The 119,257-nt window shown below is 39.3% G+C and overlaps 4 protein-coding genes, 5 long non-coding RNA genes and 1 pseudogene across 19 annotated transcripts; 4 read left to right on the plus strand and 6 right to left on the minus strand.

The window, feature by feature from the left end:
• The first annotated feature begins 739 nt into the window (after window positions 1–739).
• Window positions 740–7,806, plus strand: LOC103426301 (RHOMBOID-like protein 1). The gene is made up of 7 exons (XM_070808363.1): window positions 740–934; window positions 4,538–4,647; window positions 5,342–5,405; window positions 5,493–5,664; window positions 6,318–6,479; window positions 6,711–6,831; window positions 7,224–7,806. Exons 1-7 carry the CDS (start codon window positions 740–742, stop codon window positions 7,471–7,473), a joined length of 1,074 nt encoding a protein of 357 aa, XP_070664464.1. The 3' UTR covers window positions 7,474–7,806.
• Window positions 7,807–8,997: 1,191 nt separating this feature from the next.
• LOC114819496 (uncharacterized) lies at window positions 8,998–10,573 on the minus strand. Its single transcript, XR_003766701.2, has 2 exons — window positions 9,518–10,573; window positions 8,998–9,249 (listed from the first exon to the last, which is right to left on the minus strand). It is a non-coding gene; the product is annotated as an uncharacterized lncRNA (long non-coding RNA).
• A 1,512-nt stretch (window positions 10,574–12,085) lies between these two features.
• LOC103406146 (putative receptor-like protein kinase At3g47110) lies at window positions 12,086–17,721 on the plus strand. Of its 4 annotated transcripts, none has more exons than XM_070807500.1 (5): window positions 12,086–12,466; window positions 12,581–13,196; window positions 13,307–13,383; window positions 14,378–17,049; window positions 17,160–17,721. In XM_070807500.1, exons 3-5 carry the CDS (start codon window positions 13,346–13,348, stop codon window positions 17,525–17,527), a joined length of 3,078 nt encoding a protein of 1,025 aa, XP_070663601.1. In that variant the 5' UTR covers window positions 12,086–12,466; window positions 12,581–13,196; window positions 13,307–13,345; the 3' UTR covers window positions 17,528–17,721. The 4 variants fall into 4 exon arrangements, 3 of the variants coding, with proteins under 3 accessions (XP_070663601.1, XP_070663602.1, XP_070663603.1); XM_070807501.1 differs by having other exon boundaries at window positions 12,581–12,699; XR_011572779.1 differs by lacking the exons at window positions 14,378–17,049; window positions 17,160–17,721 and adding an exon at window positions 13,853–13,987 and having other exon boundaries at window positions 12,152–13,196.
• Window positions 14,824–86,733, minus strand: LOC139189171 (uncharacterized). Its single transcript, XR_011572807.1, has 2 exons — window positions 86,490–86,733; window positions 14,824–15,392 (listed from the first exon to the last, which is right to left on the minus strand). It is a non-coding gene; the product is annotated as an uncharacterized lncRNA (long non-coding RNA).
• LOC114819497 (uncharacterized) lies at window positions 34,803–39,357 on the minus strand. Of its 3 annotated transcripts, none has more exons than XR_011572800.1 (7): window positions 39,287–39,357; window positions 39,034–39,198; window positions 38,766–38,905; window positions 37,189–37,376; window positions 35,758–35,827; window positions 35,560–35,619; window positions 34,803–35,491 (listed from the first exon to the last, which is right to left on the minus strand). It is a non-coding gene; the product is annotated as an uncharacterized lncRNA (long non-coding RNA). The 3 variants fall into 3 exon arrangements; XR_011572801.1 differs by lacking the exon at window positions 39,287–39,357 and adding an exon at window positions 38,098–38,138 and having other exon boundaries at window positions 39,034–39,280; XR_011572799.1 differs by lacking the exon at window positions 39,287–39,357 and having other exon boundaries at window positions 39,034–39,280.
• LOC103406142 (probable LRR receptor-like serine/threonine-protein kinase At3g47570) lies at window positions 86,659–88,773 on the plus strand. Its single transcript, XM_070807509.1, has 2 exons — window positions 86,659–88,141; window positions 88,255–88,773. Exons 1-2 carry the CDS (start codon window positions 87,814–87,816, stop codon window positions 88,620–88,622), a joined length of 696 nt encoding a protein of 231 aa, XP_070663610.1. The 5' UTR covers window positions 86,659–87,813; the 3' UTR covers window positions 88,623–88,773.
• Window positions 88,774–94,822: 6,049 nt separating this feature from the next.
• Window positions 94,823–96,042, minus strand: LOC139189169 (uncharacterized). Its single transcript, XR_011572805.1, has 2 exons — window positions 95,480–96,042; window positions 94,823–95,330 (listed from the first exon to the last, which is right to left on the minus strand). It is a non-coding gene; the product is annotated as an uncharacterized lncRNA (long non-coding RNA).
• Window positions 96,043–96,639: 597 nt separating this feature from the next.
• Window positions 96,640–98,946, minus strand: LOC103451354 (beta-galactosidase 5-like). 6 transcript variants are annotated; one of them, XM_070807548.1, is made up of 7 exons: window positions 98,871–98,946; window positions 98,607–98,635; window positions 98,450–98,518; window positions 97,933–98,046; window positions 97,767–97,832; window positions 97,618–97,661; window positions 96,640–97,357 (listed from the first exon to the last, which is right to left on the minus strand). In XM_070807548.1, the coding sequence occupies exons 1-7, from the start codon at window positions 98,871–98,873 to the stop codon at window positions 97,269–97,271; spliced, it is 414 nt and encodes a 137-aa protein (XP_070663649.1). In that variant the 5' UTR covers window positions 98,874–98,946; the 3' UTR covers window positions 96,640–97,268. The 6 variants fall into 6 exon arrangements, with proteins under 6 accessions (XP_070663649.1, XP_070663652.1, XP_070663650.1 ...); XM_070807551.1 differs by having other exon boundaries at window positions 96,640–97,495; window positions 98,871–98,934; XM_070807549.1 differs by having other exon boundaries at window positions 98,450–98,512; window positions 98,871–98,927.
• Window positions 98,947–100,137: 1,191 nt separating this feature from the next.
• LOC139189170 (uncharacterized) lies at window positions 100,138–100,907 on the minus strand. The gene is made up of 2 exons (XR_011572806.1): window positions 100,676–100,907; window positions 100,138–100,524 (listed from the first exon to the last, which is right to left on the minus strand). It is a non-coding gene; the product is annotated as an uncharacterized lncRNA (long non-coding RNA).
• Window positions 100,908–101,319: 412 nt separating this feature from the next.
• LOC108173537 (RHOMBOID-like protein 1) lies at window positions 101,320–103,022 on the plus strand (annotated as a pseudogene).
• The last annotated feature ends 16,235 nt before the right edge of the window (window positions 103,023–119,257 follow it).

Raw genomic sequence — 119,257 nt, forward strand, 5'->3', positions numbered from 1 at the left:
CAAGAACAAGGCCACTATTTATGAAACTAGACCAAGAACGAGGCATTATTTATGAAATTGAATAAAGAACTAGGCCACTATTTATGGAAGTGGAACAAGATCCATGCACTATTTATGAAACTGGATTAATAATGAGACACTATTTATGAAACTGGACTAATAAGTAGACATTGTTTATGAAACCCAATCAAGAATGAGACACCATTTCTAAAACTAAACCAATAGGTGGAAACTATTGGTGAAACTAGACTAAGAAAGAAACACTGTTTATGAAATTGAACAAAAAACTAAGCATTATTCATGAAATTGGACCAAGAACTAACCACTATTTATGAAACTGGATCAATAAGTAAACACTAATTATGAAACTAGATCAATAAGTAAACACTATTTATTCAATTTCATAATAATGTGGGTTATTTTGCTGTAATTCCAAAAATAATGTTTATTTTGTTCCCTTCCAGAGATAGTGTAGATTATTTTGGTTTAGTTTTCATAAATAGTGTGGGCTATTTTGTTGTAGTTTTAGAAATAATATGAGTTATTTTGGTTCTGTTTCAAAAATAGTGTGGGTTATTTTTTAAGGAAAACTAATGAAAAAGACTTCAAAAATTTGAGTTTTAACCAAAACCCACCTACTAACTTTATTTAATGATAAGGACAAAAGAAAGAAAGAAAATACATAACAAAAATTTGGTGCGGCCTCTACTTACTACGCCAAGTAAGTTTCTAAAGCATTATGTCTGTAACAATAGATTATCCTCAAATACATACCAAACCGATAATCTTTCACCGTGATATAAAGTCCAATAACATTCTTCTTGACCACAAGTTTGAATCCCGTGTTGGGGATTTCGGGTTGGCAAAGGTGATGGACATGCCACAGTCTACGACTATGTCTGTAGTTGCAGTTCATATGGATATATTGCTCCTGGTAAGCTATCTTTTAACTAATTTTAATACCAAACAACTTAGAGATCGATTTGATATAACCCCATAATGCTATCTGTTATGGTTAGGATGATTAATGCTTTAGATACTGATACATAATCCTTTCTTCCAAAGTATGCATACACTTTGAATGTCACATATTCTTGTGATTGCAGTACTCAGAGGACGAATCTGCGGCCAATAAGTTGAAGAAATTCTGCTCCGCTTAGCGCGTCTGCCAAGTGTTCGATGTAATGCCCGAAAGATCACGAAGATATCCAGGCTGCAAAATGTGACTAAAGTTAAAATAATGGAAAAACCTGAATTAACTGAGTCATCATCTGTGCTAATATATGTGGACTACTTTTGTAAAGTTTTCACAAAACCTAATGCCAACATTGATAAAAGGAAGAAATAGAGATTTCTTCAGAGTTCAAATTGATTTTGCATTTAAAATGTAAGAGAGAAAGGAACGCGTGTGCATAACTGTAGTGGTTGAAAGGATGTGCAACACAACAGAACATCCACCATCGAAAAGGTGAGGCCCTTGAGGGCTTTGATGGTGCCCTCTTCTCCATTGGGCATGAATTCGCCACAGCCATCCGTATCAATCCCTCCTCTTCTCCATTGGGCTTCAATGGTGCCTTCTTCTTCATAAATAGTGTCATAAATTTTCATAAACAATGTAGTAAATTTCATAAACAGTGTCCTAAGTTTCATAAACAGTGTAGGAAGTTTCATAAACAGTTTGTTTGTGTGAGGACGCGTACGTCCCCGCGTCAGATTTTTAATTTTTTTTTAATATTAAAATTATATCTTTTTTCATTAAAAATTAAGTTCTTTTGTCCTTTTATTAAAATTTAAGGGGTTTTCATTAAAATTTAAGTTTTTTTATTAAATAAAGTTATAGCATGGTTTTTTTTATTAAAATAAACTGAGCTCAAGCCATTTTCATGAAAGTTCCCTATTTTTTAATGTAGTTTCAAAAATAATGTGTGTTATTTTGGTTCAGTTTAAGAAATAGTATAGTTTATTTTTGTTCAATTTCAGAAATAATGTAAGTTATTTTCCTATAGTTTTAGAAATAGTGTGAGTTATTTTGGTTCAGTTTCAAAAATAGTGTAGGTTATGTTGCTATAGTTTAAGAAATAGTGTGGGCTATTTTGCTATAGTTTCAGAAATAATGTTGATTATTTTGCTATAGTTCCAGAAATAGTGTGGGTTATTTGCAAAAAAAAAAAATAGGGTGGGTTATTTTGGATCAATCTGAGAAACAGTGTGAGTTATTTTGTTGTAGTTCCAGAAACAATGTGGGTTATTTTGATTCAGTTTCTGAAATAGTGTGACCTATTTTGCTATTGTTCCAAAAATAGTGTGAGTTATCTTGATTCAGTTGCAGAAATAGTGTAGTTATTTCTTCACCTTCCCAACCATCTTTTCTCTCTCTTTTCACGTCTCTAGTTGTAGACCACATCACAGCCGCACCGCATCACCATTAAAATCACCGTGACAAACCAAAATCAAACCAGCACCCAAAACTTGGATCCCACCATCTTCTCATGCTTCATCTTTACGTCTTCTAGTTGTCTTGGATTTGACATCATCTCCCAAATCGAAGGCGCTTCGGTGGGATCTCAATGATGGAAAAATTCTGGTATTCAACACCACCTACACCAAATGAGCGCCACCACCTAAAACATTATATAAGCTTATGTATCGATAAGCAAAATCCATGGATGTAGAACTCTGCCATTTTTATTAACAATATCAAATTTTGCGACCAAATGTATGAGCAACTGACGATACATAGATTACAAAGAGAAACTTCCTCATGGCGCTTCGAATGTCGTCTAGGGATTCCATCCGGTTTCAGTTCAAGGTCCGACATTTCCAGTCTCTTTGTTTCTTCGCTGGATCACATTCCTCAACTCACAATAGTTTTAAGTTTATATTTTGCTAATTACAAAATAATGTAGTCCTAGACGTAGACAAGTTAACTAGATGGTGTAAACATTCATATTCAAATTCTTTTTTATGTAACAATATTATATTAAAATATCGCTTGAATGGGAAATATTGTTACAAGCAAATCCCACATTTCCACTTGTGCAGCAGAGTCAATGATGATATATGTAATCACCATCATTATTAAGCAAGGGTGATTTGGATAATAAAGGCAAATGTAGTGGGCAATGTGGTATTGAAACGTATTGAGAGTCTGAGACACATTTGGTAGCATCTTTCATTTCACTTTAGTGTAGAAAGACTGACTAGTCACCAAAGGGCCTCAGAGACTCCCCGTTGAACTCTCTTTCTTTGCATGGTTTGTTGCAGAAGATAAAAGAAATTTAAAAAATATGGGGATCAATCGTTTTCTTCGATCCAATCCCAGAACCCAGGTATCAAATCTTAAATCCCAAACACCCATTTGGTTTTTTTTGGATTACATCTTCCTGTTTTTCTGATTGACAAAGACAGAAGAACAACAGAATATTGCAAGGCTGCTTCATATCAAATCAAAACTCTATTTTAACTTCTTCCGACTTCTTAATGTCATCCCAAAAACCAAAATTGCACTCTTCATATGAGGATAGGTAAGAGATTTGAACGAACATCCCATATCTTAGCTAGGGGGCCCAAAAAGATAGCAGTTATTAGTAATAGTAATTAACAAGAATTGAAGAATTGTAAGTGATTTCCGGTTTCTCTGTTTCTTCGCCGGGCCTTCTTGCCCATTTCTCTGAGATTGTCGTCGACTATCAGCAGTTGGTTCCCTCTCGTCAGCTTTGCATCCTCTTCTCCCTCCAATGATTCTGTCGCCATCTCCTCTTCTTCTATGCTTGATTCTTTGAACAGGAACAAGAAGAAAAAAAACCTAATTTGATCGAGTTCCTAAAGGCCAAAAATCCCCATCTAGATAACAGAAAGCAATCAAAGCAAAACCCTAAATTAAAAAATCTGCAAAAGTGAAGTGGTTGGCCTTTATAACTCAGTTCTTCGACATGACTAAACTAACGGAAAACAAAACTAACATAACCCAAAAACGTCAGGGGCAAAATAGAGAAATCAATTTGTTATTTTGGTTAGGCCACTTGTTTAATATTAGGATTTGTATTAACCATTAAATAAAGTTATAGGGTGGTTTTTCATTAAAACTCAAAGTTTCTAAGCCTTTTTCATTAGTTTTCTTAAAATTCATGGATTTATAAATCCATTAAAATCTTTCAAATTCCTAATTGAATACACCCCCTTAAACAAAAATCTGAGCTGATATTACTAATGACATGTGATGCGATGAAAGTAGTTGAAAATGGAAAGGGATCATCTCCGGCTCTCTTTCACCAAATCCATCAAGTTCAAGATCCAGACCATTTAAATTTGGTTGAAGTTACAAAAAGGAGCAGTTATATAATAGGTTAGATCAAATTTTAAGGGTCCGATCCCTGTCTTATGGATTTCGTGGAAGGGATCCAGAGTCCTTTCCGTTGAAAATCTCATCGCCTCTCCTTTCAGCCTTTCAAGGAAAACCCACTTCTTGGGCGTCTTCAACCACGTAAAGCTTCACTCTTTTATTAGTTTCTGTGTTTAAAATTGTTGGGGTTTGCAGTTTTGGATTGAAATTTGTGTTTTGGGATTTGTTGGGTGCTCGCATGTGGAAATTTGGAATATTTTAGTTGTGGATAGTGGGGAACTGACGCAATGGCGGTCCTATTTCATGTAAGTTGCTTTTGTTTGTGTGTTTTTGATGAAATAATGATGAGGAGGGTTGGATAGTTGGACTGGTTTTATTTTTTTTGTGAAATTAGAGTGGGATCAATCAAGGTCGATACTTTTTTAGGTAAGAGTAATGTGAAAGTTATGTCTTTTTGGCAAATTTAGTGACTTGGTGGATTTGGAATTTTGGTTATATTAGATATATGTGTAAAGAAAATAGTTGAACTGCATGAAGCTTGATGTAATTCTGGTTTTAATCAATGTTGGACTTGGGAAACCTAGTGAATATACAAGCGAATCTACGATTAGTTGAGAACCTTAAAGGAGCTTGAGGGGTAATGAGGGTTTTAGGTATTTAGTGACATTCAGGCCATGCTTGATTGATGTCGGCGTATCGGAAATGCTTGAACAAAGAAGAAAGGTGCTTGAAGAGCTGCAGTAGTTAACTACGTGGTTTGATTAGATTGCTATGTTAATCAAAATGTCCCCTGTAGTATGTTATAGGGTTAAAGTTTTACATAAGTGTTCTTTAGCGACTTGGTTTCAAAATTTTCATTTTCGTTCGACTTTCCTGGGTCTGTGAGGCCAATGGTAGAATGATCATGGAAATTGTTTTGTCTTAATATCTCTGGTAAGAGCGGGTATGCATTCTTATAGGACTTGTTTTCTTTTAAGCTGTTTAATGTGCTCATTTCAGTATGCATCATCCAAAGTCTATAACTGCTAAAACTAGCACTACAAGGGCGAGGGAGCTATCATCTGTTTGGAAATAAGAGCTATAGACATGCCCCATAAGGGTCAATAGGTCTCAATTGCATACTTGTTTCTCATGTGTTTTCATCTTGAAGGTTAGAAAAGATGGGTGCTCTAGACGCGGCGGTGTGCAAAGAGTGGTTCATCAACACCAGAGATGGAGGCTGATCTCATGTATGTGGTTACATGCTGGAGTTTTCCATATGCTTGCCAATATGCTGAGTCTTGTATTCATTGGAAATTTGCTTGAGCAAGAATTTGGATTTGGTGTGCATCTGGATTTTTAGCTTCATGTATGTTATCATGCATGTATGGCCACATCCATAAGTGTTTGTAGTAAAAGATAAAGCACACGACATAAACTGTAGAATAATAAATTAGTTACCAAGTGGAAAACTTCTTTCATAAATCTAGAAGAGAAAAACTTTCCGGATGGCTTTAGCTACCTTGCGATTTTTCTACAGAGGATTTCTATGCATTTGTTTATTGAATTGTAATCCTAGAGTAGTGGTCATGTAGTGCTGGTTGCATTATAACTTACACCGGTATGTTGTTTGGTTTGATGGAAACAAGAGGACATTTTATTCAGCGGTGAGCAAAGAAAAGAATTTATACACCGAAGATGGGGTTCAAACTTTAGTTTTAGACATAGTATTCCATTTTACAGAATAAAATTGCTTGAAACAGAAGCTGAGAGATTATTTCAGTTCCATCACATCTGTGGGAACAAAGATTGTTTTGGATATCCTGTACTTGTAGACATGGCGCCTCATTTTGAAATGTTTCAAGATGCCGTGTATTTGAAAAATTGAAAAAAATAATAGTTTGATGCTGATCTACATCATGTACAGTTGTTTTGATGAACTGTTTTAACTAATTGGTTTGAAATTCTGATGTTTTTCTGATTTATTCTTCTGCAGTTCGAATTGGTTTCCTATATCTCATGTCTGGTTTTGGTGGGAGTTTGCTTTCAGCTCTTTTTATTCAATATGGTATTTCTGTTGGTGCTTCTAGTGCACTTTTTGGTTTATTAGGAAGCATGCTTTCAGAGCTCATATCAAATTGGACAATGTATGTAAATAAGGAAAATAAAGTTTCTGTATACTCAATGATGTACCTCTTTATAGTATGTGCACGACCCTTTGATCTTACAGTTTCAGATTTTGATCCGCAGTTAGCAGCATTGCTTACTCTCCTTTTCATCATCATAATAAACTTAGCAGTGGGAATTCTACCACACGTGGACAACTTTGCTCATATTGGAGAATTTGTCTCCGGATTTCTTCTTGGATTTTTGTTTTTGATCCGCCCCCAATTTAAATGGCTTACCCAACGGAATGCTCCCCCTGGACGTGTTACTACTCCAGTTAAATCTAAACACAAGACGTATCAATATGTATTGTTGATCCTCTCTTTGATACTATTGGTTGTTGGGTAAGCTCCTCCTCGATCTGTGATTTAACTGTTTGACTTCATGAACCTAATCGACTCCCTGCATGAGAATCTGGTAGCCACAGTTGACGTGTGCACATTTTTTTTTATCATATCAGGGAACAGGATTTTGCGTAGATATATAGATATCATGTGTCTTTTCATTGCGAATAGGCTCTGTATCTGCTTGTTTCTCATCAGAATGGTTTGGAGAAGGCATTGTGTTATCGCTATTCTCTGTGTAATACTAATTGATCACTTTGTTGATAGCAGCTTCTACTTCGCTGTTTTGGATTGCATATGTTGGCAGTACTTTGTTGTTTTGTTATTGGAAATAAAGGTTCATTTTCCTCGTATATGCAGGCATTTTCTGACAGAAGTCATGTTTTTTACAGGTATACTCTTGGCTTGGTTACTCTTTTTCGAGGGTTTAATCTAAACGACTTTTCCTGGTGTCATTATTTGAGCTATGTCCCTACATCAAAATGGAATTGCAAGTCACAAAATATTTATTTTCTGATAATATGCCGTACTTTTCTGCGCATAGTAACTTCCGCCTTAATATTTGATAGACATAAGTGCTTGCTTATTAATATGATCATGGAAATTGCTTCTGCAACGTACTTTGTTAGTACTATAATTTGATTTTGTACTGACATATTTGTTCTTTATATGCATATATGCACCAATCTTGCAATCGAGCCGGATAGGGAATCAGCTGAACTTAACGTGGTAAGCAACAGTAGAAATGGAACATATTCATTGTCGGATTCCAGCCCCTCCCGGACTCAGCAGCTATATGCTGAGCTTTGCAGTTGACCATACATGTACAGATTTCAGAGTTGATAGAATGTTGATTGATATGCTTCATTCTTGTAGTAAGTATTCTTTATTTTTCTTTTGTTTTTTGTTGGGTAAAATAGTCTTGTGTATTCACCAAGCAATGGTTCTCATTGTCATTATTCTTTTCATTCTTTTACTGCCTTTGTACCTCTTTTCTACTATTCATAACAGTTGAAACCCATACCGATAACTATGAAATTTACTTGCCATATAGAACTACTCAAACATGCAATTTACTCACCATACCTAAGTTTGTTGAATGTGGGATGTTACAGATCCTCTCAATCGGACCTTTGCACTCTACCTTCTTGGCTCTCTCTCTCATTTTGGAATGTTGCAAGATGATCGGACACATGTATACTTTCTAGTTCATCCTTTAGAGACCAACTTTGACAAAAAAAATCAACTAAATAAAAAATCGTTTAACCATTTAATTAACATTGTCAAAATTTCAGTATTTAACTGAAAAACATAGTTCATTTATTTATTGGATAACAATTAGATGAAAAAACAAGTATGAATTACTTTGGTTTTTGGCGAAGTTGGACTTTAAAGGGTGAATCAGAAATAGACAATTTTACGGAGTTGGTGGCAATCTCTAAATGCAAGTGCAAGTCCAATAAGGGAGGATCATTTCGAAACTTGACATTAAATGATCCCCTTTAGTGTTTTGTCGTATTTGTTTCTTTGTTCGTCAAGAAAGGAAAGGAAAGAAATTTCGTCAAGTACAATAACAAACACTTATTTGCAAGTTTCACATGCTACTCTGCTAAGGGCTACTGATGGGTTATCGGAGGCTAATTTGATTGGTGCTGGAAGTTTTGGGGTTGTGTACAAGGGAGTTCTCAATGTTGATGATAGAGCTCAATTGGTTGCCGCCGTAAAGGTGTTTAACTGCCGTAAAGGGAGTTCTCTAAGGGCTACTGATGGGTTATCGTCAAGATTATAACTGCATGTTCAAGTGTTGATTCTCCGGGTAATGATTTCAAGGCTTTGGTTTATGACTACATGGAAAAAGCAAGCTTAGAGAAGTGAATGCATCCACCGACTGATATTGAAGAAGCAAGAGAGGCACCCAAGAGTTTAAATCTTTTGCAAAGGCTCAGCATTGCCATTGATGTTGCTTGTGCTCTTGATTAGTCGATTATCTTATCATTGTGAAACACCAATAGTTCATTGTGATCTGAAGCCAAGTACTGTTCTTTTGTACAACAAGTCGAGTATTGGACATGTTTCCAGGGCCGGTCTTGAGTTTTTGGTTGCCCAGTGCGAAAACTCAAAATGTGTCATTTTTTAATACGAAAACATATGTTTAAAAAAAAAAAATTTAACGAGAGCTGGAACCCAGTCGAAGCTGGGGGGCTAGGCCCTCACGCCCAAATTATATTACTTGAGAAAATATACAACGGGGAGGAACATAGTACCTAAACCCCGACAATAAAAAATACAATCATATACAACCATTCCTAACGAAGCTCCTTGAAATTTCATTATCCTTTGCCTTTTTTTTCCTTTTCATATTACTAGAAAATTGTTTCCTAAAAGACATGACTTCGATAATTTGTTTGCAAAAATTACCTACACATGATATAACAAAAATTTCCTATCAAAATTATCATTCCAACACATATTATATATTATAAAAACACTAACACATAGTTTAACATATTATAAAAATTGAACCTAAAAATTGGGTTTGAAATGAAATGAAATCATTCAATTAGTCAAGAATTCAATTCATCAACAACAACAATTCTATACATTAATTATCATATAATTATATGTCACTTGCAAAATTTTATATGAAATTATGAATTGATAATTCAAAATTTAAAAATTAGTTTACCTCAAAACTCAAAAAGAAGGGTTGGTGGTGAGTGAGTGCTCTTGCACAGCAGCCAATGGGCTTGGCGCTGAGCTGAGGACAGCCGGACAGGGACCTCCTGTGCTGCAACAGCTTGCTGGTGAAAGGGAGTCAGGGGGTCAGGACCGCAGGAAGAAGTTGGGGAAATGGGGATTTATGGGAGTTAGGGTTAGTGGGGACCGAGTGGTCCCTTTAATGTTGTTTTGTTTTTTTTGTTTTTTTGTTGATTATAATGTGGATAATACTTGGTACTCTCCGGGAGTACCCAATATACACACTCACTTATGTGGTACAATAAAAAAACGACATCTGTCCTTATTTAAATCTCTCAAACACGTAACCAAACATCCTTTATTCCTGTAGCCAAACACTCACCTTCTTCCTCGCCAAAGCACACAATCAGAGAAACACTTTCATTTTCAAATCATGGCAATCTAACTATGGTGGAAGATTCCATTTCCAGAAGCCCAATCTGGTAATCCAAAAATATGGGTTCCTTGATTTTCATACGGAGAGGACGATGGCTCGTGGGGTTGGGTGCTCTTCTTTTCACGGTTTTCTACTCTCACGTGAGATCCAGATTTTACAACGATGAAGGTGCCATGAGTTCCGGCAAGGGACGGTGGCTGATGGTGGTGGGCGAGGACACTGGTCTGTGGTGGGAGACGACCGTGGCTGGAGGTGGTGGCCTGGTGGGAGAGGACCGTGGTTGGTGGTAGTGGGACCGTTGCAGGTGATTGTGCGGCGAGGACCGTGGCCACTGGCGGTGGGAGAGGACCGTCGCTGGTGCTGGTGGTTTAGATCTCTGTGTTGTGAATGAAGATGGGTGTTTGGCTAACACAATAGTGAGTATTTGGCTAAAGAATTGGTTAAGTATTTGAAGATTAAGTTTGGCTAGGTGTTTTTATATTATTGTGTCACATAAGATAGTGTGTATATTGGGTAATCCCTGGAGAGTACCCAAGTATCATCCTTATAATGCCCAAAACCTGGATCATCGAGTGGTCCTCTAATGTCAATTTTTTTTTTTGGGGTAACGCCCAAAACCTGGGCCTTTTTTCTTCTTTCCTAGGCTCTTGCCTAGTTGGGCTCTAGACTTTTTTATTATTTTTTTATACCTAGTTATTTAGGTTATATTTTTTTGGTGCCCCTTTCAGTTTTGGGTCTTGGACAGTTGCCCCTGTGGCACTGGGCTTGGGTCGGGCTTGCATGTTTCTGACCTTGATTAGCAAGGTTTCTCTCACAACTGAACAGTATAAAAGCTTCAACAAAACAGACAAGTTCTGCCGAAATAACAAGAACGATTGATTATGTGGTTTTAGGTAAATATTCACATCCTCTCCACAATCTCTTTTTTTTTTCTTTTAAAGTTTTTGCATAATTCAACTATTTTGTTCTCAATTTGCTAACAATATTTGGGAAGTGAAGCGTTAATAACTTGATATGTCTACAGTGGTGGAATTCTCTTGCTAGAGACTTGAGCCCCCATGAAGTTTAAAAATTAAGAAAACTTGATCTCACTAGTAATTGTTACCATTTTTAAAAAGGTTGCATCCACAACAAGCTTTGTTGCAATGATACTTTAGGGGAACTAGGAGAAAATCAGCAATCTCACAGTCTGGCGCCTCATAAAACGTACAGACTTCAAAATTTCCATTCATAGCTAGGGTCACCTTGCTAGGGTAACTTTCACATTAGATGACACTAACGTGACGTCTGATGTGAGAAAATATTGGGTTCCATGTATTTGTTTTTCCATTTTGGATGATTGCCAAAATGAATTATGGATGATAATGCTATTATGTATGGTTGCCAAAATGTTTCCAGTCAGCTTCTGGACTCAAGGTGCTTTAATGGTCTTGGTCCCAGTTGTGGAAGTAACCTAGTGAAGTCTTCTAAAAAAACAAGCCGAAGTCGTTATCATTTACTTGGACTTATACCTTCTCATCTTTGAATTTGCAAGAACCAGAAACTGTGGTGTAAGTTCCTCCTATGATCCTATCCTTCTATAAATTTCCTTGTCGTTTAGTGGCAGTATTCCTCCTATGATCCTAGGGTAACTTTTATATTCGGTGACACTAACGTGACGTTTGATGTGAGAAAATATTGGGTTCCATGTATTTGGTTTTCCATTTTGGATGATTGCCAAAATGAATTATGGATGATAATGCTATTATATTATGTATGTTTGCCAAAATGTTTCCAGTCCGCTTCTAGAATCAAGGTGCTTTAATGGTCTTGGTCCTTGGCGCACCGAAAGTGCCAGACTATAGTGGAAGTAAGCTAGTGAAGTCGTCTAAAACAAAAGCCGAAGTTATTATCATTTACTTGGACTTATTCCTTCACATATTTGAATTTTCAAGAACCATTAACCAGGTCTGGCCCAGGCCCAGTGCAAACGGAGCGGGTGTCCAGGCCCAATATTGAAGGGGGCACCAAAAAATAAAAATCCATATAATTAGATATATATAAAAAATAAAAATAAAAATATGTCCAGCCCAAGTTTGACAAAAGAGTACGGCCCATCCCCCAATTTTTTTTTTGTCAAAGCCCATCCCCTAACAGCCCATCCATCCCCCAATTAATTAAACCTAGGGAACTTTAACGAAAAGCACCCGGTACTGTTCACTTTAACGAAAAACCACATTTTTACACTAAAAAGTCAATCCTGGTACTATTCACTTTACCCTTTATTTTGTCCTTATCATTAAAACTCAAAGTTTTCAAGCCTTTTCATTAGTTTTCTTTAAACTTAACCCTAAGTTCCTAATCCCCCCACCCTCCCCACTTTGTTTCTGACCCTCCCTGCCATTTCTGTCCGATTGTCCCTTTGAGCTCTGGCTTTCTCTCACTGCAAGCTGCTGCGATGCAGCTTCCACAGGTTCTTGTTCTTCTCATTCAGTGCATTCACCAACCCTTTTGAGTTTTAAGGTAAATTAATTTTTAAAATTTGAATTATTAATTCATAATTTGATGTATAGAATTATTGTTGTTGTTGATGAATTGAATTCTTGATTAATTGAATTATTTGTTATACTATGTCAGTGGCCCAATTATTCACACCCAAGATCACAAGTTTTTATGAAGAATTTTACGGATTCAAAGGAGTGAAGTTTGTTAAAGGAATCATTTTATCCTCGTTTGACATTGACTCGGACGGGAAGGTAAATGTTAAGTTCTTCTTGAATAAATGAACTTTGAGTGGTTATTGAGATGCTTTCTCAAAACAAATTATGTACTTTCTTAAATAGAGAAAACATTGGTTCCATAGTTAAATGTGTATAGGATATATTTTCTTTGAATTGGATGCGGTTGAGATGCTAAATTTTTCTGCTCAATTCTTGTAGAGGTGACTGCTGTTAATCTTAGAGATTTTTTATGGGTCAATTTATTTTTATTACTTTCAATTTTGGTTTTTGTTTAGTTGCTTTGATTATTTTAATAAATATCAAATTTGGTACATTTTTTGGGTTAAAATTTTGAGGAGGTTGTTTAGTTTGTTTGTCAATGTGATTGATATGAAACATTATATACTTGTCTTTGTGGATTTGCAAATGGATACCAATGAAGATTTCAAAAACGTTTTTCTGGAAATGTTGCACAGGGAGATTTGTGTTGGCCACTCTTTGCTTTGTGTTGGCCAATCCTTACAAGTTCAGGGGTAAATTGATGAATACCTCTATTTTATATGATTGGATGAATATCTTATTGGATTGGGATGTATTGGATGTGTGTTTAATGCATTATGTGATTGTTTTTTTTTTCTTGCAGCTGCTACACCAAAACAAATTAGAGAGTTAATGAAGGTTGATGGGTTTACTAACGATGAAGTCAAAAGCCATTTGCAGGTTTGTATATGTGATTATCCATTTGTTTTGAACCATAATTTGGTTGATGTGAATAAAATTTTACACATACATGACAGAAATTGGAAGTCATTTTGCATGTGATTAGTGATGAATTTTTTTACACATACATGTGATTATCCTCGTGAAATATTTTTTTTTAAAGATATGTTTCTGTATTAAAAAAGGGCACATTTTGAGCTTTCGCACTGGGCACCAAAAAAACTTAGGACCGGCCCTGCCATTAACTATGGTATCTAAAGTGAGGCGTTAATAACTGGATATGTCTACAGTTTTGGAATTCTCTTTCTAGAGATGTTTACTAGAGAGAGACCCACTGACAACGTGTTTAATGAGAACTTAAACCTTCATGTTACAATTTTCAATCAATGCTTAGGAGTGTTGAGCCCCCATGAAATTTAAAAATTAAGAAAGCTTGATCTCACTAGTAACTGTTACAATTTTTAAAAAGGTGGGATCCACAACAAGCTTTCTTGCAATGATATACTTCAGGGGAACTATGAGAAAATCAGCAGTCTCACAGTCCAGCCACTCAAAAAACGTAGAGACTTCGAAATTTCCATTCATAGCTAGGGTCGTCCTGCAAGGTAACTTTCATATTAAGTGACACCAGCGTGACGTCTGATGTGACCAAAATATAGGGTTCTATGTATTTGTTTTTTTTTTCATTTTGGATGGTTGCCAAATGTTTCCAGTCAGCTACTGGAATCAAGGTGCTTTAATGGTCTTGGTCCTTGGCGTACCGAAAGTGCCAGACAATAGGTCCTAGTATTCCTTCTCATATTTGAATTTCAAGAACCAGAAACTGTGGTGTAAGTTCCTCCTATGATCCTATCCTTCTATAAATTTCCTTGTCATGCAACAAATGGAACTCACCAAATTCACAACTCAACACCCATCTCTCTATTTCTTTCTTAACCAGATCAGGAATGGGGGTTTTGGTTTTGAAATTGATCTTAATATACTTGCTTTTCAGTGAAGTGTTCGTTTGCTGTTGGAGCTCCGTGCAATCGGGACTCGGAGGGAATGCGACAGATAGGCTGGCGCTGCTTGCCATTAAAGCTCAAATAAAGCAAGATCTCCATAATTACAACGTGATGAGCTCCTGGAACGAATCCATGCACTTTTGCATGTGGCATGGTGTGACGTGCAGTCGACGACATCGCCAAAGGGTCACTAACCTGGATCTGCAATCTCAAAATCTGGTAGGGAAACTATCCCCAAACATTGGAAATCTAAGTTTTCTAAGGGAGCTGTGGCTGCAAAACAACAGCTTCAGTCATGAAATTCCTCCACAAATTGGGAATTTGCGTAGATTGCAGGTATTGCGTTTAGACGGTAACTCGTTTAATGGTAGTATTCCACACAATATATCACATTGCTTCAACCTTATCGTTGTGAATTTCACTCGCAACAAGTTGGTGGGTAAAATTCCTCCAGAAATTGGATTGCTATCGAAGCTGACACTTTTTTCATTAAATTATAATAATGTAACGGGAAAGGTCCCTCCTTCCTTAGGGAACCTTTCGTCTCTCCAGGGACTGAGTCTTCTCAGTAATAACTTGATGGGAAACATCCCCAGTTCTCTTGGCCAATTGAAAAAGTTAACCTTCTTGGGATTGGGCATAAATCAGTTGTCTGGTAGCATTCCTTCCTCCATTTATAATTTCTCTTCTCTTGTTACATTTGACATGCCAATTAACCAAATTCAAGGGAGTATTCCATCAGATATTGGCAAAAGTCTTCCTAATCTCGGAATCTTCAACTTCCACTCAAACCAACTCACTGGGTCTATACCTCCCTCAATATCCAATGTCACTAGTGTTTGGTTCTTTGATGTTGGGAGAAACAACCTAATCGGACGGGTACCGAATCTCCAAAAGCTTCACAACCTCCAGCATTTCAACATTCAACATAATAATATTGGAAGCGGTAAAGATGGTGACTTAAGTTTTCTCTCGGACTTGACCAATGCCACCCAGTTACGAAGGCTGTTTATTAGCGACAACAATTTTGGAGGGACATTGCCCATGTCAATATCCAATCTCTCAACCAACCTTGAATTGTTTTGGGCTCGACAGAACCAAATATATGGAAGCATCCCATCTGGGATAGGGCACCTGGTGAGCTTGGAATCGTTGCATTGGGGGGATAATAGCTTCACAGGTAACATCCCCTCTGACATGGGTAAGCTTTCAAACCTTGGAGAATTAGAAATTTACACGAACACATTATCAGGAAATATTCCGTCTTCCTTAAGCAATTTAACCAAGTTATACGATCTTGATTTGGATGGAAATTATCTTGAGGGCAGCATTCCTTCAGGTCTAGGGAAATGCCATGGGTTGCAAGCGTTGTTTCTTTCTTACAACCTTCTTAATGGCACAATACCCAAACAAGTTTTAGGACTCTCCTCCTTATCGATTGCTTTGGACTTGTCTAATAACCTCTTCACAGGTTCCCTTCCCCCGGAGGTTGGGAATTGCCATGGTCTAAATGAACTGTATCTTTCTGATAACATGTTATCTGGAGAACTCCCCAGTAGCCTTGGTGGTTGTGAGAGTTTAGAAGTCCTGCATTTGCAAGGAAACTTCTTCAACGGGTCCATTCCTTTGTCTATGAGTTCAATGAGAGGGATTCGAGATCTAGACCTTTCTCGCAATAATTTTTCAGGTGAAATTCCACAATTTTTAGAAGGCTTTAGAATCCTGAATAATCTGAACTTATCATTCAATCAATTTTGGGGAGTGGTACCAACTGGAGGTGTTTTCAAAAATGCAACTGCTATTTCAGTTGTTGGCAACACTAATCTATGCAGCCCTGTTGCTAATTTAAAGCTTCCCAAGTGCAAGTCTAAAGAGACCAAGAAACGAAGATTGTCTCGTAGCTTGAAACTAATAGTCCTTTTAGTATTTGGACTTACTCTTCTAGGAATAGCCATGGTGTTCTCCTATTTCTTTCTTTGTTCGTCAAGGAAGAAAAGGAAAGAAATTTCATTGAGCACTTTGGGGAACACTATTCTGCAAGTGTCATATGCTACTCTACTCAAAGCTACTGACGGGTTCTCAGAGGCTAATTTAATTGGTGTTGGTAGCTTTGGGTCTGTGTACAAAGGAGTTCTTGATGAGGATGATAAAGCTCAACTTGTTGCCGTGAAGGTGTTTAACTTGTTACGCCATGGAGCTTCGAGGAGTTTCATAGCCGAATGTGAAGCTTTGAGAAATATTAGGCACCGAAATCTCGTCCAGATTATAACCGTGTGTTCAAGTGTTGATTTTCATGGTAATGATTTCAAGGCTCTAGTTTATGAGTTCATGGACAACGGGAGCTTAGAGGAGTGGCTGCATCCACCTACTGGAACTGAGGAGTTAAGAGATCATGTACCCAAGAAGTTAAGTCTACTTCAGAGGCTAGAAATTGCCATTGGTGTTGCTTGTGCACTGGATTATCTTCATAATCATTGTGAAACGCCAATAGTTCATTGTGATCTCAAACCAAGCAACGTTCTCTTGGACAACGAATTGACTGGCCATGTTTCTGACTTTGGATTAGCAAGGTTTCTATCACAAGTAACAAGTAATGTTTCAGCAATTCAGAGTCAGACAAGTTCCGTTGGAATAAGAGGAACGGTTGGTTATGCGGCTCCAGGTATATGTTAGATATATACTTCATTATATTTCCTTTTTTTATTTTGGGGTATTTAATTTACAAAATTCAAACTGAACTATTTATACACAAATGTGATGTATGAATTGTAGAGTATGGCATGGGGAGTGAGGTGTCAACGAATGGTGATGTCTATAGCTTTGGCATTCTCTTGTTGGAGATGTTTACAGGGAAGAGACCCACAGACAACATGTTTGGTGACAGCTTGAACCTTCATAATTTTGTCAAGATAGCTCTCCCCGAGCGAGTTACTGAGATTGCAGATGCACCACTTCTTCAAGGAGGCACGAACGAGAATCCAAATCAATGCAATGCGAGAATTCATAAAGTTGAGGTGTGCTTGAGTTCAATATTTAGAATTGGAATTGTTTGTTCTGCTGAATCCGCAACAGATAGACTAAAGAATATCAATGATGCGGCATCTGAACTTCATTCCATTAGGAATACTTTTCTTGTATAGAAACTTTATTTTTATGTGCTTTTGTGATAGCGAAATTTCGTGTACTGCCTGCCTGTGAAATCTAGCTTTTTTGTTACCACGGTTGATGTGGAAGTATGCAATGTAAATAATCACCAATGAGGTTCATTGTGTGAAGAGTGTATTACTACTTGTACTTGGTATTTTTGTGTAATATTCACATCGATTAAAGTCTAGTTCGTGCCAAAATATTGTTGAATATTCACATTGACAGATTCTAAATTTTCGAAAGATACATAACCTCAAGACCCTCTACGTACATTCAATAAAATCATCTTGGATTCTGCAAGGGAATTCCTAATCTCAAGCTGCCCAATTGCAAGTCTAAAGAGTTCCAAGAAAAGAAGATTAGCTCATAGCTTGAAATTAATAATCCCTTTAGTATTCAGACTTGCTCTGCTTTGCAAGTGTCATATGCTACTTTCTCAAAGGCCACTGATGAGTTTTCTTTAGGTAATTTGACTGGTGTTGGCAATTTCGAGTTTGTATACAAAGGGTTCTTTATACTGACAATAGAGCTCGGCTTGTACTTGTAGCTATGAAGGTGTTTTAACTTGTTACGTCACGGAGCATCAAAGAGTCTCATAGCCAAATATGAGGCTTTGAGAAATATCAAGCATCAAAATCTCTTCAAGGTCATATCTGCATGTTTTCTCGATGATGATTTCAAGGCTCTAGTTTATAAGATGATGCACCAAAGGAGCTTAGAGGAGTGGTTGCATCCCCCTCCTGTAATTGAAGAGGTAAGAGTCAATACATCCAAGATATTGTTATTGGTGTTGCTATTATGCACTGGATTATTTTCATAACCATAGCGAAACACCGATAGTTCATTGTGATCTAAAGCCAAGCAATGTTCTCCTAAACCTCAAGTTGATTGAACATGTTTATTGAAAATGGACTAATCTCACCGTTACTCATATGAACCCCTCCATATAAGTGAAGTGAATTGGGTTCAAGTTAGTTGGTATGGTTAATAGGGTTTGCAAATGGCCATTTCAACTTTAAAGCCCATGGGGGTTTGCAAGACGATGAGGGATACGATTGAGGCGAGATTGTCTATGTCGTTCTCACGAGGTGGTTTGCGAGACGGAGGAGGAAAGTAGGGTTTGAGAAGGCATTGTCAATCTGTCAGTCCCTCTGTCCCCCTCATCACCTCCTCTCCTCGCGCCCCCCCAACAAAAAACAACCCAGCAACCCTATGACCGATGGCACACCCACCTGCACGTCTTTGCCTAAAATCCTCTCCCATAAATCCCGGCGAACCTCTCCCTCTAACCCGTCAACCCTTCAACCACGTGTGCGCCATTGAAATCAGATTCCCTCAGATCCGCTCTTCAGCATCAGTCAGTTTACATTGATGTGAAAATGCAGATACTAATTGACAAAATTAGTCTTGTTCTTTTCAAACCAAATACATTAGCTTTAGCAGATCGTTCATTGTGGAGGGCAGCAGACAAATGCAACAAAGGAAAACTACAATTTGTGGAAAGAAAAAAATTAATAAAAACAAAAATTTTAAGGAAAAAAAAATTGAAGTTTTTTTTCTCATGTGAGGAACCATACCAGTTTTTTTTTCTCTCTAAGCTAAAAGTTCGGACTTCCACTTTTCAACTGAGGATAAAATAACAGAGAAAACGCACAAAATAAAAGGCCTAATTCCAAATTATTTAAAGGAACATAAAAAAAAAAAATTTGAATCAAAATGAAGAAAAAAGTTCAACAATAACAACAACAACAAAACCTTTTCCCACTAAGTGGGGTCGGCTATATGAATCCTAAAACGCCATTGCGCTCGGTTTTGTGTCATGTCCTCCGTTACATCCAAGTACTCTAAGTCTTTTCTTAGGGTCTCTTCCAAAGTTTTCCTAGGTCTTCCTCTACCCCTTCGGCCCTGAACATCTGTCCCGTAATCACATCTTCGAACCGGAGCGTCAGTAGGCCATATTTGCACATGTCCAAACCATCGTAACCGATTTTCTCTCATCTTTCCTTCAATTTCGGCTACTCCTACTTTACCTCGGATATCCTCATTCCCAATCTTATCCTTTCTCGTGTGCCCACACATCCCACGAAGCATCCTCATCTCCGCTACACCCAGTTTGTGTACGTGTTGATGCTTCACCGCCCAACATTCTGTGCCATACAACATCGCTAGCCTTATTGCCGTCCTATAAAATTTTCCCTTGAGCTTCAGTGGCCTACGACGGTCACACAACACTCTGAATGCATTCTTACACTTCATCCATCCGGCTTGTATTCTATGGTTGAGATCTCCATCTAATTCTCCGTTCTCTTGCAAGATAGATCCTAGGTAGCGAAAACTGTCGCTTTTTGTGATCTTCGCTAGATTGCTCCGGTCATTAGTGTGGATAAGTATATAAATGGATAGAGATAGGAAAGCAAACACAAGATGTACGTGGTTCACCCAGATTGGCTACATCTACGGAATAGAGGAGTTCTCATTAATTGTGAAGGGTTTACACAAGTACATAGGTTCAAGCTCTCCTTTAGTGAGTACAAGTGAATGATTTAGTACAAATGACATTAGGAAATGTTGTGGGAGAATGATCTCGTAATCACGAAACTTCTAAGTACCGGAGTGTGGTATCTTCTTGACTTGCTTTATCTGTCTCATAGGTAGATGTGGCATCTTCTCTGGAAGTACTCTTCCTCCATCCAGGGGTGGTATCTTTAACTGGTGGAGATGCACAAGGTAATGTATCAATTTCACTTGAAGCTTACTTGTAGTTTCAGGCTTGGTCAAGCGCGATACAAGGTAAGCAATCAGAGCTCTGGCTGATTGTTCACATTCTCCCTATCTTGCAGGCAGCATGAAGGATAAAGAGAAGAAAAATGAGAAGAGATGATATGAGATACTTTTGCTTTTGAAGAAGTAACTTTCCACAAGCTTATTCTTGAACTGGCTTGAGGGTTTTCTGGTTTCCTCCAGAGTATAAGGCCGACTGAAGAATTTGAGGGTCAAAACAAGTCCATCAAATCTAGAGTACGTTCGACCCTGTTGATATGGGATACTTTTGCTTTTGACAGAGTAGTGGATGTATCGGCACGTGTGCTGTTACGCTTGTCTCCACATGCTTCCTTGTATCCTTCTCACTTGCCCTATCTGTTCCTCAGGCAAATGCAATATCTTCCCAAGAAGCATAAGATGTTGAAGATGAGTACTCGAGAGTAATGCCAGGTAAGTAATCAGGTAAGGGGTTCCAGGCAGTCAGTTCCTGGCTGGAAGCTTGATTCCAAGTGCTGACTGATTGCTCTCTTTCTCCTTGTCTTGCAGGTAAGAACAAGGCCAAAGGAAAAGACAGGGAAAAAGCATGATATGGGATACTCTTGCTTTTAACCCTGATGATATGAGATATTCTTGCTCTAGTATAGCTTGTTTGCAGAGGTATTATCGGGGGGAAAGAAAGCTGAATATTTTGAAAGGCTTTGTTGGGAGTGCCCTCTTAGATATGAGGAAGGGTTGAGCATTTTTGCAGGTCTGCCTGTCCGTTAGGGATGGAGGTCGACATATATAGGAGTCTCCCTAACAACAAGTAGTAATGTTATTCTTTTACCCTGCTTGGTCATAGCACGGTAGTGGGAGCTGCCAGCTTCACATGTTTTAACTCTATCAGAGCACTTTGAAAAAGTGGTCTGTGGTATCTGAAAAGCTAATGTTGCGTGTGAAGATTACAGACAAGCTTTATTCAAGGAGATCCGGCTCTTGAAGTTGGGAAAGTGGTGCCTCTTCGGTTTTCGAACAAGCAATCTTGTCGGGGATCTGGCTCTCGAGATTCGGAGAACGATGCCTCTTCAATTTTTGAGAAAGCAATCCTGCTAGGGGTCTGGCTCTCGAGATTCGGAGAGCGGTGTCTCTTCGATTTTTAAGAAAGTAATCATGTTGGGAGTCTGGCTCTCGAGATTCGAAGGGCGATGCCTCTTCGATTTTGGAGCAAGCAATCTTGTTGGGAGTGTTTTCTCGAATGTGAGTAAAGGTTGGGCATGTTTGCTGGTCTACCTTGCCACGAAGCACAGAGGTTGACACACAGAGACTTTCCAATTATCCAGCAGTGGTACTGTTCCTTTACCCTTATGGGTAATAATATAGTAACTAGACCTTCAAAATTTATGTGTCTAAACTTTGTTAGTGCTGTTTCTTTGCTATTCTTTTACCCTTCTTGTTCAGAGCGATGTAGTGAGAGCTGCAAGTTTCACGTGTCTCAACTTTGTCAGAGAACTTTGGCAAAGTTATCTGTGGTACCCATGAGCTACTGTTGCGTGTGGGAAGTGAGTGATTGAACAATAAGATTCATGTGCTTTCTACTTCACCAGAAATCTTCGACAGAATGCCCATAATTTCCGCAAAGCTGAGTATGCGTGTGACAGGTGCTGACAAGGCTGGAAAAGTAGGTGCCTCTTCGATTTCTGAGATCGGCCCTCGTGGTCTCTGAGCAGCCCAGCTTTTGAGAAAGCAAGCGCATCTTCGATTTCTGAGATCAGCCTTCGTGGTCTTTGAGCAGCCCAACTTTTGAGAAAGCAAACGCCTCTTCGATTTCTGAGATCGACCCTCGTGGTCTCTGAGCAACCCAGCTTTTGAGAAAGCAAACGCCTCTTCGATTTCTGAGCAGGCGCCTCTTCGATTTCTGAAGCTCCGTCGAGTGTAGATTTTTATAGGGGCTGGCATTAAGTTCCAAAGCACACTTGAATCTCCACCAGTAGAAGCTCCATTCTTGCACTTCTAAGATCTTGATTTGTCCGACCTCTTCTCTCTTCAACACCTTTGAAAATGTCTGGCCCCTCCGACCGTCGTTTTAACTTGAACCTTGTTGAAGAGGCAGCCCCGCCTTCTCCAGACAACATATGGCGCCCATCCTTCGTCTCCCCTACTGGTCCTCTTACCGTTGGGGATTCTGTGATGAAGAATGATATGACCGCTGCGGTGGTGGCCAGGAGCCTTCTCACTCCCAAAGATAACATACTACTTTCCAAACGGTCTGATGAGTTGGCTGTTAAGGATTCTCTGGCTCTCAGTGTTCAGTGTGCAGGTTCTGTGTCTAATATGGCCCAACGCCTATTTGCTCGAACCTGCCAAGTTGAATCATTGGCGGTTGAAGTGATGAGTCTCAAACAGGAGATTAAAGGGCTCAGACATGAGAATAAACAGTTGCACCGACTCGCACATAACTATGCTACAAACATGAAGAGGAAGCTTGACCAGATGAAGGAATCTGATGGTCAGGTTGTACTTGATCATCAGAGATTTGTGGGTTTGTTCCAAAGACATTTATTGTCTTCGTCTTCTGAGGCTGTACCGCGTAATGAAGCTCCAAATGATCAACCTCTGATGCCTCCTCCTTCTAGGGTTCTGTCCAGTACTGAGGCTCCGAATGATCCCCCTCTGGTGCCTTCTCTTTCTAGGGCTCTACCGACTGCTGAAACTTCTCCTAAGCAACCTTTGTGAAGGCTCTCTCTTGTTTGTTTATTTTGACTCATGTATATGTACATATTTGTAACTTATCGGGAATATCAATAAATAAGCTTTCCTTCATTTCAACGTATTGTGTTAAATACACCAAAGCCTTCTTCGCTAAGTTCTTTGAATTTTCTTTTATTGAAGCTTGTAAGTTGAAGCTTTGTGAGTAGAGCATGTAGGTTGAGGTAGTGTTCCCTTAATTTCCCGAGTGAGGAAAATTTCTCGGTTGGAGACTTGGAAAATCCAAGTCAATGAGTGGGATCGGCTATATGAATCTTAGAACGCCATTGTGCTCGGTCCTGTGTCATGTCCTCCGTTAGATCCAAGTACTTTAAGTCTTTTCTTAGAGTCTCTTCCAAAGTTTTCCTAGGTCTTTCTCTACCCCTTCGGCCCTGAACCTTTGTCCCATAGTCGCATCTTCTAATCGGAGCGTCAGTAGGCCTTCTTTGCACATGTCCAAACCACAGTAACCGATTTTCTCTCATCTTTCCTTCAATTTCGGCTACTCCTACTTTACCCCGGATATCCTCATTCCTAATCTTATCCTTTCTCGTGTGCCCACACATCCAACGAAGCATCCTCATCTCCGCTACACCCATTTTGTGTACGTGTTGATGCTTCACCGCCCAACATTTTGTGACATACAGCATCACCGGCCTTATTGCCGTCTTATAAAATTTTCCCTTGAGCTTCAGTGGCATACGGCGGTCACACAACACGCCGGATGCACTCTTCTACTTCATCCATCCAGCTTGTATTATATGGTTGAGATCTCCATCTAATTCTCCGTTCTTTTGCAAGATAGATCCTAGGTAACGAAAACGGTCGCTCTTTGGTATTTCTTGATCTCCGATCCTCACCCCTAACTCGTTTTGGCCTCCATTTGCACTGAATTTGCACTCTATATATTCTGTCTTTGATCGGCTTAGGCGAAGACCTTTAGATTCCAACACTTCTCTCCAAAGGTTAAGCTTTGCATTTACCCCTTCCTGAGTTTCATCTATCAACACTATATCGTCTGCGAAAAGCATACACCAAGGAATATCATCTTGAATATGTCATGTTAACTCATCCATTATCAACGCAAAAAGGTAAGAACTTAATGATGAGCCTTGATGTAATCCTACAGTTATGGGAAAGCTTTCGGTTTGTCCTTCATGAGTTCTTACGGCAGTCTTTGCTCCTTCATACATATCCTTTATAGCTTGGATATATGCTACTCGTACTCCTTTCTTCTCTAAGATCCTCCAAAGAATGTCTCTTGGGACCCTATCATACGCTTTTTCCAAATCTATAAAGACCATGTGTAAATCCTTTTTCCCATCTCTATATCTTTCCATCAATCTTCGTAAGAGATAGATTACCTCCATGGTTGAGCGCCCTGGCATGAACCCGAATTGGTTGTTCGAAACCCGTGTCTCTTACCTCAATCTATGCTCAATGACTCTCTCCCAAAGCTTCATTGTATGACTCATTAGCTTAATACCCCTATAGTTCATGCAATTTTGTACGTCGCCCTTATTCTTGTAGATAGGCACCAAAATGCTCGTTCGCCACTCATTTGGCATCTTCTTCGTTTTCAAAATCCTATTGAAAAGGTCAGTGAGCCATGTTATACCTGTCTCTTCCAAAACTTTCCACACTTCGATTGGTAACTGAAGAAAAAAGTTCAAATTAAGAAAATCCTAGTAAGTGGAAAAGGTTATGGTGAGTGATTATTTACCTTGAAAACTCACATAATTTGGAGTGGATCATCAACAATCTCTGGAGTCATCGAGTGGCAGCATCAGCTTCACATCCAACAGCAGGAAGTAGCTCTATATTCTTGTATAAAAGAGTGTGCTCATCTGGGTTAGCAAGAGTAGGGCATTGAGTCTGCCAATTGAAAACCTTAACCTCCCACTCCCTGTAAGCTGCAGGTACAACATTCTCGGGAAGTTCTATTGGGCACCCTTCCCTTGTTAAGTCTGCTCCATAGCCATCCCATTCACCGGACACATTCCCGAAATAATCGCGGTTATCCATTCTTTATAACTGTTGACCAACCGTACACATAAACGACTAATTGTAACATGAGTTTACGAAAAGAACATTCAAATTAATACAAAATGCAAGTTTTAAACTTTTGATTTCGGTAAATATTCACAGTTTTCATATGTACGCAAGCCATGTGCTTGTGTAAAAGCTCTTACAGGGTACTTTCTCACGAATGACCTAAAGCATATGTGTATTTTCATCTTGTTCTTCAGATTTCAGGAAGCTGAGGATGACTGCACAAAGGCCTTGAATTTGGATGATCGTTATATAAAAGCATACTCACGACGTGCAACGGCTAGAAAAGGACTTGGAAAGCTTAAAGAATCTTTTGAATGACCCGATGCAAGAACCCGATAACCCGTCCCAGCAAGACTAGACATTTTAGAACTGACTGCACAATGAAAGGCCTTCCCTGTGTGTCCTGAGCAGAATGGAGTGAGTGGTGGTGGTTTTGTGGTGATGCTTCGCCGGAAAATGGGGGCGTTGGTGCGCTCGGTGTTTACAGAGAAGAGAAAGAGGAAGCTCCAGGGAGCTAGTAGTTGTTTGATGGAGTTGAGGCTCACCGGAGTTCATCTACAAACATGGGAACCAGCATAAACATTTCGAAAATCGACATTTCTATTCGGAATGATTGTTCGTGGTAGGAATTTTCGTCGGGGATGACTTCCTGGCCGACAAGCACACAGCTTCCGTGGAGGTTGGCGCCGGTTGAGGGCTGCTGTCGGGCTTCTGCTTCGTTGTCGGGCGTTGTCGGGCAAGACTCTTCGGGCAAGACTCTGCGGGCAAGGCTGAAAGAGAAGGACAACGTTAACTTTGAAAGGTGTCTTTGTGGGGCCTTAGGTGTAGGCATTGAGGCTCACAATCAAGGTTAACATTTAGGTGCTCAGGCGTGCCACTGCCATCTTAGCATGGCAGATGTCGAATGGATATCAAGTTTTAGTTGTGAATATGCATATGCCCGAGAAACCGTGTTAGATATAACAGGTGCCTTTGTGGGGCCTTAGGTGTAGGCCTTGAGGCTTCCTGTCAAACTAAACCAGTACTTGAACATATCATATTTGGTCTTTATGGTTGTTGAAGTCTTATAACTATTATACTTCTGATTACCCGAATCTGAGAGGTAGAACGAACCCAAATAGGTGCCTTTGTGGGGCCTTAGGTGTAGGCCTTGAGGCTTCCCATTAGAGTCCGTTCTTATACTCAAACCATCTAGATCGCAAAATAGAATGAATCCAAATAAGTGCCTTTGTGGGGCCTTAGGTGTAGGCCTTGAGGCTTCCTATCAGAATCCATTCCATACTTAAGCGTTCTATGATAATCATGATATAATAGAAAGAAAACTAGAAGGTAGGTCGATTACTTGCGCCCCAAGTAACTTCGGACTTCTCGTTTATCAAGGATTGTCGTGGATGGGTTAAGTCCACATAAAGTTCTTTTTTATGCCTTGAGGCCAAGGACTTTTAAACTAATCAGATTTACATGCCCGCAGACTTAGAACTTTGATCTGATTTAAACATTGAAGATATATTCAAATCGGATCCAAGTACTGAGAGAGCTTTGTCATTGTAATTTTGCTAAAAACAACTTGCATATAACTGGAAATATACAACATATTGCTAGACTTTAAAGAAAGAGAAGACAAAGACAGAGCAAAGCAGGTCGGGCAAGATTAAACCTTATCAAGTAAGGCTGATCGTCTTGCAGGTCCCTATCTTTGTAGTTCTGTCAAAGGTCTGAAAGTTTAGAGGGGGAGAGGGGAAATGAGAATACAAAAGGTGAATCGATACTACAACAAGTTCGAACAAGGTAGCAGAGCTATTACAGAGGTTGGGAGAGAAAATTATCCCGTGGGGGATGAAGGCTTGGGCTGACTACAACTTCGTTTTGAAAGGCAAATCTGGCTTTTTGAGCAGAGTTTGTGCTTTTGTTTGTTTGTTTGAGTGTGTTTATTCCTGTCTTCTCTTCCTCCTTTTATAGACGACTCGGTTTGGCTCCTGTAGCGACAGCTTTGCCCGAATGCGGTCTGAAAGTGATGACTCATCAGCTTTATTACATGTAATGCCACCATAAAGTACTTTATGGGCTGTGTAGTCTGACCAGTCTACACCACTTGATCCTTGGGTAGGTGGGCAAGTGGCCCTTATGAATTGTATCAAGTTAGAAAAAGGCCCTTTCCTGCTTTCCTCAGTTTCGGCCGGGCTTTGATCTTCTATTCCTCCAGACCTCCTTTTGGGCCGACTCCATCCTTGGGCCAAAAATCAAGTTTTAATCCAAACAGTGCCCCCTTCAATTAATGTGAAGGTTGGAATCCCAGGCATCGACATTGATTGAATACCCGCATGCATGCATACCCGTCCTTGGGAATTTGTGCTTCTGGTGCCCCTTGCTCTTCTCACGACCCTTGAACTGTCCCTTGGGCCCTATAAAATGTAGCTCGGGATTTCTCCTATCAAACTACCAAATCCCCTTTGGCTCTAGCCTTCAACTTCCATCCATCTTGAGCGTTCTTGTCTTAGAAACTGAGAAATGGGTTCCTCAGGTTTTGAGTAGAGTTTCCTAAAACTCCCCTTTCGCGAGAAAATGAGGTTTCACCTGATGGTTGCTATCTCCAACACCCTTGGTCAACCGCCCCTCTATCTCCAACACCCTTGGTCAGGCGGCTTCCTCTTGATGGTTTGTCTTCCCGCAAACTGCGGTGATAAATCGGGCTTCACCATCACATATGGTGACAGCCCCGTCGGATGATCCTCTACCAGGCCCATGTTGGCCGCATAACTCGATCACCCGATTGGGTTCCATCCATGAAGACATCGGGAAACCAACTGAAGACACCACCATACTCAGAGAAAATCAAATGTAATACATAGGATTGGAACTCTGTAAATTTCACCAATTTGTCGACATGAAATAAATACTATTTTAGCAATTTCTGTCTTTCTGCCTTCTTTGAATGTTTGATGAACAAAAACACTGCATATGAGACTCCCGAAGCCTGTTTCACTCTGCCCCCTCTTCAATGTAACAATCCCTAACATCCCATAATGTAGGACAATATTTTTTTAAGAATCTAACATTAATGGGATGTTTCTGCCCATTTCCTTTGAGGTCCGCTAGGTAGTATCCTCCTTTATTCAAGACTCGACTAATAATGAAATGACCTTCCCATGTCGGGCTCCACTTTCCAAAACCCCGAAGCTGAGCTCCCAACGGGAGGACTGTTTTCCATACTAAATCTCCCTCTTTGAAAGACTTTACCTTCACCTTCTTGTTATAAGCTCGGGCAACAGCTATCTTTCCTTCTTGAATCTGGTTCAAGGCTTCAATTCGGGCTGCATCCAGGTCTTCAATACCTTGACACATGGCTTCGATATATTCTGCACTATGTAACCCAAATTGGTTCTGAATTCTTACGGAACTAACGTTGATCTCCATGGGGAGCACTGCATCTTGCCTGAACGTCAAGGCATAAGGAGTTGTGCCTGTTCCCGCTCTTTTGGAAGTCCTGTATGCCCACAACGTATTTCCTAGCATCTCGTGCCACTTTTCTGGACTATCTATCACCATCCTTTTAATAATGTTGACCAGGATCTTGTTGCTAGCTTCGGCCTGCCTATTTGACTGAGGGTAGTACGGACTGGATTGGATTATCTTTATCTTGTACTTGCTTGCAAACTCCTCGACTTCTTTTGAAATAAAAGATGGCCCTCGGTCCGTTACTATAGTCTCAGGCACCCCATATCTGTGCAGGATCTTGGTCTCAATAAAATTCTTGACTACGGCGGAAGTTATGGATTTGACTGCTGATGCTTCCACCCACTTGGTAAAGTAATCCGTTGCCACAATTATGAAGGTATGCCCTTTGCTAGAAGCTGGATAAATTTTCCCGATGAAGTCCATCACCCATCCCCGGAACGGCCAAGGCTTGACCACTGGATTCAAAGGCAATGAAGGCACGTGTTGGAGAGGTCCATGCCTCTGACATTCTTCACAACCGCGGGCATAAGACTTGCAGTCTTTTTCCATGTCGGGCCAAAAATAACCGTACCTTCTGAGTAGCCATCTCATCTTCGTCCCTGCTTAATGTGCTCCACATATCCCCTCATGTACTTCGGCCATCACTCTCATGGATTCCTCCTGGCCTAAGCATTTTAACAGTAATCCATCTGGGGTTTTTCTTAGCAGGTTATTCGCCCATAAGACATATTTGGTTGCTTGCTGCCTATTCTTCTTACTTGTAGGTGAAAAAGGGATCCTTCAAATGATGGATGATGGGTGCCCTCCAATCTTCCATCTTGGTTTCCAGAACCATTACATCCAAACTAAATCCGCTGTCTAAGATGGAAGGAAGGTTTCTTGTTTGGATCTCGACTTCTATTCCATGCTTTCTTTCCTGTATTGGCACTCCTGAGGCTAGTTGCGCCATTTCATTGGCTGCTAAGTTAGACCCTCTAGGAATATGATTGACTGATATCTCAGACTCCCAGAAACTCAACAATTGTGTTGCTGCCATATAGTACCCTGCCATAGTGATATGTCTGCACTTGAACTCGCCATTTAGCTGGTTTATCACCAACTTTGAATCACCAAAGACCTCTACTTCTGCTGCCCCCAAATCCAACAGGATTTCTAGACCAATAATCAAGGCCTCATACTCTGCCCGATTATTAGTATTTTCTTGGTAGTCGAGCAGGAATGAATAATAATGATACACCCCTTGAGGATTTATAATCACAATCCCAGCCCCTGCAGCCTTCTGAGTGTGGGATCCATCGAAATACAACTTCCAAGGAGTAATCCAGATGCCCGTTACTCTTCTTATCTCTTGCTGGATCCAATCTTCTGTGCCCGAAACATCACTTCTTGGTGGGATCCAAACGCTAGTAACCTCCAAACTTCTTGGGATATTGATTACCTCACTTTGAGGTTCTTGATGCTCGGTCAAGAAGTCAGCAATTGCCTGGCCTTTGACTGCCCTTTGGGGTACATATTGAAAGCTGAATTCGGATAGTGCTAGAATCCACTTCCCAATCCTTCCTGCTAGCATAGGTTTTGACAACATGTACTTTATCACATCTGTTTTGGCAATGATGTGCACGTGACAAGGTAACATATAATGCCTTAGCTTGCTGGCAGTAAAATATAGAGCCAAACACAATCTCTCCACCGGAGAATATCTTGTTTCTACCTCGATCAAAATTCTGCTGAGGTAGTATACGGCCTGCTCCTTTCCACCTTCATTATTTTGGGCTAGCAAACTCCCAATTGATTTTTCCGAAGAAGAAATATACAGCTTCAAGGGCTTTCCCCTTTGAGGTGGTACCAGCACTGGTGGAGAAGTTAGGTAGGCCTTGATGCTGTTAAATGCATGCTGGTGGGTCGGCCCCCACTCGAAATTCTCTTTATCTTTCAATCTTAATAGAGGAGTTAGCGGCTGGATTTTGCCCGCTAAATTGGCAATGAATCTCCTCAAGAAGTTGATCTTGCCTGGTAGCCTTTGAAGCTGCACTTTGTTGGTGGGTGGAGGTGACTCCAATATTGCCCGAGACTTGTTTTTGTCCACTTCCACACCTCTCTGATGCACCAAGAATCCCAAGAAGTTGCCCGCTTTTACTCCAAATGCACACTTCTTTGGATTCATCTTCAATTTGTGGATCCGCATCCTTATCAACGCTTGCCTGAGATCTACTAGATGGTGCTCTTTTGTTTTAGATTTCACCACGATGTCGTCGATATATACCTCCATGTTCTGGCCAATTAGATCATGAAAAATGGCATTCATTGCCTTTTGATATGTTGCGTCAGCATTCTTAAGCCCGAATGGCATGACCAGATACTCATATGCCCCCACATGACCAGGACACCTAAAAGCTGTTTTATGAATATCATCTGGAGCCATCTTTATCTGATTATATTCGGCATTTCCATCCATAAAAGATAAAACTTTATGCTTTGCTACTGCATCTATGGATAAATCAGCCGTGGGCATGGGGTACTCATCCTTTGGTGTAGCACCATTAATATTTCTGTAATCGACACAACATCGTACTGCTTTTGTTACAGCTTTTAAAACAGGTACGATGTTGGCCAACCACTCCACATATTTGGCTGGTCTGATAAAGCCAGCTTTCACTAGCTTCTCAATCTCTTCTTTGACCTTTTCTTCTATCTCCTTTGACATCCTCCGTGGTGCTTGCTTGACCGGTTTATATCCTTCCTTGATGGGCATTCTATGTTCCACCAAGGTTAGATCTAACCCTGGCATCTCGGTATAATGCCAAGCAAAACAGTCATTGAATTCTTGCAAAAGACAAATAAATTTTGCCCGATCATCAACCCCTAACAAACCACTGATCTGTATTGGTCTTGGATCCTCCTCCGTGCCTAGATCAATAACTTCCAAAGGATCCTGAACTTCGGGTGATGGCTTATCAGGTTCTGCGCATAAAAATTCGACCAACTCTGGGCTCTCGGGCAAGTCGTCTGGCCCATCTAGATCATATATGCACTTGGCCATTTGAATGGCCCTATCCAGTTCTTCACTGCAAGATTCCTCCCCATTTCCATGCTGGCTGGTTGAAGCTTCTTCCTGCCATTCTTGCTCTTCCCGCTCCCTTTCTTGTCTTCTTCCCTTCCCATATACCAACAGTCTTTTAATCAGGGATCTGACTGCCATGACCTGATCTTTCTTCTTTTGTTCAGTCATTGATGGTGTAGGGAATTTGGTATGAGACAGGGTCTATCCCACTCCTCCTTAGTAAGGAGCATTCCTTGTTCCAGAAGATTTTGGGCCGTCACCTTGGTAGGGCGGCCGTTCTCGTCAGCTCCTGAACACTTCAAGCTTTTGGGCCGTCACCTTGATAGAAACTTGCTTCTGCCACATTGGTTGAGGGGAGGAATGGCCGTGTTTCGGCCTCTACTATCTCCCAAAAACCTGGTCCTTCAGTACCTGCCTCATGATATACAGCCACTTATTGATGAAGAGTGGAAGGTATAGCTAAACTTTGGTGGATCCAATCTCTTCCGAGTAAGGCTCCGTAGGTGGAGGTGCAGTCCACCACAAAGAATGCCAGCATTATCTTTTTGGATCCTAAGTCCACCTCCAAAGGTAATATCCCATGAGTTTTAGTGATAGCACCTGAGAAGCTAGAGACCGTAAGGTCCGTGGGAATAAGATCTTCCGTACCTCTCCCCATCTTCCTCATCTGCTTGGCCGGTAACACGTTAACAGCTGCTCCTCCATCAATTAAAATTCTTTTGAAGGGCACACCTTCTAAGTGAGCTGAAACATATATAGGCTTCAGATGGTTGGCCAACGAAATACTCGGGCGGCTGAACACCATCTCGTCTGTGTAAATCCTTAGAGGACCACCTTTGGATGCTTCTGAGGGCTCAGCCTTGCCCGAGTCTTCTTCTTCCGCTATCTCCACATTAACTTGTGCCATCATTGGCTCCGTTGTTAAGTAATCACCCTCCATAGTAGCAGGCTGATCAGGTCTGGCACCAAACGTGGCGGATAATATATACGCCATGTTGATGTGGAAATTACTGGGCTCGAGTACATCCTCCTTCTTGCTCCCGATTTGGTTCTATGAATTCATCTAACTAGGCCATCGCGTCGGCTGGAAGCAGTGGTTCTGGTATCCCTTCTCGTTGTGGTTGATCCATGCCCTCGTACAACGTTTGTTTTGGAACTTCACCAAAGGGATCCACTAATGGTAGAGAAAGTGGTCTTCTTTCAGATGCAACAGTTCCCATGCGAATAGGCTCCGGCTTCCACCCAGGAGTTGGTACCATGATCAGATCTTCTTGAGCCCTTCTTAAGATCCTATACTTCCCAGGATGTTGGCTCTGCGGCACATGATCCCCCACCCCCTCTGCTTTTCTATTGGCTGTCTCTACCTCCTTCTTATTTCGCCACCGGAGCTGGCTACTACCTCCAGATGTTGCTCTTTCCAACTTTTGATTTTTTGAGGCTTCAGAGGTAGTGGGGGTCTTCAAGGAATTCATGTAGGCCTTGTGCTGCCTTTGATAGGCTGTCCGTTCTTCCCGACCACATACCATTTTCGCCCGAGGTGGGCAGGATTCCCTTTTCTGCCGGGATTAGTTATCCCATCAGTTCTCTTGACTTCCCCCATTATCTGGCCATTCTGAAGATGATCTGCACCTCTCTGGATTTTGGCCTCCATTTCTGCCTCGTCAGAAGCTTCATGGTTTCGAAACACTTCTGATAAAGCCTTGGGCTGGGAATCACCTCCTAAGCGTTGAAAAACACTTTGAGAGGTATCCTTCTTTGTTGCCTGCTTAATCTTTTCGCAGGCTTCTCTTCTTATATCTTCTTCCTTCCTCCTGATTAACTCGTGATCAATGAGGACTCCAGCCGAGGGAATCTCGAGCTCACATTCACACTGGCATCTACTACACATAACCATCCCCTTGATTATGGCAGCCTTTGGATACTCGGGTCGTTTGGTTATTCTCTCTGCAGGTTTTTCGGCCAATCTTTCTTCTTCTTCCCTCGTAATCTTCCCTTTTCCTTTCTCCGCCCATGTCATATTAAGCATATTTATATGGGCCCCTGAGAAGGGAAATGCAGGGTTGATTACGTCCATCTTATATGGCTGGCTGTTTCTACGTCTTTTTCCTTTGGGAGGAACCACATCTATATCACTTCTAGAGCCTGTGGAGGCTTTCTTCAATCTTTGCAGCATTTGAAACAACGTGGTCTGTAAGTCTTCTGGCATATCTGTTTCTCTATCTTCTGATTAGAGATCCCACCGGGCGTGCCAAAACTATGTTCGTGGCAGGAATTTCCGTCGGGGATGACTTCCTGGCCGACGAGCACACAGCTCCCCTGGAGGTTGGCGCCGGTTGAGGGCTGCTGTCGGGCTTCTGCTTTGTTGTCGGGCTTTGTCGGGCAAGTCTCGTCGGGCAAGACTCTTCGGGCAAGACTCTTCGGGCAAGACTCTGCGAGCAAGGATGAAAGAGAAGGACATCGTTAACTTTGAAAGGTGCCTTTGTGAGGCCTTAGGTGTAGGCCTTGAGGCTCACAATCAAGGTTAACATTTAGGTGCTCAGGCGTGCCACTGCCATCTTAGCATGGTAGATGTCGAATTGATATCAAGTTTTAGTTATGAATATGCATATGCCCGAGAAACCGTGTTAGATATAACAAGTGCCTTTGTGGGGCCTTAGGTGTAGGCCTTGAGGCTTTCTGTCAAACTAAACCAGTACTTGAACATATCATATTTGGTCTTTATGGTTGTTGGAGTCTTATAACTATTATACTTCTGATTACCTGAATCTGAGAGGTAGAGCGAACCCAAATAGGTGCCTTTGTGGGGCCTTAGGTGTAGGCCTTGAGGTTTCCCATTAGAGTCCGTTCTTATACTCAAACCATCTAGATCGCAAAATAGAATGAATTCAAATAAGTGCCTTTGTGGGGCCTTAGGTGTAGGCCTTGAGGCTTCCTATCAGAATCCATTCCATACTTAAGCGTTCTATGATAATCATGATATAATAGAAAGAAAACTAGAAGGTAGGTCGATTACTTGCGCCCCAAGTAACTTCGGACTTCTCGTTTATCAAGGATTGTCGTGGATGGGTTAAGTCCACATAAAGTTCTTTTTTATAACTTGAGGCCAAGGACTTTTAAACTAATCAAATTTACATGCCCGTGGACTTAGAACTTGGATCTGATTTAAACATTGAAGATATATTCAAATCGGATCCAAGTACTGAGAGAGCTTTGTCATTGTAATTTTGCTAGAAACAACTTGCATATAACTGGAAATATACAACATACTGCTAGACTTTAAAGAAAGAGAAGACAAAGACAGAGCAAAGCAGGTCGGGCAAGATTAAACCTTATCAAGTAAGGCTGATCGTCTTGCAGGTCCCTATCTTTGTAGTTCTATCAAAGGTCTGAAAGTTTAGAGGGGGAGAGGGGAAAAGAGAATACAAAAGGTGAATCGATACTACAACAAGTTCGAACAAGGTAGCAGAGCTATTACAGAGGTTGGGAGAGAAAATTATCCCGTGGAGGATGAAGGCTTGGGCTGACTACAGCTTCGTTTTGAAAGGCAAATCTGGCTTTTTTAGCAGAGTTTGTACTTTTGTTTGTTTGTTTGAGTGTGTTTATTCCTGTCTTCTCTTCCTCCTTTTATAGACGACTCGGTTTGGCTCCTGTAGCGACAGCTTTGCCCGAATGCGGTCTGAAGGTGATGACTTATCAGCTTTATTACATGTAATGCCACCATAAAGTACTTTATGGGCTGTGCAGTCTGACCAGTCTACACCACTTGATCCTTGGGTAGGTGGGCAAGTGGCCCTTATGAATTGTATCAAGTCAGAAAAAGGCCCTTTCCTGCTTTCCTCAGTTTCGGCCGGGCCTTGATCTTCTATTCCTCCAGGCCTCCTTTTGGGCCGACTCCATCCTTGGGCCAAAAATCAAGTTTTAATCCAAACAATGATACATTTCAACTGAAACAAATATAGAAAATACCTTATACGGATCGAAGCTCTCATTGTCAGATACCTTCAGAATATTTTCCAAACAAACCAGCTGCAGAACACAGATTTAATAAACAAAACCCATCAGCGCCATTTCTGTTGAAATTACATCAAATTAATATGATTAACATAAAAATGCGATTTTTCTAATCCTGTCAGTGGATTTAACTACGAATTAATAATAACGAACCTTCACCAACGCTGTTCCGAGATAAACCAGAGCTGCCTTGACGGAAGTACCGAGCGTATAGTACTCCGATCTGCACAATTAAATCGCACAATCAATTTAGGGTTTTGATTTGGGGAAGAAGACGAAGTGAATTGGGTGTGAATTGTGAGAGCTTAAAAGACCCGATATCGGACGATAGAGACGTGTGTGCTTACTTAAGAATGGCAAGCCCGTAAATAACCCAATGACAGATCTGTAAATAAAGTGAAATTCAATCAAAACACTGTTCATTGGAACAGTGCCAATTGCAATGCTATGCTTTCTTTGGACTAAAGTAATATCTAGCAAAAATGTCTGCACTTTGCCATGGGTCTTGAAACCGTTAAAGATGATACTATTGTTTATTAGCTTTTTTCTCTTTGAAGTTTGGACAGTGGACACTTGAATTTCAAATGGGTTTTTTCTATTTGGGTTTTGTATTGCGTTTCTTTGTCTGATTATACTTTGGGTTATTGATTTTGCTTTATCCAACCTCCAGAGTCTAGATGACATTGATGATTCATTACTTGGAAGATCTCATTCCACATATTTTCACTATATTTATAATAAAATCAACAACAACAAAAATAGAAAAGAAAAGAAAAGAAAATACTCCACCAAACAAAAAATGAGAGACTTCTACGACCTAAAAGGGCGGATTTCTAAGTGAAATGGTGGAATACAAACACTAATTTTCAAAGCTTCAACTAATGCAAATTAGAAACACTTCAATTCACTTGTTTTCATTATTCAATTTATGTCCTAAGAATAATTACTCATAGTTCAAATATTAAACGTTCCGCAACCAAAAGCTTTAAACACCTCAAAAGTTATGGAAACTCTGATTTCACTAACAAACACAACAAACCCAGAACACTAAATTCAGTATACTTGCTGCTCTCATACTTTATGAGCATCCAAACAGAACCCATAATACCAAATTTAAAACCCTAAATCAAAAAAGACGGCCCCAAAAAAGCCCGTAATACACACCCTTTTTTTTTTTTTTTTAATCTAGAGTAAGATAAATTGCTTACCTACTGGTGGTGCGGCACGATTAACACATGCCTTGCATTGCAATATATCCTCCACACATCTTGACAACTAAAGTTCTTTACAAAAACTCTTCAAGAGTTCAATTGAAAAAAAAAATGAAAAAAAGCCCACATCTATCTACTTGTCTAATTAATTCATACTCTCCCATTTCCAATTAAATTGGGTTTTATCTAAAAGGTTTCGAATTGAAGTGTTTGCTCTAAAGTTTAAAGGCTTACGCTACAAAAAAAAAAAAAAAATCAAAGTAAAACCCTTTTACAGAATCCAATCAACAAATGTTCACCTTTAAAATGAGAATTTGTTTCATTTTCTTAAATCCAAAGAAGCAAAAATTAAAATTAAATTAAAAAAGTGAACCTGGTGGTCGTCGTTGTCTCCGCTGCCATTGTTGAAGAGGGATTGATTTTAGTTTTTACATTGAGCTACCGACTTTCTTCCTCCTCTTGATTCAAATTCTATCACGTGTCAGTCTTCTTCTTCTTGTTCTTTCAAAACTTTCTTAATTCTCAATTTTTTCTAATCAAATTAGCTTCAGCCTTATTCACCTTCCAACAAATAAAACCCAAATTATTTCAAACCTTGCATACCCAAAAGAATATCCCCAGAAGATAAGTTTCTTTTCCACAGAAATTTTTGAAATCTAATGTTGGAACAATACTAATCCAATTAGACAGTGTTAATCGAAACAATTAATTTTTGTCAAGAAGAATTGAAATCAAGTGCTTTCTAGAAAAAGGTACATTCTCGAAAATGAGATAAGATTTAGTGATCGGCAATCCAATCGTTCAAGAAGAAAGTAATGAACTTTTGCGAAATGTGATTAAGACTTTGAAAGGAGTTGGAGTAAATCTTTGTTGGCTGGATGATTGACCAGAATGGATTTCCCCTGTTCCAACTTAAGATGTATACTTCAATGAAAAAATAAGAGGCATTTGCAATGTAATGGCCTTTGAAATGAAGTTAAAAATTGGGATTTAGAGAAGGAAAGGGACTCAAAGCAAAAAAAGTAAGTAAAAAGATTGTGGTTTTGCTCTACTCTTGCAATGGATTTTTTTTTTTTTCAAATTAAAGCCAATTTAATATTCATTTATTGGGACAGTGAACCGAAAATTCTTAAGCAAAATAGTTGAATAATCCTTTGCTTAGATTTTTAATTATGGTGGATTCGTTAAGCATAATTCTGTTGCAGCTGCAATTAGTTTAGTTAGTTTTTATGAACATGTGACAACTGAAACTGAAAAAGAGATGAGTATTATATGTACTAACCACAATTGGAATGATTGCAATCCAGAAATAAAGATTAGATCCTATCATAGTTCACAGAAAACAGTCACATTTTAGAGTTTTCAAAACCGATAATAGTATTTTGAATTTATGATCTTCCAACTAGCAGCTAGAAGAGTATCAAAGTAATGAAATACGCAAGCTACTAATATTACTGAAGGTGACTACAGATAAATCCTCTCGAGTTCTATGCATACGTTTCACATTAAACAGCATGAAAACAACAAATCCCCAGAGTGTGTCATTGCAAGATATTTAAGAAAATGCATTTAGCTATTCGTTCTCTATGGAATTCAACTAATTTACCACTCGATCATAATAGGGGAAAACAATTAAACCGTAAATTAAAAACAATTAAACCAAGCAAATTTTCTGTAATTCAAAAAACACAGAAAACAGTTGGCAACAAAGATTTAGAGTTAATTTATACCATGGAGTGCCAACTGATGGACATAAAAAGGATGCAAAGAGAAATTAGAAAACAACAAAATATTAAGAAAAAAATAAGGAACAAACGTGGATCATATAAGAATCTTCTTTCTTTAATCATATTGTATTGCATTATTTCAAAAACTAAGTATCTAATTTCACCCCCAAAAAAAAAAAACCAGGTCAAATATTTCATAAAAATTAACAACTCCAGAAGTTACCTTCCAAGAGATGAGTCGGTAGTTTCCATCTATTCGATTTGAAGTGGGTCTGCAAAAAAAAAATGTCCTTTGATGACATGACCCAAGAGGAAGACGGAGAAAAACCCATCTTCGAATACCCTTTCAGCTAAATGGTTTCGCTGCGAAAATCACAAAATTATTGGAATTTAAATCACAACTCTTACAAATTCAGCTAGATTTGAAATTGAGGAAATGACTTAACACTATAACGATTCGAAAGCATTGGAATTTAAATCACAACTCTTACAAATTCAACTAGATTATGACTATAATTCGTCAGTAACCCCCCTCTTGCTCATACATGAATGTTGTCTTTCGGAGGCCATAGCTGCAATAAAATAACAGTACAATTTTCATTTCCCACTACCAACTGTGCGGCAGATGGACTTCTGTGTAGATGCAAGCTCGCGATCTGGGAATGATTCCTCCAGTCAGAAACTCAACCATAGAGATCCACAACCTTTAATTTTAGCACAAACAGAGAATTATCAGAAGCTCACCTCTTAGAAAACTTGTATCTTTCGGTTTCGAGTCTTACTAATGAACAAATAGTACAGACCAAAATATTTTCAAGTAAGGTGAAAACTAAAATTATCTATACTAAAGTAGGGGGGAGGGCAGACGCTATTCACCTTTGTTTTGATTTTTCTTTATTTACAACAATGCCAGCCGAATGTGGCTGGGTTGGGGGGTAATTCTCAAAAATTTAGAGGGTGATTTTGTCTTTTGAGGTCAATTCCTCCCCCCTCGATTTTGCTTTATTTACAACAAAACCGTGGGATATGGGGCTGGGTTGGAACGTAGTTATTAAAAGTTAGGAGGGTAATTTTGTCCTGTACGCTTGAGACGGATTGGGGTGGGTTTGGGTATGCTGTCATTCAGTGAGGGTTTCGGGGATGGGAGGCCATGCCTCCGATAGAGAGAGAGAGACAGAGCGAGAGAGAGGGAGAGGGAAGAGTGGGGATCTCAGTGCCATTGTTGCAGATCCTCAATTTCATGAGTGGGAGAGGGGGGACAGTCAGAGAAAAGTATGGGGGTACTCCGATCTCTCTCTCTCTCTCCTCCGTTTCTCTCTCTTAATTTCCTTTTGGTTTTGGAAATCTCTGACCTTTTGGGTGAGTGAGAGATTATTGATGATGAGAAAAGTATGGAGGTCTGACCTTTTGGTTTGGGTATGCTTTCATTCCTCAATTTTCTCCATCCGAGCAATGAAAAATCGAACTGGGTTTTCAGATTATCGATGCACAGGGATTCACGGACAGAGAAGGGAGAGACAGAGAGTTGATTGAGGGAGTTGGTGAGTATGGGCTTGCACAGAGGGAAGAACGCAGAGAGAGAGAGAGGGAGAGAAAGGGAGAGAACGATTGCACAGAGACAATGAGAGAGACGAGAGAGAGATCGCAGAAAGAGGAGGATGCCGAAAATTGAGGAGGAACCCGTGTCTGCAGAGAGTAAGTTCTGAACCAAAGCTTATTTTCTTTATTTTTTGGCTATGCGACAACAAATTTCTGAAGCGGAAGAATCAAGGAACCTTGCTTTTAGATCTTTGAAAGGAAGAGACTGCCAGGAAAGTAATTTTTTTTTCTCTCTGCTGGACAAAAAACTACCGGGGAAGGAAGAGACTGCCAGGAAAGTAAAACCCAGACCGGAGAAGACAAGCAATGGCGGCGGAACCAAGGCTGTAGATCTTTGATAAAAGGTATAAATCCTTTTCGTTTCTGGTAGTTTTCCCTCGCCTAAAAATGTGATTTGCAAGGTATCCCAAAATAACAACATTCAAAACAATGGGGTGGTTTCGCTTTTCACAAATTTACATTGGTTGTCATCTGTAAATGTTATACAATGCTTAGTTCCAAACTTTATCTCTGACATTTTAGTGCGTTTTATATAGGATGCAGTTATGGATGTATTTAAAATATCATGGGTTAGGGGTTTTAAGAAATACCCAAGTTCTATAGTTTAGCCTTTGTTCTTTTAGGATTTTTCAATTTTGATTTGGATCAATTTTGGGTCTGCATGTTGTAATTGGGGTTAAAATTCGAAAGTTTTATAAATCTTTGATTGATTGATCAAGTTTACGGTATAGATGAAGTTTTTGGATCCGAAGCGGTTAGGATGCTAAGTTAGGAAGGTTAATTTTGTCCTATGGGTTTGGGACGGATTGGGATGGGTCTAGGTGGCTGTCATTTGATGAGGGTTTGGTGAATGAGAGCCATGCCGCCTTTGCACAGAGAGAGAGGGAGGGAGTAGTAGGTCGTGTTTTATCGTCTTCGCTGCACCATTAGTTTGATTGCCTATCCTTGAGTATTTGAGTCGTGTTTTATACTTTTTCTTTCGTCTGGAAGATGACTTCTGATTCCTATATTAATGAGATACTCAATCTTCAATCCTGCTTAGTAGCAGCGATCACCACCTATTTGATGAAAGGTACAAGTGAAATGGTTGTTAATATTTGGGAACCAACAGAGCTCCTTATTTTGGGGGTTTGTTTCCGTTTTTGGCAGGAGAACGATTTGGAGCAAGTGACTCACAAAGTTATACTTCGATATCGAAATTAATGGAAACCCATTGGTATGATTTCTCATCTGAAATTTTTGATTGCCCAATTGGTTGTTTCATCAATTAATTGTGTGCAAACATATATGTGTACTTTTTTTATTTCTTCCAATTAAATGGTACGATCAAATTAAGCTTAAGAACTTTGGGTTTTGTAAATGTTGTGTAATTAAATTATTCATATTATCAATTAATTTTGAGCAAACATTTCTGGGTAATTGTTAATTTCCTTCAATATTTGATAATAATTCAATTAAAGCTGAGAACTTTGTATTTTGTTCATCACCTGCCGTAGATTTTACTTGGCAGAGAAAATGTAGTTTCCTTGATATTATTCATGTTTTGTTTTCTTTCAGATTGCATTGTAATGGGACTCTTTGGAAAAACAGTTCTTAAGACCAATTGTGAGGTTTGTTCTTATATGGTCCATGACTGTTTTTATAATTCTTTTGCACATTTGTTAGTATTTGTAGTTGTGATTGGTGTTGTCCTACATGTTCGAATTTGGATAGTCTAGGGTTGTTGACGAGTTTTCTGTTTGTGATTAAGCCTGGATTTCCCGAGAAAGTGAGAGATTGGATGGAAAACAAACAATGCCTGGATTTCCTCTTTGTACTACCTGTTTGGCTGTTTCTTAAAATTAAATTGTAGCAAGTATAAATCAACTCTGTGTGTGTGTGGGTTTGGATGGAATCTGTATTTCCTTCTTGCATCTTAATTCTTATCATGTGTTTGGTTTCTGAGAAAATGTGATAATCAGGAGGGTAAAGTGAGGGATTGGATGGAAAACAAACAATGCCTGAATTTCCTCTTTGTACTACCTGTTTGGCTATTTCTTAAAATTAAATTGTAGCAAGTATAAATAAACTCTCTGTGTTTGTGGGATTGGATGGAATCTGTATTTCCTTCTTGCATCTTAATTCTTATCATGTGTTTGGTTTCTGAGAAAACGTGATAATCAGGAGGGTGTGATATTTCTTATTATAGAAATCTTTACTTAGCAATCAAACAGGATATTATTGTTTCCGAAATATTCTCTGAATTTCCGTGGGTTATTAGGTGAATATGTGGCCGTAGTGATTTGAAAGAACATGAATGCGTGACTAACTTTGATGAATTCTAAACTTGCAGACATTCTTTCCGACAATGACAAGGATCGTGGGAACGCTTGGTCCAAAATAACGATCGGTTGAGACAATCTCCGGCTGCTTGAAGGCAGGAATGTCTGGTATTGCTCACCTGCTATGTTTAATTTTCATTGTTCATCTGTCTGATTATGCTTTTTATTTTTGCTATCTCCCTTCATCTATAATACCTTAGTAAAAGGATAATAAACACCGTCTGAGGCTTATGTATCTCCGTTTTGGCGGTACAATTTCTTCATCGCAAAGATAATACTGTGTGATTGTTTTGCTTCTGGTAAATCTTTTATCTATATTCCGTCTGTTCCAATTTGAATTCCCTTTTTTGGATTTTATATGCCGTTGATTTTACTAATTGAAGTATATAATTCCCTTCACACCCTCCATGTATATATAGTGGCACGGTCTGATTTTTCATGGGGTGATGCCCAGTTTCACCAAGAGACATTGGGAAACCTGAAGGTTGCAATGAAGAGTACCAACAAACTTTGTGCAGTAAGCTTGCTATTCTTACAAGCTCTGCATTTTGTCTCTAAATTATTTAACTGTATAATGATCCTAAAATTCAACTTTTAACTAACTGTGTTTTTGTGTCTGCATTATTTAATTTGTTATGATCCTTTCACTAAATCACCTTAATTTGCGAAGGCTTGATATAGATTTACTTAGTTTTCGATATTTAGGGTTTAGGGTTAAACCTCAAACATGGCGGAAACGTATTGGATGACAGCCATGTCGCTTGCAAAGACAGAGAGAGAGAGAGAGAGAGAGATTTGGTGCAGTTCTTTGATTCCGGAGTGGGAGTTCGATAAAGAATGTGACTTTGAGATGAGAAGAGTTTTTGAAATTGTGTTGTGGGCATGTGTGAAGCTGAATGATGCAACCTTTGATCTCTCCCATCTGAATAAAGCTAAATTTTTGCATTAAAATGTAATAATATTCAAATGTATACTAAGTTTCTCAGTAGCCAAAACAGACCCTTACATGATTTTGTCTAGAATTCGTTTAAAGATTTAAAATTTCTCTTCACTCTGCTAATGGGTTTGATTTTTTCCCATCTATTTTGCAGTTTGAGTCTACTGAGTTCTGCGGATTCACTCAATTGCAATCATCTCTTCTGCAAGTAATCTCTACCTTCAGTGTTATTCACATATGAATGTTAGGTTTTATTTGGATGTATTAATACTTGGAATGTGCTTGATCATATTGCCAGTGCTTGCTTATTTTTTACAGCACTTGCACCCTGAGTTGATGAAATCGGGTTCCATTTGTCCAGTTTATAAAATTCCATATTGGCGCAGAGGTAGGAATCATGATAATTTTTTGTGCGCGCTGAACTGTTAGAGGCTACAATTGTTTTATGTGAAATCATTTACTTTCATCATAATGAGTTTACTTCTAGGCTAAAATACATACATGTTTTCTAAGCTAAAATACACTTCTCAGACATATGTAATTATTGGATTGGATTTTTCTTATTAACCTTCGTATGATGGTGGCTTAAATTTTTCAGGCAAAAGTTTTTATGCAACCTCATTACTTGCAGAATTTGGTTTGGTCAACCTTTAATGCCTTATCGTTGGAATAAGTTAAGGTAAGGGTCACCAAATCATACTATTTTCGTTGCTATTTATTTCCTTGCCGAACATGATGAAGCGAATTCTCTTCATTTACATTCTTGCATTTAAATTTGCAAGTCAGTTTATGGTAAATAATATTCAATTTTCGTTGTTTTTTATTTTACTGAGTTGCAGTTAAAACCCATTTACACTCCCAATTTTTTTGTGTGGTAAAACTTAAACTGAAGCATTATGTATATCCAAGATTGAAGGAGAAATTTAAGTTAAATTAGATGGACACCCAATACTATGGGTGATGTTGGCAGAGTTGTAACCATATCAGTAGTCGATTTTATAAATAAAGTGAAATACAAGACTAACCCAACAGGTATCATAAAATAATGTGGAACTACTTTTCTCTCTCAGTACTCAAGATATCATTCCTCACTTGGCCAAAAACGATAGATTGTCCCTCATGACGTGCTTTCCATGTTTGAATATTTTGTTCATTCAGCTTCAAGTGTTTTCTTTTTGTGTATAAGAATATCTTAGTAACTCATTGTTTTTTCTTTCCTGTAGGTGGTACAATAGTTCTATCCGATGATGGTCACTATTTTTCAAAGGATGCTGTCGAATTTCAAGATTGAAAACTGCTGGCTTTCAATCTTTTTGAACAAGTTACCTTTGTAAGGTATCAAAACTATAATTTTTCTATAGCAAATAAAATTCTTTCCTTCTCTATGGTAATTTTGTTTAGATTAGCTTCTGTTACTTAGGAATAATGAATGTCACAATTGCTAATAAATTGATACTTTGTTCGGAGCTTGAATTGTAGATCTGTGCAAGATATCCATATATGGGTCAATGCTATGGACTCTTCTCAACCTATGGACCTCAAATTTCAGTGCGTTTTCCATCATTTATCCTACCTCACTATGTATGGAGCTATTACATTTGAATCATATTAATTCCTTGAAAACAATATTTATATTTCTCTGTAAACTGCTAAATTTGCATCCGTGTCATTCAGAGGGTTGTGAGAGAGTGAGAGTGCTGCGTTCTAGGGTTTGAGAGTTGGTTTCGAGAAAGTGAGGGGGCCGGAGTGGGGGTAAGGCTTGGGCTGGGTTTGTGGAATGGGGCTGGATTAGTTACAGACAGAGAAGGGGATGAGGGTGTGGAATGTCAGGGAGAGGGAGGTCTGCCAAAAATTGGGATTGATGGTGAGGGGATTGTAGGGCAGACAGGAGGCCATGCCGCCTCTAAGATAGAGATAGAGAGACCGAGAGAGAGAGAGAGAGAGACGGAGACAGAGCGAGAGAGGGAGGGATTTCAGGGATTTGCAAATTCTTCCCCTAGCTGCTGTTCCGTTCTGATTTGAAGATTTCTCAAGCAGCTATAATTTCATGGTAGGTTGGTTTAAAGTAGTTCCAAAATATGGGATCGTTTGGGATATGTTCCCCCTCTCTCTACATTTCAGATTTCTGCAGTTTCACAAATTAGGGTCACAATTTCTCTCTGTGATCTTTGAATTTGTGCTCAGTTTTTTGTTTGTTGAGATTTTCGGCCTATGGTCTGATTGACGTTGGGTTTGCTCGAGTTTACAGGTCTATATGTGCAGCAAGCAAAATCCTTTCATTCATATGAGCTTCTTGGGCCTCTTTACCTTCACAGCAGCTTACCTACGTGGGTCAGTAATCTTAAATTGATTTCTTGATTTCTGTTGTTGAACGTTTATCTTAAATTGATTCCTTCCAGCTTATTTCCGTCTGCAGCTTTTCTTTTGGCTCCAGAATACCATATGGAGACATATCATCTTTCTCTTCTCTCTCTGTGTCTGTCTTTCTCTCTTTATGAGCGCTGTCTTTCTTTCTTTAGGAGCGCACCATCAAGGGCCGTAATTAAATCTTATGCTATATTTCTTTTACTTTTGAGTATTATGAGGATGTGATTTTAGACTCATCAACGACAAAAAAAATTGCTTTCATTTTATAGGAGTGAAAGATTTGATTTTTCATGCACTTACCTTTTAATTTTATTTGTTTATTTAGTTTTCCCAATATTTCTCAACAAATCGAATTGAGGTTCCTTTTCTGCTTTACATCCTTTGAGTATCTTTCTGTTGCTAGGTTGTTTCTCCATGTTTTGTTGCTTCTGTATTGTGTGATAAGGGTGTTAAAAGAAAAAGGTGAAAGGAAATCACCATACCTATTATTACTTGAAGGATGCTTCTTTCATTCAGTATGAAATTTTCATTTTTTTCTAGATTCTTGATTTATTTTCAATGTTAATTTCTTATTAAATTATTATTTTTGATAAACCCACTCAGCCTCCAGAGTCTAGATTAAGGCTTGAAGCACAACTTTTAAAAATCGAGATTACCTACAATTGAGCTGCAATGGAGGCAATCAGGAAGCTAAGAGATCAGGTCGCCAAGCAACAACAGGTACTCTCTCTCTCTCTCTCTCTCTCTCTCTCTCTCTCTCTCTTCGTGTTTGATGGAATTTACACTCTATTTCCGAATTTGTATTTTTGTATGGATTTTGATATGAACATAATCTGCGTTAATTGTGAGATTGCTTATCAGATTTGTGATTTTAAAGGTGTCCTATCAACCAATTTAGTTCCAATATAATAATAATGATTATAATTGTTGAATTGAACTAATTGAATTGAAATTAATTGAATTGAATCGAATCAAATTTCACTATTTCTGAGCTATTTGGGGATGTGTTGGAGTGTGTTGTTGGTGAATTTGTAAAAATTTGAACTAGGTGTTGCTGATTACTTAATCATTTTATTAGGATTTAAGTCGATGCTTAATTTTTACTTTTTCTGATTGAAAAAATTATGGGTTCTTAGAGGATTGAGGGAGTAAAAGCAGGTATTTTGTTTAAGTTTTGTTATATTGTTGTTGAATTTGGTTGCTCCTTAGCTCTGGGGAGAGAGGTATGGGTGTGTCATTTGGTGAAGCAGGGGTTGGGGAAAGAGACGGGGTGTAACGAGTATGGTTGCAGATGAGTGTTTGAGGTAGACATTTTGGGTTTTCCTTTTGGGTTTTCCCGAAGGCAAGAACTAAAACCTAAACAGATAAATTAGGACATGAATTATGGATAAAAGGCATGCAATAAACTGGCAGAGTCTAAAGCTAATCTAATCTGGACTACCAAAATCATGAACTATCAATTTTCTATCATTTCAGTTTCTACAGAGTACCCATTTCCTTCGTGCAAATGGGTCTTACAAACTTCCACTCGGTTCTATCAATTTTGTTGGAATTAATAATTCTGCAGAGCATTTTTGCAGTGACTTTCAGTGACCCATTTGCCTAATTAGTTTGTAGCATATTATTCAATGGTGATGCAATGCAGTAACTTTGGCGAAAGACGTGTAGTTGTGAAAAGATGAAAAAAGGAGAAAGATTGTGTAATTTGGTTGTCAACGTGTGCTTTAGGCTGAGCTATTTATGTCAAACATTACAAGCCCTGATATTTAAGCAAAGATGTGTATAAAAGGTTTAGGATTTTCTTAGCACCCTTAATTCAAACATGCTCAGTTTTGAATTTATACATAACTAGAGAGTAGGGGGTGCTGAACGTTCCAACCACGTTGCTAAGTTGAGTTACTAGAATTGAATTGTCCTATAAGGTTTAAATTTCCCCAAGTTATTTATCGCATTTTAGAAAGTTATCTTACTGATTCATATGATGATGATGTTATATAAGTTCTTGAATTGAGCTGTCAGACCACGAGCATTGATTATATCCATTATTTGGCACTTGCAAGATTATTTTTATGTTTATTGAGTTCTAAAAGGTGTCATTTTTTTCAGTTTTAGGTGAAAGAGATACTATCCCATTATCCATCCAACTACAAACAGTCTGCAGTGATTCCTCTGCTGGATTTTCCACAACAGCAGCATGGAGGTTGGCTCCCTGTTTCAGCAATGAATGCAGTATGTTTATTTTGTTGGGTTGTATTTATGTATTGTTTTCTACTAATTAATGATGTAAAAATGTTATTAAGTTATTGGTTCTGTTAATATTGGTAAATTTAGAATTAGATTAAATTTTGTTCGTTTTCTCTGCATCTTCTCACCAACCAAACTCTATTTTTATGTAGAGATCAAGCATGCAAGGGAATGGTAGGATCAACACATCAAAGGTAGAGATTGACTCTTTCTCTCATGTTAAACTTCTACTGTGATGTTTTTTATTATTAAAGTTTGGTAAAATCATTGTATATCATAAACCTTATCACAATACAAATAACAGGGAGAGAGAGATGAAAAATAGAGAGGTATCTGTTTGATTGTATGTTTGCTTTGCAAATTTTGGATAATGATCATGAATTGTGGTGTAAGTGCATCTCTGATTTGTTCTTTTTCACGTTTCTGCATAAAGGATTTTCCAACTGACACCAAAGAAAGGTAGTAGTCTTCTCTTTCTATGTTAATTTATTAAGAAATGATTTCCTAAGCATGCTTCTTTTTAACGTATTCTTTTGCAATGTGGGAAGGTTGTTGATTATCTCATTGACCCCAGCCTTTGTTGCTGGCACAAATGGTGATCCCAAATAACTTTATGTGAGTAATGTCTCACTCTTTGTCCATATTTCATACTGAGTTGTTAATGGGATTGTTCCTTAACTAGACAATTGTTTCCCGAAATCTGTATTTATGCCATTGCCGTGCAGCTATCTCATAAATCTTCTTATGTATACTTATTTGGTAAGAATAAACACCTTTTGAGGCTCAAGTATGGAGTACCATCTACCAATGGCACCACCAAAACCACATTCTTATTATTATTGTTAACAGCCCTTTGCATGATTAATTTCTATTTCATATTAGTTTTAACAAATATATTTGGGTATGGATTTTTGACCTTGGCTATTCAATTGACTTGAATTAGTGTCAATTAATCCAATTTTTTGTCTTGATTTTCTATTTGATTTTTTTATATGAAACTTAAGTATAGGGTTTTGACATATGGGTGGATTTGACATTGCTCATGCTGTGGCTAGGTAAAAAGACTTCCTCGGTTGTTTTGCTTGGATTATCATGTTCATGCCAATATCAAATGAAATTTCTACCCTTGCCACTAAAACTCTGTACTTTTTTCTTTGCTTTTTGTGTTGAGGTGTCGTCTGCTTCTTCTGCTTCATTGGTTTTGTTCTTCTGCACTCCCTTGGCCTCTGGGATTTTTGTGCTTCACTACTGCCCTGCTCCGGGATCTTCAATTTTGAATGGTTGTCGGTCCCAGCCGGCTAGAGCTTCAATTTTGTGTTTCTGTACTCTCCCGGGGATTTCTTCACTGCCCTGCTACTGGGATCTTTAATTTTTGAATAGTTGTGGATTCAAGCCTGCTATCTGCAGAGCTTCTATTTTCCTTCAACTTCGTCGGTAGCAATGCGCCTCCCTCAAACTACTATAGTGGCATTTGTTTAACTTTTACTTGAAGGATTGAGCAATGGGTTACGCGTTGAATGTTTATGCAGGTACTCACAGCTGTTCTACAGAAGTTGGGTTGTTCATAAACGAAAGAGTTGTTTGGATTTTTGCTGCTTCTTGAATTTATATATAAATGAGTCGTTGCGTAAAAAAAAAAAAAATTGGGGTTTTGTTTTTATGTTGGAATTCTGAGTGTGGGTGTATGATTTGGTTCTCTTTCTATTTTCAAGAAACGGTGGTTTTCATTTTTTGGGGAGTGCAATAGCGTTCTAGGATTCATATAGCCGACATCACTTGGTGGGAAAAGGCTTTGTTGTTGTTGTTGTTGTTGTTGTTGTTGTTATTGTTTGTATTGTGTGTAGGCTTCCAAGCTGTTTGTGCTTGAGGTATATAATTTCAGCTTTTTTCTTTGGGTTTTTTTATTTTTTTTATTGAAGAATGTAAATTTTTTTGTGCTCTGAAACCCTAATACGTAGGGATTCATCTGATCTTATATTTTTGTGTATTTTGAGAATGCCTTTTGCTGCTTTTTTACTGTTTTGTATCATATTTTGTGTGTGTGTGTGTGCGGCTCAAAACAGAAAGTTACTTGGTCCTAATGTGTTGTTTATTTAGCTGCAGCCAACATTCAGGTGTCTGATATTGGTATGTAAATTATTGGTAATTTGGATTGGTGTCTGAGATTTAGAGAATGGGTCGCATCTTTAATTTCTTTTTCCTTCATTATTACTGTTTTCAAAATTTTTACTGCTGGTATTGATGATTTGTAGTCTGTGAGGGCTTCTATTTGTTGGAATTTTGAATGGTTATTGCTTCATCGGAATTTGGGTGGTCCAAATTTTGAATTAGAAGAAAACCAATTTGATTAATATTTTAGGTGGATTGGCTCTCTGTGTTTTGTCTGTTATTTCTTCCCCAGTTGGAAAGTGGAAGCCCCAACTTTGAGCTCAGAGCTTGAATTTCTCAATCATTCATTTTTCTACACCATCAAGTAGTACTCCATTTAATTGCTTAATTGAGGTTTTTTGTTTCTCTTTTTTGCTCTTTCATCAGTTCATTGGCTTTTTTGTTCCTCTTGATCCTTCTTAATTATCATCTATTAATCTTTCCATTCATAATAAAGCTTAATTGTCAACCTGTTTTGAGGTAGCCACGTGAACCATTGCAGGAAACGTGCTGTCGGCTCAGGATTTAACATTGCAGGTTTCATTGACTTCCTATCCTGTACTTACTTATTTTTTATTATCTGATTTTAAACTTTTAACAGCATAAAGCTTATGAAAATTCAAATGTATTTGACCACGATATGGTTTTAGAGGATTTAAAAAGTGAAGATTTTTGGTGGATGTAGAAGAATGTTTTAAGTCTACATATTTTAATGTGGACTATCCCTTTATTTGGGTCAATTTACATTGTCGATCATTGATAATATTAATGTTGCAATCCTTGATTCCCAATGAAGAATAGCTGTTTTGTATCAATCATTATTGGAAGGAAAAGAGAGGCGAGAGAAACATTAGCTGTGTAATAGTTTTACTAAACAAACATAATTATATCACACATTTTGTATCCTATAGCTCATCACAGTAATCATAGTTGGTCAGTTTAATTATTAGCAGCTGATAAGTGTTTGTAAAGAAGTGTAGCCATGGGAATCCAAACAAGTTCAAATTTATAGATTCGAATGGGTCAAGGTTGTTTGGGAGCATATGCTCCTATCAACTTTACCCGGGACACACAAAAGAAGTACTTTGATCCTATTAGACGGGGGAGGGTGAAGAAGCTAGGACAGAAGGGTAGAGTTCAAGAGAGCAAAATGCGTTTAGGAACGTGGAATATAGGAACCTTAACGGGAAAATCTATGGAAGTAGTGGAAGTTATGGTGAGGAGAAGGATAAATATTATGTGCCTACAAGAAACTAAGTGGGTTGGTAGTAAGGCAAAGGATCTAGAAAACTCAGGGTTTAAACTTTGGTATTCGGGCACAAATAGAACGAGAAACGGTGTTGGCATCATCGTGGACAAGACCTTGGTACAAGATGTTGTAGATGTCAAGAGGGTAGGAGATAGAATCATGGCAATCAAGATTGTAATAGGACAAGAACTTATCAATGTGATTAGTGCGTACGCACCTCAAGTAGGGTTGGATACGAGTTCGAAGGAGAAATTTTGGGAAGATCTTGGAGACTTGGTGCAAGGAATTGCTCAGACGGAGAAGTTATTTATAGGAGGAGATTTAAATGGACACGTGGGCAGGGAGACAGGCAACTATGGAGGTTTTCATGGTGGCCATGGTTTTGGGGAGAGAAACGAGGATGGGGAAGCTATCTTGGATTTTGCAATGGCATATGATCTCTTTTTAGCCAACACCTTCTTTAAGAAGAGAGAAGAACATGTGATCACCTACAAGAGTGGGTCGTCAAAAACACAAATAGATTTTCTTCTAATGAGGAAAGGGGATCGTATAACTTGTAAGGATTGCAAAGTTATACCAGGAGAGAGCGTGGCTAATCAACATCGCTTGTTGGTGATGGATGTACATATCAAAAGAGTAAGACAAAAGAACAAGACTTGGAAGTGCCCAAGAACTAGATGGTGGAATCTAAAAGAAGAAAAACAAGCCATTTTCAAAGAGAAGGTAATCACCCAATGTGTGTGGGATAGAGAGGGGGAAGCTAGCCAAATGTGGGATTCCATGGCTAGTTGTATCCGAAAAGTAGCAAAAGAGGTATTAGGAGAGTCCAAGGGCTTTGCCCCACACCAAAAGGAATCTTGGTGGTGGAATGAGGAGGTACAAACAAAGGTGAAGGCTAAGAAGGAATGTTGTAAAGCCTTATACAAGGAGAGGACCGATGAAAATGGTGAAAGGTATAGAAAAGCGAAGCAAGAGGCGAAGAAAGCTGTCAGAGAAGCTAAGTTAGCGGCTTACGACGATATGTATAAACGACTAGATACCAAAGAAGGAGAGTTGGATATCTATAAACTAGCTAGAGCAAGGGAAAAGAAGACAAGGGACTTAAACCAAGTGAGGTGCATCAAGGATGAGGATGGAAAGGTTCTTGCTACAGAGAACGCGGTTAAAGACAGATGGAGAGGTTATTTTCATAATCTTTTCAATGAAGGACATGAAAGGAGTGCTTCTTTAGGGGAGTTGAGTAACTCAGAAGAGTGTAGAAACTACTCCTTTTATCGTCGAATCCGGAAGGAAGAAGTGGTTGTAGCTTTGAAGAAGATGAAGCATAGAAAAGCAATAGGCCCAGACGATATACCAATCGAAGTGTGGAAAGTTTTGGGAGAGACAGGTATAACATGGCTCACTGACCTTTTCAATAGGATTTTGAAAACGAAGAAGATGCCAAATGAGTGGCGAACGAGCACTTTGGTGCCTATCTACAAGAATAAGGGCGACGTACAAAATTGCATGAACTATAGGGGTATTAAGCTAATGAGTCATACAATGAAGCTCTGGGAGAGAGTCATTGAGCATAGATTGAGGCAAGAGACACGGGTTTCGGACAACCAATTCGGGTTCATGCCAGGGCGCTCAACCATGGAGGCAATCTATCTCTTACGAAGATTGATGGAAAGATATAGAGATGGGAAAAAGGATTTACACATGGTCTTTATAGATTTGGAAAAAGCGTATGATAGGGTCCCAAGAGACATTCTTTGGAGGATTTTAGAGAAGAAAGGAGTACGAGTAGCATATATCCAAGCTATAAAGGATATGTATGAAGGAGCAAAGACTGCCGTAAGAACTCATGAAGGACAAACCGAAAGCTTTCCCATAACTGTAGGATTACATCAAGGCTCATCCTTAAGTCCTTACCTTTTTGCGTTGGTAATGGATGAGTTAACAGGACATATTCAAGATGATATTCCTTGGTGTATGCTTTTCGCAGACGATATAGTGTTGATAGATGAAACTCAGGAAGGGGTAAATGCAAAGCTTAACCTTTGGAGAGAAGTGTTGGAATCTAAAGGTCTTCGCCTAAGCCGATCAAAGACAGAATATATGGAGTGCAAGTTCAGTGCAAATGGAGGCCAAAACGAGTTAGGGGTGAGGATCGGAGATCAAGAAATACCAAAGAGCGACCGTTTTCGTTACCTAGGATCTATCTTGCAAAAGAACGGAGAATTAGATGAAGATCTCAACCATAGAATACAAGCTGGATGGATGAAGTGGAAGAGTGCATCCGGCGTGTTGTGTGACCGCCGTATGCCACTGAAGCTCAAGGGAAAATTTTATAGGACGGCAATAAGGCCGGCGATGCTGTATGGCACAGAATGTTGGGCGGTGAAACATCAACACGTACACAAAATGGGTGTAGCGGAGATGAGGATGCTTCGTTGGATGTGTGGGCACACAAGAAAGGATAAGATTAGGAATGAGGATATCCGGGGTAAAGTAGGAGTAGCCGAAATTGAAGGAAAGATGAGAGAAAATCGGTTACGGTGGTTTGGACATGTGCAAAGAAGGCCTACTGACGCTCCGATTAGAAGATGCGACTATGGGACAGAGGTTCAGGGCCGAAGGGGTAGAGGAAGACCTAGGAAAACTTTGGAAGAGACTCTAAGAAAAGACTTAGAGTACTTGGATCTAACGAAGGACATGACACAGGATCGAGCACAATGGCGTTCTAAGATTCATATAGCCGATCCCACTCAGTGACTTGGATTTTCCAAGTCTCCAACCAAGAAGTTTTCCTCACTCGGGAACTTAAGGGAACACTACCCCAACCTACATGCTCCACTCAGAAAGCTTCAACATACAAGCTTCAACAAAAGAAAATTCAAAGAACTTAGCGAAGAAGGCTTTGGTGTATTTAACACAATACGTTGAAATGAAGGAAAGCTTATTTATTGATATTCCCGATAAGCTACAAATATGTACATATACATGAGTCAAAATAAACACACAAGAGGGAGCCTTCACAAAGGTTGCTTAGGAGAAGTCTCAGCAGTCGGTAGAGCCCCAGAAAGAGAAGGCACCGGAGGGGGATCATTTGGAGCTTCATTACGCGGTACAGCCCCAGAAGACGAAGGCAATAAATGCCTTTGGAACAAACCCACAAATCTATGATGATCAAGTAAAACCTGACCATCAGTTTCCTTCATCTGGTCAAGCTTCCTCTTCATGTTTGTAGCATAGTCATGTGCGAGCCGGTGCAACTGTTTATTCTCATGCTTGAGCCCTCTAATCTCCTGTTTGAGACTCATCACTTCAGCCGCCAATGATTCAACTTGGCGGGTTCGAGCAAATAGGCGTTGGGCCATATTAGACACAGAACCTGCACACTGAACACTGAGAGCCAGCGAATCCTTAACAGCTAACTCATCAGACCGTTTGGAAAGTAGTCTGTTATCTTTGGGAGTGAGAAGGTTCCTGGCCACCACCGCAGCGGTCATATCATTCTTCATCACGGAATCCCCAACGGTAAGAGGACCAGTTGAGGAGACGAAGGATGGGCGCCATATGTTGTCTGGAGAAGGCGGGGCTGCCTCTTCAACAAGGTTCAAGTCAAAACGACGGTCGGAGGGGCCAGACATTTTCAAAGGTGTTGAAGAGAGAAGAGGTCGGACAAATCAAGATCTTAGAAGTGCAAGAATGAAGCTTCTACTGGTGGAGATTCAAGTGTGCTTTGGAACTTAATGCCAGCCTCTATAAAAATCTGCACTCGACGGAGCTTCAGAAATCAAAGAGGCGCCTGCTCAGAAATCGAAGAGGCGTTTGCTTTCTCAAAAGTTGGGCTGCTTAGAGATCACGAGGGTTGATCTCAGAAATCGAAGAGCCGTTTGCTTTCTCAAAAGTTGGGCTGCTCAAAGACCACGAAGGCCGATCTCAGAAATCGAAGAGGCGCTCGCTTTCTCAAAAGCTGGGCTCCCTAGAGACCACGAGGGCCGATCTCAGAAATCGAAGAGGCACCTACTTTTCCAGCCTTGTCAGCACCTGTCACACGCACACTCAGCTTTGCGGAAATTATGGGCATTCTGTCAAAGACTTCTGGGGAAGTAGAAAACACATGAATCTTACTGTTCAATCACCCACTTCCCACACGCAACAATAGCTCATGGGTACCACAGATAACTTTGCCAAAGTTCTCTGCCAAAGTTGAGCACGTGAAGCTTGCAGCTCCCACTACATCGCTCTGACCAAGAAGGGTAAAAGAATAGCAAAGAAACAGCACTAACAAAGTTTAGACCCATAAATTTTGAAGGTCTAGCTACCATATTATTACCCACAAGGGTAAAGGAACAGTACCACTGCTGGATAATTGGAAAGTCCATGTATGTCAACCTCTGTGCTTCGTGGCAAGGTAGACTAGCAAACATGCCCAACCTTTACTCACATTCGAGAAAACACTCCCAATAAGATTGCTTGCTCCAAAATCGAAGAGGCACCGTCCTCCGAATCTAAAGAGCCAGACTCCCAACATGACTACTTTCTTAAAAATCGAAGAGAGGGTAAAGGAACAGTACCATTGCTGGATAATTGGAAAGTCCCTGTGTGTCAACCTCTGTGCTTCGTGGCAAGGTAGACTAGCAAACATGCCCAACCTTTACTCACATTCGAGAAAACACTCCCAACAAGATTGCTTGCTCCAAAATCGAAGAGGCACCGCCCTCCGAATCTCGAGAGCCACTCTCCCAACATGATTACTTTCTCAAAAATTGAAGAGACACTGCTCCCCGAATCTCGAGAGCCAGACCCCCAGCATGATTGCTTTCTCAAAAATCGGTGAGGCACCGTTCTCCGAATCAATCGAAGAGGCGCTCGCTTTCTCAAAAGCTGGGCTGCTCAGATACCACGAGGGCCGATCTCAGAAATCGAAGAGGCATCTACTTTTCTAGCCTTGTCAGCACCTGTCACACGCACACTCAGCTTTGCAGAAATTATGGGCATTCTGTCGAAGACTTCTGGTGAAATAGAAAGCACATGAATCTTACTGTTCAATCACCCACTTCCCACACGCAACAATAACTCATGGGTACCACAGATCACTTTGCCAAAGTTCTCTGCCAAAGTTGAGCACGTGAAGCTTGCAGCTCCCACTACATCGCTCTGACCAAGAAAGGTAAAAGAATAGCAAAGAAACAGCACTAACAAAGTTTAGACACATAAATTTTGAAGGTCTAGCTACCATATTATTACCCACAAGGGTAAAGGAACAGTACCACTGCTGGATAATTGGAAAGTCCCTGTGTGTCAACCTCTGTGCTTCGTGGCAAGGTAGACTAGCAAACATGCCCAACCTTTACTCACATTCGAGAAAACAGTCCCAACAAGATTGCTTGCTCCAAAATCGAAGAGGCACCGTCCTCCGAATCTCGAGAGCCAGACTCCCAACATGACTACTTTCTCAAAATCGAAGAGAGGGTAAAGGAACAGTACCATTGCTGGATAATTGGAAAGTCCCTGTGTGTCAACCTTTGTGCTTCGTGGCAAGGTAGACTAGCAAACATGTCCAACCTTTACTCACATTCGAGACAACACTCCCAACAAGATTGCTTGCTCCAAAATCGAAGAGGCACCGCCTTCCGAATCTCGAGAGCCAGACTCCCAACATGATTACTTCCTCAAAAATCGAAGAGACACTGCTCTCCGAATCTCGAGAGTCAGACCCCCAGCATGATTGCTTTCTCAAAAATCGAAGAGGCATCGTTCTCCGAATCTCGAGAGCCAGATACCACAGACCACTTTTTCAAAGTGCTCTGACAGAGTTAAAACATGTGAAACTGGCAGCTCCCACTACCGTGCTATGACCAAGCAGGGTAAAGGAATAACATTACTACTTGTTGTTAGGGAGACTCCTATATATGTCGACCTCCATCCCAACGGACAGGCAGACCTGCAAAAATGCTCAACCCTTCATCATATCTGAGATGGCACTCCCAACAAAGCCTTTCGAAATATTCAGCTTTCTTTCCCCCCGATAATACCTCTGCAAACAAGCTATACTAGAGCAAGAATATCTCATATCATCAGGGTTAAAAGCAAGAGTATCCCATATCATGCTTTTTCCCTGTTTTTTCTTTTGGCCTTGTTTTTACCTGCAAGACAAGGAGAAAGAGAGCAATATGTCAGCACTTGGAATCAAGCTTCCAGCCAGGAACTGACTGCCTGGAACCCCTTACCTGATTACTTACCTGGCATTGCTCTCGAGTACTCATCTTCATCATCTTATGTTTCCAGGGAAGATTCCGCATCTGCTTGAGGAACAGATAGGGCAAGTGCGAAGGATACAAGGAAGCATGTGGAGACAAGCGTAACAGCACACGTGCCGATACATCCATTACTCTGTCAAAAGCAAAAGTATCCCATATCAGCAGGGTGGAACGTACTCTAGATTTGATGGACTTGTTTTGACCCTCAAATTCTTCAGTCGGCCTTATACTCTGGAGGAAACCAGAAAACCCTCCAGCTGAGTTCAAGAATAAGCCTGTGGAAAGTTACTTCTTCAAAAGCAAAAGTATCTCATATCATCTCTTCTCATTTTTCTTCTCTTTATCCTTCATGCTGCTGCAAGATGGGGAGAAGGTGAACAATCAGTCGGAGCTCTGATTGCTTACCTTGTCTGTCACCTCTTTCAGCAGACCCCCTAGCTCGGCGACTTGGGGGACTCCTACTACATGGTTTGTATCGCACTTGACCAAGCCTGAAACTACAAGTAAGCTTCAAGTGAAATTGATACATTACCTTGTGCATCTCCACCAGTTAAAGATACCACCCCTGGATGGAGGAAGAGTACTTCCAGAGAAGATGCCACATCTACCTATGAGACAGATAAGGCAAGTCAAGACGACACCACACTCCGATACTTAGAAGTTTCGTGATTACGAGATCATTCTCCCACAATATTTCCTAATGTCATTTGTACTAAATCATTCACTCGTACTCACTAAAGGAGAGCTTGAACCTATGTACTTGTGTAAACCCTTCACAATTAATGAGAACTCTTCTATTCCGTGGACGTAGCCAATCTGGGTGAACCACGTACATCTTGTGTTTGCTTTCCTATCTCTATCCATTTATATACTTATCCACACTAATGACCGGAGCAATCTAGCGAAGATCACAAAAAGCGACCGTTTTCGTTACCTAGGATCTATCTTGCAAGAGAACGGAGAATTAGATGGAGATCTCAACCATAGAATACGAGCTGGATGGAAAGAGTGCATCCGGCGTGTTGTGTGACCGTCGTAGGCCACTGAAGCTCAAGGAAAAATTTTATAGGACGGCAATAAGGCCAGCGATGTTGTATGGCAGAGAATGTTGGGTGGTGAAGCATCAACACATACACAAAATGGGTGTAGCGGAGATGAGGATGCTTCGTGGGATGTGTGGGCACACGAGAAAGGATAAGATTGGGAATGAGGATATCCGAGGTAAAGTAGGAGTAGCCGAAATTGTAGGAAAGATGAGAGAAAATCGGCTCTGGTGATTTGGACATGTGCAAAGAAGGCCGACTGACGCTCCGGTTCGAAGATGTGACTACGGGACAGAGGTTCAGGGCCGAAGGGGTAGAGGAAGACCTAGGAAAACTTTGGAAGAGACTCTAAGAAAAGACTTAGAGTACTTGGATCTAACGGAGGGCATGACACAAAACCGAGCGCAATGGCGTTCTAGGATTCATATAGCCGACCCCACTTAGTGGGAAAAGGCTTTGTTGTTGTTGTTGTTGTTGAATGGGTCAAGGTTGATGTGGTAAGGAATTTATGGACAGTTGGACAAACACACACACACACACACACATATATATATGTATTAGTCCACCCTATACGTATTCTTTTGTCAAGCATCTCCAAAGTTCTACCATCTTAGATACTGATTGTTTTTCAGAAATCAAACATGCAAAATTTCTATGCATGTTTTAAAATTGGTTGTAGGAAGTAGGCTTCTAAGTGGATATTCTGTGTGAAGGTTGTTTTGGTCAGATATGCAATAGAAATTTGCATCATTGGGGAGTCTGGTGTCTATCAATGTTTAATGGGCTTCTAGCTTTAAAACCCCACTATTAGCAAGCAAGGCGAGGCTTAAATTGTGGGTCATATGGTTGGTTATTGATTTTTTCTCATGACAATTCCAATGTTTCTTTACGTAGAGCTCATGATTGTATATCATGGGTTTCCAATAATAAAAAAAGCTTAACACACACGATAAGATAGCTTCCACTTTGTTAAGGTGTTTTCTTTTCTCAATAGCAATGAACCATGCAGCCTACATTTATTTATTTGAGAAAACTTTAGAATTAGTCTTTGAAATTTTTACTCTAGCATCTCTTCAAGAATAAAAGAACAATTACCAAATTAAATCCCTATAGACATTGCTTATATCTTCATCTCCGTAAGACCCTAATCCAGAATTCCCAGGGATGCAAAAGATTCCACATATGTTTGGTCATTTTGCTAAATTTCATTAGATTTGGCCCTCAAATTTGAAAAAAACTTTCATCTTGCTGTAAATTTAAATCTTTTCTCTCTGTGTTGGTCCATCTCCTTATATTTGAAAGTCTCAGAATTACTAATATTTATTGTGTTTAGGAATTTCAGGATTTTGGATTTTGGTTGGTTTAGGTTGCTGCAGATGGGGGCTTTGGATGTAAGGCGATGGTTGGCAGACACTGAAAGGTTGATTACCCTCCTTATGGAAGGGACTTTGTGAACCTGCCTACTGGAAGGTTTTGCAATGGCTGGTAATTAACAATATTACCATTTAGATGCCTTCAGTTGTTCTTATTGAAAGTATTTAGTTGAATTTTACTATTTACAGCAAACCATATAAACAATGATATGTAATTCTAAGAGGAGAGATTTAATGGCATTACCATGTTTTTAGTTCGATTCAATGATGCAAACTGTTAATATTATTTTTGCGCAGAATTAATTTTCCAAATTCACATGACGGTGTTAAAATTGAGAATTGTTAAAATAATATGATTTACTTGGAATCTGACGGTGTTAAACTGCAGCAAATAAATTTTTCCTATTGTATTGAATTTTCGAAGGGCTTCCTTTCCACTTTTGATAACTCGGCAGCTGCAAGCAAAGCGGAGAGTTTTTTTATTCAAGAGCAACAATCCAAAACAATTTCCATGGGAAGAGTCATGGATTCCTATTTCTTAGCTCTCACTGCCATTGTCACTGTAACACTGTCTCTCTCTCTTCCTTTGAAAGATGAATCTGAATTTTTGAGCCCTGATTTGTTAGTTACGCAGTCCTTGGAACGAAATACAAACACAACTCGACAAAAGGTCTTCATGTTGTCCCACATTGGAGGATTATTATAAAATTTATTAACTTTATTAGGGTTTACATTAGGCTTTTGATCTCCAAATAATTCTTTAAATTTGGTTCCCTTATGGCTTGGATATGCATACAATCATCGTTTGGAATTTGGTTTTGATTGCAAATTTGGAATTTGGTGTTTATAACATTTGATTTTCTCGGATTTTTTTACATGTTTTTGTGGTGATACAGGGGACGAATTCTAGGATGGAGGTGAAAGGATTTGGAAGAATCAGGTATGCCTATTCATTCGCAAGGTGATTGTTTTACAACTTAAAATACCGTGCAAGTTTATTTCACTAACATTGCATTGGTTTTTTAATTTGATATGTTGTTTTGGTGTGTGACAATCGAAGAACTTTTAAATGTTTGCGAATTTGGTTGACACTTAAGTGCTATTCATTTTGGTCAAGGCTTTGGTTTGTGGCCAGTTGGAATTCATTTTGCTAAAATAAGATAAATTTTTTTTTGAGCAAATTTGGGGTTTTGTTAGGTGTGGGGTTCTTTTGGCCTAATTTTTTTTTAATTGATTTGGGGATTTGTTTTGTTTGGTTTGCTAAGATTTGGTTCCCTAAAATTAGTTTTACATGCAATAAGAATACTGCGGATCAAATTGTAGGTCCAAACATCCCACTTTCGTTTGGATGGGTTGGACATCTTTTAGTTTATGAAAGCATCTTTGAAGGGATCAATTATTTTTCTTCTTTTGTGGTTGATTGAGGTGGGTTATAGGAATAAGGTGACGTTTTAGAGTTGAAATTGTTTGTGTTTTTTGTGATGCTCTTTCCTTTTCTTCTCAGTGAAAAAACATACTAAAGTAACAACGCAATAGTGGTGAGAATAAGCATTCTCATGTATCTATGGATGTGTGATATGAATTAGGTGGATGATGTTGAAGCATCAGTCAATAAAAAACAAATAGGATCTTAGATAGGATTTTTTGCCACTGTATCTTTTGTAATCAGATCGGTTGAATGTATATAAAAGCCGAACTGCTTATTTTACCGACACCTTTCACTCATCTATCCCTTTTGTTTGTTCATGATTATGTTGAATTTTTTTTTTTGAAGTTAAATGTCTTATACGTGTGGATAAGACTGGTGCATTCAAATCCCGCGGCAACGCGCGGGCATTTTTGCTAGTGATCACTACAACTAAATCTTACGGGCTAGAAATTAGTATTTCCATCGATTGGGAGTGAATATTCCATTGGTGAAATTTGGAAATTAAACTCTCATATTCCCTCACAAAACAGGCAATCTAAACAAACTGTATTACCTTGTGAAGGGATTCAAGCTCCTCGAGTGCGGCTTCCGATTTTGGTACCTTAAGTGACCCTGCGTGAATCTTTCCCAAAGCATAACAATGCCCTTTTTATGCAAACTATAACAAGACATAATGGTTATAAGAGCAATTCCACCCCTAAACACTTTGCGCCAGCACCTAGCGCATTTATCCACTCAAATGAACAGTAATAGATCCCAGTGAAAAGTAATAGGTCAAAACATCTCCACCTCTAAAAAAATGCCCTAGCACCCAGTCTAAAAATGTGCTGGCACAAACGATCTCCACCCTATAAAATGCGCTGGCATCCAGCCCATTTAAAATATTTTATATTTTTTTTATAAAAGTACAATTTTTTTTTTAAGTTTATTTGGTGAGGTTATGTAATCTTATTTGATGTGTATAAATAAAGTACAAAAAAAAATTGAAATTGCATAAAGTTTTAAAAATAAATAAGAAATTACATAAAGTACTAATAATAAATAAGAAATTACACAAAATAAGAAATTACATCTATAAATAAAAATAAATAAGCAATTACATAAAGTACTAATAATAAATAAGAAATTACACAAGAATTTAAATAAAGTACTACAAATAAATATGAAATTATACAAAGTCTCTGGAACTAGGATATGTGGTGCTAGGATCTTCGTTGCTAGGATTTGTGTAGCTATAACCCCCTCGACTTGTTTCCGCATCTCTTTCACGCCTCATTCGCACGATGTCTCTTTTTTCCGATGTCCAAAAATATTTTGAATTCGGAGACAATCCTACTAGAGACTTGTTCATAATGTCACGATCTGCTTGAGCTATCATTTCTTCTCTAAGCATCTCATTTTCTCGATTAAGTGCTTCTCTAATCATCTCGTTCTCTCGATTAACTATTTCTCTTTGTCTCTCAACCGCCGCATCACGTCTCTCAGTAGTTGCTAATATTGCTGCCATAACATTAACTTTTTCCTCATCTCTAGCCGCTTCCGTGCCATGTTCAGTTCACCTTGGCAAGCAAGTTCCTCCATATATTTAGTGTAGTCATTTTTGGAAGAACTACCTTTTTTCTTTGATGCCTTTTTACCTTGAGCCCTGAGGGACTGACGAGTCGGTTGGGTCTCCGGTACTTCTTCAGGCGTCCCTTCCATGTCTTCAAATGTCTCGCCTTCTTGTTCAACCGTGTCTGCTTCTGGCGAACTGTGTAGACACATGCCGTGCGTGACAACTTCTGGACCGGTTGCCACAATTTTGTATCTGGGGCAATCTTTGACAATTTCCCAACATTCCCATCTATTGAATGATTTGTTGGTTCTTCGCATTGTAGAAAGCTTGTGCTTGTAGTGTCTATAAATGTGGGATAAGACAGTATTATAAAAAATGTGGGTGTAACACCTATAAATAAATTAAAATATTGATGCGGGTGGAATACATATAAATAAATAAAAATATGGTCACCTAATCCGCTAAACTCGTCCCACTACGTAGACTACCGGAAGCATGAGAGATGGCGTTTTTCCAACAAGTAAAGGATGCGTTGAGTTTTTTCCAACGACCATGAAGACCTACATTTTTTTATTCCATGTACATCACAAAACGCTTTCCTAATTTTACTCCACATTTCTCGCTTATCCATCTCATTACTCGTAATCGGGTCATGAGTTGTGTGAACCCAACATTCGCACAATGTAACATCTTCAATGACCTTCCACGTAGACATTTTTTTCTTTCAAAGTGTAGAAAATATTGAAATGTAGAAAGTATAGAAAATATTGAAATGTGGTGTAAGGTGGAAGATGAGGGTTAGGTATTTATAGAATTTTTTTTTTTAATTTTCTGTATTTTTTAATAATTTATTTGTATTTTTTCGTAATTTTTAATAAATTTTAATGTAGTTTGTTTTGTATCATACTTGATCAATCCCGAAACTACTAAGCACAAGTCAACGTTATATCGTCAATGATCCATAAGAGTTTCCTTCCAACCAAGAGGCCAATCACAGCGTGACACGTGTCGATATCAAAGGCCAATCATAGCGCGACACGTGTCAACATCAGAGGCCAATCACAGCACAACATGTGTCAAAGTCAGATCAAAGTTAGAAACTCTCTTCTATAAAAGGAGATCATTATCTCACAATATTTCCTAATGTCATTTGTACTAAACCATTCACTAGTACTCACTAAAGGAGACCTTGAACCTATGTACTTATGTAAACCCTTCACAATTAATGAGAACTCCTCTACTCCGTAGACGTAGCTAATCTGGGTGAACCACATACATCTTGTGTTTGCTTCCCTGTCTCTATCCATTTACATACTTATCCACACTAGTGATCGGAGCAATCTAGCGAAGGTCACAAACTTGACACTTTCTGTTATACCAAAGTCCTCGCTAATTTTGTGCATCAATATTTGGCGTCGTCTGTGTGAAATCGCACTTATTCCTACTCTCTTCAGCTTTGTCAAGATGGTTTCCACCATTGGTACACTCTCTTTTAACTAGACATTCCTCTTCAACATGGGGAGCGAAGGAAGCCACAACACGCAGAACGACACCCCCTCACCTAGTGTGAAGCAATGAAAGAAACTCGTTCTTCAAGCTAAAGTTGAGGAGCTAGAAGCTCAGAACAACAAGATAGCAATAAAGAATAAGATCCTTCAAGAACAATATGAGAAGCTCTTTGAGACGCTCCATGAAACTAGGTGTACTCAAACACGCGAGCTTGTTGCCCCTGTGGACATCAACCATCATCTGGGTGCCCCACAACACGAAAGGTCACCTTCATTCGACATAGGTATCCCTGATGAGGAGCGAGCTAATCATCAAAACATTGATCAACATGAGACTTCTCTCAACCCAGCTATTTCGACCCCAAGCATGAGGAGTGGAGGAAGACACCTCTTTGCAGAAGGGTTAGAAGAATCGAAAGTCATTTATCGTGACTGCCGAGACTTCCTAAAGCAACGTTGAGATAATCTCATCCACATAAGCTCGAAGATCAATGACCCAAGGGTTTATGAAAAAACTCAGTCCCCTCCCACGACCCAGGCCAACTGCCAATCTAGGGAAAGAACGACAGATCCCAGAGGAACAGGAAGGTACAGGGGACTTGGAGGTATTCCGACAGACTCGCCCTAGAAGTCAGTACAATAATTCCAAGGAAAAACCACACGCTCTTGCTCAAACTTTCCTACTTCCAAGAGGCGATGGAGACTTATAGAAGAAAATTCCAGTGGTACATGACTCCACTCAAGACCCCATTGTCCTATAACTCCTTGAGGAAGTAAACAAGTTGAAGGCCGAACGTCAGGTCGAGATACCTGACTGGAACCAACTCAGGCCTAGCCCTCTCACAAAGAGGATCCTCGACACCCCCTTCAAGCGAAGACAAAACAAAAGCTTGGTTTACAACTCTATACTAGAAGGGAGGACACGATTGAACACCTTAACCCCTTTGAGTCCACCTTGGCATATCAGATGCACACCGACGAAGAGCATTGTCTTTTCTTCCCTTCCACCCTATCTGGCGAAGCTCTAAATTGGTATTGCCGTCTTTCACCCGAGATAGTAAACTCATTTGAGGAACTAAGGAAACTGTTTGTCTCTCAACACATCTTCCAGACCGATCGCTTACATTTTGCAGATGACTTGTACACTATTCACTAAAAGCCGGACGAGTCACTACGAGAGTATATTGGTCGCTTCAGCCGTGAGTATTCTCGCTGCGCTGAGGCAGATGACAAGACCGCCTTCAAAGCCTTCAATGCAGGCCTATGTGATTGTTTTTTCAAGTACATGATCAATGCCAACACTTGGAAGACTTACTCTGAGCTGATGGCACAGGCTTACAACCACGCCTCCGCCGAAGCAATGACATACCAAGGGAACCCCCATATGGTTAACCTCTATCAACAAGTGGGAAGTGAAAGTCAAGTTCTACCAAGTGAGAAGATCTTGGCCATTCAGATACCCATTGCATCATCTCCTGCCTCATTTAGCTACTCGCTAAGTCACCAAGCGTATTTGTCTCTTGGTAAGAAGAATGATTTTTATTCTCAGCAAGCCCATTACAACAAGAGGGATAAAAGTTCGTATCAAGACAACCAGTGGTGAACGTACTATCGACTATTATGACTATAGGGCCAAGCCTCATTCTTTCAAAGTCGAGAACTAGGTATTAAAGGAAATGCTATTATAAGAAGGCATACTCATTACAAATGTTTTGACCCTCAACCATTTAAGATCTTTTGTCACACAAGCCATTCAGCAAATATTTAAAGAAAAGGGAATTCAGACAACTTCTTCTGAGTCTTTTGCATTCCTAGCACTGGAACACTTGGTCTACGCATACCTACCTCTATACTCTAACTCAGAGCTTCAACATGTGTACTTTGACAAAAAGTATGTGATACTAAGTGTTACAACCAACATGGTTCACATATCGAAAACATGGATCCTTTCATGCATAACAAAGCATTCATAAGCATCACTCATGTCAATCAACATAAACATCATACATTCCAACACATTCATCCATAAACATCATACATGCCAACACATTCATCCATAAACATCATACATTCCAACACATCCATACATAAGCCAATTGTGCTTTGAAAGGGTTTAACACACTTTGTGTCATTTGACACTTGCTACAATGTGCCTTGACACCTTGCCCTTATTCTCACCAACTAAGTGATGAAGGAACTCACCTTCATGCCACAAACCAGGTGATAAAATGTACAACCCGTACTCTAATATTATTTGGTAACTTGCCACTCTTATCACCAACCAGGTGAAGAAAGAACTCACCTTCGTGCCACCAACCAGGAGATGAAATGTACAACTCGCACTCTGATATTATTTGGCAACTTGCCACTATTATCACCAACTAGGTGAAGAAGGAACTCACCTTCGTGCCACCAACCAGGTGATGAAATGTACAACCCGTACTCTAATATTATTTGGCAACTTGCCACCCTTATCACCAACCGGGTGAAGAATGAACTCATCTTCATGCCACCAACCAGGTGATGAAATGTGATGAAGGAACTCACCTTCGTACCATCAACCAAGTGATGAAAGCAACTCACCATTCATTCCACCAACCAGAAGATAAATGGTACAACTTGTACATGTGAACTCCTAGCATTCACAAATAATCAAAAACCCTCAAGCTTTACAACTCAACTAAGAGAGCACTTATGCCTAACAAGATTTATAGTCACCAACAAAGTCTTATTACAAGCTAACAACGGCTTAAGTGCATGGTATACGAAGATCAAGCTCTTCAGCCCTCTTGCATCTGCTTCAGACATTTCTCCTCTGTAACAATGCAAACACTACAACTCGTAGAAAGCTTCACACACTCTTAATCAAGACTGTTCGAAGCAAATTCAATTTATATGGTTGATCCAAACCTTCGACTACTACAAGGTGTGGCTTGCACCACAATCTCTTGCTTAACAGTGTGGAAGCAAAATTTGTATATGTTGTCTCTCCTACATTTTCAAATTTCTAGTTTTCCCAGAAAAAAAAAATGGGAAATTCAACAACTTCAACAAATGGAGGGCAACTACAAATTCCAAAAGCTTCACACACTCTTGATCAAGATAGTGTGAAGCAAAATCAATTCATGGTACCCAACAAAGCTTCACTACAAAGCTTCACCACAAAAGCTTCACCACAAAAGCTTCACCAACAAAAGCTTCAACAAATGGATGAGAACTACAAATGTCAAAAGCTTCATACACTCTTGATCAAGATAGTGTGAAACAAAATCAATTCATGATACCCAACAAAGCTTCAACCTTCAAAGCTTCACTACAAAGCTTCACCTCAAAGCTTCACCACAAAGCTTCACCTACAAAGCTTCAACCTTAAGAGCTTCACTACAAAGCTTCACCTCAAAGCTTCACCACAAAACTTCAACCTTCAAAGTTTCACCTCAAAGCTTCACCACAAAGCTTCAACAACAAAGCTTCACCTACAAAGCTTCAACACCAAAGCTTCAACTACAAAACTTCAACATCAAAGCTTCACCTATAAAGCTTTAAAAATATATATTTTTGTTCAAAAATTCGAAGAAAAAAAAATTCGAAAATTCAAAAATTCAAAAAAAATAAAATAAAATTAAGGCCTAGGCCTCCCCTTCTTTGGACCTAACAACTTTCATAACAAATATATATGAATGAGGAGTTTTGGGCTACCACTTAGAAAGGAAAATGGTGAAGTTTTGTTACTTTGGAAACTTGGCTACTAGCAAGACACCTCATTCGTCAACTCCCTCAACTGAGGACTTGGGGGACTCCTACCATATGCTACTGCACCTTGATACTCAGAAGTCTCACGACCATTTAGTGACTTGGATTTTTCAAGTTTCCAACCGAGAAATTTTCCTTACTCGGGAAATTAAGGGAGCACTATTTCAACCTACAGGATCCACCCACGAAGTTTCAACATGCAAACTTCAACAAAATAAAAAATTCAAAGAACTTAGTGAAGGATGCCTTAGTGTATTTAACATAATACGCTGAATGAAGTAAAATTTATTTATTGATATCTCTCATAAATTACAAATATATGCATACACATGCATCAAAACAAACGAACAAAAGGGAGCCTTCACAAAGGTTGCTCAGGAGAAATCTCAACAGTCGACAGAGCCCCAGAAAAATGAGGCACCAAAGGGTGATCATTTGGAGCTTCATTACGCGGTACAGCCCCAAAAGACGAAGGTAATAAATGCCTTTAGAACAAATCCATAAACCTCTGATGATCAAGTAAAATTTGACCATCAGATTCCTGCAACTAGTTAAGCTTCCTCTTCATGTTTGTAGCATAGTCATATGCGAGCCTATGCAATTATTTATTCTCATGCTTGAGCCATCTGATCTCCTGTTTGAGACTTATCACTTTAGCCGCCAATGATTCAGCTTGGCGGGTTCGAGCAAATAGGCGTTGGGCCATATTAGACACAGAACCTGCACACTGAACACTAAGAGCCAGAGAATCCTTAACAGCCAACTCATCAGACCGTTTGGAAAGTAATCTGTTATCTTTGGGAGTGAAAAGGTTCATGGCCACCACCGCAGCGATCATATCATTCTTTATCACAGAGTCCCTAACGGTAAGAGGACCAATAGGGGATAAGAAGGATGGGCGCCATATGTTGTCTTGAGGAGGCATGGCTGCCTCTTCACCAAAGTTCAAGTTAAAACGACGGTCGAATGGGCCAGACATTTTCAGAAATGATGAAGGAGAAATGAGGTCCAATAAATCTATGAAGTACGAAAATAAAGGGAAAATTCCTGCAAGTAATAACTCTCTGAACATACTTCTTGCACACAATTGGTGCCCTTATAAAAGAAAGGGCATCAGACCCGTTTGTTCAAAAATCGAAGAGGCACCACTCTCCGGATTTCGAGAAGCAGATTTTCCTGAGTAAAATATGTTGACAATCCCCACACGCAACATCAGCTCCTCGGGTACCACAGATAACTTTGCCAAAGATCTCTGACAAAGTTCAGACACATAAATTTTGAAGGTTCAGCTACCTTACCATTACCCATAAGGGTAAAGGAACAACATCATTGCTTGATAACTGGAAAGTCCCTATGTGTGTCAACCTCCGTGCTCCGTGGCAAGGTAGACTTGCAAAAATACCCAACCTTTACTCACATCGAGAAAACACTCCAATTAGGATTGCTTTCTCAAAAATCGAAGAGGCACCGCTCTCCGAATCTTGAGAGCCAGACTCCAACCAGGATTGCTTTCTCAAAAATCGAAGATGCACCGCTATCTAAATCTCGAGAACCAAACTCCCACTAGGATTGCTTTCTCAAAAATCGAAGATGCACCACTATCCGAATCTCGAAAGCCAGACTCACAACAGGATTGTTTTCTAAAAAATCGAAAAGGCACCGCTCTCTAAATCTCAAGAGTCAGATCCTCAATAGGATTGCTTGTTTAAAAATTGAAGAGGCAATGCTCTCCGAATCTCGAGAGCCAGATCCCCAATATGATTGATTGTTCAAAAATCGAAGAGGCACAGCTCTTCGAACTTCGAGAGCCATATTTCTTTGGATAAAATTTGTCTGCAATCTTCACATGAAACATCAGCTTTCCAAATACCACATACCACTTTTTCAAAGTGCTCTGACAAAGTTAAAACACATGAATCTTGCAGCTCCCACTACATTGCTATGACCGAGAAGGGTAAAGGAACAACGTTACATCTCGCTGTTGGAACAATTCCTATATATGTCGACCTCCATCCTCCACAGCCAGACAGACCTGCAAATAAAAAAAAAAGCTCAACTTTTCTTCACATCCGAGAGGGCACTCTCAGCAGAGTCTCTCAAAATACTCAACTTTCCCCCCTGATAATACCTCTGCAAACAAGCCACACCAGAGCAAGAGTATCTCATATCATCAGGGTTAAAAGCAAGAGTATCACATATCATGCTTTTTCCCTGTCTTTTCCTTTGCCCTTGCTCTTACTTGCAGGACAAGGAGAAAGAACACAATCAGTCGGAACCTGAAATCAAACTTCCGATCTGGAATTGATTGCCCGAAATGTTTGCATGGTTGCTTGCCTAACATTGCTCTCGAGTACTCATCCTTAATTGTTGTCAAGGTCGCGAATTCTTTCGGCAAATACCTCAGAACAGTTGATACAATATTGGCTCTTCACACTGAAGTTGCCAAGCATGGATGAGTCGCTGAGAAGTAGTGCTTTGAATGACCATTCAAATGCAAAGGTTGCGCACCACTTATGCGATGCAAAAGATTGAAGCAGAAGGGTTAACGATGAGCTGAAACAGATCACTATAGCACGACGCGCTCCTTGCAGAACCGCATAATCCAAACGAATGAGTCTAAGTCAAATCTAAGCTCGACATCGTTGCCCTATCCGAATAGCTCGAGAAGCTTCAACAACCTTTCGCTGACATTGTTGCCAAAGAGCAAAGCCTCTTCATGCCACATCCACTACTTTGTCAACAACAAAAGTATCCCATATCATCAAGGTCGAACGAACTCTTGATTTGATGGACTGATTTTGATCCTCAAATTCTTGAGTTAGCCTTATACTCTGGAGGAAACTAGAAAACCCTCAAGCTCAATTCAAGAATAAGCCTGTGGAAAGTTACTTCTTCAAAAGCAAAAGTATCTCATATCATCTCTTCTCCTTTTTCTTCTCTTTATCCTTTTTGCTGCCTGCAAGATAGGGAGAATGAGAATAATCAGCTGGAACTCGAAATCAAACTTCTGATTTGGGATTGATTGCTTGGAACTCTAATTGCTTACCTTGTCTGTCACCTCTTTCGGCAAATCCCCTCGCTCAGACACTTGGGGGACTCTTACTATAGGGTTTATATCACGCTTGACCAAGTTCGAAACTACAAGTAAGCTTCAAGTGAAATTGGTACATTACCTTGTGCATCTCTATTGGTTAAAGATACCACCCTTGGATGGAGGAAAAGTACTTCCAGAGAAGATGCCACATCTACCTATGAGACATATAAGGCAAGTGAAAACGATACCATACTTCGGTACTTAGAAGTTTCGTGATTACTCAGTGGCTTGGATCTTGCAAGTCCCTAACCGAGGAGCTTCCCTCACTCGGGAACTTAAGCAAGCACTGTTTGTACCATACTTGACCAATCCTGAAACTACTGAGCACCGATCAACGTTATATCGTCAAGGATCCACAAGAGTTTTCCTCCAACCAGGAGGCCAATCACAGCATGACACATGTCGACATCAGAGGCCAATCATAGCGCGACACATGTCAACATCAGAGGCCGATCACAGCACGACACATGTCAAAGTCAGAACAAAGTTAGAAACTCTCTTTTATAAAAGGAGATCATTTTCTCACAATATTTCCTAATGTCATTTATACTAAACCATTTACTAGTACTCACTAAATGAGAGTTTGAACCTATGTACTTGTGTAAACCCTTTACAATTAATGAGAACTCCTCTACTCCGTGGACGTAGCCAATCTGGGTGAACCACGTACATCTTGTGTTTGCTTCCCTGTCTCTATCCAATTACATATTTATCCACACTAGTGATCAGAACAATCTAGCGAAGGTCACAAACTTGACACTTTCTGTGTTACCAAAGCCCTCGCTGATTTTGTGCATCAACATAGTTAATTAATCTAGACCGTTAGATTTGAAAAATATTCAAATCCAAGAGCCAAGGAGCTGCCACGTGGCCAATGGTCATAATTTTGACCGTTGGGCCTTTTTATTTTTATTTTTGGGGAAAAAATGTGGACCGTTGATATATGATCGACGGTCCATATTAAAAGTAAAATTTAAATTTTTTTACCGTTGGAAATCCAACGGTCTAGAAAAATTAGCCGTTAGAAATCCAACGGCACTGAAAGGGCCACATCGCCTACTTCCGAGTGAAGAACAAATGGGTTGGCAGCAGGCCTCGCTGCCTGCACCCATGTCCCTTACTCGCGCCCACTCGCGAGTGAACTGCACACGCCAGCCAAATAGTCCAATCTCTGGGTCTGTCAAAAAATGGGCTAGTCTGTTACCTGGCTTGGGTTGGGTGCCAAGCAAGTTTGTGGGCTAGAGTGAATGGACTGATCCCCAGCTTGGTTTTTTGACTAGGTGCCGGCACATTTGCACCCCAGTGGAAGTGCTCTAGTGGTTACCGGTAAAGAATAAACAACATGCAACACTCGAGAACAGTATTTTAATGTCACCTCCGTAAGGCTCTAAGCTGAAATTTCATCATCCATGTCAAGTGGGCTGCAAATTGCAATGATAATAAATCTAAATCGGTCAAAGTTTAACACAAAAACACTTAAGTTTAGAAGATATGCATTATGGTGATAATCAATTTATTCTGAGCACTGTCAGTTTAACAAAAAAAAGTCTAAGCATGTTATATCCAGTTGCCAAGAAAAAAAAGAAGAAGAGTAAACCGTCAATTTGCCCCCTGAACTATCATCCAACTTTCGATTTTCCCCCTAAACTTTTTAATTGGAAAATTAAGGACTTAATCTAATTTTTTTGGCCGATTTGTCCCCTACCGTTAGTTTTTCATAGATTTCATCCAAATTAACGTTAACTTTTATCATGAACAAACCACGTAACTCTCATTTGTGGACAAAAACTTCACTTCACTAGACATTCAGACACAAAAACTATAGAATCACACATATTTGCATATGTTTATATTTTATAAATCTAAGGTTTTCAATTATTTTAAAAAATGAAACGACCGAATTACCAACACATGTTGTGTACATACTTCTATTTAACAGAATTTTGGATGGAATGAATGAAAAATTAACATCAGGGGCAAATCGGCCAAAAAAATTGGTTTAAGTCTTTAATTTTTCAATTAAAAATTTCAGGGGAAAAAATCAAAAGTTGGGTGATAGTTCAGAAGGCAAATCGGCACTCAAAAAAAAAAAAAACCATCAACGCCACCTAAACTTTAATTTTAATTTTAATTTTTTTTAGAAATCTCAAACACATTTCATCCTGATCTAATTACCACACTAAGCAATGCAGTCCAAATATAAACCAAAATTCAACCAAAACAATCAAAACCCACTAACAAAACACTTCACACAGATCCAATCAGAGCAAAAACCCAGATTCAATCACACACACAAACCCTCAAATTAACACAACCCAGATGCAAAATCCCCAAATTTAACTGAAACCCGCGGCTCAGAAGAAGGTAAAAGATTACCTTGCCATCGACGATGAGGCAGCAGTCCTTGCGATCATTGTGAGTGGAGACGTCAGCCAAAGTGTAGACCTTTTTTAAGGGCCAGATCCCAGACTTGTGGATTTGGTGGAAGGGATTCGGAGTCCTTTCCGTTGAAAATCTCATCTCCTCTCCTTTCAGCCCTTCAAGGAAAACTCACTTCTTGGGCCGTCTTCAACCACGTAAAGCTTCACTCTTTTATTAATTTTTGTGTTTAAAATTGTTGGGGTTTGCAGTTTTGGATTGAAATTTGTGTTTTGGGATTTGTTGGGTGCTCACATGTGGAAATTTGGAAAGTTTTAGTTGTGGATTGTGGGGAACTGACGCAGTGGCGGTCCCATTTCATGTAAGTTGCTTTTGTTTTTCTGTTTTTGGTGAAATAATGATGAGGAGGGTTGGATAGTTGGACTGGTTTTATTTTTTATTGTGAAATTAGAGTGGGATCGATCAAGGTTGAGACTTTTTTAGGTAAGTGTAATTGTGAAAGTTATGTTTCTACAAATTTTTTGGCGAATTTTGTGACTTGGTGGATTTGGAATTTTGGTTATATTAGATATATGTGTAAAGAAAATAGTTGAACTGCATGAAGCTTGATGTAATTCTGGTTTTAATCAATGTTGGACTTGGGAAACCTAGTGAATCTACTATTAGTTGAGAAACTTAAAGGAGCTTGAGGGGTAATGAGGGTTTTAGGTATTTAGTAACATTCAGGCCATGCTTGATGTCTATTTGATGTCAGCGTATCGAAAATGCTTGAACAAAGAAGAAAGGTGCTCGAAGAGCTGCAGTGGTTAACTACTTGGTTTGATTAGATTGCTATGTTAATCAAAATGTCCCCTGTAGTATGTTATAGGGTTAATGTTTTACATAAGTGTTCTTTAGCGACTTGGTTTCAAAATTTTCGTTTTCGTTTGACTTTCCTTGGTCTGTGAGGCCAATGGTAGAATGATCATGGAAATTGTTTTGTCTTAATATCTCTGGTAAGAGCAGGCGTGCATTCTTAAAGGACTTAGTTGTCATTCTTTTAAGCTGTTTAATGTGCTCATTTCAGTATGCATCATCCAAAGTCTATAACTGCTAAAAGTAGCACTACAAGGGTGATGGAACTATCATCTGTTTGGAAGTAAGAGCTATAGACATGCCCCATAAGGGTCAATAGGTCTCAGTTGCATATCTAACTTGTTTCTCATTTGTTTTCATTCCTGAAGGTTAGAAAAGATGGGTGCTCTAGATGCGCAGAGAGTGGTTCATCAACACCAAGGTGGCGGCTGATCTCATGTATGTGGTTACATGCTGGAGTTTTCCACGTGCTTGCCAATATGCTGAGTCTTGTATTCATTGGAATTTGGCTTGAGCAAGAATTTGGATTTGGTATACATCTGGATTTTTAGCTTCATGTATGTTATCATGCATGTATGGCCACATCCATAAGTGTTTGTAGTAAAAGATAAAGCACACGACATAAGTTGTAGAATAATAAATTACTTACCAAGTGCAAAACTTCTTTCATAAATCTAGAAGAGAAACACTTTCCGGATGGCGTTAGCTACCTTGGGATTAATCTATAGAGGATTTCCTATGCATTTGTTTATTGAATTGCAATCCTAGAGTAGTGGTCATATAGTACTGGTTGCGTTATAACTTACACCGATATGTTGTTTGGTTTGATGTAAACAAGAGGATGTTTTATTCAGCGGTGAGCAAAGAAAAGAGTTTATACACCGAATATGGGGTTCAAACTTTAGTTTTAGACATAGTATTCCATTTTACAGAATAAAATTGCTTGAAACAGAAGCTGAGAGATTATTTCAGTTTTCCATCACATTTGTGTGAACAAAGATTGTTTTGGATATCCTGTACATGTAGACATGGCGCCTCATTTTGAAATGTTTCAAGATGCTGTCTATTTGAAAAGATTGAAAAAATAATAGTTTGAGGCTGATCTACATCATGTACAGTTGTTTTGATGAACTGTTTTAACTAATTGGTTTGAAATTCTAATGTTTTTCTGATTTGTTCTTTGGCAGTTCGAATTGGTTTCCTATATCTCATGTCTGGTTTTGGTGGGAGTTTGCTTTCAGCTCTTTTTATTCAATATGGTATTTCTGTTGGTGCTTTTGGTGCACTTTTTGGTTTAATAGGAAGCATGCTTTCAGAGCTCACATGAAATTGGACAATGTATGTAAATAAGGTAAAAAAAATTCCGTATACTCAATGATGCACCTCTTTATAGTATGTGCACGGCCCTTTGATCTTACAGTTTCAGATTTCGACCTGCAGTTAGCAGCATTGCTTACTCTCCTTTTCATCATCATAATAAACTTAGCATTGGAAATTCTACCACACATGGACAACTTTGCTCATATTGGAGGATTTGTCTCCGGATTTCTTCTTGGATTTTTGTTTTTGATCCACCCACAGTTTAAATGGCTTACCCAATGGAATGCTCCCCCTTGACGTGTTACTACTCCAGTTAAATCTAAACACAAGACGTATCAATATGTATTTCTGGGTCCTCTCTTTGATACTATTGATTGTTGGGTAAGCTCCTCCTCAATCTCTGATTTAACTGTTTGACTTCATGAACCTAATCGACTCCATGCATGAAAATCTGGTGGCCACAGTTGAAGTGTGCACAATTTTTTTTTTATCAAATCAGAGAACTTGGGAGCAGCCTCTCCATAAATGGGGGTAAGGCTAGCCGACATTCACCTCTCCCAGACCCTGCGTAAAGCGGGAGCCTTGTGCACTGGGTACGACCTTTATCAAATCAGAGAACTGGATTTTGTGTAGATATGTAGATATCATGTGTCCTGTAATATTTTCATTGCGAATAGGCTATCTGCTTGTTTCTCATCAGAATGGTTTGGAGAAGGCATTGTGTTATCACTATTCTTTGTGTAGTACTAATTGATCACTTTGTTGGTAGCGGCTTCTACTTTGTTGTTTTAGATTGCATATGTTGGCAGTACTTTGATGTTTTGTTATTGGAAATAAAGGTTCCTTTTCCTCGTATTTGTGTAGTATCAGTATATGCAAGCATTTTCTGACAGAAGTCGTGTTTTTGACAGGTATACTCTTGGCTTGGTTACTCTTTTTCGAGGGAGGAGGGGGAGGGCGTCAGGTAGTCGACAACCAGCACTCCATGATCATGTCGAATCCTTATGAAAATGAATCCAGAACGAAATTGCGCTAAAGCTAGGGCGTCACCCGTAAGTGGCGCGCTGTGTGGCCCGAGCACAATGATAAGTGAGCAAGGGTCGCTGTATCTCCATCGGCACCCGGATGCAGTGGTAAATGAGCAAGGGGGCTATAGAAACTTCTTTTCGAACGACTCCACTCAAAGTTGTTTGGGAGCATATGCTCCTATCAACTTTACACGGGACACACAAAAGAAGTACTTTGATCCTATTAGACGGGGAAGGGTGAAGAAGCTAGGACAGAAGGGTAGAGTTCAAGAGAGCAAAATGCGTTTAGGATCGTGGAATATAGGAACATTGACGAGAAAATCTATGGAAGTAGTAGAAGTTATGGTGAGAAGAAGGATAAATATTATGTGCCTACAAGAAACTAAGTGGGTTGGGCGTAAGGCAAAGGATCTAGAAAACTCAGGGTTTAAACTATGGTATTCGGGCACAAATAGAACGAGAAACGGTGTTAGCATCATCGTGGACAAGACCTTGACACAAGATGTTGTAGATGTCAAGAGGGTAGGAGATAGAATCATGGCAATCAAGATTGTAATAGGACAAGAACTTATCAATGTGATTAGTGCGTACGCACCTCAAGTAGGGTTGGATACGAGTTCGAAGGAGAAATTTTGGGAAGATCTTGGAGACTTGGAGCAAGGAATTGCTCAGACGGAGAAGTTATTTATAGGAGGAGATTTAAATGGACACGTGGGCAGGGAGACAGGCAACTATGGAGGTTTTCATGGTGGCCATGGTTTTAGGGAGAGAAACGAGGATGGGGAAGCTATCTTGGATTTTGCAATGACATATGATCTCTTCTTAGCCAACACCTTCTTTAAGAAGAGAGAAGAACATATGATCACCTACAAGAGTGGGTCGTCAAAAACACAAATAGATTTTCTTCTAATGAGGAAAGGGGATCGTATAACTTGTAAGGATTGCAAAGTTATACCAGGAGAGAGCGTGGCTAATCAACATCGCTTGTTGGTGATGGATGTACATATCAAACGAGTGAGAAAAAAGAACAAGACTTGGAAGTGCCCAAGGACTAGATGGTGGAATCTAAAAGAAGAAAAACAAGTCATTTTCAAAGAGAAAGTAATCACCCAGTGTGTGTGGGATAGAGAGGGGGAAGCTAACCAAATGTGGGATTCCATGGCTAGTTGTATCCGAAAAGTAGCAAAAGAGGTATTAGGAGAGTCCAAGGGCTTTGCCCCACACCAAAAGGAATCTTGGTGGTGGAATGAGGAGGTACAAACAAAGGTGAAGGCTAAGAAGGAATGTTGTAAAGCCTTATACAAGGATAGGACCGATGAAAATGGTGAAAGGTATAGAAAAGCGAAGCAAGAGGCGAAGAAAGCTGTGAGAGAAGCTAAGTTAGCGGCTTATGACGATATGTATAAGCGACTAGATACCAAAGAAGGAGAGTTTGATATCTATAAACTAGCTAGAGAAAGGGAAAAGAAGACAAGGGACCTAAACCAAGTGAGGTGCATCAAGGATGAGGATGGAAAGGTTCTTGCTACAGAGAACGCGGTTAAAGACAGATGGAAAGGTTATTTTCATAATCTTTTCAATGAAGGACATGAAAGGAGTGCTTCTTTAGGGGATTTGAGTAACTCAGAAGAGTGTCGAAACTACTTTTTTTATCATAGAATCCGGAAGGAAGAAGTGGTTGTAGCTTTGAAGAAGATGAAGCATAGAAAAGCAGTATGCCCATACGATATACCAATCGAAGTGTGGAAAGTTTTGGGAGAGACAGGTATAACATGGCTCACTGACCTTTTCAATAGGATTTTGAAAACGAAGAAGATGCCAAATGAGTGGCGAATGAGCACTTTGGTGCCTATCTACAAGAATAAGGGCGATGTACAAAATTGCATGAACTATAGGGGTATTAAGCTAATGAGTCATACAATGAAGCTCTGGAAGAGAGTCATTGAGCATAGATTGAGGCAAGAGACACGGGTTTCGGACAACCAATTCGGGTTCATGTCAGGGCGCTCAACCATGGAGGCAATCTATCTCTTACGAAGATTGATGGAAAGATATAGAGATGGGAAAAAGGATTTACACATGGTATTTATAGATTTGGAAAAAGCGTATGATAGGGTCCCAAGAGACATTCTTTGGAGGATTTTAGAGAAGAAAGGAGTACGAGTAGCATATATCCAAGCTATACAGGATATGTATGAAGGAGCAAAGACTGTCGTAAGAACTCATGAAGGACAAACCGAAAGCTTACCCATAACTGTAGGATTACATCAAGGCTCATCCTTAAGTCCTTACCTTTTTGCATTGGTAATGGATGAGTTAACAGGACATATTCAAGATGATATTCCTTGGTGTATGCTTTTCGCAGACGATATAGTGTTGATAGATGAAACTCAGGAAGGGGTAAATGCAAAGCTTAACCTTTGGAGAGAAGTGTTGGAATCTAAAGGTCTTCGCCTAAGCCGATCAAAGACAGAATATATGAAGTGCAAGTTCAGTGCAAATGGAGGCCAAAACGAGTTAGGGGTGAGGATCGGAGATCAAGAAATACCAAAGAGCGACCGTTTTCGTTACCTAGGATCTATCTTGCAAAAGAACGGAGAATTAGATGGAGATCTCAACCATAGAATACAAGCTGGATGGATGAAGTGGAAGAGTGCATCGGGCGTGTTGTGTGACCGCCGTATGCCACTGAAGCTCAAGGGAAAATTTTATAGGACGTCAATAAGGCCGGCGATGCTGTATGGCACAGAGTGTTGGGCGGTGAAGCATCAACACGTACACAAAATGAGTGTAGCGGAGATGAGGATGCTTCGTTGGATGTGTGGGCACACGAGAAAGGATAAGATTAGGAATGAGGATATCCGAGGTAAAGTAGGAGTAGCCGAAATTGAAGGAAAGATGAGAGAAAATCGGTTACGGTGGTTTGGACATGTGCAAAGAAGGCCTACTGACGCTCTGATTAGAAGATGCGACTATAGGACAGAGGTTCAGGGCCGAAGGGGTAGAGGAAGACCTAAGAAAACTTTGGAAGAGACCCTAAGAAAAGACTTAGAGTACTTGGATCTAACGGATGACATGACACATGACAGAACACAATGGCGTTCTAAGATTCATATAGCTGATCCCACTCAGTGACTTGGATTTTCCAAGTCTCCAACCGAGAAGTTTTCCTCACTCGGGAAATTAAGGGAACACTACCTCAACCTACATGCTCCACTCACAAAGCTTCAACATACAAGCTTCAACAAAAGAAAATTCAAAAAACTTAGCGAATAAGGCTTTGGTGTATTTAACACAATACGTTGAAATGAAGGAAAGCTTATTTATTGATATCCCCGATAAGTTACAAATATGTACATATACTTGAGTCAAAATAAACAAACAAGAGGGAGCCTTCACAAAGGTTGCTTAGGAGAAGTCTCAGCAGTCGGTAGAGCCCCAGAAAGAGAAGGCACCAGAGGGGGATCATTCGGAGCCTCAGTACTGGACAGAACCCTAGAAGGAGAAGGCATCAGAGGTTGATCATTTGGAGCTTCATTAAGCGGTACAGCCCCAGAAGACGAAGGCAATAAATGTCTTTGGAACAAACCCACAAATCTCTGATGATCAAGTAAAACCTGACCATCAGATTCCTTCATCTGGTCAAGCTTCCTCTTCATGTTTGTAGCATAGTCATGTGCGAGCCGGTGCAACTGTTTATTCTCATGCTTGAGCCCTCTAATCTCCTGTTTGAGACTCATCACTTCAGCCGCCAATGATTCAACTTGGCGGGTTCGAGCAAATAGGCGTTGGGCCATATTAGACACAGAACCTGCACACTGAACACTAAGAGCCAGAGAATCCTTAACGGCCAACTCATCAGACCGTTTGGAAAGTAGTCTGTTATCTTTGGGAGTGAGAAGGTTCCTGGCCACTACCGCAGCGGTCATATCATTCTTCATCACGGAATCCCCAACGGTAAGAGGACCAGTAGGAGAGACGAAGGATGGGCGCCATATGTTGTCTGGAGAAGGCGGGGCTGCCTCTTCAACAAGGTTCAAGTCAAAACGACGGTCGGAGGGGCCAGACATTTTCAAAGGTGTTGAAGAGAGAAGAGGTCGGACAAACAAAGATCTTAGAAGTGCAAGAATGAAGCTTCTACTGGTGGATATTCAAGTGTGCTTTGGAACTTAATGTCAGCCCCTATAAAAATCTGCACTCGATGAAGCTTCAGAAATCGAAGAAGCGCCTGCTTAGAAATCGAAGAGGCGTTTGCTTTCTCAAAAGCTGGGCTGCTCAGAGACCACGAGGGTCGATATCAGAAATCGAAGAGGCGTGTGCTTTCTCAAAAGTTGGACTGCTCAAATACCACGAAGGTCGATCTCAGAAATCGAAGAGGCTTGCTTTCTCAAAAGCTGGGCTGCTCAGAGACCACGATGGCCGATCTCAGAAATCGAAGAGGCACCTACTTTTCCAGCCCTGTCAGCACATGTCACACGCACTCAGCTTTGCGGAAATTATGGGCATTCTGTCGAAGATTTCTGGCGAAGTAGAAAGCACATGAATCGTACTGTTCAATCACCCACTTCCCACACGCAACAGTAGCTCATGGGTACCACATATAACTTTGCCAAAGTTCTCTGACAAAGTTGAGACACGTGAAGCTTGGAGCTCCCACTACATCGCTCTGACCAAGAAGGGTAAAAGATTAGCAAAGAAACAACACTAACAGAGTTTAGACACATAAATTTTGAAGGTCTAGCTACCATATTATTACCCACAAGGGTAAAGGAACAGTACCACTGCTGGATAATTGGAAAGTCCCGGTGTGTCAACCTCTGTGCTTCGTGGCAAGATAGACTAGCAAACATGCCCAACCTTTACTCACATTCGAGAAAACACTCCCAACAAGATTGCTTGCTCCAAAATCGAAAAGGCACCGCCCTCCGAATCTCGAGAGCCAGACTCCCAACATGATTACTTTCTCAAAAATCGAAGAGAGGGTAAAGGAACAGTACCATGGCTGGATAATTGGAAAGTCCCTGTGTGTCAACCTCTGTGTTTCGTGGCAAGGTAGACTAGCAAACATGCCCAACCTTTACTCACATTCGAGAAAACACTCCCAACAAGATTGCTTGCTCCAAAATCGAAGAGGCACCGCCCTCCGAATCTCGAGAGCCAGACTCCTAACATGATTACTTTCTCAAAAATCGAAGAGAGGGTAAAGGAACAGTACCACTGCTGGATAATTGGAAAGTCCTTGTGTGTCAACCTCTGTGCTTCGTGGCAAGGTAGACTAGCAAACATGCCCAACCTTTACTCACATTCGAGAAAACATTCCCAACAAGATTGCTTGCTCCAAAATCAAAGAGGCACCGCCCTCCGAATCTCGAGAGCCAGACTCCCAACATAATTACTTTCTCAAAAATCGAAGACACCGCTCTCCGAATCTCGAGAGCCAGACCCCTAGTAGGATTGCTTTCTCAAAAATCGAAGAGGCATCGTTCTTCGAATCTCGAGAGCCAGATCCCCGACAGGATTGCTTGTTCGAAAACCGAAGAGGCACCACTTTCCCAACTTCAAGAGCTGGATCTCCTTGGATAAAGCTTGTCTGTAATCTTCACATGCAACATCAGCTTTCCAGATATCACATACCACTTTTTCAAAGTGCTCTGACAGAGTTAAAACTTGTGAAGCTGGTAGCTCCCACTACCGTGCTATGACCAAGCAGGGTAAAGGAATAGCATTATTACTTGATGTTAGGGAGACTCCTATATATGTCGACCTCCATCCCTAACGGACAGGCAGACCTGCAAAAATGCTCAACCCTTCCTCTTATCTGAGAGGGCACTCCCAACGAAGCCTTTCGAAATATTCAGCTTTCTTCCCCCCCCCCAATAATACCTCTGTAAACAAGCTATACTAGAGCAAGAATATCTCATATCATCAGGGTTAAAAGCAAGAGTATCTCATTTCATGTTTTTTCCCTGTCTTTTCCTTTGGCCTTGTTCTTACCTGCAAGACAAGGAGAAAGAGAGCAATCAGTCAGCACTTGGAATCAAGCTTCCAACCAGGAACTGACTGCCTGGAACCCCTTACCTGATTACTTACCTGGCATTGCTCTCGAGTACTCATCTTCAACATCTTATGCTTCCAGGGAAGATCCCGCATCTGCCTGAGGAACAGATAGGGCAAGTGAGAAGGATACAAGGAAGCATGTGGAGACAAGCGTAACAGCACACGTGCCGATACATCCATTACTCTGTCAAAAGAAAAAGTATCCCATATCAGCAGGGTCGAACGTACTCTAGATTTGATGGACTTGTTTTGACCCTCAAATTCTTCAGTCGGCCTTATCTCTGGAGGAAACCAGAAAACCCTCCAGCCCAGTTCAAGAATAAGCCTGTGGAAAGTTACTTCTTCAAAAGCAAAAGTATCTCATATCTTATCTTCTCATTTTTCTTCTCTGTATCCTTCATGCTGCCTGCAAGATAGGGAGAATGTGAACAATCAGCCGGAGCTCTAATTGCTTACCTTGTCTGTCACCTCTGTCAGCAGATCCCCTAGCTCGGTGACTTGGGGGACTCCTACTACATGGTTTGTATCGCGCTTGACCAAGCCTGAAACTACAAGTAAGCTTCAAGTGACATTGATACATTACATTGTGCATCTCCACCAGTTACAGATACCACCCCTGGATGGAGGAAGAGTACTTCCAGAGAAGATGCCACATCTACCTATGAGACAGATAAGGAAAGTTAAGACGATACCACATTCCAGTACTTAGAAGTTTCGTGGTTACGAGATCATTCTCCCACAATATTTCCTAATGTTATTTGTACTAAATTATTCACTTGTACTTACTAAAGGAGAGCTTGAACCTATGTACTTGTGTAAACCCTTCACAATTAATGAGAACTCCTCTATTCCGTGGACGTAGCCAATCTGGGTGAACCACGTACATCTTGTGTTTGCTTTCCTATCTCTATCCATTTATATACTTATCCACACTAATGACCGAAGCAATCTAGCGAAGATCACAAAAAGTGACCGTTTTCGCTACCTAGGATCTATCTTGCAAGAGAACGGAGAATTAGATGGAGATCTCAACCATAGAATACAAGCTGGATGGATGAAGTGCATCCGGCGTGTTGTGTGACCGTCGTAGGCTACTGAAGCTCAAGGGAAAATTTTATAGGACGGCAATAAGGCCAGCGATGTTGTATGGCACAGAAGGTTGGGCGGTGAAGCATCAACACGTACACAAAATGGGTGTAGCGGAGATGAGGATGCTTCGTGGAATGTATGGGCACACGAGAAATGATAAGATTGGGAATGAGGATATCCGAGGTAAAGTAGGAGTAGCCAAAATTGAAGGAAATATGAGAGAAAATCGGTTCCGGTGGTTTGGACATGTGCAAAGAAGGCCTACTAACGCTTCGGTTCGAAAATGTGACTACGGGACAGAGGTTCAGGGCCGAAGGGGTAGAGGAAGACCTAGGAAAACTTTGGAAGAGACCCTAAGAAAAGACTTGAGTACTTGGATCTAACGGAGGACATGACACAAAACCGAGCGCAATGGCGTTCTAGGATTCATATAGCCGACCCCACTTAGTGGGAAAAGGCTTTGTTGTTGTTGTTGTTTGTTGTTGTAATCTAAACAACCACTGTTCCTGGTGTTATTACTTGAGTTGTGTACCTACATCAAAATGGAATTGCAAGTCACAAAATATTTATTGTTTGATAATATGTTGTACTTTTCTGCGCATATTAACTTCCGCCTTAATATTTGATTGACAGAAGTGCTTGCTTATTAATATGATCATGGTTGCATTCAGTCGTTCTAGTTTGGCATGCCATTTAGTCTAATGCCTTAAAGAAACGTAATTTAAGAAATGACTGGCGAAATCTGTGTCAGAAAATTACTTCTGCAACGTACTTTGTTATTACTATAAATTGGTTTTGTACTGACATATTGTTCTTTATATGCATATATGCACCAATCTTGCAGTCGAGCCAGATAAGGAATCAGCTGAACTTAACGTGCATAAGCGATGTTAGAAATGGGACATATTCATTGTCGGATCCCAGCCCCTCCCGGACTCGGCAGCTATATGCTGAGCTTTGCAATTGACCATACATGTAAAGATTTCAGAGTTGATAGAATGTTGATTGATATGCTTCATTCCTGTAGTAAGTATTCTTTCTCGTTCTTTTGTTTTTTGTTGGGTAAAATAGTCTTGTGTATTCACCAAGCAATGGTTCTCATTGTCATTATTCTTTTCATTCTTTTACTGCCTTTCTACCTCTTTTCTACTATTCATAACAGTTGAAACCCATACCGACAACTATGAAATTTACTCGCCATGTAAAACTACTCAAACACGCAATTTACTCACGATACCTAAGTTTGTTGAATGTGGGATGTTATGGATCCTCTCAATCGGACCTTTGCGTTCTACCTTCTTGGCTCTCTCTCTCTCTCATTCTGCAATGTTGCAAGATGATCGGACATATGTGTACTTTCTAGTTCATCCTCTAGAGACCAACTTTGAAAAAAAATCAACTAAATAAAAAATCGTTTAACCATTTAATTAACATTGTAAAAATTTCAATATTTAACTGAAAAACATAGTTCATTTATTTATTGGATAACAATTAAATGACAAAATAAGTGTGAATTACTTTGGTTTTTGGCGAAGTTGGACTTTAAAGTGAGGCGTTAATAACTGGATATGTCTACAGTGGTGGAATTCTCTTGCTAGAGACTTAGTAATTGTTACCATTTTTAAAAAGGTTGCATCCACAACAAGCTTTCTTGCAATGATACTTTAGGGGAACTATGAGAAAATCAGCAATCTCAGTCCGGCCCCTCAGATGTACAGACTCCAAAATTTCCTTTCATAGCTAGGGTTGCCCTGTTGGGGTAACTTTCATATGACACCAGCGTGACGTCTGATGTGAGAAAATATTGGGTTTCATGTATTTGTTTTTCCATTTTGGATGATTGCCAAAATGAATTATGGATGATAATGCTATTATGTATGGTTGCCAAAATGTTTCCAGTCAGCTTCTGGACTCAAGGTGCTTTAATGGTCTTTGTCCTTGGCGTTCACCGAAAGTGCCAAACGACAGTTCCCAGTAGTTGAAGTAACCTAGTGACAGTTCCCAGTAGTTGAAGTAAGCTAGTGAAGTCGTCTAAAAAAACAAGCCAAAGTGGTTATCATTTACTTGGGCGTATTCCTTCTCATCTTTGAATTTTCAAGAACCAGAAACGGTGGTGTAAGTTCCTCCTATGATCCTATCCTTCTATAAATTCCCTTGTCGTTTAGTGGCAGTATTCCTCCTCTGATCCTAGGTTAGCTTTCATACTAGGTGAAAACAACGTGACGTCTGATGTGAGAAAATATTGGGTTCCATGTATTTGTTTTTCCATTTTGGATGATTGCCAAAATGAATTATGGATGATAATGCTATTAAGTATGGTTGCCAAATGTTTCCAGTCAGTTACAAACGCTGATTATTAGCTACAACAATTTTGGAGGGACATTGCCCATGTCAATATCCAATCTCTCAACCAAACTTGAAATGTTTTGGGTTGACGGTAACCGAATATATGGAAGCATCCCATCTGGGATAGGGAACCTGGTGAGCTTGGAATGGTTGCTTTTGGGGAATAATAGCTTCACAGGTAACATCCCCTCTGACATGGGTAAGCTCTCTAACCTTGGAGGATTAGAAATTTTCATGAACAAATTATCAGGAAATATTCCGTCTTCCTTAAGAAATTTAACCAAGTTATTCCATCTTGCGTTGGATACAAATCATCTTGAGGGCAGCATTCCTTCAGGTCTTGGGGAATGCCATGGGTTGCAAGCGTTGAATCTTTCTTATAACCTTCTTACTGGCACAATACCCAAACAAGTTTTTAGACTCTCCTCCTTATCGATTGCTTTGGACTTGTCTAATAACCTCTTCACAGGCTCCCTTCCCCCGGAGGTTGGGTATTTCACCAGTCTAAGTGAACTTCATCTTTCTAATAACCTGTTGTCCGGAGAACTCCCCAGTAGCCTTGGTGGTTGTGAGAGTTTAGAAATCCTGCATTTGCAAGGAAACTTCTTCAACGGGTCCATTCCTTTGTCTATGAGTTCAGTGAGAGCGATTCAAGATCTAGACCTGTCTCGCAATAATTTTTCAGGTGAAATTCCGTATTTTTTAGAAGGCTTTAGACTCCTGAATAATCTGAACTTATCCTTCAATCAATTTTGGGGAGTCGTACCAACTGGAGGTGTTTTCAAAAATGCGAGTGCTATTTCAGTTGTTGGCAACACTAATCTGTGCAGCCCTGTTGCTAATTTAAAGCTTCCCAAGTGCAAATCTAAAGAGACCAAGAAACGAAGATTGTCTCATCGCTTGAAACTAATTCTCCCTTTAGTATTTGGACTTACTCTTCTAGGAATAGCCATGGTGTTCTCCTATTTCTTTCTTTGTTCGTCAAGGAAGAAAAGGAAAGAAATTTCATTGAGCACTTTGGGGAACACTATTATGCAAGTGTCATATGCTACTCTACTCAAAGCTACTGATGGGTTCTCAAAGGCTAATTTAATTGGTGCTGGTAGTTTTGGGTCTGTGTACAAAGGAGTTCTTGATGAGGATGATAAAGCTTAACTTGTTGCCGTGAAGGTGTTTAACTTGTTACGCCGTGGAGCTTCAAAAAGTTTCATAGCCGAATGTGAAGCTTTGAGAAATATTAGGCACCGAAATCTTGTCAAGATTATAACCGTGTGTTCAAGTGTTGATTTTCATGGTAATGATTTCAAGGCTCTAGTTTATGAGTACATGGACAACGGGAGCTTAGAGGAGTGGATGCATCCACCTACTAGAACTGAAGAGTTCAGAGATCATGTACCTAAGAAGTTAAGTCTTCTTCAGAGGCTAGAAATTGCCATTGGTGTTGCTTGTGCACTGGATTATCTTCATAATCATTGTGAAACACCAATAGTTCATTGTGATCTCAAGCCAAGCAACGTTCTCTTAGACAACGAATTGACTGGCCATGTTTCTGACTTTGGATTAGCAAGGTTTCTCTCACAAGTAACGAGTAATGTTTCAGCTAGTCAGACAAGTTCCGTTGAAATAAGAGGAACGATTGGTTATGCAGCTCCAGGTATATATATGTTAGATATACACTTCATTACATTTCCTTTTTTATTTTGGAGTATTTAATTTACAAAATTCAAACTAAACTATTTATACACAAATGTGATGTTTGAATTGTAGAGTATGGCATGGGAAGTGAGGTGTCAACGAATGGTGATGTCTACAGCTTTGGCATTCTCTTGTTGGAGATGTTTACAGGGAAGAGACCCACTGACAACATGTTTAGTGATAGCTTAAACCTTCATAATTTTATCAAGATGGTTATCCCTGAGCGAGTTACTGAGATTGCAGATGCGTCACTTCTTCAAGGATGCACGAACGAGAATCATAATCAATGCAGTGCGAGAATTCATAAAGTTGAGATGTGCTTGAGTTCAATATTTAGAATTGGAATTGCTTGTTCTGCTAAATCCGCAATAGATCGACTAAAGAATATCAATGATGCTGCATCTGAACTTCATTCCATTAGGAATACTTTTCTTGGATAGAAATTCTTTTTATGTGCTTTTGTGATAGAGAAATTTCGTGTACTACCTGTGAAGTCTAGCTTTTATGTTACCACAGTAGATGTGGAAGTTTGCCATGTAAATAATCACCAATGAGGTGAATTGTGTGAAGAGTGTTTTACTACTTCTTGTACTTGGTATTTTTGTGTAATATTCAGATCTATTAAAGTCTAGTTCGTGCCACGAAATTGTTGAATATACACATTGACAGATTCCAAATTTTCGAAAGATTCATATCCTCAAGACCCTCAACGTACATTCAACAAAAGGGGTGTGCTATCCACACACCCCAATTTACTTCTCACACACCCTTGATAATCTATGTCCGTTGATTTTCTTCAATTCATCCGATCGGACGGCCGAAAATTAAAAAGGTGTGTGAGAAGTAAAATGGGATGTGTGGATATCACACCCCCAACAAAATCATCTTGGAAGCGGTAAAGATGGTGATTTGAGTTTCCTATCAGACTCGACCACTATCAGTGTAAGGTGTTTTCGAAAATCAAAGTGCTATTTCCTAATCTCAAGTTGCCCAATTGCAAGTCTAAAGAGTTCCAAGAAAAGAAGATTACCTCATAGCTTGAAATTAATAATCCCTTTAGTATTCGAACTTGCTCTACTTGCAAGTGTCATATGCTACTTTCTCAAAAGCCACTGATCGGTTTTCTTCAACTAATTGGACTGGTGTTGGCAGTTTCTAGTTTGTATACAAAAGGGTTCTTTATTCTGACAATAGAGCTTGGCTTGTACTTGTAGCTATGAAGGTGTTTAACTTGTTACGTCACGGAGCATCAAAGAGTTTCATAGCCGAATATGAGGCTTTGAGGAATATCAAGCATCAAAATCTCGTCAATGTCATATCTGCATGTTTTCTCGATGATGATTTCAAGGTTCTAGTTTATGAGTTGATGCACCAAAGGAGTTTAGAGGAGTGGTTGCATGATTTGCATCCACCTCCTGTAATTGAATAGGTAAGAGATCAATACACCCAAGAATTAATATCTTGTTCAAAGGCTAGATCTTGTTGTTGGTGTTGCTATTGCGCACTGGATTATTTTCATAATCATAGCGAAACATAGATAGTTCATTATGATCTAAAGCCAAGCAATGTTCTTTTAAACACCAAGGGGATTGGACATGTTTATTGAAAGTGGACTAATCTCATACTGTTACTTATATGAACTCCTCCATATAAGTGAAGGGAATTGGGTTCAAGTTGGTTGGTATGGTTAATAGGGTTTGCAAATGACCATTTTTTGTAGAATTTTAACCCAACTTTAAAGCCCATGGGCTATGACAAATCAAGGTTTTCTAGCAATTTTGCTATCAATATTCTCCCATGTGCATTATGAATTCTAATCCAATAGTTTTGGCAATCGTTCTACCAATCTTGACAATGGAAGAAATTTTTTTTTTTCTCGAACAAATGATATTATCTACACTAAGGGGAATGAGATAGGCTTAGCCTCATAATGGGCTAACAATAATGTGATTCAAATTCGTCTTTGGTGAGAATCGAACCCAAGACCTCTCACTTACAAGTGAAGAGAATACCACTAGACCGTATTACTAAGTAGCATGAAAGAGTTTCTATTAAACCCCGCAAAAAATGAAAATTCTCAGCCGTTCATTAATGGATTTGAATTTAGATTTATTACAATTGATAGAGATTTTTTTTTTCGGCAATCAATAGGATACTAACAAATTTGTGTCACTGGCCTTTTAACTTATTGCCCTATCTTTAACGCACTCCAATTAATATCGTCCTCTAATTGTTAGTATTTAATAAATCTCATCATAAATTGTTACCAAAAATATTAATTATCAAAGCAAATAAACTTGATTGAGTTATAAATTTATTGTGACCCAGTTGGCATGGTTAGGAGAAAAATCAATTTTGTTCATAATTTTCACATCTTCCAAGTGAACATGGGGCTATAAGTGAAGTTCCAAAGGATACGGTGGTTTAATTTGGTCCATGAATTGCCTCGTCCAATTTGCATGCATGTTGTAGGGGACCGACTCCCAAATAATTCTCGTTACCAAGCAAATTAAATACCATTAATTAAGAGCTTAAAAACTCTTTAATTATTACCTCTCTATTTTGCTTTTGCAATTAGGAAATTTTCCCCTTTTGCATACAATGTTATAAGAATATTTTTGTTCCCCACACTCAAATGATGGCGATACTCACTACCTTATTTATCACCGTTATATGAGTTTAATACCTTGGATATACACAAATCTCAAAATTTAAACTCATACAACGGTAATAAATAAGGTGGAAAGCATTACCACTACTTGAGGATGATGACTAAAAACCACCCCAATAATATAAGCAGTTGAGTTAGTTGGTGTGGTAGTTGGTCTTTAGCAAGCTTCTTATAGAAAAAGAAGAATCTGGGTAACTTTGGCCGTTTTGCAGAAGAAAAAGAAAGGGGCATTTGATGTTTGGACAGACATAGTGATGGTGCTAGCTGCACCTGCTTCTTGGTGTTTTTAAAAAAAAATGGTAAATTACATAAAACTGCCTCAACTATTTGGTCAATTACATTTTAAAAGAAAATTAAAAAAATGAGAAAAGGCTAATTTGTACCCTTTGGAAATTATGATGCCAATTTGCTTGGTTGAGAAACTTGTGGCTTTTCTAATGGAGATTGCGTAAATGTGCAAACAATTTGTTAGTGGTTGTGCAAAATAGGTTTCATACTAGAAAATAGTGTTTTTTTACCTATGATCCATGTGAGAAGTAGAATTTTCAGTCACAATTGACAACCCAAGAGCTCTGTAAATCAAATATATAGGAAAAGATAAATAAAAAGTGAATTACGGTTTCTCAAATCAGAAAGTAACATTTATTTGAAGAAATTCAGACTCATTTTGGATATAGATAAACAATGGCATGTTAAAAAGGTAGTCAACATTCAACATTCACTTAAAAAAATGATATACATGTTATCCATCAATGTTTTGGTAACAAATTCCCAAATTACACTATCTACCAAACATTTGCAGATCTATAGTTACAGATGTTCACTTTTATGATATTCAACTCAATACCCACATTATTGGCAAAACGACATTTTATAGATCTTTTGAGCACCCGAGCCAATGACAATAACATTGAAGACAACTGCAAAAATTGTACATTATATAAAGAGGCAATCTCAGAATCAAAATTGTCAAAATCAATATTTTATGGCTACATTTTTTTCATCAGTCTTCTCCTTCGAGCAATTTCGTTGTGAGCAGTCCTTTCAGGGAGGGGCTGGATCTTCCAATCCCGCTCCAATCGTGGCAGATTCTGATTTGGAGACTTCGCGTCCGGCTCGGCGTGATCAATTCGACATTGGCGGGGGACAACAGCGACTACCATGGCATCAACGATTTTCCACGTTTCTCAGAGGGTGACGACTCTCTCAATTGGATCTATAAGGCGGAACAGTATTTTGTTTGTTACAATACTCCAGATCCTCCTAAAGTCCTTACAACCTCTTTTTACCTTGACAATGAAGCAATGCAGTGGTTCAAATGGCGCGATTGCCTTCATACTACTCCTACGTGGGAGGAATTTACTGGTGAACTTTGCAAGGAGTTTGGGCCTTCCGAATTTACTGGTGAACTTTACAGAGGCTCTTTTCAAATTGCGCCAAACAGGTACTCTCAAGGACTATATCACTGAATTTCGTAGACTTGCTAATCGTGCTAGAGATGTTGGCCCTGTGCTCCTTAAGAGTTGTTTCCTTGGTGGATTAAAACGTGAATTGATCTATGATGTCAAGTTGTTACGACCTGCTACTGTCCACGATGCCATATCCATTGTTGTTCAGGTCGATTCTACGCTATCTGAATTACGTGAGCTCAATCCTCGAACCCTTCCGTCCGCAAAAATTACTCCACTCCCCATACTGCCTCCCAAGCCTAAAACCCCTATGCTCCCATATCGAAAACTTACCCCCGAGGAGGTTTAGCACAAGAAGGATAAATGGGAATGTTGGTTTTGTCCTGAAAAGTGGGGGAAGGGGCACAAATGTGGCCACAAACAACTACTTTTGTTGGATGTGAGTGATGAGGGTGATTTATGTGAAGATTTGGATGAGGAGGTACCGGCTGAAATCCAGGGCTTGGCACTGAGTGAATGTGCATTTTATTGGGTGCAAGGAACACAGTCTTTACAAACTATGAAGGTTTTGGGCGGCACTGCGAATAACCACTCAGTGCTCATACTTTTGGATTCTGGTAGTACGCACAATTTCATTGACTCTAGGCTTCTTAAGACATTGGGGTGGTCTTTGCAAGCAACCAAGCCTTTTGAGGTAATGATTGCCGATGGTGGGAAAATTACGAGCCAAGGGTGTTGTAGGCACATACCATTGTAGGTGGGCGGATATAATTGTCACACTGACTTATTTTCGCTTCCATTGGGGGGTTGTGAATTGGTCTTAGGGGTGCAATGGTTGTCTATTGTGAGTCCTGGGCTTTGGGATTTCCAGTTACTTACAATGGAGTTCCAAGTGGGCAAAATGAAGTTTAAATTGACTCACAGTTCACCACCACAGCTGACAGTTCACGAAATGGCCCTGCAGCAAGGTGATAAGGAGCTCTCTCAGTCTAATATTGGAGTTCTATTGTATTCTCTGGAGTCTAATGAAAAGGGGAATGATACTTTTAGTTCTCAACAAGTAGATGAGCTGCAGGCAGTTTTGCAACCATTTGACACATTGTTCCAAGTTCCCTCTCAACTACCCCCATATCGACCATAAGATCACAAAATACCACTCATTCCGGGGTTAAAACCCCCAAGTATTAGGCCTTATCATTACGAATCTACACACCTTCTCAGTTGGTGACCGCAACAGTTCGCAGTAATAATTGATTATAGGTCTGAATAGAGATGGAAACGGTGGAAATCGGAAGAAAGACATGTAGATGGGTGTATGGATGAAAGGATCTGAGAGTTAGATGAATGGATCTGAGGGGATAGAGAGATTAGTGATAATCAGTGGTGAAAAGGTTATGGAATACGCAGGAACAAAAGCAGGGGAAAAACAAAAAGGAAAGAAAAAAGATGCAGAGGGAAAGAAGAAAAGGTTGCCACCGACCCTAATCGAAATTAGGATAGGCGGCAAAGGAACATTCTAGGGTTTGTTGATGCTCTCACTCACAGAGAGAAAAGCTCTCACTTTCAGAGAGAATGGCTCTCACTCACAGAGAGATTCTTCTGCGCGAGGGGTTATTTGGGTTTCTTGCTTTGCTGCTTCTTGTTAGGCTGTGGCAAAAAGCCAATTTAGGAGGGCTCCTTTCAATCATTTTTTACCCCTGCATAATATTGTGATTCAATGAAGCTCCATGTTAAATGAACTGCACCAAATAAGCGAGACCTTCTCCGGATCTCTATGTCCATAGCTGACGAACACAAAGATCCAGATCACTCATTTTAAATCATGCGGTTCTCATTAGCCCATTCTACTGACCTCCCTCACACGAACCACGGGTTCAGATCTCTCTCTTTAACAACCTGGATATCCAGGTTCTTGAACTTCGAAAACAAAAATTTGGAGAGGATCTCGACTCCAAATAGGGTAGTTTTTTTTTTTAGCAAGTGGTCATTTACCACAGTAGTAGAAATGAGTTGAGCCTTTGCATGACAATGCAGGTTCAAATCCCATCAGTGACTAATCTAACAAAATATATCACTTGACAAAAAAAAAAGTGTAGTTTTTCTACTATGCATGTAGGTAGCCCCAAAAAAAAGGGACACCCTTCAAAGTTCTATTTCTTTTAGGGGGTAATATGAATGTTCTATTTGTAAGTATATAACTTATGAAAACTAAATCACGGTACCAAATTAACCACTCACCAGATTAAGACATTACTGCTTTTGTAGAAGGGTTCTTCTGCAACTCTACACTACTGGAAACAAGGCTCAATCAATGGGGCTTGAGTATCTGAAAGCTTGTGTATTTGTGAGAGCGCATGGACCCAAGCTTTATACTATAAACGATGGAGTTCAATAAAGACACTTCTCATTATATAATCCTTATCAAACTATCTTTATCACCGTGAAAACTCTAATAAACATATCAGATAATAAAGTCCTAGTTTTATTGAGATTGCTTGAGGCTATTATCCTTATTATACAATTTCTGATAAGCCATTCCACATAGCTAATGTTAATCTCCTTATTATTCCAAAACAATCCATAACTGAAATTTTTGGTAAATTACACAAAACTACCTAAACTATAGGTCGACCCACAATTTCATACTTTATGTTTTAAATATTGCAATGTTATACATCAACTTATGAATTCGTTGTAATGTTATATCTCCGTTGAATTTTCTGTCAATATAGATGTTAAATGATGATGTGGCAGGAGTGGGGGGCCCACTCCTTCTCCAACAGAAATAAAAAAAAAATCCCTCCGTCAAGGATCTGTTGGGATCAATAAATCCCTGCCGTTCACACCGAATCGTGCGGCCAGGAATCTCCATCAAATTTTTGTTATTTTTTCGCACCAACCGAGGCATCTCTTCCTCAGTTTTTCCCTTCCTGCATTTTTTTCCTTCCCTGTTCAGGGTCTTCTATCTTCTCTCTCCATATTCAACAATTCCCTACATTTATTCCTTCCGTGCATTTTTTCCGTCCTTTTGACCATTGAACATAAAACACGGCTCTGAGAAACTTTGTCTGCAACAAGAGCTTGGAAAAAATCAACGGCTTCTTCACAAAACCAGTTCAAGCAAGAAGTTTGAAACAGGATTTGGATTCCAATTAAAAAATAAAAATCAACGAAATTGACTTTTGCATGTGAATTTTCAGTTGAAATCTTCGCAAACCTTACACACGCAACATCTGAAATTATCTCCAGATCCAAACCCTCCTCCATCTGAGCATCAAGCGTAACCGCATCTCCAGCCCCATTCCGGACCTCTCCAACTTCACCGCCCTCAAACTCCTATTCCTCTCCTACAACGAACTCTCCAGGCACTTTCCTACCTCCATAGCTTCTCTCTTCCGTCTCTACCGCCTCAATCTGGTCCTACAACAACTTATCCGGCGAGATTCCCGCAAAGGTGAACCATTTGACCCATCTCCTCACTCTCCGGCTCCAGGCGAACCGTTTTTCTGGTTCAATTTCAAGTCTGAGCCTATGCAAATCTGCAACACCACCTGGAGTTTGCAGATCTGCGCCCGCAGAAGGTGACTCGACGAGGCGGCTGGAGTGGGACGGCCAGTGGGCGGTCAAGGGAGCGTTGAGGTCGAGGGAGATGTGGCTGGGGATCGGCGCAGGAAATTTGAGTGTTTAAGGAGGACGAGCAAGAAGAGGGATGGAGGAGGGAGTGAGGGGAGGAAGAAGGGGGATGGAGGAGGGGGTGAGAGCAAAGAGAGTGATGAGGGAGACGAGTGAGAAAGAGAGGAGTGAGTGAGGAGAAGAGTTTTTTTAATAATTAACTTTAATTGTCACATAAAAAATTAATAATTAATAAAATTTTTATTTCTGTTGGAGAAGTACTCGGTCATATTCTTGCCACGTCATTATTTAACATCTAAATTGACAAAAAATTTAATGGAAGTATGACATTGCAAAGAATTTATAAGTTGAGGTATGATATTGCAATGCTTAAAACATGAGATATGAAATTGTGGTTCGTCCTCTATTTTAGGTAATTTTGTGTAATTTATCCAAAATTTTGGTTGTGGATTGTAGGGAACTGATGCAGTGGCAGTCTTATTTCATATAAGTTGCTTTCATTTGTGTGTTTTATTCCAATTTGTTATGCGGGTTTACAATTCTGTTTAGACATATTAACAACAATGTGTACATCTCGATTTATATATATATGTACATCCATATTTACAATCCTATTTACACAAACATACTATTCAGAACTTCCGACTCTCTTCATTGAAACTTCGAGTTTTTTTCCCCCGGCTTACAAATTGGAATAAAACTGTAATTATTGAGGTGATTTTTTTTAATTGTTAAAAAATTGGATACTTTCTTCAGTCAGTCTTCAAATACATTTAATAAGAAATGTCAAAAACAAATATATGCTGATCTACAAATTTTAAGTATGCCATGAAGAGAAAAATAATAATTACAACTGACACATGTTAAAGCAAACATATGAGGAGAAAGTAGACTCTTCAAATTGCTAACCTCACATTTTCCTCTAAGCTAACCACAATAAACTCTTCTACCATAATTCTTAGCATGCACGCATGAATAAAGGTTAGAATTCACATCTTATTGTAAACAGAAATATACTCTCATTCTGCTAAATTGTGAACTGAGAGAGACAAATGCATAGATGTAGGAAAAGAATTATAAACCTTAAAAAATGTAAAAAAGGGTAATCATCCTTTTATAAATGCTTTATTATACTTTGTACCTCATATTTTCAATACAAATTTAACTTTTGGTCTCAAATCTTTCATTGGCAACCATTTTTTTTCCCCAAAGGTTGTACTACAGTAGCATATTTCAAAATATCTTGCAATTTGACAATTAGCTTTGTAAGATTTCTTTAAAATGTTTAAAAAATGTTGATAAGCCCATGTTGTCAATAAATGGGTCTTTGTCAGGGATATGTAAATTATTACCTGTGAGAATGTTGTTCTTATCTATGAGAGACAATAGTTGGGAATCGAGAAAATAAAACTGAGATCATAGAATCTGTTGATGAAAATCTGACAACTCCTTGGAAATTGTTCTGCTTTGCTATTGAAGAATAAATGAGCGGCTAGTAGGACAATTTTGTGTGATGTTTTACTTTGCCCGTATAGAAATGTGAAATCTCATAAACAAATCCATGTTTTATCTTTGGAGCAACTAAATTATAATCATCTTTCTACATGATTGAACGAAGAAGGAAAAAGTTAGTAACAAATAGCTAAAAGCTTTTTCTATCAACGAAAAGCGATTCTAACAATATTTCATAGAAAAACTTAAAAACTTGACCAGTTTTCTAACCTGAGAAAGAATTATAGGACCTCCTTGAGTTTGAAACAGCTTCTCTGCCTTCATCATAACAAATAATTAGAAATTAAATTTAGCTTCAAAATTATTTATTAAAAAAATTAAATTGCATTGGAGTAAACGGAAGATTTATAATATCCTACCTTGAAAGGCTCATTGTCCTTCGAAAAACAATTCCGGAGACATATTTCAGCCAAACTGGGAATCCCCTGTTTCAGAAACAGAACAAAAAACAGAGTAATGAATATAACCATATTTACGTAAGATAAAAAAAAATATTCAAAAAATATTCTTAACAAAAATAATTACCCGAAGTTCCATTCAGCGCAAACATAAGGGCCAATCTGGAGATTAACAAATAGGCTTGCTTGTTGCACCAGCTTGATGAACTTGACCAAATCATATTCGTCCCTCAAAATAATACTGCAAATTTGAAAAAATAAAAAACCAATGAATTAGCATAAATATATTTGCATTAGAGAGGGCAAAGAAAATGTAAATTTTAAATGTGAAATGCTGATTGCATGACTTTTCCCGGATAATGTTCATGGCCATTCCAAAACACAGAGTATGACAATCCCAAAACACAGAAGAAAAAAAACCCTAATACACAGTCCTAAATTTCTTGTTGGGGTTTATCAGAAATTTGTGAATCAAATTCAAATTCCTATCCAAACTCAATAACCAGAAAACCAAACAGAGAATACAAATTCAATAATCCCAAAAGTTATTGAAATCAAACCTATTTCAACTCTAATATAATCCAAAATACCAAATTCGCTTACCTTCAGTCAAAGATTCATGAAAAAGAAAAAAAATTATATACCTTGATGATAAAGAGTTTGGAAAGCCGCAGAGAAAAACTGGAAAATTCGAGTAACAACTTCTGCTGCAACTAATAATCAAAGCAGATTAGAAAAGTACACCCAAAGCTTGAAAAAAAAAAATTAAATCGCACACAATCAGAAAAATAGAAAACTCACCAGTAAACGTTTGATCGTATCCTCTCTTCCTGAAGTCAAAAATCAAAACACATCAGAGAACCACACGTAAACCACGGAAAAAACAAAAAAAATATTAAAATCCCATGTGGCAAGAAAACCAAATAACTCACCAAAGAACTTTAGATCGCATAGGCAAAAAAAGCGATTCGAATTTAACCCAGATCGACAACCACAACAAAAATCACAGAGTCCATAAATAGAAGGAAAACCAGAAGATGGAAAATTTTTCAGGAAGAAAACGACCATGGGTAAGAGCGATGTGAAGCAAGAAAACCGCCGTAGTTAATCGGCGAGAAAAACCAGACAACGACGGGCAGCATGCAGGGCCGGCCCAGGCCCAGTGCAGGAGGGGCGACCGTCCAGGGCCCAAAAAAATTAGGGGCACCAAAATTATTAGGACGGTATATTTATATATATTTTTATAAGAGTATAGATTTATAAAATTTGATTCAAAAACATAGAAATTTAACTAGAAGTGGTGGTTTGTCATTTAAAAATAATAAGGAGGTCTTGGGTTCAAAACACCATGTGTGCTTATTTACTTTCCTTTTTTTTACAAATTTCTTTTTATAAGAGTATAAATTTAGAAAATTTGGTTAAAGGATCAAGAAGTTTAATTAGAAACAATGATTTTTATTGTTTAAAATTAACAAGAGGTCCTTAGTTCGAAATGCTATGTGCATGTTTATTCTTTTCAATTTTTACAAATTTTTGTTTGGTTGGTAATTTATTTTTAGTTACTATCTAGTAGCTATGTGGGTTGTTATTTTTAAATATTCGTTTTAATTCAAGTCTAATCTTCAACAAAGAATAATACGTAGACCAAATTTGCAAATTATATGACGTGTCATCAAAATGTTTAATTTAGTGCCCATTCATTAATAATACATATCAATTAAAGACTCGAAAACATCATTATTTTTTAGTCCCATATTGACCAGGTTAGTAAATAAGAAAAAAACACCTCACGATTTATTCAAAAACACATTCAAAGTTCAAATGGAAAACAAAACTCATCATCTATCTACTTGTAAGCCCGAAGTTTTTTTGTTTCCCTCTTTCAATACAAAATAAATTAGTCTTTCTGTATTTCTAAATTATTGAGTTTGAAGTGTTTTTCTAAGTATAATTTTTTTCGATATCTTATGTGTGAAAATAAATAATTTTCTTACATAAAGTTAGGGCACTTTTTTTTACGTCGCCCCGGGCCTCAAAAATCTCTAGACCGGCCCTGGCAGCATGAACAACGGCAGTGTGAAAGAGGAGAAAAAACACCCAAGAGGGTAATCAATAGACTAGAAGCACCATCGTTGATAAACACGTGGAAAAGATGGAGCTGAAGAGTCCAGAATAGAGGAAAAGAAAAACGAAGCACGGATGACAACACGTGTAAAAAGGGTCCAAACGAATTTAAACAAATCAAGTAAGGATAAATCGGCATCACACTGTTAATGAACAGTATTTTTTGTGTTTGGTAATTTTACAGAATAAAATTGCTTGAAACAGAAGCTGAGAGATTATTTCAGTTTTCCATCACATATGTGGGAACAACGATTGTTTTGGATATCTTGTACATAGACCTGTAAACGGGTCGGGTTTACTGAGTCACTCGAACCTAACTCGTTAAACTAACAGGTCATCTGAACCCAACCCATTAAGTTAACAGTCACCTGTTTCAACCGTTTCATCCGTTAACATTTTTATTTTTTATTTTCAATCGACGATAGGGTGACCCCGAGCTCCTCTGCTTGGACAAAAGCCCAGCCTTCTCGACATTGCTGAGCACCTTCCGCTTCTCTAGCTTCTTGAAGACATCGATTTCCACTTCCTCCGCCACTTCGTAGAAGATTCCCGCTCCGTACCACTTTTTCTCCCAGCTGTTGTCGAGCTTGTTCACCTGGAAATTTACGAAATTCACATTTTCTCAGCAAACAAACAAAAGGGTATTTGTAAATTAACCAAAAAACAAAACGGTATTCGTAATTTTATATAAAGATAATTTCTTGGCAGCCAAACAGAAGTTACAGAGTAAGAGTGAAGGTAATTACCTTCTTTTGGAGTGCCATGGAAACGATTGTTGATGATCGAGATTTGGCGGGGAAGGTGCGGGGAGAGCCAGAGATGGAATTGAAGTGGGGTTTGGACTTTGGAGGAGATGAAGTTTTTGGTGTGGTTGAGATTACAGGTAGCTGAAGATACTGCAGCAGGAGACTGGAGAGAGTGGTAATTTCTGAGGAAGAAGATGAGGGAGACGAGAGAGAACGAGAGCCAGAACATGCAAGACAGAGTGAGGGTTTAATTATTGAATATTGAAATTACACAAAAGCCCTTAATAATGGGTGTTAACGGATGATTAATGAGTTTTGCAGGTTCATCCAAAATGACCCGTTATTTAACGGATGCTTAACGGGTTGACCCGTTAACCATCCGACCCATTAAACACTCATCCGAATACTCATTTTAACGGATCGGATCGGATCAGGTTAACGGGTCAGGTCTGAAATGCCAGGTCTACTTGTACATGTAGACATGGCGCCTCATTTTGAAATGTTTTGAGATGCCGTCTATTTGAAAAGATTGAAAAAATAATAGTTTGATGCTGATCTACATCATGTACAGTTGTTTTGATGAACTGTTTTAACTAATTGGTTTGAAATTCTAATGTTTTCTGATTTGTTCTTCTGCAGTTTGAATTGGTTTCCTATATCTCACGTCTGGTTTTGGTGGGAGTTTGCTTTCAGCTCTTTTTATTCAATATGGTATTTATGTTGGTGCTTCTGGTGCACTTTTTGGTTTACTAGGAAGCATGCTTTCAGAGCTCATATCAAATTGGACAATGTATGTAAATAAGGTAAATAAAGTTTTTGTATACTCAATGATGCACCTCTTTATAGTATGTGCACGACCCTTTGATCTTACAGTTTCAGATTTCTATCCGCTGTTAGCAGCATTGCTTACTCTCCTTTTCATCATCATAATAAACTTAGCAGTGGAATTCTACCACATGTGGACAACTTTGCTCATATTGGAGGATTTGTCTCCGGATTTCTTCGTGGATTTTTGTTTTTGATCCGCCTCCAGTTTAAATGGCTTACACAACGGAATGCTCCCCCTAGACGTGTTAGTACTCCAGTTAAATCTAAACACAATGCGTATCGATATGTATTGTGGGTCCCCTTTTTGATACTATTGATTGTTAGGTAAGCTCCTCCTCGATCTCTGATTTAATTTTTTGACTTCAGGAACCTAATCGATTCCCTGCATGAGAATCTGGTAGCCACAGTTGGCGCGTGCACATTTTTTTTTTTTATCAAATCAGAGAACTAGAGGTCGCACTTGGTGCGATGGCAAGTGCCTTCGCCCATGAGCGGTAGGTCTCGGGTTCGAGACTTGGGAGTAGCCTCTCCATAAATGGGGGTAAGGCTAGCCGACATTCACCTCTCCCAGACCCTGCGTAAAGCGGGAGCCTTGTGCACTGGGTACGACCTTTTTTTATCAAATCAGAGAACTGGATTTTGTGTAGATATGTAGATATCATGTGTCCTGTAATATTTCTTCATTATTGTCATTGCAAATAGTCTCTGTATCTGCTTGTTTCTGATCAGAATGGTTTGGAGAAGGCATTGGGTTATTGTTATCGCTGTTCTCTTTGTAGTACTAATTGGTCACTTCGTTGATAGCTTCTACTTTGTTGTTTTAGGTTGTATGTGTTGGCAGATTGTTGTTTTGTTATTGGAAATAAAAGTTCATTTTCCTCATATCTACGTGGTATCAGAATATGCAGGCATTTTCGAACAGTCATCATGTTTTTGACAGGTATACTCTTGGCCTAGTTACTCTTTTTCAAGAGGTCAATCTAAACAATCATTGTTCCTGGTGTCATTATTTGAGCAGTGTCTCTACATCAAAATGGAATTGCAAATCACAAAATACTTATTGTTTGGTAAATTAACTTCCGCCTTAATATTTGATAGATAGAAGTGCTTGCTTATTAATACGATCATGGTTTCATTCAGTCGTTCTAATTTGACATGTCGTTTAATCTAATGCCTTCAAAAATGACTCACGAAATTCTGAATCAGGAAATTGCTTCTACAATGTACTTTGCTAGTACTATAAATTGGTTTTGTACTGACATATTGTTCTTTATATGAATGTGAGGCTTTGAGAAATATCAAGCATCGAAATCTCGTCAAGATTATAACTGCATGTTCAAGTGTTGATTCTCTTGGTAATGATTTCAAGGCTTTGGTTTATGAGTACATGGAAAAAGGAAGCTTAGAGAAGTGGCTGCATCCACCGACTGATATTGAAGAAGCAAGAGAGGCACCCAAGAGTTTAAATCTTTTGCAAAGGCTCAGCATTTCCATAGATGTTGCTTGTGCTCTCGATTAGTCGATTATCTTCATAATCACTCCGAAACACCGATAGGTCATTGTGTTCTGAAACCAAGTACTGTTCTTTTGGACAACATGTCGACTGGACATGTTTCTGACTTTGATTAGCAAGGTTTCTCTCACAACTGACCAGTATAAAAGCTTCAACAAATTAGACAAAGTTCAACTGGAATAACATGAATGATTGGTTATATGGTTTTAGGTAAATATTCACAGTATGACTGGATGTCTTCACTTCCAATTAACCACACAATCAAAGCTAAACTGGAGACGGAATTGTCCATATCACCAAGCTAGTTCCACCATAATTGTCTATACAAACCATGTGGGATAACACCATTAGCTTAAAATTGTGTTGGAACGAGGAGAATAACTTATTACTGTTGGAAATGTGCCTTAAAGCCAATCATATGATGATACTTTACGGACATTTCACATGTTAAACTAATCTAGTTTAACTATAAAGGGCAAAAATTATTGTTTGAGCCGTCTCATATAAATGTTATATGCTTAAACAATAAAGTCCAAGGAATATGTGATTGGAAGAATGCGATCTAATGAAGTTAGATTCATGAGACCATTCTTTCGTAGACACATCCTAAATGTTCCTGATCATAGGATTGCCAATTGGGCATTGACAGTCCGTTAAGATCGGTACGTGCTGTGTTTTCTCTCAGGGAGAGTGACTAGTCTCGAGTCATTGGTGTGTGTGACATCAAGACAAGTACGTAGGTGCTCAATAGAGAATGAGTCCACTGAACACGATCAACGAAGAGTTCTCATATTCATATCACATGAGAACTCATGGTTGGGATAATGCAAAGTAGTCCTTTGACCTGAGGCATCACAGTTGTCTTGTTGTTAAGTACTTGATCTTTGATTATGTCAAAGTCACCCTATCGGGGTGTCCACGGCATCGTTGAGGTTAAGCCACTTAGCCATGGAGACAAGTGAATGTGCAACAAGGGATCTCTAACCTTCAAACCGTTTGAGGGAGAATAATCTATGATATGATTTAGAACCTCTGGCCAGAGTATGAATGAGATTTAGGAATGCGTTCCAAATCACATTCAAGGAAATCATATAAGCACACGAATCACATTGGATAGTAGACGTGAATATATAAACTATCAAACCAAACAATGTGGTCAAGAGTATTAGATTAGAGAAAGACCGTATTGCATTTGTAATCCCAAACTGAATAGGTTCTCTAACCTCTTCTGATTAGCTTGGGTAACCATGATATGCTGCTAGGTGTCACTCATGGTTTGTGGAAGCCCTAAACGTGTGTAATCACTAAAGGGAGAATTGAAAGTAAGTTTCAATTCACAATCGATGTAAAATGGTTTTAATCGCCCACTGCCTCGCTAAAAGGAACCTAATGGATCGTACACCGTGTAAGGTGGAGATTGAAGAAACAATGGAGATGAGTAAGAATAATTAAATGGTTTAATTATTAATGGCAAGGATTAATTAATATGTTAATTAATCAAACGAATAAGTTCGTTAAAGATCTCGGGATAGTTTTGGACCTTAAGGCCCAATGGGCTTTGAACGTCAAGCCCATTGACTTAAGTTGTATGACAACTTAATGAATAAAGATTCACAAAGGCCCAAAAGCCCAAATCCATTATATGGCCGGCCATATGAGAATATTAGGGTTTTGGTTCTTTAGGTCACTTAAAGAAGTGACTATATAAAGAACTTTATAGCCTAAAATTCAATAAAAGGGTTCTTTTGGAGAAAATTGGAGAGAACATGTTCTTTCCTTTTCTCTCTAGGAGGAAGGCCTCCTTGGAGGGTGTAGCTAGCAATCCTACTACTCCAAGGTCACTCATTTCTTCTCCAATCTAACCTTGGTGAAGAGACTTAGAGGTTCTCAATTTTGGGAACTTGGAGAAACCTATTCTTCCATCCAAATCCATAGGTTTTAGATGCAAGGAATGAAGGTCCTCTCTTTGGGTGATTAGCCTTTGTTTATGCAAAGAGGAATCTACAAAGGTATAATTTCAACTCACTTTGTTTTGAGTTGTGTTTTGGTTCACCAATCTACTAGGCTTTGAATTTCATGGGTAATGTTTTGTTTTTGAATGCATGCAAGCATGATTCCGCCTTTTAATTGTTAAATGCATGCTATAGATGTTATTCAAATGAACATGTTTTCACAAAATCATCCTTCAATTACATGGCATGGATATGTGGTCACATGACATCTCATGTTAAAAAAATAAGGACATGTAGACACAAATTTACACATGTTTTTATTTCATTAGCACGGGAAGCAATCGTAACAGTGTAATTGAAGATTAAAAAAATATGTACCAATGAATTAGATTTGTAATATGTGCAAACGGATTGGAATATTGAGTTGCAACAAGGAGGACATGATAGAATACTATCTTTCTTTGGCCAAATTATATTTATACCCTTGTAGTTCTTCAGATGTTTCACTTAAAAGTGATAACTAGTTTCAGTATTGGCAATTTAAGTCGTGTAATTTGCGGAAGCTTTCAATTAAGGACAATCTATTATATCATAAAACGAGATTTGATGTTCTGGTCACAATATAAAATAACACTTGAAATGGCAAATTGATCATTAATTAATTTGGAGCGTGGTAGTTAGTACATAAATACTACTTTGGAAGGGCATAACAGACTATTCCTAGTTGAAATCGTAAACTTACTATACGTCTACAAGGCCTCAAGTGCCAAAGTTAAAACTACAAGTCCTTAAGTTAAAGAAATGTGAAACTACAAGGACTACAATTTAATTTGGCCTTATCCTTTTCCTTTTCTCGTTTTTGAATTTAAAGGTTACTATTTTTATTTTTTTTTTATCAAAGGTTACTATTTTTATGGGGTGACAATGAAATATATGTTTCGTTTTATAAAAAATGATGATGGAATTTTTTTCCATAAGTGAAACTTTAAAAATAATTTAGAAATGATTTCATAACAATTTAATGTTTTGTTTTGAAAAATAGTACATGTGTTTTAGGCTTCGTTTTGGAAATGCTTTTAAAATAGCTAAGAGCTCGTTTGGATGTGCTTTTAAAATAACCGAAAGTGCTTTTGGTGAAAATGTTTTTAAAAATAATCCTTAGTAAAAATGCAAGTAAATTCTAGAAAAACACTGAAAGTGATTCATGGAAGAAACACATAACTGGTGCTTCTTGCAGAAAGCACTTTGGAACCTAAAAACATTTTCTCTAAAAGCGTTTTCAGTTATTTTAAAAGCACATCCAAAAGAGCCCTAAAGTTTTTGGTGAAAATGATTTTGAAACCAATCCTTAGTAAAAATGCAAACATATCCTATAAAAGTACTTGAAGTGCTTTTAAAACCCAAAAACATATCTCCTAAAACACTTTTAGTCATTTTAAAAACTCTTCCAAACTGACTCTTAGCTTCATTTCGTAACAATATTATATATACTAACTGAACTACCTAACAAGAGAACTTCTGAGATTTTTTTTAACAAACCATTTTATTTATGATTTGTAGGACCCAAATTCAAAATATAAACGATGGCAGGTGAAGCAAGCAAGTGAATAAATTAATCAAGTATGACTGCCCTCAAGTAAAGAACAAAAGCAACTGCTCGGTTGATATGCTTGATCTTATAAGCCAAATCGAAACGTTCCACTAGTATAGGTCAAACTTCTTTAATTTGTTTACTTTTTAGAATTTAGCTGCAATATTTATATATATTCGATATAATTATCATTTTTGCAGTTTTTTTTTCCTCGAAAAATAAATAATATTAAAGTTGAATTGAAATGTTTACATCAGATGCCAGAGTGTTAAACAACCACTCCGGTTCAAACTCAACCCACATATGTGAACCCCCCACACGCATAACATAAGAAGCCACTTGATGCGCGGCCCTATTATAGGCACGAGGAGTAAATAGAAACTCTACTAATCGCATTTGTTGGCATAAAGCTTTAATATCCCAAAGAATACCTTCCAAAGCCGCGTCCGTAAGTAAATCCCCCTTAATCATATCCACCAAAACCTTCGAGTCCGTCTCTAACTGAACAATCTCAACACCCAACTCCACACAAGCCACCATAGCCATTCTCACTGCTTCCGCTTCCGCCATTAAACTAGATCCACATAATAAATTTCCCATACCACCACCAGCTTGGAATATCCCCGCGAAGTCCCTAACAACCCACCCACAACCTCCCACACTTGTTTGGTTACACCAAGCCCCATCTCATAGTACGAAAAGGTGGTTTCAACCAAAAAACCTGGAACTCCCTGGCAGGTCGCTGCTTAGCACTAGGCTACTGTACCGTCTTCCCACCACTATCAGCAATCTCCCGCACCTACTGACTAAGAAGCTCCAAAGCAGCACACAGGGTTATTAAGATCCCCTCAAACACAACACTATTTCTACACTTCCAGATCCTCCACAAACCACAACTAACCCACCTAATAAAATGTCCCGCATCCTGGAGGTCTCCAAATTTGTTACACAAGCTTTTCCAACACTCCAAAAAATCTCCACCCTCCACTGTCGCAACATCTAACTGAAGCGGGGAACCAAACCAAAATACCCTCGCAAACGGACATCGAAAAAATAAATGTACCTGTGTTTCCACCTCTTCATTACATAATGGACATCCGATGTCTATCCGAATCCCCCGTCTTCTCAAATTATTACGTACGGCAAGGATATTTCTACATCCCCTCCAAATAAAATGACAAAGCTTGGGGGGAACCCCCAACCGCCACAAATCCGCCCATGTTGAATCTTTTTCGTCTTCCGCACTAGACTGCCCTCCACCTTTGCGCCCAAGTTCTCCATTTGTCTCCATTTGTTGAGCAACTAAGTACCCAGATTTAACCGAGTATAGCCCATTACGAGTGTAATGCCATATAAGGCGATCAGGACACCCATGTTGACTAAGAGGCATACAAAGAATAATACTAGCTTCCTCTGGACGAAAGCACCGTTCAACTAGAGGCCTATCCCATCTCGCATCAACAGTTATGAGATCAGACACCCTGCTAGGCATGTCAGTATGCCTGGATAATGGCTTGAAAGTTCGTGGTGTAGGCAACCAAGGGTCAGCTAGAATACGAACATGTGTACCATCACCCACCCTCTATCGACTACCCGCCTTCAATACTTTCCTTCCCTGTAATAATCCCTTCCATCCCCACGATGTTCCTTGACCCACCGGAGCTTCAAGAAATGATGAAGATGGAAAAATATATAGCTTGCAAGACCTTAGCCAACATAGACTCTGGATTACATATCACTCGCCACCCAACTTTAGCAAGCATGGCTAAATTAAAAGCAATTGTTTCTTTAAAGCCGAGACCTCCATCTGACTTTTTCTTCGCAACCTTTCTCCAGGCCATCCAATGAACCCCCTTTTTTTTCTTCTGATCCCGCCACCAAAACCTAGCAATAACCTGCTCAACTTCCTATGCCAACTGGATCGGGAGTTGAAAGCATGACATTGTATAAATAGGTAAAGCAGAAGCTACACTTTTAATTAATATCTCATTCCTAGCCACCGACAGAAACTGCTCCGCCCACCCATTAATCCTCTTATCCAATCAATTCCGCACCTCCTCGAACACTTTCTTTTTCGAAGTCCCAAAGTCCGCTTGGATACCTAAATACCTCCCAAATCCTTCTTGTTGTCGAATATCCAACTCCAATGATAGTCGATCCTTCAAGGTTTGAGAGCAACCCGCACTGAAGTACACAGAGCTCTTCTCCAGGTTAACAAATTAACCTAAACCTTCAACATATAGGTGCAACAACCCCCTAACATTTTGAGCCTCAGTCTCTGTAGCCCGACAAAATAACACCGAATCATCCGCAAAAAATACATGAGAGATAGGCTCAGCAAGGTGATTGACGGTGATAGCCCTTATACGATCAACCCGTTCCTCCTAATGAATTAAAGACGAAAAGCCCTTAGCACAAATAAGGAACAAAAATGGAGACAAGGGGTCACCTTGTCGCAATCCTCTAGTCGGTGTACCATAACCCGTAGCCTCCCCATTAAGTACAATACTATAGGACACTGTTTGCACACACTCCATCACCCATTTACAAAAAACATCCTCAAAGCCCAACTTATAAAACGTCGCGTTCAGAAACGGCCATTCGACTCTATCATAGGCCTTAGCCATATCCAATTTAAAGGCCATAAAATTCATACCTTCGTCGTTGCCTTGTTGCATGGAGTGTAAAAGCTCATGAACCACCAAAATATTATCAGAAATTTGCCTTCCCATCACAAATGCCGATTGATTCGGGCTAATCAACTTGGGAAGAATTCGCTTTAGCCGATTTGTTAGCACCTTCGAGATAATCTTATACACCACATTACAGAGTGAAATCGGTCTAAAGTGGGACATTTTTCTAGGATTATCCACCTTCGGAATCAGCACAATATTAGTATGATTCACCTCTTTCAACATCCGTCCCGATTGAAAGAATGATTTAACCAAGATAAAATTCTAGGTTTTGGATGAATATTTGTTCTGATTTTATTCTTCTCACATAGAGGAATATATAGGCTTATACAATCTCCTACAAACTAGGAAACAAATATCCCAAATCTACAAGGATACCGATTACATAACTTTATACTCAAAATAACTCTACATTCCTTATTCCCTAAAATTACCTCACGCAACACTCCCCCTCAAGTTGGTGCGTAGATATCACCTAGGCCCAACTTGTCCAGTGAGTTTTGAAACACCTTTGTCGCCATTGCATGCGTCAACACGTCAGCTAACTGATCTTCGGATCTTACGTATGGAATATCAACTAACTTAACATCCAACTTTTCTTTGATAAAATGTCTATCTACCTCAACATGTTTTGTACGATCATGCTGAACTGGATTATTAGCTATTTCTCTCGCAGCCTGATTATCACAATATAAAAGCATCGCTCCACGTGGTTTGAACCCAATCTCTGTAAGAAGAATCCTCAACCATAATAACTCATAAATCTCATGCGCCATCCCACGGTATTCAGCCTCTGCCGTGGATCTAGCCACCACATTTTGTTTCTTGCTCCTCCAAGTCACAAGGTTGCCGGCAACAAATGTAAAGTATCCTGACGTTGAGCGTCTATCAGTAATATTCCTCGCCCAATCAGCATCAGTATACCTTTTTACCTCCATATGCCCATGTTTCCTGAAAATCAACCATTTTCCAGGTGCACCTTTCAAATAACTCAATATCCGCATAACAGCAGCCATGTGATCCTCACTAGAAGAGTGCATAAACTGACTTACTACACTAACAGCATATGCAATATCTGGTCTCGTGAGAGACAAGTAGATCAACCTTCCTACTAACCTCTGGTATCTTTCCCTGTTTGCTGGAACTTGGTCCGGGTAGATAGCCAAATGATGATTTTGAACTATATGTGTTTCTACTGGTTTGCATGCCAACAACCCAGTCTAAGACAAAAGATCCAGAACATACTTTCGCTGAGATAAGTAAATGCCATCACGGGAACGAGCAACTTCAATCCCCAAGAAGTACTTCAAACCTCCTAAATCTTTCATCTCAAACTCAGAAGAAAGATACTCCTGTAATCTCTCCATTTCCTTTGTATCATCACCGGTAACTACCATATCATCCACATATATTATCAACAAGGTAACCTTTCCTCCCCTGTGTTTAATAAACAAGGTGTGATCCGCATTCCCTTGTCGGTACCCATATTTCTTCATTGCATCAGTGAATCTTCCAAACCAGGCCCTCGGCGATTGTTTGAGTCCATAAAGAGCCTTTTTTAGTCTGCATACTTTGCCTGCTTTATTCCGCACTTCATACCCAAGTGGAAGCTCCATATATACTTCTTCCTCCAGGTCTCCATGTAGAAAAGCATTTTTCACATCAAATTGTTTCAACGGCCAATCAAGGTTAGCAGCTAAAGACAACAAAACCCGTATAGTATTCATCTTTGCTACCGGGGCTAATGTTTCCTGATAATCTACTCCAAAAGTCTGTGTGTACCCCTTTGCTACCAACCTTACCTTGTATCTATCAATAGTTCCATCGACCTTGTGTTTGATGGTGAACACCCATTTGCATCCCACTAGTCTCTTTCCTTGTGGTAGTGACTCCACGCTCCAAGTTCCATTTTTTTGTAGGGCCTTCATTTCTACCTCCATTGCTTCTGTCCATCTAGGATCCCGCAGAGCTTCTTCCACTTTTGTTGGAATTTTGATTCCATCCATTGTATTCACCAAGGCTTGGTACTTGGAAGATAGTCGATGCGTAGAGACATACTTTGCAATAGCATATCTAATTTTCCCATCCGGAGAATACCTGTCAGGAGGTTTCCCACGACTTTGTCTAGGAGGCAATACATAAGTACTTTCAATGTTAGTCAAATTATGAGCTTCATTAGATTGGGATAAACTTACCTCATGGATATCCTCGGGTGCACAGACGGGTACAATTAGATGAGGGTTATTTCTTGAAGTGTTTGGACTGTCAAAATCAGTTAAAGGTTGCAGCATGCTGCTGCACGGCCCAATCTGTGCACTGTCTTCAAAAAGGTTCTTGATGCACGGTCCAATCTGTGCTGTCTTTTCAGACTGGCTTTCAGCCCTTAAGTCATCGGGCCCACTTGTCAAGTTCTCCATTATTAGGCCTTTAAGCCCACCTATATTTTCTTCCAATCTCGGCAAGCGCAAGCCCATATTTGGCTCACCCAAGCTGGTGGGCTCACCCACTGCAGGACCACGGGAGGTGTTATCCACTGGCACATTTGACAAATCAATCTAACTATAATCTTCATTTGTGCTCTTCTCCCCCTGAAGATTATGGTAGGTATGTTCAGTGAGAAAAAACATCTCATGCTCAGAAAATGTAACATCCATGGTGACATACATATGCTTGGTTGGTGGGTGATAACACCGATACCCTTTTTGCTAATTATTAAATCCCAGAAAAAGACAACGAATTGCACATGGGTCCAACTTACTGCGTTGATTTTTGTGAAGATGTACATAGGCCACACAACTAAAGATACGGGGAGATAAATGAAGAGAAGATGGTAGGGTCACATGCTCAGCAAAAACTTCCAAAGGAGTACGAACATTATGCACTCGGGATGGCATTCAGTTCATGAGATAAACAGAGTATCTAACGGCATCTGCCCAATAGGAGTGAGGAGCGTGAGCACCAATGAGGAGTGCACGAGTGGTTTCCAAAATATGTCTATTTTTGTGCTCTGCGACACCATTTTGTTGCGGGGTTTGTGGGCAAGTAGTCTCATGAAGAATGCCATGCTCCTGAAAAAATTGAGAGAGCTCAATGTTGAGATACTCCCCGCCATTATCTGACCTGAGAACCTTAAGGGGAAGAGAGTATTGATTTTTAACCATGCAGTAAAACTGGTGAAAAATCGTTCCAACCTCACTTTTATGTTTCATAGTATATAGCCAAGTCATTCGGGTGCAGTCATCCACAAAGATAACAAACCAACGAACCCCATGATTAGTAGCTATTGGAGAAGGCCCTCACATATCAGAATGAACTAACTCAAAAGGAACGGTTCTTTTATTGAAACTTAATTGATAAGAAGTACGATGACTTTTTGCAAGAATGCAATCATTACACCGGAAATCAGAGTCTGAAATGCCATGAAATAAAGATGGAAGCAATTTTTTCAAATAACCAAAAGATGCATGCCCTAATCGACGATGCCATCACCAAATTGTCTTATTCTTGTGCTTGTGACCACTGCTTACTTGATTTACTCGACTTGCTGATACATCATCCACATAATATAACCCTCTCCTCTTAGTACCATGCCCAATTATCGCCCGAGTCTGAATATCCTGAAGGAGGCAAAAAGTGGGAAACATTAACACAACACAATCTAATTGCTCAGTAACTTGACCAACAGAAAGTAGATGATTGGATAATGATGGAACAAGAAGTGCGTTGTGAATCGACAAAGATGGAGTAAGGGAAATAGAACCCGCTTCTGTTACAGGAGCAACATCACCGTTGGCTGTAATAACATCGTCTTTAGATGGTGAAGTCATGTGATAAAATAATGATGCATCATAAGTCATATGGTTTGTAGCTCCTGAGTCAATTATCCAACCACTATCTCTTTTGGTGGATGTTGTTAAAACAGTACCGATTTTACCTGAATTTTCTGAGTTGTCACCCATTGAAATTTGATTGATTAAGGATAGAAGTGGGCCTGTTTCAATTTCCGTGGATCCTGCCTCTGAAGCCGGCCTCACATGATTTGATGCCGAGATGTGACTTGACGGGCTGGGCCCTGATTGACTCGCTACAATAGCAGCTACTCCCTGCCTGTATCAGCTCTTTCCGGCTGGGCTTTGGGCCCAGCTTGGACACTCGATCCAGCTCCTGATCCAGTGGCTGCCACTCGGGCTTGTCCAGCCAGTTTGTTCCCTTTCGCCTTTAGTTCATTCTTCCTTTCCCAGTACCATTCTGGGTACCTATGAATTTCAAAACAGGTCTCCTCAGTGTGTCTCGTTCCATTACAGTGATTGCAATGAAGTCTGTCTTTATCGATATCCTCTTGTGTACGGAAGGATCGAGACTTTCCATTGGATGGTAGACGAGAACTGGGTGCCTTAGTTGCCATAGCCATAGAAGGTACTGCCATTGTAGTCTTTGTTCCCATCATAGTGGCCTGTCTTTGGGATTCACGTCGTACCAAATTGAAGCATTCTTCGATTCCGAGGATAGGTTTCATCCTGAGAATCTCACTCCGGACTTGGTCAAAACCACTATCTAATCCAGCAAGAAAATCATACACCCTATCCTTTGCAAGTTATTCTTTACGAGTTTTCAAATCTGCCCCACACACCATACGGAGATGACGTCTTTTGTCAAGGTTTTGCCATACACCTTTCAGTTCAGTGAAGTACAGATTAATTTGACGACCGTCTTGTCTTGTCCGTGTAGCCTTACACCGAAGTTCATAGTATTGTGACTCATCAGAACCATCATAAAACATCTGTGTGACACTCTCCCAAATATCTTTAGCCGTGGGCAAATCTATAAAGAGGCCAAGCAAATGTGGTTCCATGGTTTTGAGCAACCACCCACGCACAATAGCATCTTCCGTTGACCACTTCACATATCCTGGATCATCTTCATTTACCGCCGGGATTTTACCCGTTAGATATCCTTGTTTACCAAGACCTGAAGCATGAACTTCCATCATCTTCGACCAAACCTTGAAATTAGTGTCGCTCAACCGAAACCCAAAAGGAATGCCATTGATGTTGGTAGATTCACTTTGGACAGCCACGGGTTGCATGGAAATTATGGCCCCACTTTTTTGTTCTGCCATTGTACCAAAATTGCGATTTGTTTTAGTCGTGGCTTTGTTGATTCCAAAGACCACAAAGCTTTGATATTTCTGGGTTCAAGGTTTGATGAACACCAGAATTCGTTTCGACGGCTACACGGGTTTAGGGTTTTTTTCGAGAAGAGACAGGTCGAAACCTGCTCTGGTACCAAGATAAAATTCTAGGTTTTGGATGAATATTTGTTCTGATTTTATTCTTCTCACATAGAGGAATATATAGGCTTATACAATCTCCTACAAACTAGGAAACAAATATCCCAAATCTACAAGGATACCGATTACATAACTTATACTCAAAATAACTCTACATTCCTTATTCCCTAAAATTACCTCACGCAACAAACCATACCCATGACCATTCCTCCCACCGTTTCCCAATGATGATGGAAGAACCCAGGATTAAATCCATCAGGCCCCGGTGACTTCGTTGGATGCATTTGGTAAATAACTTGTTCAATTTCCATATCCGTAACTCGCTCTGTCAAACCCCTATTCTCCATAGGACCAATCTTACAAGGCACACAAGGCATTATCTCCAGTACATTTGCAGGTTGATCCGTAGTAAATAAGACCTGAAAATACCCCACGGCAATCTCCTTTAGCCGCTGCACATCAGTACACCACGTGCCATCTTCCCCCTCCAGCCCACGAATAACATTCCTCCGTCTCCGCTTTAATGTTTGTGCATGGAAAAATTTTGTATTTTTATCACCCTCCTGTAACCATTGCACTTTTGATTTTGTCCTCCAATAAAGCTCTTCCATTCTCACCGCCCGTGTAAGCTCAACCTTTAACTGTCGAATTCGTTGTCCATCAAACACCGTCTTTTGATACTCCTCCCGAATGATCTCCTTCAATCGACAAATTTCTTTTTGCTCATTACGACCCGTTTTCTTCCGCCACCCCACCAAACCATGGCGTACTTGGTGTAATTTAGCCACCAAATTATGGCCCGATGCATCCCCCTGCCCACTGCCCCAACATGTTCGGACCACCTCAGCACATTGATCCTCCTGATTCCATCGAGGATCATACATAAATCTCTTCTTAACGGCAACATTAATTGAGTAATGTGAAACATATGTAACTATTAAGTCATCATGTTTCTTTAAAATATTATTTACCAAATTAGGAATAAGTATATAGTTTCGGAGATACGCACATTTAAATGTATAGATTAATAATGGTACGGTAGTCCAAACCTTTCGTTTTGTGTTGAATATCCATAAAGAAAAAACTATTTCAAACTAATTCATGCTTTCCAAAGATACTAAAATCATCTTTTTTATTTTTCTTCCCACCAAACAAACAAGTTAAACAAGATCAGAAGAGATCAATTAACTAGAAATCCAAATTTCTAAACCCACTAAAAACCCTCGATTCAAACAACAACAAACTTTCTTTCACTAAATGGATCGATTGTATAATTCTTAGAATGCCACTTCGTATAGGTTTTGTGTAAAGTTTTCACTTAATTCTAAGTATTCTATGTCATTTTTAAAAGTCTCTTTCCAAGTCTTCATAGATCTCTACCCATTTTGTCCTGAATGTCTGTCTTATAATTGTATTTTCTAATCGGAATATCTGTAGCTATAGGTCTTCATTTCACATGTCCAACCACCTTAACCGATTTTCTCTCACCTTATCTTCAATTGCGGTCACTCATACTTTACCTAGAATATCCTCGTTCTTAACCTTGTCATTTTTTCATGTGCTCACATATCCACCAAAGCATTTTCACCTTCGCTACACTCATTTTCTTCACGTGTTAATGTTCGACAGTCCAACATTTTGTGTCGTAAAGCATTGCTGGTCTTATTGCAGTCTTATAAAATCTTCCCTTGAGCTTTAGTAGCATACGAAAGTTACACAATACACCGGATGCACTCTTTCACTTCATCCATCCAGCTTGTAAACTATGGTTGAGATCTCTATCCAATTCTCCTTTCTTTTGCAAGATAGATCAAAGATAACTAATACATTCACTCTTTAATACATCTTGATCTCCAATCCCCTTCCTATCTCATTTGAAACCCCATTTTCATTGAATTTGCATTCTGTATACTCTGTATTGAACTACTTAAGTAAGTGAAGACCTTTAGGGTGCGTTTGTAGCACCGGACTAACTCAAACTGAACTAGCTTTAAGGACTAAGCTGGATTGACGCAGACTAGATTAAGCTGGACTGATTTAGAGAAACGTTTGATAGAGTGCTGGATTAAAAAAAAGAATAGTTAACAACTATAATTTTATATCATTAAATACACATTGAATAATATTTTATTTTTTATTCAAGCTTTTTCTTTGTGTTTGTGTCTGGACTCTGGAACACTCTCCTGTATCTGGACTTTCTCCCTGGAAGTTCATTCTTTTCTTCCTCGTTAGTGCCGTCCCCCCAGCACTCATTTTTTTCCTGCAAAACAATCCTTCAAAGTGATTTTTCCTGCAAAATGGTCCCTAAAGCTACTCTCTCCTCCGTCTTTCCATTTTTCTTTGTACCAAAGCTACTCTCTCCATTTCTCAAGAATTTTCAGGGAAAAAATATTTTTTTTTTGGGAATTTTCTGAGAATTATTGGGAATAAGGAAGAATTTTTATATGGGGATTGTTGTTGTTTTTGTTTTGATTTTTTTTTTTTCAAATTTTGGTGTTGAGATTTAGGCAGCGGGTGGGCTGGGTTTCAGATCTGGGAAAGAGAGAAGCATATAGATGGGCAAGGGAGAGAGAAGCAGATGAAGCTGAGCAAGGGAGAGAAGCGGACGAAGATAAGCAGATGGAGTGAAGCAACGAAGGTCTTAACAATCCGATGCCTTTCGATGGGACTAGCTAAGACCGTCTAGCGACGTCCTTTGTCGAGGCAAGTCTCTGCTAGTCCCACTAAAGGTTATCTTGCTGCGTAACAAACACGGTATTACTCTAAGTTTTAGTCCAGTTCAGGCAATCCCACTTAATGAGGGCAAACAAACTTCCCGTTAAATTCCCATTAAATACCCTCGAAACAAATGTAAAATTCCAGATTGACGTTCACATGGACGGTAGATATGGCTATATTGTTAGGGATGTGATATCCACACACCCCATTTTACTTCTCACACACCCTTCTAATTTCCGACCGTTGGATCGGATGAATTGAAGAAGATCAACGGATAGAAATTAATAAGGATGTGTGAGAAGTAATTTGGGATGTGTGGATAGCAAACCCCTATTGTTAACTTGGTGAGCTATAAATCAGGCAACAATGTGAAGGCTCACATGGTTGCGAGTGCATCGCACGCTCTAATCAGAGATCATCATGAATCCAATGTCAGGCTGGTCCCACACACATCAAATATCTGACCCCACCACCTACGTGGGAATGAGTTAGTGGTCCACGTGTAAGGTCTTGTCCAAAATAGAATCAAGAATGAGGTGGGAAGCACATGGGGCGCTAAATTCGTGAATATGACCCATGACCTGGCGGTTCAAGGAACTTTTTTATATTCTTTTACATTATTTTACAAAAAAATGAATTTTATTTCAAACTTCCTAATGATTAAATAAGTTCGTCTCAACAATTTTGGCAGTAGACAAGTGAGAATGCTTCAATTAAAAAGGTAAAATCTCGATCACAAAATTCACAAGAAAAGATTTGGCTCTTGCTAGAAATTAAGCAGCATGTTATTTCTAATTTGTTTCATTAAGACTATAATTTTATATGCTTCATAGCTAAGTTCTAAAATGATAATTTGGTTTCAAGTAGTTGTTCTATAATGGTTTATAAGACTGACATAACTCTTCATTTTAGTTTGTGAGATTTGAAGATTTTTTTTTTTGGCAAACATTTATACATCGAGATTTTTAGGGGTGTGATATCCACACACCCCTATTTTTACACTAAGAAGAGGAAGTGTTCGGTTAAGCTACACAATAGGTAGCCTAATTTAATATCGAATTCGCCATTAACGAGATTTGAACCTAAGACCTCTCACTTCTAAGTGAAGAAAAATACTACCAAACCGTAGTACTGAGTGGTTATACATTGAGATTTAAACGATAATAAATTGTGCAGTCTCAACACTACTACAACAAATCACAACTAATTATAACAACTACTCTAAAACCTGTTCTGGTGTGATTGATGTCCAAGAGCAATCAATAAGCATGCATTACACCTTTCACTTCTCCCTAATATAACTTCTAGGGTAAATCGCCAAAATGGTCTCTGAGATTTGCATAACTCATCATTTTGGTCCCTGAGATTCTAAAACGATAAAAGTGGTCCCTGAGATTTTCCACCATCCATCATTTTGGTCATTCCGTTAAAAACTCCATTAAGTGTCCCGGAGGAAGTTTGGGCAATTTTCAAAGTTTCGTAACTCAATCGTTTCTTAACCAAATTAGACTCATAATATATCAAAATGAAGATAGAAAAGTGTAGAATACGATTATATCTATTTCAAAGCCCAATGATTGCCGGAGATGGCTGGAAAATAGCCTCAAAGTTGACTGGTCCGAGTGAAAACTTGAAAACTCGCCGGAAACTGAGTAAACTTTAAACGTTCTTAACTTCTTCAATACTCAATGAAATCAAGTGATTCAAAAACGAAAATCATACTTCTCGACGAGACGAAGAGAATGATACATTTTTTTTTATGGCTAACTCGCCGTGGTTTGGCCGGAAAATGGCTCGAAAGTAAACCAAGACAGCTACTTTCAAGCCGTTTTTCGGCCAAACCACAGAGATTTAGCAGTAAACAAAAGGTACCATTCTCTTCGTCTCATCGAGAAGTATGATTTTCGTTTTTGAATCACTTGATTTCGTTGAGTATTGAAGAAGTTATGAACATTTAAAGTTTACCCAGTTTCCGGCGAGTTTTCAAGTTTTCACTC

Source organism: Malus domestica, chromosome 11, assembly GCF_042453785.1.
Source record: "Malus domestica chromosome 11, GDT2T_hap1".
Taxonomy (NCBI): Eukaryota; Viridiplantae; Streptophyta; class Magnoliopsida; order Rosales; family Rosaceae; genus Malus; species Malus domestica.

Excerpts from the sequence above, each read along its gene's own strand:
- LOC103406146 (XM_070807500.1), top strand. The coding sequence starts at position 13,346 with ATGGGTTTACTAACGATGAAGTCAAAAGCCATTTGCAG. Across the intron at positions 13,384-14,377 it reads AAGTCAAAAGCCATTTGCAG|TGAAGTGTTCGTTTGCTGTT; the intron begins GTTTGTATATGT and ends CTTGCTTTTCAG. Across the intron at positions 17,050-17,159 it reads GGTTGGTTATGCGGCTCCAG|AGTATGGCATGGGGAGTGAG; the intron begins GTATATGTTAGA and ends TATGAATTGTAG.
- LOC103426301 (XM_070808363.1), top strand. The coding sequence starts at position 740 with ATGTCTGTAACAATAGATTATCCTCAAATACATACCAAACCGATAATC. Across the intron at positions 5,665-6,317 it reads TGAGCAAGAATTTGGATTTG|TTCGAATTGGTTTCCTATAT; the intron begins GTGTGCATCTGG and ends ATTCTTCTGCAG. Across the intron at positions 6,832-7,223 it reads TTGATACTATTGGTTGTTGG|GTATACTCTTGGCTTGGTTA; the intron begins GTAAGCTCCTCC and ends TGTTTTTTACAG.
- LOC103451354 (XM_070807548.1), bottom strand. Across the intron at positions 98,047-98,449 it reads CCAAACTCTTTATCATCAAG|TATTATTTTGAGGGACGAAT; the intron begins GTATATAATTTT and ends TCAAATTTGCAG. Across the intron at positions 97,358-97,617 it reads GTCCTATAATTCTTTCTCAG|AACAATTTCCAAGGAGTTGT; the intron begins GTTAGAAAACTG and ends ATAGCAAAGCAG.
- LOC103406142 (XM_070807509.1), top strand. The coding sequence starts at position 87,814 with ATGGACAACGGGAGCTTAGAGGAGTGGATGCATCCACCTACTAGAACT. Across the intron at positions 88,142-88,254 it reads GATTGGTTATGCAGCTCCAG|AGTATGGCATGGGAAGTGAG; the intron begins GTATATATATGT and ends TTTGAATTGTAG.